We start from the raw sequence: 130,291 nt of genomic DNA on the forward strand, positions 1-130,291 counted from the left end.
TGGGTCCGAGAGGCTAAATGTCATCAAATGGTGGTCCGTGGCTCAAATGCAGAATGAAAGATGCATGGGCCTTGACGTGAAAAGGGTTGTAAACCACTGTTCTAGATCTAGAAGGAATAGTCAGTCACCCATCATTAGTTCACTGCCTCCACCTCCACATTCTCTCTCTCTTCCTGTCTCCTCACTCAGTCGGCTGTGGTCAGGGGCCACAGCCACAGCCATAAGGCCACAGCTCACCAGCCAGAGAAGTCAGAAGTGTGTGCATGACGCGTGCGTGTGTGTGTGTGTGTGTGTGTGTGTGTGTGTGTGTATGTAACTGTGTATACATTGCCCACTTGTCTGCCCTGCATCAGGCTAAGTACCTCTGACAGCCAACCACAAGCTGGTAACCCATGAGCAAGGGGTGTGTTTGTGCGTGCGTGCGTGTGTGCGTGCGTCCGCTTCACCCTTAAAGAGTGCTTTCACAAGGATCCAATGAAAACAGGCCTGCTCTTATTACCTGCAGAATGTAAATACTGATTCATATGATTTTCTTCCTGCATAATAGGCTACATGTAGGCTAGTTTAAAACAGAACAAGTTGCTATTTTTGCTATGTTTTTAATGCATTTCTGTTTGAGTAGACTATAGAGGAAAAGCAGTGACAGTATGATTTGATCGAAAATAAATGGCATTGTTAGGAACACACATTTAAGTACAATACTGTAGCCTAAGCCTATATTAATTGAACAATGGCAGACAGTTTCACATAAATGATGATTCTCATCAAGTAACCCATGACTCAAAACCTTTCACTACTCAAATGCAAGTGCATTATATACCTATACAAATGTGTAGACTTCTTGACTATGTAGGGTAGGCCTATTTGAACATTTACTTGCAGTAAAGTAAGTCTCTAAACTCAAAATGTAATTTGTGCAAAATAACAATAATAAAGGATTGGTAAAACGTTGCAACTACAGTATTTCTTTTGTAGTCCCCCAACGATTAAAGGCTTGCCCTCCATTTTTTACTGTGTGAATGCTGCCACCATGTGGTGGTTCAAGGAACAAAATAAATTGCAGATGAGCAGGTAAAATGCACACACACACACACACACACACACACACACACACACACACACACACACACACACACACACACACACACACACACACACACACACACACACACACACACACACACACACACACACACACACACACACACACTCTTCACTTTAAAAATGTACAAACATTGGCTAGAAATGTATTTGAGTTATGGGCCCTAGGAAGACATTTCATAAATATATCCCACTCCCACACACATTTCAAACCCAATGCTCCCATTTTGGGCGGGAACCCCTTTTGGTGTTTTAAACATTGTTATAATTTAGCTATTGAAAAATAGCAGACCTACAAGCTCATAGCGCACCACCAAGTGGCTTGTAGGTCTGCTATTTTTGAAAAATTGTGAAAATATTTATTTCAGAAAACTGGAGGATTTAGAAGATTTTTGAAAGTTTTTGAGGTCAGGTCTAAATGCTCTATAACCATGCTGGGCATTGCTGGATTTAGGCGGAAGTACCGCTCAAGGAAATGGCGCTGACGCTTTACAAATCCGATTACATTCTCTGAGTATTAGTCTCGCGTAGCCAGACAACTATTCCACAATCTCCGAATGCTATATAGAGTCTGGATGAGCTGAGTAACGGAAGCTGCCATTTCCGTTCACGGAAATATATTTTAAAATATCTTTAGAGCTTATTTTCTTATTTCCTTTCCTGTTAAGCAACAAGCTATATGCTTAGATGTTTTCTATTTATGTTAGGATAAATGTGCGCGACTGTAAAGACGAAACAGAAGTGGCGAGGAGGCTCCACTTCCGCTTTATAGTATACTCATGGCGGCTCTTCCGTTGGCCCAGACAGACTGTATGAAGCGTTTGTAAATCGCAGAGGCAACAGTCTGGTAACGCGAGACTAGTGTTTCAACAAAGTGAGAAATATCGTATCTTGGGGAAATAAATCTGACGGATGTTCCGGCCCGACTATGCACTCTATGCCTTATATTGTGACTATAGGCTTTTCTCTTGGCAGACGAGTAAGCCTGGGACCGAGGCTAATTAGTAATGGGATCGATTATTATAGCTGGTCTGAACGATTGGTTGGCTACACAAGTTTGCATGATTGGCGGCTGCTCTGCAGCTTTGCCATATTGGACTAACCTGCATGCCGATTTTGGCCTAGCGCTGCACTGCTATTGATCATTGGAGTGTGCTGGTTGGCGCTGAGTTGGCTGTTTTGTCCTCCCAGTGCACTGGAAGGCAACTCGCCAAGTCCCAGTTTGGCACAGGTCTGTGGTGCCACCGTCCCGACTCGGTTCTGCTTTAGCTGTGTGTGTGTGTGTGTGTGTGTGTGTGTACGTGCGTGTGTGTGTTTCTCATACCCCTACGGTGGTCCTGTATCATCTACACAAACCTACCACAGTGGGTACATAAAATGTGCTTTGATGCCACAGTGTACACAAATGTATTTGTGGAGTGTGTTTGCGTAAGCTTGTTTGTGTGTGTGTGTGTGTGTGTGTGTGTGTGTGTGTGTGTACAGCTAGTGTATGTGTATATGTTTACAGTCACAGCGTAGTGGCCTGTTCTAAACAGTGGTCAATAGGTGGTCCTTTATGTGGCGTAATCCCACTGTGCCTTTCTGGAAAATGTGAATAGCGATGGAATCACTGACTCAAATTTTTGGATCTCATTTTCATGACAAAGCAATTGTCCGGGTTGATAGTGGCGTTCGCTCTGATGGGGTATAAAAGGGCTCTCAGCCTAGTGTCACCTCACATTCACACACACACACACACACACACACCCGGGGCAAGACGAGCAGGGCAGATTACAAGATCCAAGATGGTCAGGGTGAGTGGCTGTGTCCTTGATACATACAGCCATACGTAATTATCAAATATGAATTAAGTACATATACTATACTATATGTTCCACAGCATCTCTTTTATGTTGTCTGTCACTTTGACTTACATTCTATGTGCTGTATGAAAGATTCTCTACAAATAAGGTTTACTATTAATTTGCGTGGTGGCAGTAGGCAACCAGAAGAAAAAGATCCGCACCAGTGAGGTAAGCTCCAGAGCTTCAAAAGTTTCATTAAGGTTAGTGGACATGTCCACTATGGTGTAAGGAACCTTAATTACGGCAAACCTTCAAAGCTCTGGAGCTTAGGCTACGTCAGTGTGCGGACCCTATCTTTTTTTTCTACTTTTGGCCTCTGCCTTCTAGTTACTCTTAACTTAAACATTGAGTGTTGCCTTTTTTTAAAAAGATAATCTTCTACGAGGACAAGAACTACCAGGGCCGCAGGTATGAGTGCGACAGCGATTGCACCGACTTCCATTCTTACCTGAGTCGCTGCAACTCCATCCGCGTGGAGAACGGATCCTGGGTGGTCTACGAGAGACCCAACTACATGGGATACCAGTACGTCCTGACCAGGGGAGAGTACCCCGAGTACCAGCGCTGGATGGGCCTCAACGACAGACTCAGTTCCTGCAAGATGATCCACGTTGTAAGACTCGTAAAAGCTGACCTATAAGGTTGTCAATGTATATGCATGCTATTGCTGAGAGAAATGAACACCGATACTTGCCTTTTTTTATGCCTAGAATATCAATGGCCCTTCTCTTTAGGTAAGAAGTCAATCTGCAGAAAATGTAACAGCCAATTTAGTGCCTGAGCCAGTCTTTAGTTAATCATACCCAGCATTCTTTTTTTTCTTCCTAAATGTAATATATTTTTAATGCACCCAAATTTGTCACAGAACAAAATCTACAAGCCCCCGTTTTTTTAGAATGTTTTTTAAAGCCCAACAACCCCATAGTAAAACAATGCTTTAAAGACAAAAGTGGATTCCCGCACCTAGCCCCACCAGTGACATTGTCCTTTCCGTACAATGTCACTGTTCGCTCCACCTTCATCATCACAGCTCAGCCTTTGTTGTGGCGCGGCAGTGCGCCACCGCCATACTGTACAATGAAGTATAACACAGGTTTAATGATCGGTGGTCACCGCTACCCAGTGGCCAAGCAATTTCCTTTCACCACGATGCTTGACAACAATGTTTGCGAGTTAAGATTCCTAACCACTCTTTCCCACCCGCATCCTCCTCCTTCCCCCTTCCAGGCTAGCGGAACCCTGCAGGCGAAGATCCAAATCTTCGCTAAGGGCGACTTTGCCGGGCAGGCCTTCGAGGCCACCGAGGACTGTCCCTCGGTGCTGGAGAAGTTCCACTGGCGGGAGATCCACTCGTGCAAGGTGCTGGGGGGCTGCTGGGTCTTCTATGAACACCCCAGCTACAAGGGGCGTCAGTACCTGCTGGAGAAGGGCGAGTACCGCAAGGCCGTGGAGTGGGGTGCGGTCTGCCCCAACGTGCAGTCTTTCAAGAGGCTGACAGAGTAGCCCGGCTCGGCCCGCCCATCCTTCCTGCTCCTGCATCCATCCATCCATCCATCCATCCATCCAGGACAGATGCCTGGGAGATCCACAAACAGCCAAATACACTGATACAATAAAAAAGGAAAGCAGTTACAGGATGGCGTCATCATTTCACATGTGGTCATGTGGCCATCTTTTTTCAAACATTTAACATGACACTTTCAACCTACTTTGTGTATGTGATTATCATAATCCTATTATTATGTTTTATTTTATAATTGGCTAATGGGAGGGGCCGACGGGCGGAACTCTGCAGGCAGTCTGACTCGTAATCCGTAACCATATAAGGAGTTCCCAATGCATCAATGCAGTATGCGCAATTATGGTGTGCCTTGTTTAACCATATATGGGCATAAAGGGACATGGACTGACAGATGCATATCTCTCCAAATATGGGCAAAAAAGGGACAGAGGCATACGGGTACTCGGACACCGCCCCCGTCACTATGGCTATGTGAGGGACATCGAGTAGGCAAACATGTGAGCTTGTAGATCGTCCATTTTCGCTATTTGTCATACAATGAAGTATTTTGCGGCTTAAGTGGTAGATGGAGTGCCACGTCAAAAAAGTGTTAAATTTATTTTGGTCACAACCACCAGTTCATTAAGTATACCTGGTTTTCACCTTACCACCCACCCGAACTTAAGCCTTTCCCAAAGCTGTTGTTGTATGAGAATGGGGGAGGGGTTAGGGTTATGATGACACTAAAGTGGTGTATTTCTATTGGGCTTTTTGACCCAAAGGCTTTTAGCTTTCAGGGAAGAAACCAAAAATACACAGGGAAGACATATTTGAATATTATAGCCACACCTGATGGTCTATTAGAGTAATGTTAACTCCATAGACTAAAAAAGTAAAAAAAGAATATATAAATCACGGCATTCCATCTTTAAAATAGAGCAGAAGGCACAAGCAAATCACAATCGAAGGCCAACTATAAAACATACTCCATTCTTTATTGTTGTATTCATCATAGCTCATAACCAGTGCTCATAATCATAACAATATATCGATTTTCTTTTTTTTATAACGAGGTATTTACATCAGAACCTGCTTCAGGTTCAACACGCCCCATGCAGTAAAGGTGAAGCATGCCTGCCTGTTCATATGGCAAAGGGGAGGAAAGAAAATTACTTTTTTCAACAACACAAGATTTGGCCAAAAAGTGGATTTGAAAATATACTTTGGGAGTCTGAAAATACAAAATACATTTTCACAAACATGTTTTGGTCACTCTAGATCTTTTTTTTCTTCTCATATTGGGGCATCCAAAATATTTTTTGTGGCCATATATATATATATATATATATATATATATATATATAAAACACAGGTGTGTCCATTCAGCCAGTCCTGTTGCATTAAACTGGATGTCCTTCTTCATCGATGAAGCTCACTTGGGTCATTTGCGTCCCCCACTGGCCTTGCTGCGTGTCTGCCACAGGGCTACGTAGGGTGACAGGCATGCTGGGGGATTTGTGGAGCAGTGACTGAGGCTGGGGATCCTCCAACGTGGAGCGGGCAGAGAACGGCAGAGGACACACCGCCGCGGGGACGGAGGGGGACGCCGTGAAAGGGTAGGGGTCGCCCGGCGCCCTCGCCACATGCTGCTGCCGAGGCACCGGGGAGCTGTCGAGTGACGGGTCAACGCTCAGGTCCAGCAGGGACGGAGGCGAGAGAGGAGGACGAGGACCGCAGAGGAGCTCTGTGTGGTCGGCGGCCGGGCCCGGGGAGGAGGAGGCCCATGGCGGAGGAGCGCTCTGGGCGGGAACGACGACGACGCACTGGGGAGGGGCCGGCGGGGAGCCGCTGTCTGTGGTCACGCTAGGGGGCGGAGGGGAGAGTGCTGCGGCGGCGGCGGGCGCCAGGAGGGCGGAGGGGTTTTGGAGGAGGAGGGGCTTGAGCAGGCGTGTCATTTCCTGCAGCTCCTGACTGACGGTGGACACCTGGGTAGAGAGAACGTTCATCTGGGGAGGGTTACGGAATGGTTGGGTGGTGGATTGATGGATGGATGGATGGATTGATGGAAGGACGGACGGACGGATGGGTGGATGGAAGGACGGACGGACGGACGGACGGAGGGACGGACAGACGGACGGGCGGACGGACGGACGGGTGGAAGGACGGACGGACGGACGGATGATTAGAAGGATGATAGAAAAAGCTAACTTAAAATTACTGAATTACTGAACTGAATATCAAATACAATAGAATGGAATCAAGCAGAACTCTGTCCACATGTGTGGACAGAGTTCTGCTTGATTCCATGATGATACGGTGAACACAATCAAACATCACAGATTCCAGCGTTTCCAGCACAAATTCCAGTTTGCTATAAACTGACCACAACAAGTCAGCTAGAGTGTTCCAGCATTGGTCAACATCAATCAGCAGATCAACTAGGAGCAGCTAATTTTATTTTATTTTAATTTTTTTTTTCCTTCTCTAATATTTCCTTGTTTCTTTGGTTGTTTTGATTTGTGTTGTTTTCTTCTTGTGTGTGTGTGTTTATTTATTTTTTGTATTTGTTACTCTGTGTCTCTCTCCATTTATTTATGAATTTGTAAAAAAAAACCCACCTAAAATGTAATAAACGTTAATAAAAAAGGGAGCTGCTCTAATTAATTTTCTTAAATTATTATATATATATATATATATATATATATATATATATATATATATATATATATTTTTTTAGTCATAGTCTTTTTAGTCATAGTATGTCATCATATAGTAATATTTCCATATTTCTCAGAAAATACTCCTGAAGTAGAAATACAATAAATAAGCAGTTTACAAGATCACAAGCACATGGCGTTTTAATGCGTTGTACGCTTGTAGATCGACTATTTTTTCGCAGCACAGGCATACAACGTCCTACATCACATCTATGGTGGTGTTATGGTTACCTCCAATGATGCCTTTGCTTACCTCATGCTTTAGCTTGGCTATAGCTTGCATCGTCTCAGTCTCCTCAAGGGACCCTGTGGTGCCACACACACACACACACACACCCACACACACACACACACACACACACACACACACACACACACACACACACACACACACACAGGGTTGGTGTTAGTTATCCTCCATCATGCCGTCCACGATGTTGTGTTGGATATGTTTGTTCAATTAAAAACTGTATATTACCCCCTTTATAGATGATAGATCATCACTATTATCCTTGTACTTGGGAACGGAATTGAGGACATTCATCACTTTTACAGTGCAAGCCAGGATACAAATTACATAACATACTAAAGCGTGTGTGTGTGTGTGTGTGTGTGTGTGTATGTGTGTGTGTGCATGCACCTGAACAGGGGCTGGGCAGGAGGCTGTGAGTGGCACTGGTGGGACTGAAGTCAAACTTCTGAGCTGAAACACTTCGGCCATCTGCTTCAATCCCATCTACATACCTAGCGAGAGAGAGAGAGACACCATAGGTTGACAAATGGAAGCAGACACGTACATAATAAGTTGAGACATGCGCTCCATAACAAACTTGTAGCACAGTTAGAGAGATTGGAGCCGTGGGGTCACTGAACATCTATAAACGCTCCTTGTCTGCATATAATTAGATCCCTGGAGACACTGCAGCACTCATATATACCAAGTGAGAACCACACACACACACACACACACACACACACACACACACACACACACACACACACACACACACACACACACACACACACACACACACACACACACACACACACACACACACACACACACACACACACACACACACACACACACACACACACACACACACGCCGAAACAAATCATTGGGGATTGGATTTGCCACCGTCACCGCGGTGGAGGGTCACCACAGAATAAGAGGGCTATCAAACAGAAAATAACAACAACAAGAGACTAATAAGTCCATACTTCACAGTACGCCATTAGATTTGTCCAGAGCCATAGACTATATAAGACAGAGTTACGACAACTCCGTTCACTTCATTCTACATAGACTTCTATATTGGTTTGTCCCATTAAAAAGGGACAACCGGAAGTTTATGGAATGCATTGGAATACATTGGAGTCTATGGGCTCGCGTGAGTACATGGACCATGTGACCAGGCTGTTTTCTGCCCCCTCAATGTCTTACTCTATGGCTGGAAAGAAGTAACCAAGTACACTTACTTAAGTACTGTACTTAAGTAAAATGTTGAGGTATTTGTACTTTGCTACTTTGGTAATTCCAATTTCAAATATGTTTACTTCTACTCCACTACATCTCAGAGTATAACTCTAGTTATACTAGTTACTTTGTAGATTTTTATTATTATTATTACAAAACATGCATTAACCACTTTAGCCCTATATACATTTTGGCCATTTGAAAATAGCCGATCTACAAGCTCACAATGCGTCACAATGTGATGCAATTGTGAGCTTGTTGCTCTGCTATTTTCAAAATATTTGTATAGATTATACATAACTTGAAATGGGACATTCTGCAGAGTGAGTACTTTCCACATTTGGTACTTTCAAGTACATTAGATGCCAACACTTTTGCACTTTTACTCAAGTACATTTTGAAATCCAGACTTTTACTTGCAACACAGTATTTCTATATCGCAGACAGTATTCATACTTTATTTTTACTTAACCCATTCTGAGCGGGAACCCCTTTTGGTGTCAGCATTACGTTATGCTTTAGCTATTAGGGTCTGCTATTTAAAAAAAATCGAAGAACGACTGACATAGAAACATAGCTTTTTTCAGAAGGATGTAGAAGACATTTGTAGAATCTGATCTCGGGTCAGAATGGGTTAAGTAAAAAACATTTGAGTACTCTTCCCCACCACTGGGTTCCTGGTCCTTACCGGGTGGGGCTGAGGTCCTGATGGGGCGCGGTCACGGCGGGTATCTGCAGAGTGGTGGGCCGGGTGGCGGCCTGCAGGGCTGAGGGGGGGGGCTGGTGGTGGTGGTGGTCGTGGAAGGGCAGGCGGAAGGGCCGCGGCGACGGCAGCAGGAGAGGCGAGCGCAGCGGCGAGCTGAGGCCGCGGCCCAGCCGGCTGAGCGTGTTGTGGGCGTGGGGGACCCTGGGGGGGAGCGGGGAGCACTCGCCCTCCGAGCCCGAGCCGCCGCCGCCCGAGCACTCGTCGTCCTCCCGGATGATGGGGAGCTTCTTCGCCACGATGCCGCCGTTGGTCTCCGAGTCGGCCTGAGGAAAAGGGAAAACTCTCCTAAATCCTCCAGTTTTCTGAAATAAATACTTTCACGATTTTTCAAAAAATAGCAGACCTATACAAGCTCGTAGCGCACCACTCGGTGGCGCGCTATGAGCTTGTAGATCTGCTATTTTTCAATAGCTAAATTATAACGTGACGTTTAAAAAAAAGAGGTTAACGGAGAGAGGAAGAGAGAGAACACGAGGGAATCAAGGTGGGGGAGCAGACCAAGGGGAAACACACTAAGGCAGTGGTTTTCAACCCTTTTCATGTCAAGGCCCATTATTTATTCTGCATTCGAGCCATGGACCGCCATTTGATGACATTCAGCCTCTCAGACCCAAAACTAAAGACTATTTTGATGTCGTTGGATAACATTTTGTCCACAATTCCATGCTGTATTGATGTGGTACCATTAGGAGAGATAACAGGCAAACATTTATCAAAATAATTATTCTACATTTCTCTTCAATTGTGCAGACTTCTTGTAAATGAAGTACCGGTAATGCAGATTTGTAACACTGATTTAACTCTCGAGAGCGTAACATGAAAACCAAATGGACTCGTACACTCTCAAGAGTTGAAGATCAATAAGGGTCCATTTGGTTACCAACTCTGGTTGAAAAAGTCAATAATAAAGTGTTACAACGCAATCCGTATGCTACTGCATACGGATTGCAGTAGCAGTGACTGAAACATTAGAGACATTGCATTCAGTTTAGCAAGAAATTGTAAAAAAACACTAAATTACTCTTCATGTGACCACCGCACCGTGACCGGTGCGTTGCCAGTTCAAAACATATCAATAGTAGTGGGTCTCGTCTCACACACCAAGACTTCAGTTCAAAACATTGAATTAATTTTTGAACAGGGACAGGCGTTTCGGCTATCCAGCCTTCATCAGTGAAAAAAACACTGCCAACCCGACGTGTGTGTCCATACGAGAGACATGAACACTGGAAGAAATGGTTCCTTCTTTTCCTCACTATGCTTTATTTAGTAGTAGAATCATGTCTTGTACTGTACGCTCTAAGAAAAATATGTCCTTTTGACACACACACACACACACACACACACACACACACACACCGAGAGAGACAGGAGAGAGAGAGAGAGAGATGGATACAGATAGTCAGGAGGAGAAGGACGGAGTGAAAAAACAGCAGAAGCGTGAAATAGGACAACGTCTGATTATAGTAAGAAAAACATGATGTAATATACAGTATGTCCCTATCTTTTTTTCTGCTTGTCCAGCAGATGGCACCACGGAGCCACTCTTGACAGTGCTGCTGTGAGCCTACCATTCACAACAGCAGCATCATTTATGCTGATACAGAAGCCCATTCATTTCACAATGGCTCTTCCATTCAAAAAAAATATGCAACAACAATCACGGTTACAAAACCACACCTCCCAGTTCTTCCAAAAGCTAAATAAACAACAACAAATTTCATCCAATTCCATTATTTTATTACTTTCCATTTCCCCCTCCCTCTCTTCTGTTACCACATCTAGCCCTCCAGTTGTTTTCCTCTCCTCCCCTCACTCCATCCATCCCAGTTCACATGGCAGGGGGTATTTTTAGATCACAGGGCTCTAATTTTAGATGTGGACTCCCTCGGGGAAGTGCAGTGAAAAAGAAGGAACTATAATGACTTTCACTCTGTGTGTGTGTGTGTGTACTGTATATTGTGTGTGTCACAGTGTGTGTGTGTGTGTACTGTACAGTGTGTGTACTGTACAGTGTGTGTGTGTACTGTACAGTGTGTGTGTGTGTGTGTGTGTGCGCCAGAGGCAAGCAAATCCTTGAAGCATGCCATCCTCAATAATGTGCAGCATGCCGAGGAATGGGCAGTGAACAACTGACTGAACATTGCGCGGCGTGTGCCGGAATGCATGAGCACGCTGGATGTGTTGTGTATGCAAGACACGTGCATGCCTGGCTCTGTGCAAAAGAGATGTTGTTGCATAGGTGCGTAAATGTGTATACGGTACATTCATGTGTGTAACCCGCGAGGAGTGAGCGATGGTTGTCGTCGCCTATACTATGTTGAAATGCAGAAACAGGCACATCGCCATGTGCGTGTGTGTGTGTCTTTGGACACGTGTATGTAAATATTCCTCAGGAGCTGCCTTGGGAGACCACAACTTTCTCCACTTCTCCTCCTCCCCACCCATGCACCCTTTTCATCCCCATATGCTATTTCCATCCCGTCTCCATCTCTCCATCTGTTTACTTTTCTATATTTATCGGGCGAGGCTCCATTTTGAGTGTGAGAGAGAGAGAGAGAGAGAGAGACCCCCGCAAGGTAAGACAGAGACAGAGGCAGGGACACCCTCCCTCCCCACCACCCCACCTCCGCCTCCATTCCACAAGCACTATTTATAGTTCCACAGCACGCTTGCATGCAGGCGCTCTGGGCGAATACATGGACTGCTGCTGCTACATGTAAATGGGGATATGTGCGTGCGTGAACATTGTGTATGGATCTGAACATTGTGTAAGGTTTTCTTAATTTCCTTAAAATGTATATTAATTTCCTGAAAAATGTACATGTTGGAGTTACAGTAGGTGGTTTCTTCCCGACAGCACAACCAGCCACAGTTCTACTGTGGGTACAGTCCCTTGCATAGGCTCACATTTCAGGACAAAATATTGAACATTAATTCAGTTAATTGGGGTCGTTGGGATCAAATTGGGAACAAATGAGATTTGACGGAAGTTGGGAGGTTGGGTTTAGATTAGGGAGATGTCTTTAATTTCAGAGACTCTGTGTGTATGTGCGTGCGTGCGTGCAAAAGATACAAAAATAATGAAAAGATCAAAAAAAAAGAGAAAGCTGAAACTAAATGTTCATTCAAACTCAAAGCCTTTCTATAATAATTAGTTTTTAAAAGTCTTTTAAAAGTGGACACTCCAATGGGAGTTGGTTCCACAGCAGTGGAGCTCTAGCAGCGAAAGCCGTCACCAGCGTTGTGTTGAGGGGGGTCAAGTAAAACTTTGTCTGCTGATGTAAGATTACGGGAAAGGTATGTGAGGGTACAGGAGGCTAGTCTACAGTGTATACTCGGTGGTCCCCTCTTTAGTGTACAACATCAAATCCCTTTGCCATAAAATAGCTGTTCTACAAGCTCACAACGTATCGCAATGTGACGACGGGCTGTGGTCACGTAGGATACTTATATTTTCACAGAATGTGCACCTATCTTTGCCTGTATATGACATGCCCATGCAGAATAAGGACACTATGGTTCATGTGGTCAAGGGATGGAATAGAGTACGATAAGGTACAGTAGTGGTGTACTGGTGATGGTCAATAGCTAGAGATTATGAATGGGAAAAAAAGAGAATGAATGTGCATCCATGAATATCCACGGTCGCCACAAGTATAGCAGAATGTGTGTGTGTGTGTGTGTGTGTGTGTGTGTGTGTGTGTGTGTGTGTGTGTGTGTGTGTGTGTGTGTGTGCGTGCGTGCGTGTTTGCGTGCGTGTGTTCAGTGGCTTCATCACTATGCTATGCATCACAGAACAGTGACTTGATATTCAGGGACCCCAGCTGTTGTTGTTGTTGAAAAGTGTGCTTATTTTAGTCGGTGCATTGTTGGAGTAACAACAACTGGTCCAGGTGCGGGAGTTCAGGGAACATGTCAGGTGAATTATAGAACTTGCTTGTCAGTGATAATGAGGCATAGTTCAGCATGTTGCCGAATGGAGGAGACGTACGTTTCTTTCAGGCTTGGGGTTGAGGGTCAGTGCACGTGTCGTACAGACTACAGAGCCCTGACATATGTAGAGTTTAATTGTGGCACTCTTATCATCCTACATCATCCAATAAAACATTTGTTTTTCATGTATGATGTTTCATGTATGACCCATACCTTAGTTACGTCACCAATAATAGTGGTCCCTTATTGGCCAAGGGTTTGCACCGACATACCGACAGCCAATCGGCTGCTCAGGCACATATGACGTAAATTCTCCATTCATTGGCATTTAATGTTTGTGTTCAGCTAGCGCCCCTCAAAAACTACTCAACGTTTCATCAAATTAAATCAACAGACTTATGAAGAGCTGTTTCCTAATTCACCCTAATTTAGCAATGGTACAAAAGTGTAAAGAAGTAAACAAAAACCAAAAAGAACAAGACTAATGAAAGCTGCTTGGCTTTCTGTGACCGTTGACATCTGGGAATACTGTCCCACGTTCCAAATGCAGGCATGTTCTACACTGCAGAACAGCCTCGGAAACCAGAAACGAACAAACACATGTTTCTGCTTCACGGCACAGTGCTCCTAATGTTGTCACAATTGCAGTGTCCCTCAGGATTTATGATGAACAACAAACCGCTGTACTTAATATTATTGGTGATAGATAAGGAGATAAGCTGCCAGAAAAAGTGCATCATGAAAGACTAGTTCTAAATGGGTTCATGTTTTACTTTTGTGACTCTGCCTGCTATGCTGGGATATAGCTGTTGTGTTGTGCCAACAGCCCAACATCTATAATTAACCCCATTGTGTCTAATAGTTGTGAAATTCCTAATACACATGCTGAAGAAGCTGAGCATGTACAATTAAAAAGGTTAACTTGGAATGTTATGTCTTACTTTTCTTAATAACTAAGGATCCAGCACACTGTGTTCTGTAATTCTGTTGAGTGTACAGAGACAGCTTGTTTATTTTTGGACCACAATGCTTATAGTAGACGATATTAAGATCAGCCCATGTTATCCTCCATAGAGAAATTACTTCCGTGAACCAGGGGAATCGAGGGGATGAGCGAGTGACCGCTGTGCATAGTGTCGAGGGACCTTCAGATGATGGATCTGACCAGGGACAATCAGTGATAGCTATGATTGGTAGCCACTCATCATTATGCAGGACCCCCTGCCAAAGTGTTTACTCAGTGTTTAGCATTGACATTTAAAACTGGTATAGTAATCTCTTTGATATGTTCCGTATGGGTGTGTCACATGTACTGTCATTGTTTGATTTACTGTATACCCTGAATCTTGAATAAACAAAACAGTGAAAAATTGCTCAATTATGACAAAGTTTTGCCACGTCCGTTTTCTGTTTCGGTTAGCATTTTCAACACACCGATTGAGTGAGTGTGTTTTCTGAACTCAATTGCACCCAAAACACCTGAACTTGTAACATTCAGTAGATTTTCTGTGGTCTGGGGTTTTCTGGCTCAAACAAAAAATGTCCTGCTGACTGTGCAGCAAATCCCATATATGACAATGGGATTTGTCAGCAGATGTCACTGTTTTCACTGTTTTGCCTGTTTTCATTGCAGCTCAAAAGGCTTCACAAGACACCCAGAAAATCCACTGAATGTTCAAAGTTTAGATTTTTTTAGAATTGAGGTCATATAACCTAACCACATTTTAGTCACCTGGAATGTTTGTGTTTTAGTGTCTAGTTTTAGTCTACTAAATATAATAGGATTTTAGTCGACTAAATCTACAGTTGATTTAGTCGACTAAAATGTACTTTGGCAGGCCTCGATGCCGTCGTAATGACTGATTTTACATTTCTCAACACGTCGCACTGTGACGCACTGTGAGCTTGTAGATCGGCTATTTTCAGCAGGTAACCAACTTAAAAAATGACATACTGGATAAAATGACATACTGGATCTCTTGTCCACTAGTCCCTTCCTAACATTTTAGTCTAGTTTTTATTTGTTGACGAAATTGTCAATACATTTAGTCTTAGTTTTTAGTCATCGTTGCCAAAGTTTTCATTTAGTTTCCATTTAGTTGTCAGTGAAAAATGGCAGTCGACGAACATTTTTCGTCATAGTCGATGAAATCGACACTGATGCAACGCCGTGCCTACCTCGGCATTGTGTCCCTCCCGCAGGTTGTAGGTGAGGTCATGCTGGATCTCGGTGATGAACTTCTGGGCATAGTCGGGGTAAAGGCCGAGGACCTCGCGGAGGCCCTTGAGGCTGATGTACTGGAGGTCACAGTACGTCAGGGCCTTGACACAGGCGTTGGTCTTTATCACCTCCTCCTGGGTGAGACAGTCTGAGCCAATCAGGTCACCGCGGCCTGGAACGCAAGAGGGAAGAAAGCTCTAGAGTGAATATTAGTGCGTGACCGCCGCGACCCAGGAATCTCCTTCGGGTTTGAGTAAATGGTCACGCCACAACACGCGACTTTCCCTGCTTGCGGGGTGGGGGGGTGGGGGATTTAGTGTTCGGTCCATATCGCGTTGCAAGTTGCAACTCGAACAGGGCTGAAGTCGGCTAAGTGAACTTCGCAACGTTCGACGCGGCAACTTGCACGCTCGGTGGCGTCTCTCGTGGCTCAAGTTCGCTTGAGACGGCGCCCCTCCGCAGCGGCCTAAAACTGTACTAATAGTAGGAGGCGGGCGTGACCATGTACTCAAACAGAGTAAACCTGTGTGCACGATCCCGCCGGGTGCAAGACGTGCTCAACAGCTCATGGACAACAACTTTAAAATGGGAAATATTTAGGTTACTGGGATTTCTTGTGTAACAAAATAACAATAGTGTCACATAATAAGCCGCAATAAGACAGAATTGGCTTTCTCAAATCGCACTGTCGAGAACATCGAGATATCACAGTATTTGTCACTCAAAATGCAAAATGATGATGTTGCTAACCAAACAAACAGTCAATGAGCGCTACTACCATGTAAACAAGGTTGTAGATCTGCTATTCAATACCTCACTATCACTACTTATTGAGCCTTTTCTTTTAAAGCCATTTAGAGAAATTATTAGATTGTTAAATTTGTATTTATGAAATTATTTTGAGAAATGTTGTCATTGTTTTTAATTGATGAAAAGTTGTGATATATTTGCTTAAACTTATATTTTAATATTTTTGAAATAATATATTATATAAATTTAGGAAATGGGGAAAAAAGAGATTTACTATAGTCGCAAGTCGACCCATGAAAATTGGTCCGCAACCCAAACATGGGTCCGCAGTCTGTGCGTGAATTCTTCAGTCTGTGCGTGAATTCTTCAGTCTGTGCGTGAATTCTTCAGTCTGTGCGTGAATTCTTCAGTCTGTGCGTGAATTCTTCAGTCTGTGCGTGAATTCTTCAGTCTGTGCGTGAATTCTTCAGTCTGTGCGTGAATTATTCTGTCTGTGGGTGAATTATTCTGTCTGTGGGTGAATTCTTCTGTCTGTGCGTGAATTCTTCAGTCTGTGCGTGAATTCTTCAGTCTGTGCGTGAATTCTTCAGTCTGTGGGTGAATTCTTATGTGGGTGAGTTATTCTGTCTGTGGGTGAGTTCTTCTGTCTGTGGGTGAGTTCTTCTGTCTGTGGGTGAGTTCTTCTGTCTGTGGGTGAGTTCTTCTGTCTGTGGGTGAGTTCTTCTGTCTGTGGTGTGAGTTCTTCTGTCTGTGGTGTGAGTTCTTCTGTCTGTGCGTGAATTCTTCAGTCTGTGCGTGAATTCTTCAGTCTGTGCGTGAATTCTTCAGTCTGTGGGTGAATTCTTATGTGGGTGAGTTCTTCTGTCTGTGGGTGAGTTCTTCTGTCTGTGGGTGAGTTCTTCTGTCTGTGGGTGAGTTCTTCTGTCTGTGCGTGAATTCTTCAGTCTGTGGGTGAATTCTTATGTGGGTGAGTTCTTCTGTCTGTGGGTGAATTATTCTGTCTGTGGGTGAGTTCTTCTGTCTGTGGGTGAGTTCTTCTGTCTGTGCGTGAATTCTTCTGTCTGTGGGTGAGTTCTTCTGTCTGTGGGTGAGTTCTTCTGTCTGTGGGTGAGTTCTTCTGTCTGTGGGTGAGTTCTTCTGTCTGTGGGTGAGTTCTTCTGTCTGTGGGTGAGTTCTTCTGTCTGTGGGTGAGTTCTTCTGTCTGTGGGTGAATTCGTCAGGGCATGGCTTGTTAAAGGGGTGAAAGACTGCAGGGTTTTTGTTCTCTCTCTGCTAAGCCCAATTACTGACAACGCTGCTGCTTTTAGGCTGTCGGAGATTGTAAGACTTTGTACTGGGTGCCGTGTGCCTGCATGTGTGCCTGGCTGGCACCAATGATAAAAGGCACACAAAGTTGTTTATATCACTTTGATTGCCTTATTTGAGCGAGCTGTCCAGTAATCCATCAACACCAGTCTACCTGCTTGAATAGCACAGCGTTTGACTCACTGACACTGAGACAATCTATTTCTGTAAGCAGGGTGGTGTGCTAAATGGAATGGTTACCGAGTGCATGTGTGGGGAGAGACCATTTGTCAAAAGCCAATATGCACACACACACACACAAACACACGGTTTGATTTAACGTAATTGGAAAATAAATAACAACATTGGATGAATATGCACAATACTACTATAGGCTAACTTATAATACTTATAATTAGTCAGTTGTCTGCATGACGCCCAGAGCAGTGTTGGCAATAAGCAAATGCTTTTCCCTGGGTTTTTTGTATTTAATTGTGAGTGTGTTACTAATCAACACAGTGTAAATAATGCAGGGCCTGCTGTATAATTGAGTCTATATTTCCCGAGGAGACATTTGTAATTGGACTGGCTTGGCCTCCGTTTGCAACAATGTGTGCAGGAAGAAATCTCTGCTGTCCGGAGGAAGCTTGTTTGAGTTAGGAGGTTTTGTGCAATGCGTTTTTTACTACTTTCCATTGGTTCAATATTTTCGAGACAAAACACACAGGCGTAAAGGGTGTTCAACAGCACTGATTTATGGAAACAAATCTAAAATGGAGTTATGAAGTTGCCTCCGGACAGCAACGATTAATGTGTAGTGTGTACATATGGGACTCTATACATGCATGCATGTACTACTGTACCATGTACCGATTTCTACGAGGTTGTAGATCTGCCATTTTCAGAGCGCAACAAAAAATCCTTTGGTTCTACTGGATCTCTTCGCCACCAGTCCCTCCCTAACAGTTCAGGCTAGTTTTTGTTGATGAAATTGTCTGTATATTTAGTATTTTTATTTCATTTAGTTTGGGTTAGGGTCAGTGAAAAAATGTACATCATGTTCATCGAAGAAGTGTCAAGGATACCAACACAAGAAAGTCTGAAGAATTATTATTTCCACGGCGGAATGGTTTCTCACACTGCACTGCATTTACAGTAGGTAGTCTGTCATGTTATATACAAGATACAGTACATGCTGACAGGCCTTTGGTCACTCTCACACACACACACACACACACACACACACACACACACACACACACACACACACACACACACACACACACACACACACACACACACACACACACACACACACACACACACACACACACACACACACACACACACACAGAGCGCTTTGGAGTTATTGGATTTGAGGCTACTTTGGGGAGACAGTGATGAGGCAGATAGAGAGAAGGGAGCTGCAGAGAGAGAATCGACATACAGTAGATATGTTGCTACTGGTACGGTACCACGCTGTCTCTAACATCAGCGGTGGACGGTAAGTACATTGTACTTTTTTAGGGTGAGTATTTTGATCAATAAAACACAAAGAGTTAGGAATGGAGATGGCGGTTTCTGCCCGACAGTTACGATAATGGCGATTATTTGCAGAACATTATTTTCGCTGTATGGGCACAGCTCTTATCCCCAAATTAAATTTCCCGATGTTCCAGCAGAATGCAGCCTAATGACGAACACCCCACCCAGAACAAACACATTCCACATGAAGCCATTCTCCAAAGCCCTCTTTTCGCCAATTTTGCGTGAAGTTGGATGGAATATAAAATACGGCATTCTCTTACAAAAATAAAAAATAAAAAAGTTATGAAATATTAAAAAATACATTGTTTCTGTCTGCCTGACAGCGATGATATCAAGCTGCTATGATCCACTCCTCGCACTCTCCGACAGAAGCTCGGTTTACAACAGATCTTCTAGTTTGCCTACAACGCTGTCTCATAATCGACTGACTACACACCATGCCATGATGGGCCCAGGGACGTATTGTATTGGCATCAAAAGTGCATTTTGGGCCTGGGCCGTGGCTCAGCAGTCCAGGGTCTGGCAGTGTGCCGCGGGTTCGACTCCCAATCCCGACGGCCTTTACTGCATGTCACTCCCCCATCTCTCTCCCCCATTTCCTGTCAGCCTACTGTCTGTCCCGCTATAAAAAATATAAAATAAAAATGGCGAAAGACGCAAAAAAACCCCATAATGATAAAAGAAAAAGTGCATTTTGAATTCCGGACTTTTACTATAGTACTTCTATAGTGCAGTATTGGTACTTTTACTTCCGACGCTCTGCAGTGCACACCAGCTCCCTCTGTGGCCGTCCCACACTCTTATTAGCTGCTGCGTCTTTGATACTGTGCTGGATGATGTATTGACTGCAGCCGTGACAGCCACTCTATTTTACAACACGGTATAATAGCTCTGCCAGTATACCTCAGCCTATCTGTCTACATCACTGTCTGATGATCTGCACTGTCTGGGGGTTTACTGTCCAATCTCTGTCAGCCACTCCGTGTAAAGTACAGTCTCGATGATGCATTGCTTTAGATCGCTTAGGTCCATTGCTTAGATGCTCTCTCTACAATGTCTGATGGTTTATTAGCCCAATACATGTCTGCAGCTCTGTGTGCAAAGACTTGTCTTGGTGATCCATTGCTTTACGCACAATTCATATTTTAGTTGCAGACTATTATGTCACGCATCGGGAATAAATAGCCAATATGCAAGCTCACGTCAATATAGAATGTAGCTCACAACGCATTAAATCTGCGACACGCTGTCAATTATGTCTCTCTACGTTGTCCTGAGACGAGCCCTCCATCGGCGTCTCCAGTCATCTCGGTTCTCCATACATCTGGCCAGCTCATTTGTGCTTTCTGCACCAGCATCTTTCTTTAGTACGTCCACATAGGACGTCCTCTCGATCGATGCCCGTGTGTTGGTTCCCACAGTACAAGCTTTTTGGCCGGGGGTTATTGGTGTCGGTGGCAGTGGCCAGCTAGTTTCATCCTCCTTACTGCTATCTTCTCTGATACACATGGTAATGCCCCGTACAGACGCTTGTTGGTGTTGTGCTCGTCCTGGTTGATGTTCAGTACCACACGTAACATTCTACTTGGTCAAAGACGTTTTCGAAACTGCTTTCAATGCAAGCTTCTGAAGCACACAGGTTGTGAATTGTGGAAGAGCTAAAACAAACATGCTTGCACGCTTCTCACAACTTGAATACAGAATTAACAGAAGGAGATGCATGTAGACATGCCTACTGTATGTATATCGGAATGGAAGGATACTCCAGTTTGGCATACGATAAATAAGGGCATGTAAGGAAAAAAGGGATGCCAGAGATAATGTGGTTTAACTAGAAAAGTGTGCCTCTCGAACGCAGATCTCCGCTAGGCCACGTTGCTGTCCCAGGGCCGTGTCAGTCGTAGGGTGCAGCCGTCAGGACATATAGAGGCTGCATAACATCTGATTCCAATGTCGGTATGATTGTTAGATATTGATTCACGATATATAGGCCTACATGTACGGCCTAAATTCGCCCGAGTATAATTCTGATCAGAGTGTGCTCGAGTCCAAACTATGGGCCATGGCGGAGAATCCATGCTCTGAATGAAATCAATGGGTCATATTCCAAAAATCCAAACGCACTGCCGTTCAACATTTCTTTTTCAAAACTAAGAACATTGATATTGTTCAACCACACTGCTGAGTGTACTGGCCACTGACCACCCACCACCCCAGGCCCGGATTAAAAATGGAACTCATGCAGGGCTTGACACTAATGGTTGCCCGGGGCAAGCAAAAAAGAAATCGGGCAGGTGAAGGTTGCTACCGGGTTGCCTGATCGGGCAAGTGTGCATTTTGAGTGAACGTCGTAGTTTAGTTGGCTATAAACACAACATGAGATATATCTGTCTTGAACGTGGTCATTGCACGCCGCCTCCGCGTCTTCCCCTGCTTTCTGTCTCTCTCCCTGCGGCCCTGCCTCTCTCCCAAGGAACCCCACCGCCGCCACCACCACACACAGACTGTAGCACTACTAGCATGCGTGAAGTAGTTTTTCTTTAGTAGAGTGAAGAGTGAAGTAGAGTTTTCTTAAGCCCCCCAAAACAGGCCAGCAGCCTGGGGGAAAAGGTACAAAATACTACGGACACAGTCACAGAGAAAAAAGTGACGATAGAAAAAGTTAATGAGTCAGAACGAGGAGTGGAGTCAGTGGACTGTGGCGTTTCCATGGCTGCTACTACAGCACAGGGTAACAAAGTTTGTTGTGACTTCTTTCTGACCGGTATGTTCAGTCTATCGGTAAACAATCTAAACATGGCCTCAAGACGACGTATAACCTGCCCCAACCAACAATACCATCACTGGTTGGTTTATTGTGTTTTCAGAACGTCGTTGTTGGTTGCCAGTCATTCAACAATCATCTCACACTGATAGTATGCCCATGGTCTATGTGAAAGTGGAATGAGGTGTCCTCCGAATGGAAGAACTACGAAGAGAGCTACCTCTAATGTTAAAATAAACCTCTTATTGTTAAAATAAAATATAGTATTCACTATTTACATGATTGTTACTTGATTGTTTACTGTGGCCTATTCCTGTGACTTAAGCAAAAACATAATTTTCTAAGTTTTCAACTGGGAAAGGAAACGTTTCAAGCATGCAAGTAGAAAGTAAAAAATACGTTAAAATAAACAGTAATGCAAAATGTACAATATATTTTGGGGGCAAGTGGCCATGAGCTGAGGGCAAGTAGAACATGACCTTTACTTGCCCGACGGGCAAGTGCCTCTGAGACCTTAGTGTCAACCCCTGTGACTTACTGGAGCTCAAGCGCCAGGGCCCCGCAGCTTGCAAGGGCCCTCTGCGAGACTATTTCAAAGTATTCATAGGTCACCAATTTGTAACGCAAACACAGGAACCCCCGCTAGTCTTTTGGTTATCCAACAGTTTCGTAACCCCTCTGTGGGAGGAGAAATAGCAGATCCAGGGACGGGGAGCAGCCTTCCAACTCTATGGGGAGCAGCGGCGATAGTGCTGGTGGTGCACTTAACGCACGCGTGTTAATTCGCTGGGCGTGCAAAACGCAAAAATGTGCCGTTCTCGATTCTGTTACGCGCACACGAATCACATTGGGCCTTTTGATTTGGTGTAGCGCCAGGGCCCATCGGAAGGGGTTGATTCGGCACTGGGCCACTTACTCAGGGGTCACCAACATCATGTCTGTGACAAATGTGTCCGTTGTTACACACTAATTACCGAAAGTCTCCAAGGTTTTCTTCAGTATGTGTATGACACTGATTTACTATGACAATATGGCATATTAGCGGTCAAACTAGTCCCAAAAGTTTCATTCGCAAGGGCCCCCTTAACCCCTTAACTCACAGGTCCATTTGGTTCCATTTGTACATTCTCAGAGTTAGCCCTTCAGGGCTGGCTCTTTATGTGTTTCTGGTAATATCAATGTCAACTTATTTTAAGTATGTCCGTGGCAAAAAGGGACCTTGACCTTGCACTTACCCAGTATAGCCAACACAGTGTTGTCCTTCAACACCTCCATGGAGCCGGAGCAGACGAAGTAGATGGCTTGGAGCGCATCGCCCTGGCGGATGAGGAACTCCCCCGGGGCGCAGAAGGACGTCTTGATGATGAGGGACAGGGAGCGCAGGCAGCCCCGGCTGGCCGACTCGAACAGGGACAGCTGGAGGAGCTCGCTGTTGAGGTGCATGGCGATGTCGGCCCTCAGCTCGTCGGGAAAGTCCTTCAGCAGCTGTGTGTGGGACCACGGAGGGAAACGCTCAATGGACTATTATGCACAACACATGCACGCCCATTTTGGAATAGAACTTGGGGCCCCGTCCTTACTTCCTTCACAGGTGTTTACCGATGATGCTAATAAAGGCTCTGTTCCATTCTGGTCAAACAGAAGAGTCAGGGTTGCTGCACTCTGCTACACCAGTGGGTCTCTCAAAGTGTGCTTGAGTGGGTTCTAAATGGCCCCATACGGGTGTGTAACTCTGAGAGTGTACAGATGGAATCACATGGACCCGTAAGGGTCCATTTGGTCCCATTTGTACACTCCCAGAGTTATGGGATTCCTTGAAATTAAAAAGTTTGAGAACCACTGCACACTAAATGGAACAGGGCCTTAATTAGTATCATCTGTAACACCTGTGAAGGAAGTAGGAAGAGTTATTCTGTGTGCATATAGCCCATTCGACAGCTCATCACAAGAGGAGTCAATGTACAATGGACATAAAGCACATGAGCACCAGAGCTCCTGGCAGTAGCTCAGGAAGTAAGCTGCAAATCATAAATGGTAAATGCCGGTGCATTTATGTAGCACCTTTATTCAAAACGCCTTTGGATAAAAGTGCTACACCCATTCATGCACACATTCACACACCGATGGTGGAGGAAATCATGCAAGGCAGAACGACTAGGGATGTCCCATATCACCTTCTTTTTTTTACTCCCGACTGCCGATGCCGATTTTTCCTAATCCGATATTTATATTTTTGAGTGGTGTAATTCATGGGCAGGTACTGTATGAACCTGCCCTGATGAAGACTCTTTTGGAGTCAAAACATGTTTTTTTTCTAAATAAAGTACCTTGATTTTTATCCACCCTCTCCTCATCCTCAAGTGCTCGGATCGCCGCCTTTTCTCTAGTATTCCAGTACCACGGATCTTTGAAGCACCAGTCTACACTACTTTTAAACTTTTATTGCATCTCCATCGAGCAGGTCGATTCTCTTCTTGTCACTATTATAGTTCAGTCAGATAACTCACGAATGGTTTCGACCAATATTTTATTATAGAATGAGAATACAAGTGTGGATATAATATTTCATCTTGGCGTTCCGAGCTGCTACAGTACATTTTTCTCCCTGCTCAGCACAATCATGAAGCCATCATTAAACATTAAGAGCAGGGAGATGGATATACAGTACGATAACAACCGCCCATGGGGAACAGAACTAATCGCAGAGCCCACACCCGGTGGTGCTGGGGTGGCGGTGGGAGCAAACAGGTTTTAATCTGTAAACGTGCAGATTTGAGGGGCGACAACGCAGCCATATTTACGTGGGCGCGGTCCCGTTAAATTGTCACGCGCGAGCTCGTTTCGTGCACACGCCCGCGACTCACCAGACCTGGATTCCGTTTAGTTGGTTTTTTTACGCTCGTATGTTGTTGATCTAGGTGACAGCGTCTGCGTTAATTGATGCCTGTCTGAAAGGACCTTTAGGCGAGCTTAAATACCTCGCCCAATTGGTCATCTGATTGCCACGTCAGCGTATGATGTATGGGTCTTGCATAACACTGTATAGGCCCACATATTAAGACCGTATTAGAGCGTATTAAACCCTTTAGGCCTGACATCGACATTTAAGAAATGTCTTCTAAATCTTGACTGTTTTCTGAAATATCAGTGGTGCTCAATATTTAATGTCAAGGACCCCAAAAATGTATAGGCCGCCGACCCCATCTGAAAATATGTAGTTCCAGGGACCTCCCCCCAGAAGTTAAAAAACGTTTGCTCTGAAAGAATATATATACAAAGATCTGAGGCACGCAGACCTACAAGCTCGTAGCGTGGCACTCGGTGCCGCGCTATGAGCTTGTAGATCTGCTATTTTTCAATAGCTAAAGTATAACATTATGCTTAAAACACCAAAAGGGGTTCCCGCCCAAAATGGGTTAAGCACTGGAGTATATGCTGCCTGAACTAACTTTGCAAGCCACGCATCATTTGGTTGCATGTGCAAACATCCATGGCAAATAAAATGTAGGATGATCTCATGCACCTCATGAGGCTCTGTGGTTGACACCAATATGAAACTGGGCTACTGCCCTTTACATCTGGCTTTGAATTAAGCAGTATACTGTAGCCTTAGACTTGGCCTTGAATCTAGCTTTGAAACCTTTAGGGAATGGGGAAAATGAATGACTATTGCACTACTGCGCTGTGAAATCCCGAGCGTTAATTTAACAATGACCTTTGATGTACATTTCCTATGCCCCTTAAGGGGCTCATTAGCCAACACTAGCAGACTGTAGTTGGTATGGCAGACCCCAGGTGTGGCTTTGTATGTGTGGTATAGTAAATGATAAGCAGCATCTTGCTAGAGAAAAGCTCCCTTGTTAAATAAACGTTTCTTTCTACTACGAACAGAGGTAGTAGGTTGAGTCTGCTTGAAATCTGCACTCTCTATGGCCAATTTATACAGGAAAACATGTCGGCTAGACACTTTAGTCACTGGACAGTAAATTAGGCGCTATTCTACAACTGGCAACTGCCCCCATATATCTGAATATTTGGATGATTGTTGGACAAGTTGCTAGATAATTTCAATATTCACATGCTTGGTGTTTAAAAAAATATTCCAATCCTTAAATAGCCACAACATGTGTGCATGCAGAGATGTCAAAAATATTCCAATCCTTAAATATCCACAACATGTGTGCATGCACAGATGTCAAGGACCACATCTGCTGTTCAATCCACTTCCATGACACTGAGTGAGTGACTGTTTGGGGCACTTGAAATGTCCTCTGCACAAGATGTGTGGGATTATAACCTGGAAGACGTCATTGCTACAGTAGTAGTATACACAGTAAGCTGTGGAACAACTGACCAGATCTATACTCTTGCAGGGATCCTGGAGAAGGCTGCGCATTGTCACCTATCCCGTTTGTAATTTTCATGGACAGGATCTCGAGGAGAAGTCGTGGCGGAGAGGGTATACAGCTCGGTGAGCTAAGGGTTGCTTCACTGCTTTTTGCAGACGATGTGGTCCTGATGGCACCATTGGTCCAAGACCTTCAGCTCTCACTGGACCGGTTCGCAGTCGAGTGTACGGCGGCTGGGATGAAGATCAGCCTCCCCAAATCTGAGGCCATGGTTCTCAACAGGAAACCGTTGGATTGTGCGGTTGAAATAGGGATTGAGACATTACCCCAGGTGAAGGAGTTCAAGTATCTCAGGGTCACAAGTTCACAAGTGAGGGGAGGACGGAGACGGAGATCAGCCGGATAATCGGAGCGGCAGGGGCGGTATTGCAGTCGCTGTACCGCACTGTTGTGACAAAAAGAGAGCTGAGCCAGAAGGCAGAGCTTTCTGTCTAACGAGCAATCTTCGTTCCTATGCCTAATGCCTATGGTCATGAAGTGTGGGTCATGACCGAAAGAATAAGGTTGCGAATACAAGCGCTTCCCCAACATGGCAGCGCTCCCATTGATGTGATTGGAGAGACTGTCGGTGACATTGCAATGCATACATCTGGAGAGGCCATGTCATTGCTTAGGCAAATTAAAGATTAATGTTCAGTTCAACTCAATGAGTTTGACTAAATAAACACAGATGGCTTTCATTCATCAGATTTGGCACAGATGTTGTGTGTGTGTGTGTGTGTGTGTGTGTGTAAACTGTATCTTCTGCAAAACTGCAGGATGGAGTCCAGAACATTAAAGAATATCATTGCCAGTGGTGGAAAGTACATCTAAGTACAATTTTGAGGTATTTGTAATTTACTTTAGTATTTCCAATTTCCAAAACTTTTACATCTAATCCACTACATCTCGGAGGCAAATATTGTACTTTTACTCCAATACACTTATTTGAAAACTTTAGTTACACACATGGCAGAAGTCTCACAAGGCACAACTGCCAGTCAAAGTGACTGCTCTCACTGATTGGACTGGTGAATTAAATGGTGTTGCTAATAATAACGTCGCTGTCGGGAGGAAACTACTTTTCTTTTTCTTCCCATAAGTCAGTGCTGTTGAACACCCTCCACGTCTGTGTGTTGGTTCAAAAATATTGAACCAATGGAAAGTATAGTAAAAAGCGCTTCGGAAGCAAGTAGGTCGGGAGTGGCTGATTGTCGGTATTAGTCGCTAACACACAGGTGTCTGTCCCCGTTACAATGCCCTATAGACCCCTGGGAGATGGTGTCTGTCCCCGTTACAATGCCCTATAGACCCCTGGGAGATGGAGTCTATCCCCATTACAATGCCCAGCCAGACCCCTGGGAGGTGGAATGCTGAGGTGGAGCGCCTCACATACTATCAGCTCCCAGTACTTCCCGCATTGCTGCACCCAAGCCGTGCCACTCTTACACTGAGTTGGCGATGACCGGGATTGAACCCATTAACTTTAAATTTTCTGAAAAATTAATATTTTAGAGTTAGGCGATGTCTTCCGGACATCAGAGATAAGTCTAACGTGCATAAATCTAATGCACTGCCAAGCGAGTATGTCCCTCTGCTTCCTAACTATCAATCATTTAGCTGAGAAACCCTTGGAACCCCCTCAAGGACCCCAGACCCCATTTGGAGAAGCACTGCAATAGCATTTGCAGACACATGGCCAGCTGCTGTGGGATGTTTGTTCTTTTCGGAGTAGTTAAAGTTACATTTTGGACATCGCAATGGAAAGGAAGACTGAAGAACACCAACAGCTTTTAACATGATCATCAAGATGTGTGTGAGGCCCGGCTTTGTTTAAACTTGTTTTAAATCACTCAACACTGGAACACTGAACAATTGTTTCCCCTCGACCAACGAGGTACTCAGACAGAATGAGTGATTGCATGGCAAATGCATGAGCCGGATAGCCATGAAATTAAGACTGTGTGCGTGCGTGCGTGCGTGCGTGCGTTGCACACATGTGTGTCGCATGAGTTGGGCATGAATCCTCTAGTAGTTACTTTGAGTCCTGCCCTATATTCTACCCAGACGGCAAGACATCCATATTTGCATAATCATTGCCGGAGCGGCGGAGCCAATCCGGTTGATCCGGATTGGAATAGCCAGGGTCAATCCAAGCCACGGTAGTTAATTAAATTATGTCTGACTTGCAAGGGAACAAGCTGTACATGTCCTGTTAATGTCCACACACACAGAAAAAATGGGGGTGCATACGATTGTTAGACATGCCAACAGTCTGACAGGCCCTAGTCCGACAACACCGTCGCTCCCGACATGCGCAGCCGGTTACTACTTACGTTACTACTACTAACCCGTGGCAGGTTGAAAACTAAAAATGTACGCGCGACCAACTCCTGCACAACCTCCCTCCATCCCTCCCGTACGTCGTTCTCACCTCGCTGACGTCGATGCCGTTGTTGACGGACCAGGTGGTCTGGAAGCACTCCATCATGCGCTGCTCCAGGGCCTTGGGCAGCCTGTGGACGCGGATGAAGTCCTTCAGGTCCTTGGTACGGGTGTGGTACAGAGAGCGACGGGAGTACATCCTCTGGATGATGGCCGTCACGTTGCCGAACACCACGGCGTGCATCAGCGCTGCGGAGGAGCATGGAGGACAGCAGGGACGTGCAGAGAGTGTTAGCGAGGCAGGGGCTGAAACATTTCGAGGTACTCTTGATGCTTTTGTGTGAGGCCGTAGTGTGATGGAAGTAGGACATTACAAAAATCCACAAAAGGTTAAAATACGGAGATGAAAGAGGCTTCTGCCCCGACAGCAACGATACAGTATATAGGCTACTACTTAGTTCAGGGGTTCTCAACCTGTGGGTCGGGACCACCATCAACGCCTTGTGAGTTTGTAGATCTGCTATTTTCTCAATATTTATCTGTCGAACCGAGTCAAGCTAAATGTAATGCCTCAATTCACTCTTTGTATCGAGTTGTGCTTTCATGTGAAATGTACCCATTCTGCAAACTGTTAATAAATACTTGTATTCAATCAAGTCTGGAGAGGGACGTTTTTTTATGTAAATGGCCAGGTGGCTCAAGCCCCCTTTGATGTCTATGTGTGCACATGCCTGCATGACAGAATAAAAAATCTAAAATTTGACCCAAAATAAATTGCAATAGTATTCATTCAAAGTTTTTTATGATATTTAGGGTCATCAATCTTTTTTTAATTATTATATAAATATTTTTGTGCAAAACTAGAATCATGAATAACCCCTAGTTTGACATGCTACTTAAAGCATAATTCAAATGTGAAATCTTTGCCTTATATTGTGACCTTGGGGGATTATACACCTCAATAAGATCCGCCAAATACTGAGGTGCCAAACCATTCAGCGCTTACAGAAAAACAATACGATTTTAAAGTAAATTCTGAAACGCACAGGGAGCCAGTGTAGCGACGCCAGAACGGGTGTGATGTGGTCCCGCCTGCGAGTTCCAGTTAGAAGACGTTCCGCGGCATTTTGGACTAACTGAGAGTAGCAGAGCAATGGATGCTTGGTTTAGGCCAGCATAGAGCGCGTTACGCCGTTACAGTAGTCCAGGCGCGTGGTGATAAAGGCATGGATAACACGCTCAAAATCACCAAAGGAAAGTACAGCCTTGACTATAGTACTTGCCCAGCTTTATTATTCCGTATAAACATTTAAATTATTGATTCCACATAAATCTTTTAGGTCATGTGGGTCAATACACCATCATCATCATCATCACGTACTTATGCAAAACTCAAAGCTTGAAATTGTCAGTGCACTGGTGCAGCCACACATTTTCACACAATTTCCCCTGAATTGCCTTTCTAGTTATTTGTTTTGTGCATTTCCATGTTCCTCTCTTTTATAATTGCCCCCCCTGGCGCCCCCTAGCTGTACCAGCGGGGGCTCATCAACGGCCCCCACTTTGAAGAGCTCTGGGGTAGACTCTACCCGGTGGAGCGCGGGAGAAGGAGAGACTCAGGGAGAGAGAGAGAGAGAGAGAGAGAGAGAGAGAGAGAGAGAGAGAGAGAGAGAGAGAGAGAGAGAGAGAGAGAGAGAGAGAGAGAGATAAAAAGAGGAAAACAGTTTGTGGGATAACAAGGCAGGGGATCAGCAGCGAGGGATAAAAGGATGAATAGGGAACGAGAGACAGAGGAATATGTAGACACAGAGAGAGGGGTGGATTTGTGGAAACGGAGAGATAGTAGTGAGAGAGAATGAATGAAGAGTGGGACAGATGGACAGACAGATGCCCCACACAGAGGAGAGCCGTCCAGACAGACAAACAACAATATACTCTCTTGAACGTCATGAATAATAATGCATTCCATTTTAATTCCTTCTCCTGCGCTGTGAATGACTGTCTTGGCAGGGCTCAGTGGGCAGGGAAAAGGAAGATCTTGAAGTGTGCGTGTGTGTGTGTGTGTGTGTGTGTGTGTGTGTGTGTGAGTGTGCGTGTGTGTCATAATATTTTCTTTTATTATTCAGTCTTTCGTGGCTGTAAATCTAATGCACTGTCTGGGATGTGCAGTGTGGATCACTTTGACCGAATTTGTTCCCTCAAAATCTCATCAATAGAGTTTATTTGAAATTAAAATTGAACAGAGAGAGAGAGAGAGAGAGAGAATTAGGGGGGAAAAGAGCTTTGGTAAGTCAATGATGAGAGAGAGAGAGAGTGTGGAAAAGAGAGAGGAATGAAAATGTGATGAAAAGAATGATTTCCATATATCACCTCTATGGCAATTTACCTGCAAGCTATCGAACCATTCATCTGAAGAATGCATCGATAAAGATGGTTTAAGCAAAAGCTGGAAAAATCCTCAATTTAATTCCTGATGTGATCAAACCAATTATCCTGATATGATCATCATTTATGGGCAACACCCATCACCCTGGCAGAGTTCTGCCTGATGTACGCCACCGTACAACCGTGTCCCCGCGCAGGCGCGCAGAAAACACAAATAGCAGAAATAGCAGATAACATGTCGCATTGCGACACGTTGGGATCGTTATACGTGGGGAATGGAACTCAATTAGTGCCTGGCCCTATTGAGCTGGAAGTTTGATTAAAGATAAACTTGTCAGGTAATTAACACGAATCCTATGGTGCTATTGTGAGGCAGAACTGAAGTGTGGAAATCGGACACTTCCCGATGCGATCTGTGTGGAGATGGAGCTCAGCATGTCTCCCAGTGCTGGAAGAGGTTTATGCATGATATGATACGTCATGTCACGTCATGCAGCGCTGTGTGTTACGTTATGTCCTGTTGCTTAACCTCCTTACTATTTTCAACCATTGCTCATCTTTAATTCCTATGGCACCATAAATCCCAGTTGGAACACAAGGAAGAGTCAACCAGTGTGTGTGTGTGTGTGTGTGTGTGTGTGTGTGTGTGTGCGTGCGTGCGTGCGCGCGTGCGTACACAGCAGTGATTCTCAACTGCCAAACTGACCCGCAGTTTGATATGCATTCAGGCCACGGAACCCCATTTCATTTCATAGGCATAATTTGTTTTTAATTTCTGCAAGCCCAATCCACACTGAGAAATCCTCAGTGTTTAACTCTGAGGGCCTTATCTTCCGCACAGAGCTAAGAGGCTTCGAAGCCTCTTAGCACCGAGGCGCAATGCTCATTACTATTTTAACGCACTTCTCATTTTTAGACTTCTGTGTTGTCTTCTAGATGCCAAATGATCTTGTGTGTGTGCAAGCTGGTCTTAAATGAAAAATGGCTATGCCAACTCCAAACAGCTTCAAAGACACGATGCCAGCACTATTTAAAGATGGAGTGCTGTGATTCCCCCTGTAATTATTACCATCAGGTGCTATGACTATACTAGGATGCTTTTTTCCACCTTATCACCACCCACCTGTTGATAATGGGGAGGGGTTAGGGTTATGATGTCACTAAAGTGATGTATTTTGATTGGGCCTTTTGACTAAAACGCTTTCAAGAAGAAACCAAAAATACACAGGGAAGACATATTTGAATATTATAATCACACCTGGGGATCTATTAGAGTATTATTAACTCCACAAGTAAGCCTTGCCGAGCCATGAAGCCCATAAGAGGAGCCTATCTCCTGTTTCAGCGTGAGGCAGCTTGATGCACAAGTACACCCCCTGGACATGACGCTAGTATGTCGATCGAACCCCGACCTCCCAGTCTCAGGGCGGACACTCTAACCACAAGGCCACTGAGCTGGTGTGTTAACTCCAGCATGTTAACTCCATAGACGCATACAAAAGAGAAAAAGTACAAAAATCACGGCATTCCATCTTTAACACCACTGAATGCGAAAACAGAAATTAAAGGAGGGGGACCTTACTCTGCATGGGAGCATTGGTTCGACATGCATCCGCACCTCGGACTAGCGCCTGCTCCCACGCTTGCGGTTAGGTTAGGGTTTGAGGTGGGTTGTCGTGTTTCGGTTGACTAGTCAGACCAAACACATGCACCCACTCTGCATAACAGATTTGCCTACCAGGAAATTACCCCCTCCCCTTCTCGTTCCATTTGTACAGTCATTTGGTTACAGACCTGTACACGTTGTCCATTTGGACTCCAACAAGGACCCAGAGCCAACGTTGAGAACCAGTGGTGTGTAGCCAGCCAGCCTATAAGCTGGCTGATGGTGGGGGGCTTCATTTGCGAGTCTTGACAGACAGGGGGCTTAACATGGGAACTGCTCCAAACCCCTCACTATAGCATCCACCTCACCCACTCCCCACCATCTCTACCACAACACGTTCCCCACAGCCTGAGCTGCTGTCCTGTTGCCATGGAGACGTGCTTTTTCCTTTTAGACATTTTTTTAATCTTTCTAAAACAAAATCTCCCCAATTTAGTCGTTATGCAAATTCCTCCCATGTGTGTAATAGTCCCCGTGTCTGCATGCCAACCCCTAATGTTTTTTTTACTGGGAGGGTAAAATGCATGCAGAGGAACACACACATGCCACCCCGTTATCCACTCCCTGTAAACGTGACTATACCGTCTCAAGTTTCGCTAGTGCACCATGCACCGACCAGGCAAACGCGTCCGGATTGTGTTAACATGCATGGGCCGTTGCTTCATTTAAAAACATACATACTGTGCATTTTGAACCTTAGGCAAGCTTATATCACTGCCAGAACTAATGAAGTTAGGCATGGGACACATCCCTTCATGGTAATGTCTTGCTTGCTATAGTATAGTGCTCAAGGACCTGCCCCCTATAGGAGAGCTCCTGCTCAAATAAACAACGATCACGCGGACAGATTTTCGTTGCAAATTGAAGATCCGTCTTGAGAGATTAGACCTGTGTGACCCTTGCAGGGCTTAGTGGTCGCATCTCCTGTATTAGTGCAGGACAGGAGAGGAGACATAGCCCACTAGAATGTCCTCAACTGACCAGCTTAGTTACACTCCTGGACTCTTGAACCGCATGCTAATGACACGAGTGGGTGCATGGGTGGGCGGACTACAAGTCTGGGTTGTGATATAAAATTGAGCGGGAGATAGAGTTAAAACGTTTCTCAAATGGACTGTGGCATATCACAAACCGTGGAGTAATTCACCCAGAACCGGAAAGCAATTTACATGCGAGTATTTGAGGTAGGATTTGTTTCTTTGCTGATAGAGTCTAGAAACCGTTTTCCAAAAGAGAGAAAAATAATCTCCCATAACAACTTATACGCTCTTTAGTTGACCCAACTTGACCGGGGTCGGCTCTGTTCTTGGTTGGCATTATACCTACTTCGGTACACATCATTTTATGTCTTATATTGGCACTGGAATATACCGGTAGATAAGATGACTGTCAATTGAATAGGTGCAATATAGTTCAAATGTTGGAGATTTTTATGCGAGTATGATGTATTTTGTATATATTTGAAGGATACTGCATTGACGTTTTGAAAGTGTGTTTAAGTGTGCTGATATCATTCTTTTGGTGAATACATAGCTGCCCTCTACACAGGTGGGGATGATTGTCTGCAATATAAAAGAGGCAATTTCTTACTTTTTACTATGCTCTGATGAAAACTCTCTCGCCGAAATGTGCTAGCCTGAGCCCTGAGGTACTGCCCTGATAAAGACAGTCGTGCAAGCACATATTATTCGTTGGAGCGCTGCCATTTCAAACTTTGTGGTCCCCCTACCGCCAAGTTTAATATTAATTATTAACATAATGTTCTCATCATTATCTCCCCCTTTCTTTTTGAAAGGTTATCAACCAAAAAGGACCTCTATGTACTGTACCAACCACTAATCTAACTATAAATGCACACAGTGTGTGTCGTAATCCACTGTAATTCGAGAACCGTTCGTCCCACCGACTTCATATCAGACACACACGTAACACGTTCCACACCCCCGCAGGGAGGTCAGTGCCTGGTGTTGAGTCGGTCTCACCCACACCCCCAAAAGGCCTCTACCCAGGCTCTGGACAGGGCCCCTGCCCAGGGTCCATATATGGAGCTGGCCTGTTCTGACATCATTCTGACGTCTGCATAGACTCCATGACTGACAATGAACTCCATATATGGGCATAAAAGGGACATAATATCTGGGTGGGGCATGCATTTCCAACTAGCATCGTTCCAATTAGGCCAGTGCCCAACAGACACCACTCTAGTAGTTGTAAATGCTGCGTTGTCTGGTGTCTCTGCCAGTTAGTGCACAGACCATATCATATGCATGGAGGACTGAGTTATAATTTGACTCCAGTTTTCTCTCTCTCTCTGCCGCCCTTGGTTTCCTGCCTCTCTATACTCCTCTATCTGAAATAAAGCATAAAATACCCAAAACAGTGTTTGTACAAGCGTGCGTGATCTGGACAGACCCGTAACAACAATTTAGACTGGAGAGTGCAGCGGAGCGACCAGCTGCTGTCTGCGGTTAATTGCAAAGCAAATCAGCGTGTCGACGACACTAAATCCAAACACACCCCCCGTTTCACTCTCGCAACCCCCATCTCTCCCTCCCCGTCTCTCTCGCCTATACCCTTACCTTTCTAATTCTCATTTCTCTCTCTCTGTTCCACACGTCAACCAACTCACTCATTCTCCATCAGTCTCCATCTATATTTCTATCTATCAATCATCTTCATATTGCCTTTTTGTTCTCCTCTGCCCCCCCCCCCCCCCCCCCCCATCTCTGTGGACCATCAGATTGTAAATATCAGATCAAAGGAGAATCAAAGCGTTCTCTTCTCAGAAACTTCAAACCACAGCTAGTTGTCATTCCAAGCTGGACCTATCCTCGCAGAAAGCGTGTGGCTCCATGCCTAGCTGATTATCTGCCTTCCTCTGTCTCAATTCCTGTGACTCAGGCCTAGTCACTGAGTCACCCGTTAATAAGCACATACAGCTACAATACAGGACATGAGGTCCTGATCGTTTGCACCAGGAATAGAACAGGCGTTACTTGACATGGCTCCTCATTTGTCATTTTTGAGGTGTTCATGAGAGTTAAAGCTACAATGCAGAACTTTTTTCTTACAGCATTTACTATGACATCATCCCTGATGATGTCACGTGATGTCACGAGACCTGGGCTTATTTGGGGGCATTCCCATGAATGGGGATAATGAGTGACTGGCGGGAAATTAACGATTTCATAGTCAATGCGACGTGCGGTCGCAATTACCAAAAACACACAAAGAGCTAGCCCTGAATGACCATAACAAGTCTGTAACTCTGAGTGTTCAAATGGAACCAAATGGACTCGTGAGACCCATTTGCATACTCTCAGAGTGAAGGGAGTGAAGAAACATTTGAGAACCACTAGTTGGACTCCTAATTGTATAGTGTCATGCCATAGTGAGACTCGGGGAGCCTTCATTGCTGCAATGCATCTCTGCTTCACAGAGGGTGGTCAAACAGATCGCACAGCTGGCACAGTAGCCCTGAAGGACATGTTTAAACGCCCGCCAATTAGCATTCTAAAAAAACAGTGACTTAGAATAAAGACCATTACGGCATCCATGTATTCAACAAACTGATACCACCCACAACCATAATTAGCAAAATTTGGATCTGGTCACGCATCTTTTTTTGTAAATGTCAGACAGATTTAGACTTAGTTGCATGCCGGTGTCACAGACCGAAAACCTCAGGGAAAAATGTAAATTACCCTCTTGTTGCAGAACTTCACCAGGTGAAGATGTCTTGGCAACAGGTGCGTTGTCAAAGCACACAATGAGGAGCCAAAAATCTATGAAAGCACCCGCACACCTGCCCGACAGTCACAAGAGACGCTCTTCATTAGACGTGTTTCAGTCACCAAGACCCTCTTTAAGCCTGTTTGAAGGTCTTGGTGACCGAAATGTCAAAATAAGTTATTCTGTGAGGCGGGCGGTGTAATTGGCCTCCTTGCAAACCTGGCAAAATTGTCAAGGTTCATTAAATTATTTCTCAGCCTCTGTAGCATACAGAACATTACTTTCATTTGCCCTCGAAAATCCGAAAAGGAAAGACAGCCATATAGATATAAGCATTTAAATAGATTCAGTTTATATTGTGTGTTGTGTTGTGTGGTGTGGTGTGGTGTGGTGTGTGTGTGTGTGTGTGTGTGTGTGTGTGTGTGTGTGTGTGTGTGTGTGTGTGTGTGTGTGTGTGTGTGTGTGTGTGTGTGTGTGTGTGTGTGTGTGTATGCATATATTAAGCTCTAAAGCCCAAACCAAAGGGTCAAGTTGGGACAAAACGTTTTTTTTAACCCTCTTAATGGCTATTGACGTAATTGACGTATTGAATAAATACCACCTTTCCTGTCTGACTACTGTTCACTATCAATAAAGGCATAAAAAGCCCCAAAAACTAATCTAAAACCCCTGATATAGGCTGCTGTCAAGCCAACTTACCTCCAATGAGCATGGTGCAGATGGAGAAGATCTTCTCCGAGTCGGTGTTGGCCGACACGTTGCCGAAGCCCACGCTGGTCAGGCTGCTCAGGGCGAAGTAGAGCGACGTGACGTACGAGCTCCGCACGGACGGCCCGCCGCCCAGCAGTGCCGCCGCCGCCGCCGCCCCAGAGCCGTTGGCCTGCTGAGGTGCCCCGCTCGCGCTGCCGTTCCACTGGTCGGAGGAGGAGGAGCCCAGGAAGCCTGCCGCCGCCGCGCCCCTCGCCACGAGCGGATCCGCCACGGAGACGTTCCACTGGCTGTAGTTGGCCGCCGTTCCGCCCGTCGGAATGGCGGCCGTCGCCTGGGGCGCGTCGGAGACGCCCAGCAGTGAGCTCAGCGGTGCCAGGAAGTACGGCGTGCCCAGACGTTTAGCCAGTTCATGGAGCCAGCCTGGTAGATAGATACAGGGTAGAGACAGACAGTCAGCAAGCGTTAGTGTTTCTGTCAGTTTAATGAGAACACATGGGCTGATGGTTAGGTGACCTTTCACTAGACAGCTTCATTAGTGGTGCTGAAGACGCCAGGGTGGGCAAAATTATTATTTGACTGTGGGACTGTCGCTGTTTGTATGCCCCGGGGATATCTAGTGCAGGGGCCAACACTGATATTTTCATGAATTGGTAAAGCTTGGCCTAAATTATTTTTCGTGCAAAACTAATGCTTGGAATGGATCACTAAAAATGTGCGGAAAAAACACCTGGATGGGACCTGAGAAGTACTTTAAAAGGTGAGAAAAGCATTTTAGAAGAAATTCCCCTTTAAAGCACGATGAAATTTGGAAATGTTTGCCTTATATATATACACAGGATGTTAACTGGCATTACGCTACTGAATTGGAAGAGTTATCATATCAAAATATAAACTAGAGACATGTAGGAAGGAATACAAAAATGGTGTCCCCAGCTTGGTTCCCAGGGCCGGGCAGACCTTTGCTGCACGTCACTCCCTGACTATCTCATCTCGTTTCGTGTCTATCAAGAAAAGACAGAAAAAATAAAATAACTCTAATAAAAATATAATGTGGGCATAATATCTGCATCCAAATGATAGTCGAAGTAGTGCATACAACCCTGTTGAGCAACCGACCACTCTAAGCGTATTCTAGATCGGGAAACAAGCACACAGGCACGTCCCATGACGATTACAGGGATGCCTCAAGAATGTACAAGTACATTGCGCATTGCATTTTTCATTGCATTTTTCATGAGTCGGGTTTCCACTCGCTCTCCCTCCTCATCTAAAGGGCCAAGGGGCCGAAAAACAACAGTGTGTGGCATATCAACTTTCCCTAAACTGTGGAAATGTAACTGAAAAATGTGGCTTGCATGGCAGAATACTGGATGAACAACAACAAGAGTTGTGAAGATGAAATGAGCAAAGAGAAGCCTCTGGTCAAGAACAGTCCTCATCTTTAATCCCTTACAGGATAATTGGAGAACTAGAATCTGAGAATCTTAACTGTACTTAAATTAACAATTTGCATAAGTCATGGGTTTTTAGTCACACACACACACACACACACACACACACACACACACACACACTCGACAGAGAATCATGTAGATTTAGAAATGACGAGACTTTAATTATTTAGGAGATTCTTTTTTATCTTAGCCCTCCATTTTTATGCAATATACACTTATCATTGCTGTCGAGAGGAAACCTCCTAAATCCATTCTGTGTGTTGTTACGGAAATATTTAACCAATGCAAAAGTAGTAAAAAACCGCTTTGGACAAAACCTCTTAACTCCATTGGACCCTCAAACTGTCTGCTAAAGACACCAACTCCACTACCTCTCCCCCTCTCATGCAAGTAATTGACAATATATAAAGTCACAGCACCAACTTTGATGAGGCAGTATTGCTTTGTTTTCAAACTATAAGGTTTTTGTAATTTCCTCAAAAATATACTTTCTTCATCTCCTGAAAAATGAACATTTTTGAGTTAGGTGGTTTCTTCCCGACAGCAGATATGTTAACTTATTTGCCTTCTGGGGAGATTTATACTGAATTGATAGGACACAGCCGGTTGATGTCGACCTCTCAAGCTTGACAAATCCAAATGTGACGCCCTCTAGAAAGCTCTGCAGTATTCAGTGCATGGCTCAGAGTCAGTGGTGCTTAACATCAAGACTCTGAACACCAAGGGCCTGGGGCGGCAGTGGTCCAGAGGTAGAGTGGTCTGTATGTAGAGCAGCCGGATGGGAACCGCAAGGTTCCCAGTTCGATCCCTGGCTCCCCCAGAGTTGGTGTTGAAGTTTCCTTGAGCAAGACACTGAACCCCTAATTGCTCCCGATGTGCAGGTTGGTGCCTTGCATAGTTTCCTCCGCCATCGGTGTGCGAATGGGTGTGCGAATGCACAATCTATGTAAAGCGCTTTGGATGAAAGCGCTATATAAATAGCAATACCATTTAACAATGCTTGGCTGTCTGAAAGTTAATTAACTCTCCATGGTCCTGAAATGGAGTTGGAACAACTGAGGTTCGGGAGGTTTGACCAAGCAGAAGACAACCAAACAACTCCACCAGCCACTATCAACTCCACCCTGTGCCACCCGTGCAAACCACTCACCTATACGTCCAGCCAGGCTGAACACTCCTACCACGTCAATCACTTATTCATTATGTACTGCGAAGTACAAATATATTTGTACCCCCCCCTCACCACCAGCTATGGGACGTTACAACTCCTCTCCATTTACCTTGGTTCAAAGCAGGATTTTCAAACCTCCGCACAACTTGGAATCTACGAGCGCTGTCCTTGGTGATCGTCAGCCATCCAAAGTTCGGATGTCATTTGTGACTTTGTCTCGCATCGCTCCTGACATGTAAACGTTTCTGTCGACAGTGTGCGCTAATGCTAATGATAGTCAATGCGTGTGTGCAGGGGGCTACAGCGGGGAAGAAACCGATCCTCTTAAAATGGACGCAGGCGGTGGCACAGGTTAACTAGATTTATGCTACCAGCTAGCAGCAAAATAAGAGTTAGACGCAAGTTTTTTTAAAGTTTTTTTAAGGGCTTTTCTTTGCCTTTTATCGATAGATTTACAGTAGGTTGACAGGAAATGGGGAGAGAGATGGAGGGGACACACACGCAGGAAAGGTCATTGGGATCGGGACTCGAACCCGCAACACGCTGCCAGGCCGGACCACCAGCCTAGATGCCCGGACCCTAAGCCGGCCCGGGCCAACGCAAGTTTAAATTTCAGTAACTCCCTATTCTCTTATACCTCTATCTTCTCTGCAGGTTCCAGAGCGGTTTTCTACACACAGGCTCACGCCTCGACCCCTAGGCCAAAGTATCTGGGTCCACAACCCCCAAGCCCCCTTAATCACACTGCCATCCATGTCCCATGCTCTTGACCATCACTGACCACACTCCACGCTTGCGTGTGGTGATGACCTTAGATGATCACGACGCACCCCCGATGTCATTCGTGTCCCTGACCATCTAAGCCGCACGCTACACGCTTGCGCGTGGTGATGACCTTAGATGATCATTGCCGGCATAAATGTCATCCTCCGCCCATGGCCATCTAAGTGTATTGATGACCTTAGATGACCACGCTGGCTCCCCAAATGTCATTTCACGCCATGGACTCTCATTCCATGCTTCGCACTTCCCACCTTTATTCGATAGACAACCCTAAAGCCTAAACCAAACCTATTTCTGTCTGATGCTTGGTCTTACCTAGTGAACGTCACCTTGGTGGCAGCCTCTGTTCAAAGGTCATCCTGCATTCAACACACACAAACTCGAGGCATAGAATCTCTCAGCCTTGGTTTGCCTGCGGTGCTTATTCTCATCTTTTTGAAAACCACTTTGGACCTCAGCATGAGCCTGACCGAATTTGCTAGGGAGATACGTGTGTGTCGTGTTAAAACAGGCCTACAGTAGCATGACAGCTACAGATGTCATTGGGCTCATGTTATGTACCGTTACTGTACTGCGTACATACTGTAAATCATGTCATCTCCCGTTTCTGACGTACGTTTACTAAGTTTCCCTTGTACTAGCCTGCATAGTACAGTGTGTAGTAGAAAAATGCATGACAAAAAAAAGCTAAATGAGTTCTAGCTAACAAACTGGTGGGTTCAGTCCAAATGATTGTTCGACGTGAGCCTGAATAGATTCCTTTGAGGAAATGTCAGTGACATGAAATGTTAACATTTCTCTTCTCTTCTTAGCACGGACATAGATTGGCTGTGTCATTACAAAATAATGAAAACTATTTCTTACTGGAACTCTGGGTCGGCACAACTAGACTTTGTTCGGGGTTGAAAAAAAACTTTGATCAAACAGTTGTCTTTGAACGGATAGTGCTGTCCAGGTAGGTGAACTTTCGCCCTCATCTCCTGAGGTAATAGAGGCTCTGCTTGTTCCTCATATCACGCAGCCAACAACCCTAGAGGCAGGAGGATATTGCAGCCTGCCTATAGAATATCTGAGCAGACTGGCTGTCAGGCAAGGGTATAAAGACAGATTTAGACTATAGTTGCATGCCGGTGACACACACCGAAAACCTCAGATCTACAAGCACACGCTGCATTGGGATATCGGTGCACAACACCACACGCAACCGTGCAAATCAGGCACAAAGTGGTATCTGGGAAGAGAGAATGTGTGAATGTGTGTGTGTGTGTGTGTGTGTAAGATGCATCCATTTGTGTGTGTGTGTGTGTGTGTGGGGGGGGGGGGGGGGGGGCTGATCTCTGTCTGTTTGCCTTCTACCCAAGCATCTGCTTCAACATTTGCATAGTTAGACATCCGTCATTTCACACATACAAACACACACACACACACACACACGCACACACAAAAACCCACACACGCACAGACACACGCACGCACCTACGTCCCAAGAACTGAGGCTGTTGCTCTCGATCTCGCTGCGTCCGATGAAGTACCAGACGCAGGCCATCCAGTGGGCCAGCAGGGCGAAGGTGGACATGAGGAGGGTGAGGACCACGGCGCTGTACTGGGAGTAGCGGTCCAGCTTCTGGAGGAGGCGCAGGAGACGCAGGAGACGCACCGTCTTCAGCAGGTGCACCCCAAAGTTCTTCGGGTTCCAAACGGGCGGGGGAGGGGGAGAGAACGGTGGAAGACACCATGAATCAACTCGCAGAGGCCACTGAGACGTCGCTGAACAAATTGCAGTGCATTGCAGTACTTTCACTACGTATGCATACGAGTCAGACTCATACGAGTCTGGACGGACACAATTGTAAACGGCAACTGGATGGTGGAGCTGGAGGCATGCTCCAGCTCCACCTGCTGCATTGCTAATTAGTAATTTAGTCTATTTTTCTAAATATATAGGACATAAATAAGAGGTAGGAATTTTTTGCATATATAAAAAAAAACTTCCTTTCAAAATTGGGAATCACCAATTAAATATTATTTGAGTATTGATAGAACAGTGGCGGAGGACGGTAATAAATACAAACAATTTAATGAACTCTGAGGTGTTCAATAAACTGTAAAAATAAAGCACCTTCCTTTCAAAATTGGGAATCACCAATTAAATATTATTTGAGTATTGATAGAACAGTGGCGGAGGAAGGTAATAAATAAAAACAATTTAATGAACTGTCAGGTGTTCAATTTATGAGGCACTGTGAAGCAGAGCGGGCGAGTCCCCGGCACTTGAAACCCTGTGTGTGTTTCTTTCCCTTGTGTTTGTGTGTGTTTGTGTCTGTGTGTGTGTCTGTACACGGGTGGGTGGGCAGGGACACATAAGTGCAGGGGAAGGTGCCCTTGTTATAGGTTTGTGTAGAGGTAACTTGTGGGTCTGTGTGTGGGTGGAGTTACAATGTCACTAAATGTGTTATGTTGTCCGCAATTTGCAACGCTAGATCTTTTATAATGAGTTGAATCTAGAATTGCAACACAAGCCATTGACAGCGCCACCATCCATCCAAACAGAAAGGCCTAATCTGCTTGTATTAAACGACAGTAAACTAACCAAAATAGCAGCTGTATGGTAAACTTGAATTATCCTCTTTCAATCTGCAAAGTGTTTGCTTCATAAAAAATCATCATCGACATGCTATGAGCTACTTTCTACTACACCGTGAGGTGATAAGTGATGGAGTTTGGAAGCACTCGTCAGAAGTCACTCAATGGCCCTACGTGCCACCCATTTCAAATTTGCACATACTGAGAGTGTACAAATGGAAGGTCCATTTGGTTCCATGTGTACGCTCTCAGAGTATGCAGGAAGCAGCAGCACGATGTGTCGCTTCCACACTCCAACATTTCGAAAAATGATCACCTGACAGAATGTCTTGACAGAAAATAGCTCATAACATGTCTACGGCGGAGATTTATGAAACAAACACAAAGAATTATGAACACCTTGTATTCATTCACTCTGTGGACTCTGTGGTCGACGGAACACAATGTAGACTGGTCCACAAGTACACTTTAAAAACACGTTCCAAAAATAGGAAATGAAATGAACACTTCAGCTACACTGTAGAAAACAACAAATCAGGGAACTTAAGATAACAGGTCACAGCCTCACAGGCTACACCTTTCACAAAGGCTCTGCCAGCTGTCCCCTGCTGTTGTCTCTGACTAGCCTCAAGACAAACTTAACATAACTCTCTTCACCTGCGGCATGCCTGCCTATTAAACAGGTGGGGGGAAAAAACCAAGGACAATTAATTGCATTACTTATTTCATACAAAGGCAAACCCAAGCCCATGAGTTGATCTACAATTACCTACTGCTTTTTTAATGTATTTTCAATAAATACCATTCAATAAATATTTCATGCGCCAAACATACAATAATAAACCATACAATAAACAGGATTAGATTGGCAGCACTGCCGAGGAGGAGAGACAGGTGACCAACAGATACTTCAACTGCAGTGTCAATAAATACGTATAAACATTTAAAACTATTTCAATCATTGTGTTAAATTACTTAAAAATGTCATTTGTACAAAAAAAAACATGCAACACAATTGTCATATGACTCCGCTGATGATGTGTGCAAGGTCCTTGATTGCCCCGTGACAACACACTCAATAAAAGAATAATCATAAAATAAAATGTATTACTGAATAGTCATTTTTCCAGAAATGCTTTATTAGGACTAAAGCCCTAACCACACCAAAGGGTCGAGGCGGTTTTAGCGTTGCCCCAGCGGTGTGATATGTCCTGTTGCACGTCGACGCATGTAGTCCCACTGTTGTCCCAAGTCATTCAACGCATGGAATTCAATTCCTCGCAACCGTTTGGACCCAAGGAGTTGCAATGGTGACCCTTTGGTGTGGTTAGGGCTTTAGATAGGAGTGTGTAGTAGAGCGACAGGAACCCCGAGGCAAAGAAGGGAGAGGAGAGATGTGCGAGACAAGACCGTGAGTCAGATTGGAACTCTGGTCCTCGAGACTCACAGGGAACATATGGTCCATATGCACTAATTGACTGAACCACGAGGCACTTCACAAACACCACATCTAAAAATAAATCCATTAACAGGAAAAATTGTCTGTGTGTTCATAGAGAACAATGCAAGAACAAGGTAGAAGTGCAAGAGAGGCGGACGAGTGTTTATGACTCATAGAGCACTGCATTGGAGTAGCGCACTTCATTGAACTGAATGCAGGTTCATACAGAGCCCATTATTGTGGTACACAATTAATGTCAAACAGGTGGCCCTCTCATGAGAGCAGTGATGGAGAGACACGGAAAAACAACATTAGAGACTTGACATTTATTTCTGTTGTCAATTTCTCTCAGTTCCCCCCCATAATAGCATTATGATTTGCTGATGTTGCTGACCCAGCCGTGACCACATTTGAACACAATAACATCAATAATAGACTAGTGTGTGTGTGTGTGTGTGTGTGTGTGTGTGTGTGTGTGTGTGTGTGTGCAGTTATTGGGACTCGCGAACATACAGTCTAGGCTCACAATTGTAATTGCTTCATTCAGAACGGTTATGTTATACTTTAGCTGTTGAAAAATAGCAGATCTACAAGCTCATAGCACAGCACTCGCGAGGTTGTAGATCTGCTATTTTTGAAAAATTGTGAAAATGTGGGCACAAATCTTTGAATATATATTCTTTCACGGCAAACGTTTTTAACTCAAACCTTTGCTTCGGGGGGGGGGGGGGGTCCCCTGGAACTACATATTTTCAGATGGGGGTCCGCAGACAAATACAGATAATTCTGGGGGTCCTTGACATGAAAAAGGTTGAGTACCACTGACACAGAAACATAGGTTTTTCAGAAAACTTTTAGGATTTAGAACATTTAGAAAAATTTTTAAAATCGGCCACAGTCCTAAATGGGTTAATACATCGTCTGCTAATCTAACAGTCCCAGAGTCAACTAAGAGTTCTAATAGAGATACGCTGTGTGTGTGTGTGTGTCCAGTGTGCGTGCGTGACTCACCACGCTGATGTTGAAGGCGTACAGCAGGTCAAAGGGCAGCGCGGCGATCAGGTCCACAAACAGCCAGGAGGTGGCGTAGTGGACACAGATGGAGGGTGCGTCGTACACCACCTGGCCAGACGTGCTCACGTAGGTCGTTCGAAAGTTCAGCACGATATCTGCCACATAAAGACCACGATGACGACGCACGTCAACCCAAACAGACACACACACCATCTGGGATCTGTCACATCACCAGTTCCCCGGAGAGATCGCGCACGGAGACAGTTGTGGCGGCATTTGTAGTTACGCCAACAACTAAATGTGTGTTGTGGATGAGAGGATGAGAGGAGAAATGTTAATTCCTCGCTCTGTCACGTTCTATACTCGTTGCGCTATAGGGCTGGGCAATGAACTGAAAATATATATCGACACCAATATTTAGAACCAAAAAACGATTCCAATTAGATTTTTTATTGCCGACTAAAGGTGCACGCAACAAGATACAAGATAAATCGATTAACAATTAACTATTAACATCCCTAATTTGAAGTCATATCGTCCAACCCTACACACAAATTGCTTAGTGTATTTGAGTTGCTGGTCTACTGCTTAACAGATGCTTTCATGGTGCACAGTTTGTTGGGGCATTCTCAGCAGAGATGGATCCTGCCGAACCAAAAAGGAGACAATCATCACTAATGGAAAAATAAGTTAATCTACCACAGACATGATCAATTCACGCATAGCCTCAAACTCCCTTTATAGTTTGTTTCAGGTCGTCCTCCAAGTGATAACATCGGAGGAGGACAGTTAATTAGAAGAGGAGAACAGATTGCTGGGATAGAGGTGGGATGAGGAAGCAAAACCCTAAGAAAAACGCCAGTGCAAAACGTTTGCCTCTGGTGGGATAAAATGCAAGCTGTGTGTCAAGTTTCATGTTTAATCCCCCTAGAAGCGCAGATGATCTCCAACAATTGAGAGAGATCGCTAGTTAAAAGAAGAAAAAAAAAACATAACAGCTCGTCATAGAAAATTGATCGTGATGATAAACAGTTTTTCTGTACCTCAAGCTAAAGGATCATTTTTCTTCAGCAATCAATGAAAGCAGCTAAACTGGGCAACACTTGTTGTCAGTTAGTGATTAAAAGTCAGAGCAAAACAGCAACTGTCACTGTCATTTCCGGCAAGACTTAAGAAACTTTTACCTAATTAATATAGTGTACTAATTAATTAGTACACTACACTATAACACATCAAATTAGAAATGGGATGGGACCCTAAATCAATTGTAATTAGAGAAATACCACCATATTCATCATTGCCCAAGAGAGAGTCTTGCTTCAACGCCTCCATGTTTATTGACCAAGCGGCTAAGTGAGATAATGAGAAACGGAGGCAATGGATCGGTGCCGTATGTGGTCCATTGCTGCTTGGAAAGGTCAAATACTTGACATTTGCTTTCATATAAAGATTGTATAAAGCTTTGTGTGTGCGTGCGCGTGCGAGTGTGCTTCCATGTATATCTGAGGCTCAATAGTTTGCCATAAATCCACTCATTGCTGTTTGTTGGTAAACTCTTGGTTGGACTGAACTGGCTAGCATTGGGGCTGAGTGATAGTGAAGAACACTGGTAATCACTACCTTACATGTTCATTTACTATGAAAACCTGCATCTCCCGTCCGTCCGTCTGTTATTAGTCACCCACGCCTCCATATATGGTCACGCCTCGTGGCATCACGTCTCCATATATGGTCACGCCTCGTGACATCACGTCTCCATATATGGTCACACCTCGTGACACGTCACGCCACCATATATGGTCACGCCCCGTGACATCACGTCTCCATATATGGTCACGCCACCATATATGGCCATCTCCATACATGAAGATCACGACACTAACCCTGGATAACCGTACATGGAGAAGACTGCATTATCTAGATCTGCATATATGAAGCCGGCCAGCAACTCTACAACATCTGACCTCAAACCCTTAGATCTCCGTACATGGAACTGACATTCCATATGTTGATCTGACCTCATCAAAACCTGTACAGTACACTCAATACACGCTCCATATATGGCCAGTACAGAATTCATTCTCATATGTTGATCTGCGTCAACACAACTTAAAAACACAAAACCCCACGCCCCACATCCAGTCAGTCTCACCGATGATGAACAGTATCTCCACCAGGATGTCGCTGACGCTGGGGGGGTTGCGCGCCGCCACCGCCGCCGCCCCGCCGCCGTCCTCTCGGACGGAGAAGCAGACGTTGTAGGGCACGGTGATGGCCACGTAGAAGGTGGCCAGCAGGATCAGCCAGTCCCAGCCCGCCTTGAAGGTGCCGTAGTGGAGCAGGATGAGGCGGGACTTCTGAACGTCCGCCACCTTGTACTCCGGCACCGGGTTGGCGTTCGCCCCAAGCACGTTCTGCAAAACGGTGTGGGGGGAGGAGTGGGGGGGGGGCAGATGTATACGTTCTTCACTCACCCAAACAATTTAGTACTTTTTCCACCACTGGTGAAATAGCACAGATTGGCATTTCTGTACATACTGTAGGCCTACACCAGTGGTTTTCAACCTTTATCATTTCAATATATAGTATTATATGTTTTGTGGAGTTTCCTAGGCGTGTATGTACGGAATTGCCAATCTGTGCCATTTCACCGTGTTTGGGTGAGATTGGGCTGCCCTATGTCATATGATGGACCGTGATTCAACTGAGTCAACGTTGTGTGCACTTTTCAACGTGCAGAGTCCAATAGACTGTGTTCTGACGACGGAATGAGGATGTGACAAACATGTTCAAAACAAGTGAAAAACATTGGCTTGAGCCCCGCGAGCCTGAGTGATACATCTGCCTAAATAGAGCGGTGCGAAGCCCGCTTCTGCCAACACGGTGCTGTCCAATTTGCATAACCAACAGGGTGAGGATTAGTTATAATCCGTCGTTGTAGACATGCCACACAAAAAAGTACACACACAAACACACACACACACACACACACAATATTGTTTTGATTTACGTGGTGATTTATAGTCCCAAAATATGTTCAGCAGTAGCCATTTGTCTCAGTCTAGATAATCCAATTAACCTGTGCTGCTCTAAACAACCGACAGCCCGTGGTCATTGATCAACTGGTCAAATGAAATCAATAGATTTGTGATGGAATCACTTAATTCAATTAAATTTGAACTACACACATGCCAGGAGCCCAGGACCCAATAATCTGATCCAGTACATCAGTGATTCTCATATGGGCTGGGGCCCACTGGTGGTCCGCGAGGAGATTGCAAGTGGCCCCCCAGATAATTGCCAAAATTATTTTTGGGGGAAATGTTGATGATAATCTAATTAATATTAAAAGAAAATGTTTAAAAGAATATTGTATGTGTCTGGTCACAGTACTGTATGTGCGTGCGCGTGCGAATCATGTTTGTGTCAGTGTGTGTACATGGATTAGCAGTATTGTGATGGTGATTATGCTGGATTTAGAACTCTTACCTGCTGATAATGGAGATGATGCTGATGATAGTGATGAGGAGGTGATGATGAGGAGGATGATGATGGCGATGAATGAGGTCAACGACGGTGGCAATGAAGACTGTGACGAGAACTTGTGTTTAAGATCGGATGGAACAAATCCCTCTTGCTCCGATTGAGTGTTAATTTTTACAGTGAGACAAAGTTAAAAGAATAAAAATCACGCGCCAGCGAGGGCAGTGTTAATATCACCCCAATGACGTCTTATGTTGGCATTTACTGCCCTAAGCAAACATTGAAGTCCATAGACATATGACATATGTAAATTCGGAAAGCCATGCTAGAGCCAGTCACAAAAAAAACAGGACAACTCTTCAGCTGATAACTGTAAGAGTGTGGAATTAGCGGCTGAGCGTGTGGATTGGAAGCGGAGCCTCACGTTGTTGATGTTGAGCTTGCTCTTGGTCTTGTCCTGCCTCTGGAGGTGTCCAGACAGCTGGTAGAGCACGGCCCGGCTCCGCCGGCGCTCCGTGGAGGAGAAGCCCGGGGGACGCGTGATCTGGTGGACCTCCAGGCCGGTCTCCTCGTCTAGACAGGGGGAGAAACGAGGGAGACAGCAGAGCAGTGTCGTTTTGATTTTAGTTTTATATAGTCATAGTTGTTATAATAGGTGTCCTATTATTGCTTGCTGAAGTAGGAACCTTTATTGCTTAGGTAGGAACCTTGCTTATACAGGTGTGTGACGCACGGTACCTGTTGTTGGTTGCACTAGACTGAGCTGACAGGTTGTTTATTACTACTCTGAGCACGGGACTTTATAATAAACTATTGCCCGGCTGGGCTAAACTACAATCCTTGTTGGGTGACTGCACGGGACTTTATAATAAACTATTGCCCGGCTGGGCTAAACTACAATCCTTGTTGGGTGATTCTTAACGAAAAGAACACACTTTTACAATAGTCTTTTGAATAGTTCTCATTTAGTTTTAGTCACATTTTAGTCACCTGGAATGTATTGGTGTTAGTCTAGTTTTAGTCGACTGAAATGTATTTTGGCGGGCTTGATGCCGTCGTAATGACAGTTTTTTTCACTTGCTGAAAATAGCAGATCAACACGTTGCGTTGCGACGCGTTGTGGGCTTGTAGATCTGCTATTTTCAGCATGCAACCAAGTGTAAAATGACTCATACTGGATCTCTTGTCCACTAGTCCCTCCCTAACATTTAGTCTACTTTTTATTTGTTGACGAAATCGTCAGTATATTTAGTCTTAGTCATCATAGCTTAGTTTTCATTTAGTTTCAATTTAGTTTTCGTCAGTGAAAAAAGGTAGTTGACCAACATTTTTCGTCATAGTTTGTCGACGAAAACACTGCAGCAGAGAGGCCGGGGGGCAAGTAGAGGCTGTGGGTTTAGTGCAGTGCTTTTCAACCCTTTTCATATCAAGGCCCATTATTTATTCAGCTTTTGAGCCACAGGCCACCATTTGATGACATTTAGCCTCTCAGACACAAAACTAAAGAATATTTTGTTATTTTTGTGATTATTTTGTCGTTGGATAAGATTTTGTCGATAATTCCATGCTTTTGGCAAATGTTGATCAAAATAACAATTCTTCTACATTCTCTAATTGAGAGCGTCCACCGTCTTCACTTACATAATTAGATTTATTGAGAACATTTCGGTCGATCAGACCTTCATCAGGCAACCTGATGAAGGTCTGATCGACCGAAACGTTGCTCAATAAATGAAGACAGTGTGCGGGATCTTTTTTTCTCTACTTCTCCAGTTCATTATCCTGTTCACTGTAGGTGTGCAGAAGGACTTTATTCTTCTAAACTCTTGAGACAGAGAGAGTAAAATGAAACCAAATGGTTTCATTTTACGCTCTCAAGAGTTAAAGATCTATCATTGATGGTCAATTTGGTTACCAACTCTCCAACATTTTGGGGACCACCTGGAACCCCCTCAAGGACCACTGGTGGTTCACGGACCACTGGTTGAAAACCACTGGTTTAGTGGGATCCACACGGACCACCATTCAATGAGATTTAGCCTCTCAGACCCAATTGGCTAGCTGCACGTTGCTGCATCTGGGCTTAGACATTTTAGAAACACAGTTTTAAAGAGGAAACATGTCCTCTTCTTATATTTTGAAATTAACCAAAGCTAAGATCGGGCCATAACAGGAGTTATTAAATAGACCCACGACACGACAGCAGTAAAAACATCCAGCATGTATACGCGGTTGGCCAATCAGAGGCAGTAGGGCGTGCAGCTAGCCAGTCGTTTCGGCTGTCTCCTACTGCTACTCTATGCATCTTAGAGTAGTCAACACGAAAAAGGAGTGCCAAATCAAAAAAAATAAAAGAAACAAAACACAAACTGTACAAAATAAACAAAAAACAGAGGGGAGAAAACAGAGGGGTGGCACTCCCCTCTAACTTAGTGTGCTTAACCCATTCATGGAGGGGAACCACTTTTGGTGTTTCAAGCATTATGGTATACCTTATTAGCAGATCTACAAGCTCATAGCTACGAGCTAAATCTTGAAAATGTGTCTCAAATCTTTTAATATATATTCTTTCAGAGCGAATGTTTTTAACTCAAATCATTGCTTCTGGGAGGATCCCTGAAACAACATATTTTCAGATGGGGGTCTGCAGCCAATTACATATCATTGTTGGGGTCCTTGACATTAAACAGTTTGAGATTGAGAACCACTGACATAGAAACATAGGTTTTTCAGTTTTTCTGATTTAGAAGCCTTTTCTTTTTTTAGAATTGGCCTCAGGTCTAAATGGGTTTACTATATGTGAAAATGTGAAGGGTACCCAAATCTTACCTATCATTCCCTGTTAAAAAACTGAAACTGTACTGAGACAAACACACTAAACAGGCCTGAGTGAGTATCTTAAGGTGTGATTGAAGGTGCACAGGTGTATTTATTGCATGTGATAGGAGATGATTGGTGGACTGAAGATTGGAGGACCAATGGGACGGTGAGGCGGAGCCTTGGTCAACAACACATTATGTCACAATATCTGTATAATACATGCAATAATGTTGACACCTGTAGTGTAGGTATAACAGATGTAAAAAGATGTTTGTACCAGGACTAGATTTTCTATATCTTTGTGCTCATTTGGGATGGGAAAACCTTTTTGTAACTATACCTTTCAGGACAGGAAAATAAATAAATATTTGAAGGTTTTCAGAAAACTTAGATCAGGATTTAGAAGGCCTCAGAGTCCTATATGGATTAAAAAGTGAGGATTTTGAAACCTCTTTCTCCATAAAAATGACTACCATTATATTAAGGAGCAATATTCGCAAAACTTGCAGAACTCACAAGTATCTTTGTAACACTTTCTGCTGACACTTTAGCGCAGCAGATGGATGGATGCAGCTCTCTCCCTTGCCCCATTTGACAGACAAGAACCTTATTCGTGAAGGAGGTAATACCCACACTCACCGGTTCCTGAGTCAATGGCGTCAGGGCGGTCCTTCTTGTTCTCGGTGATGTCTTTATGAGAGACCAGGAAGAGAACCACCTCGCTCTTCTCATTTTTAATGGGCACAATGTCCAGGAGACACCAGAACTGGGAGCCTGCGGCAAGAGACATGGATGACAGCTCTCCATCAGCATTAATCACTTTGACTCCTGAACACGAGTTGTGTTTTCATTGTTTAATCCACGTTTTTAATATGTTTGAAGTCATACGGGGATCCCACCGGACAGAGTGGGATAGGTGGCGCGTTTTGACGACGTCATTGCAAGAAATTGAGGCCCACCCAATACATTACAATGGCGGCAGTGCATGTTGTTGTGATCGCCACTTTGGAATACTTTTCAACACTACGACAAGCGATTACACGATTTTAAAGTGGATTTTCATGACAAGCAACGATCAAGTGAGCGCAGTGGCTTTTCAAAGGCTATAGTGTAAACACGGCAGGGAGCTCTGGTACACGATTGTTTAATCACCGCAGGGAAACTGTCAAATCACTTAAAGCCAGTGGTGGAAGAAGTACTCCAGACGTTTTAGTCAAAGTAGCACGACCACAATATGAAACAAATACTCTGTTAAGTAAAAGCCTGTGTTCAAAATGTTACTCGAGTAAAAGTACAGAAGCATTATCAAAATATACTTGAAGTACCAAAAGTAAAAGTAACAAAGATCTACAAGCTCACAGCGTGTTGCGATGTGACGCATTGTGAGCTTGTAGATAGTATATTTTCAAATCGTATAAACATTTAAATAGGGCTAAAGTGGTCAATGTATGTTTAATACCGGTAATATAATAAGTTATATCTGAAAAGTAACTAATAATGAAATAGTTTTAAAATAATTGTAGTGGAGTAAAGTACAATATTTGCCTCTGAGATAGTAAAAGTATTGAAAATTTGAAATACTCCAGTAAATTACAAATACCTCAAATTGTACGTTAACCCCTCGAGTATATGTATACACCCTTGAGCACAGCATGAAACCGCTCGGGTATATCCGACTGAACTAACTCCACAAGCTACGTATCATTTACATTACACAACATAGCTTAAACCCTGTATACTTGTTGACCCCAGATTGGCTATTTTCCGCTGATGTTCCCCCCAGAATAGGGACTCTAGGGTTCATGTGCTATAATGGCACAAACAGGGCCATTTAGCAGTGAGAAGTGACAATGATTCATCGGGGTCTAATGTTGCATGCAGTGACAAAGCAAAGAAATGGACATGACTCGCACAGCGAGGTTGAGCGGATTGATGAACATACCCTCTTCTTTTCAAAACCTTTACTACCCAGCTAAATGTATGGACATTTTATTGTTTTTTGTTTCTGATACTGCAGATAATACAGTGGAGAGAATCTACACTGCTCGCACATAATGTCCTGAGCCATATCAATATGCAAGATGTTATTCTGTTAACCGAAGAGGTTTGGAGGCTGAGCAAATTCAGCAAAGCTGAACACAATTGTATATGCAGTAACAATGTGTACAATTTCTTCTTGTTTGTGTGTAATAACATCAGTTGCGTCATGTGGGGTTTTGCCACAAGCAACGCTTTTCTGCCCTTATAAATAAATTAAAGAGCTATGTGTTTTCCACCTTCCTCGTGTATGGCAACTTTTTCTTGCTGGACGTTCTCGTTCAGCCAGTAAAGATTTCTACCTCTGCTCTGAGTCTGTGCACTGACTTCCCATTGGGATTATGATTTACAGAAATAACCCTGCAGAATGAACCCTTTACATTGCAGGTTGCTAGAAAATGAATACATAATGCAATTAGGATCTTTACGTTGAGGAAATTTGTTCTTGATTGATTAAAGACCCTCCCAACCAGGAAGTGAATGAGCCAATGATAGTATCTACACTATCTGTCCACCTGTTACAACTACTCAAGCACCGCCTGTCCTCTCACCTGCCAAGCCAATTAATCATCATCGTCGTCGTTAACTTTTATTTCATTGGTGTATGTAGCTTGTTTTTGTCTGTCACAGTGAACCTGCCACTGCTGCCATGCTGCTGCCATGCTGCTGCCATGCTGCTGCCATGCTGCTGCCATGCTGCTGCCATGCTGCTGCCAAACATTTCGGCCATCTTGCATAGGTGGAAGTGGGAGTGGGGAGTGTAGGACCTGATGTCACTTTTATACTGCCTTGATTGACAGTTGACATGGGTTGCCATTTGCGGGTTGCCATGTTGGCTGGGTTACAACATAATTGTATTGTAGCCCTATACAGTACTCACCACCCTTCTACAGCAGCCCTATATACAGTACTCACCACCCTTCTACAGCAGCCCTATATACAGTACTCACCACCCTTCTACAGCAGCCCTATATACAGTACTCACCACCCTTCTACAGCAGCCCTATATACAGTACTCACCACCCTTCTACAGCAGCCCTATATACAGTACTCACCACCCTTCTACAGCAGCCCTATATACAGTACTCACCACCCTTCTACAGCAGCCCTATACAGTACTCACCACCCTTCTACAGCAGCCCTATACAGTACTCACCACCCTTCTACAGCAGCCCTATATACAGTACTCACCACCCTTCTACAGCAGCCCTATACAGTACTCACCACCCTTCTACAGCAGCCCTATACAGTACTCACCACCCTTCTACAGCAGCCCTATACAGTACTCACCACCCTTCTACAGCAGCCCTATACAGTACTCACCACCCTTCTACAGCAGCCCTATATACAGTACTCACCACCCTTCTACAGCAGCCCTATATACAGTACTCACCACCCTTCTTGTAAAGAATGATCTCGGTCTTAAACTCGCCACGCTCGTCCAGGGCCTTCTGCATCTGCGAGGTGAGGCGGTCGTCGGTCTCCGCGCCGTGCAGGAAGTGGCAGATGCAGCTCTTCTGCATGAGCTCGCCGCGGGCGAAGCCCGTGAGCTCGCAGAAGCCGTCGGAGCAGTAGACGATGGGGTAGAGGGACTGCACCTGGGCGTTTCCCAGGACGAAGTTGCTGTCTGGAATGACGTAAAGAAGAGAGAGTGGGTTAGAGCAACTTTGTCAAGTCAAGGACACCCCGAATTGACACCAATTAGCCCCGCGGACCCCCATTTGAAAACATATGCCATACAGAAAAAAGCACTGTAGCAAAGTATAAATCAGGCTTACGGGAGAAAGTAAGATGATGGGACAACAATAGACATAGCTATAGGGTTCATTTAAAAAGGAAGAAGGCATGACAAATTTGTCCAGAAAGAAAGCCCTTCAAAAGTGAGGAGAAGTCCTTGTACTGCTACAGTAGATTGCAATGGGAATGGGAAGAAAACAAAGGAGGTTTCAGAGCGAGAGTCGGATGCAATTTTAATGATGTTTTGTGCATAGCATTAACATGAGACCTTGGACGATTTCATGCGACGACACTGCAGCTGCTCCTCTGACTAAAGAAAGCTAATGCCACGGTGAAAGTGCTAAGGGATCGCTGTATTATTTCATCCGCTTGCATCCACAACAAAAGATGCCTTTGAGTGCTGGAACATTTTTTATGGGAGAATTTGTTTTACTTTCCATAAAACAAATTCTCCCATTAAAAATGTTTTATTGGCATTTCATCCACAGGGGGCTCTGTGAAGATGAAAAGTATTTTAATCCTCTCGTGTAGAATATTGTTTGCTAATAAATGTTTTCTTCTTAACATTCAGCTATTGTCAAAATCACATCGCTCTATGCATTTCAGAAAGGAAAAAAAGTATACAGTAGGCCTACATATGATATGGATATGTTATGGATAGCATCTTTAACCCAGTGATGTGTGAAAAGACTCATGTAGATTCATGAATATCTAAGCTCACTCTCTGGCTGTATGGACCCCTTTCTGACACTTCTGACCAACAGGCTGACTTATATGTTATGTGCAATCTTGAATATTTCATCACATTCATACTCATTTATGTATGGCTTGCACATGGCCGAGCCATTCCTTCCACAGAGATAATTAAAGTCCACATTTTAAATGAAATTGGAAATAACAGATGGAAATTGCAAAGCAAGTAAACGACAAATTGAGAGTCTGGGGGTGGGTGTACTGTACTGTATGTGTACGGAAAGAGAAACAAAGATAATCAAATCAAATCAGAGAGAGAGAGAGAGAGAGAGAGAGAGAGAGAGAGAGAGAGAGAGAGAAATGAGAAAGACATTTATAATCATTTAGACGTTTTAAAACCAACTGCTATAAAGATTTATTTAGTCATCCCCACAAGTATCCACAGTCCATCCCCAAGGAAAAGCAGTTTCTCGCTGAGCACCAGTGGCACTTTTCCCCCTCCGACACTGCACACACTGCCTGAGGAGAAGCGACGACTGTCAGACACACACTAGTAGTTAGGGTAATGACATCCACATTGATGTACCAAACCATTTACACACAGTCTCTGGACAGCTCACAAAATCCCTTGGGAGTGATAGCAAACAGCCCTCCAGAACACATTTGGGACTGTGTGTGTGTGTGTGTGTGTGTGTGTGTGTGTGTGTGTGTGTGTGTGTGTGTGTGTGTGTGTGTGTGTGTGTGTGTGTGTGTGTGTGTGTGTGTGTGTGTGTGTGTGTGTGTGTGTGTGTGTGTGTGTGCGCGCGCGTGCACTTGCGTGTGTGTGCGTGTGTCTAATTTATGGTTTATCGTATGAGGGTATCGCGCACTGAAGGCAGCCGCCCTACAAGCTCACAACACATCGTGCACACAGTAAAGATTATAATAAAGTAAACGCACATTGTTATGACAGGCAACACCGAATTGGGCTCAGGGTGGGTTGGGAAATAATACCCAGCATGCACTCTTGGGTGTGAATTAAAGAAATGGCTTCCATTCACTGGTGCTCAGAGCCCAAGAAAGTGCTTGTTTTCTGTGCTAGCAGCTAAGTAATTGGATTACCTTGGTGTCGGGTGCAGGTTAAAATAAATATCTTATTTGGTGAGTAGTACACAGAGAACCTGTGCTACTCTTGGACCTTATAGCAGTGGTTCCCAAACTTTTTCATGTCAAGGACCCCCAAATTGACACTAATTAGCCCGCGTTAATTGAAATGATATGGCAGGGACCCCGATAAGAAAAGGTTTTTATGACTCTAGCAGTGATTCTCAACCATTTTAACTTCAAGGACCGCCAGTATATGCCTTAAGGCTACGGATCCACATTTAATGGCATTTTTATTTTTGCAACCCCAATATATTTTGTAAAATCACTGTTAATTTAACCAAATGTACCCATTAGGGTCCGTTTGGTTCCATTCGGGTCCGTTTGGTTCCATTTGTACACTCTCAGAATTACAGACCCATAGGGGTCCATTTGGTTCCTAACTATCATTTAGCTGGGGACCCCCTGGAACTCCCTCAAGGACCCCTGGGGGTCCCCGGACCCACATTTTGGGAACCACTGCCTTATAGGACCTGATTTCAAGGTCAAGGTCAAGGTAAACTTTATTGTCCATGAGGGAAATTTGTCTTGGGCTTTCACCCCTGCTGCAGCCACACATAAAACATCAATGACAAACAAAAATACATAATAACAGAGGGAGACACAACATACACAAGTGCACACAGTGGGTAATCTAACCTCTCACATTCACTGCTGTTTGAAAGCCACAGTGGGTAATCTAACCTCTCACATTCACTGCTGTTTGAAAGCCACAGCAGTGCTTGCTTGTAAAGGGCAGACTGAAAATGCAACACTGTAAGCTATTTATTATTTCAAGATCAATAATACATCAGATTTATATACCGCTTTATAAAAACTACTTCATTAAAAGAAAAGAAAAAAGAGACTACTTCAAGAAAAGAAAAGAAAAAATAGCAACTAAAACAGTTCAAATTATAGAAAAGAGAGCAAGGGAAATGAGATTAGTTGGTGCAGGCAAGCCTGAAGTCTGATTTGATGATAATCCCTTATAATAATTATAATAGCAAGTTTCTAACTAGAGCCATGAAACGGTAGTGCAGCATGTGAGCAGTTCAGCAGTACATCATCTCTGACTCTCCCCTCTCTCTGTCTCTCTCTAGGTATGATTCCATTAAGCCTTTGCGATAATAGGAAGTGCATGTTCAAGTTTTAACTGTCAAAAAATAAGTGCATATAGCTATTCATCTAATCCTCTATGACAGTTTTGTGTACAATTGAGTGTCAACTTGTGTAGCCATATGTCAATGATTATTTCACATATGTACTTCCTCTTGCGGGTGCCGTGTCATTCACATAGTCGGAGTAATGGGATGTCGGCATTATGGGCAGTCCCCATCTGGGTGAGAGGGAGGGAGAGATGAAAGAGAATTGCTCACTCACCCCAAATGAGAGGTGAACAGTCTTATACTGTCAACACCAATAAAACACAAGTGGTCAACATCGACTTAAGGAGGAACATACAGAGGTGATTATTTATCAGACTTCTGTGCAAATCAATGGAGATGCGGTGGGGGAGAGTGGCCAGTTTGATGTTCTTAATTGGGCATCCACACACATCACTCATCATTGGACATCACCAACACTCAACACAGAGAGCATCCTCATGAATACTGCATCTCTACACTAGATGCTCCCACACCGATAACAAAGCTCGGCAAAGAATCAACGGCACACACAGGATCATTGTCTACCTACCAGAGCAGCACAGTTTATTTTCTTTTATTTTCTTTTGTTTATAAGTCAAATCTTCTGCACCGAAATGTCTGAGATTGCTGATGTAAGATGGCAAAATAGTTGATATCTCGCCTCGAAAAAAGACAAAAATTGAATGAAATATTTATATATTTAAATATTTATGCGTTTACTAAAACACATTTTGAACTAAAGACAAACATTAAACCCGTGTAGGCCTATAGGAGGGGCCCTCAAAAATGTTGGGAACCATTGGTATAATAGTTTCCACCCCAGAGCCGCCATTTGGCTGAGCCAGGACATTAACAACTCCCACGCTCCTCGGTTATACTTATTCTAGATGTGCAATTACAACACCTGGTCTGAGCAGCACTATGCAATTTACTTAATTTACTTAATTACGGGCACTGTTAGGAATACTGATACGTGTGTGTCGGCATTAGGATTGTCCCGGTCGGATCGGGTGATCGGAAATCGGGGCCAATCGCATCATTTTCAAATGATCGGAATTGGATCGGGAGCCAGAAATCGTGATCGGGATAACCCTAGTATCAATATTATATACATATCATGATATTAGACTGGATATTAAATATCGGATAGGGAAGAATCGGTATTGGCAGATGCTCAAAATAAACGATCGGAATCAGATCGGGAGCTAGTCGGCATGTCAGGTAGTCAGGATGTACATAGGCATGCATTGTTTGTGCATTATCATAGCCTGCTCAAAGCATAACGGTGGCAGGCATGCAGGCACAAAAGACAGACAGACTCCAGAGTCACAAGTGCATTTGAAAACCAGCTCTCTGTTCCGTGAACACTACTGAGAACAGACTTTCACAAAAGATCAGCTTCAAAACTTCAGCCCAAAGGCACAACACTACAGTGACACAAAAATATCCATTCAGGCTTCACTTTCCCCTGTTCCCATTTTGTTTTCTCTCTTTCTTTCTGTCAACACTACAGTGACACAAAAATATCCATTCAGGCTTCACTTTCCCCTGTTCCCATTTTGTTGTCTGTCTGTCTGTCTGTCTGCCTGCCTGCCTGCCTGCCTGTCTGTCTGTCTGTCTCTCTCCCATCAAGCACAGAGAGTGTCTATTGTAACTTGTATCTCCAGAGTGATCAGCCAACATAATAAACTGAGACAGAATGATTTGCTCTGGTGGGTCTGCAACTGTAATTAATCACACCACGGTGGCCTCAAGGGCCATTATTAATTTAAGAAGTTTTGGAGATTCATGTAAATTCTGCAGTACCTTTTTTTAGTGGTATAGGTCTGAATTGATTTTTGGGCTATATGACGGCTACTAGGATTGACCATGAATGCTATGAGTTTAGTCGGTGGTGGAATTTTGGGAAAATGTAGCCTGGCGTGGCCAGAGTATATCACCAGCAGATCCATGTCTAGCCACGCAAAGCAAGGGAAATTGTTATTCATCACATAAATTCACTACGCACTTCAGGGACAGTTTTTGATTGATTGATTGAAATATGTATTAACAGTTTGCAGAATTACAGTACATTACAAGCACAAACTCAATACAACTCAAACTCAACTCAACTCAAACTCAATACAAAGTTAGGCTATGGCATAAATTACACAGGGATTGATTCCCGTGCTGGGGCCCAACATGGCGAGGGACAGGATTTTCAACTAGAGACTTCGAGGCAGGGAGAGTTAAGCCTATTAGCTGTATGTGATATATATATAACCAGTCTCATTGGCCTACTGATGCTCTCCTACTCAAGGACTCTCCTTGTCCGTGACTGGCAGGTGAACTTATGCATTATGATAGTTTGATGTCCGTTTAATGCCACACTTAGTATGCTCCAGCTGACACATTTGTAATTGTAGTAATGCAAGGAAAATCGAGATTCACATTCGAGCAAGAATTGTGCAGCACTATAATCTAAACGTAATAATGTGTTAAAAGCCTAGAGGCCAGTGTTCACAGTAGCCAGCCGATACAGTATATCTAACGTGAACATCTGAGGAACAAAAGAACGTCTAAGGGGAGATTCACATTCACACCGTGAACCGTTCCCTCTGGCCATGATTCACATTGGCCTTGATTCTTTCGCACTCGAGTACACTTCATTCAACGTCAATGCTTTCACCTTGCAGCGATCCGTATCCGATATTGCCTATCGGAGATAATTACAGAGCTACAGTGTTCCTTTAAAAAAAGATGAATGAAAATTCTCCAAAGGGTGGCACTACAGTCACCATAATCAATGGGATACTGAGGTTTGTCCTATAATCTGACAAGATTTTGAGATATCGTGTGTGCAAAATTGTAATTATGGCCTGAGGGTGGCAACAGTCAGGCCTATTCATACTCCGGTTATAGGTGATAAGGTGACCACTGAAAAGTACAACATGACTGTCACTCCACACCGTGGGGATACGCGAATCACCGGTCACCCAAACACATCGCTCTGTTTTTACTAAGGTTTCGGTGGTCATCTTATCACCTAAAACTGGAGTATGAATAGGCCTTAAAGGTGACACACTACACTCAGCATGTTTCATTGATCGTTCGATGATGAGATATCTTGAGTGCAAATGGAAAGTTTGGCCTCAGGTTGCAAGAAGAGGGAAATGTCACGTGGTCACACAAAAATCATTAGGGGTCATCCGCCTGAAAACGTGAATGTGATTTCATGCCAGTCTAGCCAGTGGATTTCAAGATATCTTGTTTGGGATCAAAGTGGTGGACGACAGCCACGCTGTTGGTGGAGCAAAAAACATTACATTCACTACAAATCCAATGCCTGAGCTGCCCTATAGCCTCAACCCTCACTATTTTCAGTAGTATCCATGAAAGACGTTCCCTCGGTCCCCCCAGGTTGGAAGGCACAGGGCTCACTGAGCAACGATCTGACCTGACATACTGCACAAGTGCACATCTACAGTACCTGGATCAAAACATCATCTAAGAATGATATAAGTATAAGCACAAATGATTGAATTAGGTCTCTGGGCTGTTCTGCTCAGTGCTGGCCTCCTTTCACTTATCAAGCTCAATTTATACTAAGCCGCATGCTGCCGTGCTGTACATTGAAAATAGCCAATCTACAAGCTCATGATCGCAAGGCTGGCTATTGTTACGATGCGTAACCAAGTATGAATCCTTCACAAAGACAAGCCCCAAGCTTAGACCAAAAGGGATGTCAGTGCTATAGCTGACAGGCTTGTCAACTCCACCTAAAAGTTGAATGCTATAGTTTTTGCTGATGCAAGAGGGCAAAATAGTTGATATCTCCCTCTACCAAGGCATTACGGTATCCTTTCACCATTGTGGAAACCATTCATCTTTTTCTTAATTTCTTCTGTAACACTGTCCTTCACGCAACGGCTGTGTATCTAGTATCTACTGTACCTAAATTATGCTGTTCAGTTTATTCATGTATCTGATTGTTCTGGGAAAGAAGCTTTTTATTCTATTTTCGGTGGCTTTGAGACTGCGAAACCGTAATGCGTCAGCTACAGCTAGCATCTCAAACAGCGGTTGTGGCTTGAATCCTTCATTAGTAGTGCGTTCGGCTGTCCGCACAACCCTCTGCAATTCTTTGCGGTTTAGGTCGGTGCAGTTGCACATACCAGGCCGTAAAGCAACCAGTCAGCATGCTCTCTATGGTGCCTCTGTAGAGAGCTCTTAGAACTTTTGGAGCCATGCCAGCTTTCTTCAGTTTTTCTGAGTGCTTTCTTCACCACCCGCTCCGTCCAGGTGAGGTCCTGGGGAGATTCAATCTTGCTACAAATAATTTACACATGGTAGTCGCTTCTTTTCACCCGACATCAAAGGAACATAAGCTTGGCTGATGTCCACGGGATCTTTCCCACAGTCAACCCACCCAACCAGTAGCAGTCGCTTGTGCGGTGACAAGGACAATGCCCCGCCAGCGTCACTGACAAGAAACTGTTCAATTATTGTGTTCATTGCGTGGTTCCAAGAAAAGATGGAATCTCCACGGTCAATAATTTAACACCGGGCCTCTGTGGGGGGCTGGGTGGGTGGCGGCTGTTTTATGTCACTCAGATTTGTATTACGTCTGTTTCAGATGCTTATTCACTGATAGGGAATTATCCCAGTGTGTCACGGTGGGCTGCAGCGACACTGAACAAATTGCAGGCAGTGTTCTGTTGAGCGCCTGCTGAGCGCACCGACACGCCGCCACAAGCCTAATGTCTGCTGTGTGGACTGGAGACCCCCAGAGGTCAGAGTCCCTTTCTTGACCCTTCAGCATTCAATGCTTTAACAACACATCATCCATTATATAAGTATACTAACCAACAGCAGATTTTTGTATTTCCTTTCCTGTCCTCAGTTGCAGTAGTGTGTGTGTGTGTGTGTGTGTGTGTGTGTGTGTGTGTGTGTGTGTGTGTGTGTGTGTGTGTGTGTCAGCAGCAGAACACATAACACAACTTAAGGGCGCATTTCCTCTCTGCAAATAATGTTAATATATATTCTTTTGCAACTATTCCTCCTGGCCAACAGCTATGCTGCCCCAGGCACAAGGCAGTATAAGTATACATATGCCTATTAAGTATCCAGTCAATATTATGGCTGTGAGGGGGAGCTGCCAGGGCTGCAAGGCATTGTTTGATTTAATAACAGGCCCAGTTATGAATCCCAGTCCTCCCACCCAGTACATGAATTCATGTTTACATGTAGTGTTATTGATCTACCTTCCTATGGTGGAAACACGAATGTAATGCATAAATTAACATCTCAGATTGAGAGTGATTGATTGACTTGCAGGAACTGCCTCGTTGTATTCATAACTAAAACAAAAATGACCTGTGCAAATTATAAATGATTGTCATTTGTCAGCCTTTATAATTTGTACGTATATACTACTTTAGTTAACTTGCCTTGTGGCGCACATCCAATGCGCGCTACCTAGAAATAATCTGCGCTCGTATAGCTGACGATTGGATGTATGTTTACTTACGAGTCCCATCAAAACGAGTGGCAATTGTATCCAGGAAGGTGTTCTGAGGAGCTATCAGACCCCTCATCACCGGCATACGAGACCTGGTGGAGCCTCGCCTCTCTCTTCGCTCCGGCACATTGTTGTCCACGAACCCGGGCAGGAACCTGGAGGTCCCTGGCGCGCCTCCCAAGCCCTGCAGGAGGGCGCTGATCCGTGACCCGCGGGGCTCCACTTTTCCAGACCGGTTGGATGACCACTCAGGTGGCCATCATGACAGGATTATAGGAAGGAAGGAGGAAATACAATCCGATGGAAGTTATTGAACTTAAGTTTTGACATTAAAAAAGACGGGGGGGAAAAAATCCTTCACATTTTCTCACGGCTGCGATGCGCGCAGCGCGTTGATTGCGTCCTGGGCGTTCTGTTTCCAAATCCAAACCGCAGCTCCACCTCTCTGATCCCTCTCTCGTGTCTCGTCTCTCCTCCTGTCTCTATCTATCTTTCTCCCTACTCTACTCTAGCCCCCCCCCCCCTCTCTCTCTCTCTCTCTCTCTGACTCTCTCTCTCTCTCTCTCTCTCTCTCTCTCTCTCTCTCTCTCTCTCACACACACACACACACACACACACACCACACGATTCGTTCTATTCGTTGATGTTTGCATGAATCATGAATGTATGACACGTAACCTACATAATATGCACTTGCATGATCCTTCTGCCACAGTAGCCTATATGGTTCACAATCTAAATTATAAATTAACGCATCTAGCATACATCGTTGTTTTGACTGTCTCCATTGATCTAAATTGGGATGAAGTGAATGACATTCCCATCATGGTTCCCACCGACTGGACCAGTGGAAACTGAAAGTGGCCTGTGTGTTTTCTGTAACTATACTACTACTACAGCACTGCAGCAGTCCTTAACTCTTGGACGCCATCTTCAGGGAATCAGAATAATAATCCTAAAAATCACTTAAAGAAAAACAAAGAAAATAATTCAGCATCAGAGGGGGAAAAAAAGTCCAATGAGAAATGAAAGAACCAGATAATTAAAATGATTAAAAAGCCTTTCAATAAAAGTTTTTTTAATTTTAAATGAAGACAGATTATAAATCTGAGCTCCATATGGGGAGGTCATTCCGGAGCTGAGGATCAAATCTTGACAAAGATTCAAGGTTTTATTGAAATGTATACACATGAAATGTGAAAACATGTCCAACATAGGTCTATAACTCTATATAGGCCTAGAGAATTGAAAAAAATAACACCCATGTGAAGTGAGGGGCGATCTTATCGGTACATCATCATCATATCATGCCGGCCAATCAGAATTTGCGTCCTCACCTTCGTGAAACAATGTTTGGGTTCCGCAATCTCTGTGTTTACACGAACACTCCAAATTGTCCATTCATTGTCAATGGCATTTGATGTTTGCGTAGGACAAATCTTGTGTTGGCACATGCACCAAAAGCTGGACATGGAGGGGATGGGCTAGTGCCCCTCAAAAATCACACCCATGTGAAGTGAGGGGCGCTCTTATCATCATACATCATCTCATTCCGGCCAGTCAGAATTTGCGTCCTCAGCTTCAGTCTTCAACGTTTGTGTTTACGCAATGTTTGTGTTTACGCACACCACTGTATATTTTACCTTGCTCGGCAAGGTAAAATATACAGTGCATGCACCAAAATGATCTGTTTGAGCATCTCTGTGGTGGCTTGGTGGTAGCATTTGTTTGTCTGACTGCAGCACAAACAGTCCCTCTGCTGCTGGTGTGATTGTGTCCTTCATAATCCTTCTTCTGCCTCAAGCACCTTCTCGGCTCCTGCAGGGAGGGGAACCAAATCCCCGTAGCTGGTGTCAGAATGCTTTGTGTAGCATGGCAGCAGCACAGTAGAAGGATTTGCAGGATCTTCTGGGTGACTTTCTATTTCCTCCGCTATCGGAGGTGGTACAGGTGCGTTTTTTTATGTCGAGGACCCCCAAATTGAAACTAATTTGAAGAGATATGCCAGGGACCCCCATGAGAGAAGATTTTTATGGCCCTAGCAGATTCTCAGCCCGTTTCATTTCAAGGACTCCCAGTTTGACACCCCTGTTTAATGGCATCTCTATCTCTGGGACCCCCAATTTGTATTGTAAAATCAATGTTCATTTAACTCTTGAGAGTGTACAAATGGACCCAAACAGGTCCATTTCGTTCCATTTGTACACTCTCAGAGTTACAGTACAGACCCTTAAGTGTCCATTTGGTTCCAATTTGACCAGCCTAGTTTATGGGACTTTAGCATTATCATTTAGCTGGGGACCCCCTGGAACTCCCTCAAGGACCCCTGGGGGTCCACCACGGACCCCACTTTGGGAACCACTGCTGTAATGTCTATGATTGATAAGTCCTCACAGTGATATGTGCACGCAGAGGTACTTGAGTCTGCTCAGAAGGGAGTTGTATATATATATGTGTAAAAACCCACAACCATCTCAATGGTCTAACCAATGTTCAAGAAGAGGAGACGTTTGTCCTGCATGGCACCTGCACATTCACAGGTCTGCCAACGAGCTATGCCTGTCCCACAACAGGCTTGAAAGGTTCACTTCTGTGGTCTCTAAACATTACACCTAGCTGCATGTTTACGCATTCATTTCATTTATTTACATGTCAATTTCAGCTCTGACATTTATTTCAGACATAGTATGTGAAGAGTCTGCCTGTGCTATTAACTCATTTTGGATAAAAAATAAATAAATAGATTCCGTTTTTCTCCTCTGGTGAAAAGCTGGAGGTTGCACGATGGAAAGTCACATTTGATCTGCTATGCAGTTCTTTGTAGAGTTGTTGTTGTTGTTGGTGGTGATGGTTACTGGACGATGTAATTGTGTATAAAATACATTGCTCTTGCATTCTGAACAAACTTATTATGAGGCCACTAAGACCTTCAGTAGTTGGTAGTGAACCTGATAATTACATAATCTAAAGTGAAAATGCAGAGTTTATTAAATTGAACAAAACCATTAACAAAATGATCAACATCAGAATATTGGGATATGGTAATATTATCTGAAACGATCAAGTTAATGTTGAGGCAGATTTCGTGTGCACAATATGTGGGTCTGGTCCTATAGGCCGAAAGACGAAGTGATATTTATTTGTTTCACATGACTTAAACAATTCCATTTTAAGAACTTGAAGCATTACAGAGCTCTTGTTCTTTTTTTTAATATTGAAATTAATATCCTCCAAGTGCCACATTCAATGATGGAGCCGACACAAAATGAACACACAATCTATTTGCAGCTGTAACATTTCATCACACATGCATTGCTATTACAAACCCACACATCTTAATTTGTAGCAATATACTGTATCGTGTGTGTGTGTGTGTGTGTGTGTGTGTGTGTGTGTGTGTGTGTGTGTGTGTGTGTGTGTGTGTTCCAGTTTGAGTTCTGGCCTGTTATCCAATGCCTTAGAACATAATTGGCCAGAGGCTAAACTTGCAATATCATCCCAACAGTGAGTGAATTGTATCCACCAGATGTCATATCGGCTACATCACTGTGCGTGCCTCAATGGACATGGAAAATAAACTATGAATAACTGCACATACTACTGAGATATACTTTGCTTCTGTCTGGTCAGTGCAGTACATACACTATAACCGGATCCTAAATGAAAGCAATGCTACACAGGGTTACCAATGGTGTAGTTTCCTTCGTTAACACCAGAGGCCAGCCTAGTTTATGGGACTAATACGCTTGGGGAATATAAAGGCAGCCTATCATCTGTGTAGTGTGTGTACATCCAGTACTCAATTCAAACATATTTTCAATTAAATAAATGCTAATTATTGTAACTTGATGGAGATGCAGAAGATAGATAGATAGATAGATAGATAGATAGATAGATAGATAGATAGATAGATAGATAGATAGATAGATAGATAGATAGATAGATAGATAGATAGATAGATAGATAGATAGATAGTTAGATATAGACAGACACTTCATTTAAAAACATCTAAGATGTGATTGTGTGTGGGTTGAGGAGATAGGCTAAGCTGCTTAACCTCTAATGCTAAAACAAATGTCTGCCGTTCCTGCATCACCCTGTTGAGGTTTATTTTTCCAATAATGGTTGCCTCATTATACATTATCATCATGCTTATTATCACGCTACTTATAAAACAAAATCAATAATTTGTCATGAAATATTGATTCAAAGCTTAGCTTAGAAGCTTCTGCTCCCATAGGAAGGCCATCAACAGCGGCAGAGCAGCGGACAGCTTTTGAAGCACTCTGCTGTCGGGGAAATAACACAGACAATTACCGTCATTGAATATTACATTATTGAGAATGCAAAAAAGCCATGTATAAAATATTTAAAAAGCCTACCTCACTGTCAGCTAGTTGCCAGTGCCACTGTCATCTTTCATTTGACTCACCCGTAAAGTTCACAAATCGGGTATCATAAACTCCCAAGTCCACCCACGCACCCATGCGCGCACCCATGCGCACACCCATGCGCGCACACATGTGCGCACGCACGCACGCACACATGCGCACACGCACAGGCAAACACACTCACATACAGTCATAATTACCACTGTGTGCCTTAACTTGCACGCACGCACACACGCATGCACGCACACACACGCACACACGCACACACAAACACACTCACACACAGTCATAAATACCACTGTGTGCCTTAACTCATAATTCAGATTCATTTGACGTGACATGAAGGCACCATGAGGACATTATAATGTCTACTGGATGGATTGCACAAGCCAAAAATGTACACACTGAGGTTGACACTTGACAGTTCAGAGACCCCTCGAAAAAATACCAGGGTTTTTTTTTGGAGATTTTGTTTCATTGAGGAGGGGCTGTCCACAGCCTGTGGCTCATCACAGACACCAAATCAATAAAGCGACAAAATGTTTGGAATGAGGACCATGTCACATACATGTGGCATTTCCTGTCAGCATTTTCATTCCTGCAGCGTGTCTCAGTCTTTTCCAAGGTACTGCTGAAAGTTGCTGTCACGACAGGCAGGCCACATGTCCAGCTGTTGTGGCTCATGGTCCATCCCCTGTGCGTGTCCTACAAGAATTCCAGGCTGGACGGTATGCTGTCGGAATGCCAGTGTTTGTCAAGAATCTGCATGAGCCGCCATCATCTGATTCCTGTGTGAGTCTCATGGCTTACATCCAGTAGACATGTTGAGAACTGAGAGGGCTGGCGCTTGCCAATGGCGGTCACAGAGCAAACAAACGCATTATATGTATCCACATGGCAGCACTGTATATGTCAAAGTGTTCCACCAAGGGAATCTCAATGCTTTTAAAGCATGCAACATTTAGCATACATGTTTTTTGTATAACGGCCTGGAATACATGGGATCTGCTGTAAGGGATATGACAGTTGATGCTCAGATTGTGAGTGATGTGCGTACTGTGCTGTGCATCACGCCACAACATGGTCAACTATAGCCTCACGCCACACCATGGTCAACTAGCCTCACGCCACAGTCAACTAGCCTCACGCCACACCATGGTCAACTAGCCTCACGTCACAGTCAACTAGCCTCACGCCACACCATGGTCAACTAGCCTCACGCCACAGTCAACTAGCCTCACGCCACACCATGGTCAACTAGCCTCACGCCACACCATGGTCAACTAGCCTCACGCCACACCATGGTCAACTAGCCTCACGCCACACCATGGTCAACTAGCCTCACGCCACACCATGGTCAACTAGCCTCACGTCACGGTCAACTAGCCTCACGCCACACCATGGTCAACTAGCCTCACGTCACGGTCAACTAGCCTCACGCCACACCATGGTCAACTAGCCTCACGCCACACCACGGTCAACTAGCCTCACGCCACACCATGGTCAACTAGCCTCACGCCACACCACGGTCAACTAGCCTCACGCCACACCACGGTCAACTAGCCTCACGCCACACCATGGTCAACTAGCCTCACGCCACACCATGGTCAACTAGCCTCACGTCACGGTCAACTAGCCTCACGCCACACCATGGTCAACTAGCCTCACGCCACACCATGGTCAACTAGCCTCACGCCACACCATGGTCAACTAGCCTCACGCCACACCATGGTCAACTAGCCTCACGTCACGGTCAACTAGCCTCACGCCACACCATGGTCAACTAGCCTCACGCCACACCACGGTCAACTAGCCTCACGCCACACCATGGTCAACTAGCCTCACGCCACACCATGGTCAACTAGCCTCACGCCACACCACGGTCAACTAGCCTCACGCCACACCATGGTCAACTAGCCTCACGTCACGGTCAACTAGCCTCACGCCACACCATGGTCAACTAGCCTCACGTCACGGTCAACTAGCCTCACGCCACAACATGGTCAACTAGCCTCACGCCACAACATGGTCAACTATAGCCTCACGCCACACCATGGTCAACTAGCCTCACGCCACACCACGGTCAACTAGCCTCACGCCACACCATGGTCAACTAGCCTCACGCCACACCACGGTCAACTAGCCTCACGCCACACCATGGTCAACTAGCCTCACGCCACACCACGGTCAACTAGCCTCACGCCACACCATGGTCAACTAGCCTCACGTCACGGTCAACTAGCCTCACGCCACACCATGGTCAACTAGCCTCACGCCACACCATGGTCAACTAGCCTCACGCCACACCATGGTCAACTAGCCTCACGCCACACCATGGTCAACTAGCCTCACGCCACACCACGGTCAACTAGCCTCACGCCACACCATGGTCAACTAGCCTCACGCCACACCATGGTCAACTAGCCTCACGCCACACCATGGTCAACTAGCCTCACGCCACACCATGGTCAACTAGCCTCACGCCACACCATGGTCAACTATAGCCTCACGCCACACCATGGTCAACTAGCCTCACGCCACAACATGGTCAACTATAGCCTCACGCCACACCACGGTCAACTAGCCTCACGCCACACCACGGTCAACTAGCCTCACGCCACACCACGGTCAACTAGCCTCACGCCACACCATGGTCAACTAGCCTCACGCCACACCACGGTCAACTAGCCTCACGCCACACCACGGTCAACTAGCCTCACGCCACACCACGGTCAACTAGCCTCACGCCACACCACGGTCAACTAGCCTCACGCCACACCATGGTCAACTAGCCTCACGCCACACCACGGTCAACTAGCCTCACGCCACACCACGGTCAACTAGCCTCACGCCACACCATGGTCAACTAGCCTCACGCCACACCATGGTCAACTAGCCTCACGCCACACCACGGTCAACTAGCCTCACGCCACACCATGGTCAACTAGCCTCACGCCACACCATGGTCAACTAGCCTCACGTCACACCACGGTCAACTAGCCTCACGCCACACCATGGTCAACTAGCCTCACGCCACACCATGGTCAACTAGCCTCACGCCACACCATGGTCAACTAGCCTCACGCCACACCATGGTCAACTAGCCTCACGCCACACCATGGTCAACTAGCCTCACGTCACACCACGGTCAACTAGCCTCACGCCACACCACGGTCAACTAGCCTCACGCCACACCATGGTCAACTAGCCTCACGCCACACCACGGTCAACTAGCCTCACGCCACACCATGGTCAACTAGCCTCACGCCACACCATGGTCAACTAGCCTCACGTCACACCATGGTCAACTAGCCTCACGCCACACCATGGTCAACTAGCCTCACGTCACACCATGGTCAACTAGCCTCACGTCACACCATGGTCAACTAGCCTCACGCCACACCACGGTCAACTAGCCTCACGCCACACCATGGTCAACTAGCCTCACGCCACACCACGGTCAACTAGCCTCACGCCACACCATGGTCAACTAGCCTCACGCCACACCATGGTCAACTAGCCTCACGTCACACCATGGTCAACTAGCCTCACGCCACACCACGGTCAACTAGCCTCACGCCACACCATGGTCAACTAGCCTCACGTCACGGTCAAATAGCCTCAAGTCACGGTCAAATAGCCTCTTGCCATGGTCACCTATAGCCTCTTGCCATGGTCACCTATATATAGCCTCTTGCCATGGTCACCTATTAGGCCAGTCAATCTAAGCTCAAAGGGGGCCCAAAATACCCCAAATAAATTGCAATAGTAATCGTTCAAGGTTTTTTTATGATCCTTAAGGGCTGTACCTGGAGGCGTGATCAATGCTCTTTGGCCACTCAGAATAGCCAAATGGCATTGATCACGCCTCCAGGTCTTTAGTTTACTCAAGTTAGGGAATAAGACCTGGTACTTAAGACACGCAAAATTAGGGTCATCCAAATAACATAAAAATGTGATGGATCGAAAACAATTGGATCATGGTGCATTCAGGGGTTGAAAGTTCGCCTACCATTAAAAACCTATAAGGCAAAAATGTCTACTTTTAATTATGCTTTAAGTAGCATGTGACGTGTCAAACTAGGGGTTATTCATGATTCTGAATCCATTGCACGAAAAAACACTATTTGGGCTAAATTATACCATATAGCCACTTGTGCCCATTTGTGATGACGGCTATATGGTCGTCTTTTATGAAAACCTTGAGCGATAATTACTATTGCAATTTCTTTTGGGACAAATCTTGACTGGCCTATATAGCCTCGCTGGCTAAATCTCACGAGTCACCGACTGATATTGATGTTTCACTAGATGAGAGAAGAGAGAGAACGCAGGAACAGGAAATCAATCCAAAATCGCAAAATCTGTGTAAAAGAAGAAAAATATATATATCCCAGTGGAAATTATACCAAGGAATTAGCTGAACATAGCAGAGAACATACAGTAGCATAGCTGAGCAGAGGATGGTGTTCTAATTAGTCAGGATGCTGTTATGGCTTCCAGCAGAGAACAGAGTCTTGAGGGTCGTCGACTAGTCTTTAATAAGTAGACAAGAAAGTAAGCACTTATTTATATTTCATGATTATATTTTCATGATATTTCATATTTCATGAAACAGTCATGTTAAAACAAATTAGACACAACGCACAGCAGTATGGAACGTACAGGATTAGCATACGAAAGGAGAGAATATCTGATGGATGGACTTACAGTGTACCTCTGCTGTCCGTCGGGAGGAAACCTCATAACTCCATGCAAAATGTTCATTTTTAAGGAAATTAAGAAAACCTTAATGTTTTTTAAACAAAGCAATACTGCATCATCACAGTTGGTGTTGTAACTTTATATATTGTCAATTACTTCCATGAGAGGAAGAGAGGTGGTGGAGTTAGTTGCTTTAGCAGACATTTTGAGGGTCCACTGGAGTTAAGAGGTTTTGTCCAAAGCACTTTTACTACTATTTAAGTACAGCTTGGTGATGGGGGGATAAAAACATCGCCTTCAAAGAAGAAATCAATTCCTGCACGCACTGGCTGCATTGAAATATATTAAGAAAACAGAACATTTCAATGCAGAGGAAACCAGTGTGTGTGCTGTGCGGGAATTCCTTTCAACTTAGATGTTTGGATATATATTTGTTTTATATTCACTGCACCACGGAAGAGAAAAGGCTATCTGGTGTGCACTTTGATTCCACTTTTTTTTAAACTTAAATTTTTATTTGCAGGTAAACATAAAAATAAAAAACATAAAATGACAGTTACAGTGCAAGGGTTCAGACATATCATTAATATACAACATATTCCAGTCCATTTATGAATGTCCATCATTGTTAGCATTGGCGTCGTTCTGTTGATTTTTATATTCAGTCCATTTCTCCCATTTTCAATGAATAGTTCCTCTTGTAGTCTCAATACATGAGTTAGTTTCTCCATTACAAATATCTCCTCCACAATGCTCAGCCACTACTCACAAACTGGAGGTTCTGGTTTGTACCATAGCCTTGTAATTGCTTTTTTACTAGCTGCCAAAAATACTTTGACCAGGTATATATCTTCTCTCTGCGTATTATCCTGTGACAAATCACCCAGATACAGCACAACACTAGTCTTAGGTATCTCATACTGTAGGTTAGTATCTTCTTTATCTCTGACCATACATTGTCCCAAGAATTACTTATTTTAGGACAATTACAAAATATGTGTTCGTGGTCAACATTTATACTTCCATAACCTCCAGCATGATTGTTGTTTAGACTGCATTCTTGCTGTAATCTTTGGAGTTATGAAATATCTGGTAATATTCTTCCAGCAGAATTCCCTCCACGTTCTAGAGCGCCGTGCACTGTGTTTTACATATATTGTACCAGTCCTCATCCGTAACCCACACCCCCAATCCAGCATCCCATTTCTCCTTAATAGGGTAGATATTTCTTTACTTGCCATCAAACCTTGATACAGAGCTGAGATTACTCTACCCTTTTTCTTTGCATATGCTTGAATCATAATTTGATTCCACTTCTGACAGATATTGCTTGTTCGCTGATGCCAGGCTGTCTGAGGACTCGTTACAAGTGTATGGTGTAAAGTTCAGAATGCCCTCAAGCAAATAGAAGTATGTTCCATTGCTGAATCCATTGTATTTTATTTGTATTTTTTTATTTGCACATTAAAAAATTAAAATTAAGCAACAGCGTAATAGTGGTTTGTGCAGGGAAGATTTAGAAAACCCTAAGATTAATCTGCTAAAGTATTTGACATGATCTTTTCTGAAACTCATCCTGACAAAAGCAATAGATTAAGTGGGGTGATAAAAGTCCAAATGAAAATGCTCCAAATATGATATCTCGCTTGAAGGTTTATTAGTGAAGATAGAGGATAGAGCTCTTGTTGTATGGCTGTGTGCCTTTTTAATATTCAACTGAATATCCTCCAAGTGCCACATTCAAGGATGGACGGTGTCGGCACAAAATTATTACACCAGCTATCTGCAGCTACACGTTTTGTCATGATCTGAAAACTGAAGTCACTGTCCTTTAAAATATGTCACGACTCATAACATATTGGAGTCCAGTTCTTATTATTTCACTTTATGCAGCACAAAGTTTAGTTTGCATGAGACACTGTTAACGTACTGTACAACTTCAGAATTATGTTGGGGAACTGTGACTTAATTTGGAGCTGCGCAGTTCGCCTCCGCTTAATTGGTTCCACGTTATTTAAATGTACCGTCCCCTCGCAATAATAGCCTACTTTTAAATGCATGTCCATTGGCATTTAATAATTCGTCATCATAATATTGTTTAATGTTTTGTGTAATGGACTTTGAACTGTTGAAATGTGCTATAGAAATAAACTTGCCTTGACCTCATATCACATGATTTTTCAGAAACATGATTAAAATAAATATTATGGATCAGTAGCTACTGTCTGCTAATGCTTGACTTTTGCTTGAAATGTTGTCTCTGCAACACATCACATCACATCGTTGACCATAGCATTTCCAGCCAGATCCCTCTATGGGTGAAAAATTTGAATGAACTTTGGTTTACAGTATAGATCCACTCACATAGCAAACATTCCAGAGGATCACTTTTTGCCTCTTTAAATCACATCTTGAAGGGCTCACATTGTAAACTGTATTAGCACGGGTCATTTTGCACATTATTATGGCCTAACCCATCACATATAGATTTGTAGTGGCACAGTTGTCAGACTGTTGCAAAACATGACTTCTAAGTTCTATGAGGGTTCTGAAATTACATACAAAACACACAACCTATCACTAAACATATGGTTGGTGTTGCATAACACATACCCAAGCACGGCATGCTCGCACGCACGCACCCACCCACGCACGCACGCACGCACGCACGCACGCACGCACGCACACACACACACACACACACACACACACACACACACACACACACACACACACACACACACAGTGTGTATAATATGAAGCATGTAACCTAGGCCTATATGAGATGGATGGATCATGGATGGATCATGGATGGATGGATGGATGGGTGCATAGTGTGGGTGCCAGTGTGGATTATCAAGTGATTAATCTAATTTATAGCCTAAGCCTTCTACAAGACTACCTACAGGTAACAGGACAAATCTCATTTCAAGCTATTTCTATAAATTAACGTCAAATATCCTTTCAATGGTGTATACGGTAATCATGTTGTAGGCTACAGTCAGTCGCGGGTGATTGGACTGAATTGTTTGGACACTGGCCTATCGAATGGGCGGTGCTCATTACGGGTGGGTAGGCTCCATGCACAATGCACATGTATGCATGGTCGGGGGTGGGGGTGGGCAGAACGCTCCAGCAGCACTAACAATTACAGGGTCTGCACAGGAGAAGTTTGCCACCAGACGTGGAATACTTGTCTTTCTTGCTGCATGATGTATTAAAGGCATACGCAAGTCTAGGTAAGTAAATTATAACATTTTGTAACTTTAGGTTGAGATGTATACTGTAAATACTGGCTATGTGCTACAGTTGGTGAATATGAGATGAATAATGCATGTCATGAAAAGGTTACTTGGAACTACTGCTACAGGACATTTAAGAAGGGATTTAGGGTAGCAAATAAAAACATTTTGGAAAATGAGTTGCTTCAGAGCTAGATTAATGAAGTTTGCTACAATCAACTAATTCCATGCTCTACCCCTTAGCAATAAAACTTATATTTCAATAACCTTCAAGGCCACTACATGATATTCCTTCCTAATTAATCCAGTGTAGAAATTGTGTTTTCGTTTTTTTTTCTTCTTTTTCCCTGCTCATAGCGGTGTTTGTACCTGCATTAATTTCGTGGGTTGTTTGGTTTGTTAATTGGTTCGTTATGTTAATTGGCTGATAAGGTCCAATGGTTAGGTGCTGAAAATAAATAGTTTGCTTAAGCTGCACATTTGAGCAAAGAAATATAGAATCCCACAAGAAAAAACTCACATGTCCCCGTTTAAAGGCAAAACAAAACACAACATAATTGTCACTATTTCACATATCAATAGACACAAATACAAGCCTATAATCAAAACATATTGATCAATACAGTATCATACAAATGAGTAGAGCAGAAGTGACTGGAGGAAACCCTCTGTCCTTCAGATATAAAGGCCTGCTGCGTGGCCTTTATACTGGGACTCCTGGATCGCTTGCTATTGACTTAACGCTGTGTGGGATCAGTGGTGGAACATTTACTTAAGCAAAATTTTGAGGTACTTTTAATTTACTCGAGTATTTCGTTTACTTCTACTCCACTACATCTCAGAGGCAAATATCACAATGCGTCGCGATGCGTTGTAGAGCGTTGCTATATATTTTCAAAAGATGTTTGGAAATTTGGAAATGAGACATTCTGCATAATGTGCACTCTCTACTTTAGGCACTTTTAAGTGCATTTATCACATTTATCACTATACTTTTGTACTTTCACTCAAGTACATTTTGAATTCCGGACCTTTACCTGTAACATATATTTTACGAGAGTATTTCTATATGTTGCAGTATTGATACTTTTACTCAAGTACAAAATGTGAGTACGTCTTCCACCACTGTGTGGAATAAAAACATCTCCAGCTGCAACAGGGAGGCATGGTGCCATCAGTAATCCCTATACCCCGCCACCCCTTCTCAACAGGGAGGCATGGTGCCATCAGTAATCCCTATACCCCGCCACCCCTTCTCAGCCCACAGCAAATTGAACCAGTCAAGAATCAGCATCCTGACGTCGTTTCTTTTTCAAATGTGTTTGGACAGTCACAGTTCATATATTATATATCATATATCTGTCACTTTTTCTTCTCAGAGGGGCGGTCCTTAAACACTATTCAATCATTTGTGTCCCAGATGTAATGTATCTAATTATCTGGCTACTGTAAGACTCTCACACTTGTCTAGCTCAAAGATGTGCACAATCAGTTCCACATTTAATCTTCTGATCCATCCCTGATCAGATTACATACAGGCATGTGAAGCCCAAGTTATTACAGTTGACTTAAAGCCCTCATCTCTCTGTTACAGTGAGATGGATCTTTTCTTTCTTACTTTCTTTCCTTCCACACAAAGCAGTACTTTACCTTTTAACAGGTTAGTTATATTTTTCAAAGAAGTTCAAGTATCAACATCAGTCAAGGCGATACCGTTTTTAGGTGACATATAGCCGTCTATGCAGTGTAGTTGATGTAAATGTACACTGGGTATTTCTTTTGGTTTGCTCGTGTTGACACAGTTAGACTGTACATCATGATGTAGTTTGGCTACTTTTCTACACACAGCTGTGTTTCATTCTATCATCCATTGTGCATGCATACAGTACAGTGGCTCCCATCTCTGGCCCTGGGGACCCATAACAAACTAAATGCATTTTTTTGCAAAAAACAAACAAAAACAAACACGTTTATATTACTCCTAGGTTGAGACCTGTGGCCAGAAGGCCACGTTTTTTTACACTCATATGCCAAAAATAGCCGATCGCATTGTGTCCTGGTAGATTGGCTATGTTAGGTGCGCAACAAAATATTATTCTGGTTTAATTATAGAGTCACAAAATATTAAAGCAGTAGAAAGACGGTGAGGGCATGTGGTACCAAGCTTGTAAGGGCATGAAGCAGTAGGTATAGTTACAGTGAGCAACTGTGGGCAATCTGCCTAATGTGAGTAAAATATTTACCATCATGATGCGCTCTAGATTTTCTCATGACACACTTACGCTAGCCTACTACTGTATAAGCCATAAGCATGGAAATATAATTAACTATGGAATAGACATTTCCATCGCAATGCTATGCTTCTTCTGTGTCAAATGTGCAAAGGAAATAAGTCCATGGGGTGTTTGTTGGATGCAGATCACATCATCCTGTTCCGTAGCCATAGCAATAAGCCTCATCAAGCACCCCAGCAAGGAGGAAGTAGGGCACTTATAACCTAGACTAAACTTTTATGTATGTATGATTTTCAGTATAGGTTAACATGAACTCTAGAACTCTAGAATCCAAACATTCTGAGAAAATATATGGAGCTCATACAGTAGCTGAAGTTCAAGAGCAGGACCACACCTCCAACGCAGCTACCTCCACCTCCTATCAAGTCACCTCCAATCGGGTCACCTCCACTTGTATATAAAAGCCCATCCAACCCACGGTTCTCCCTCTCTAATTCTCATCCTACTACCTCTCTCCTTTAACAGGTCCCTAAGGGGGATTGGTTGTGCCCGGGAGCACGACGGATCCCCGAAGCCTCCCCACCTCGGCTTAAATTACCCGACGTCCAGCTGGGTGGCCAGATGACCCGTCGTGGGTCATCTTCGTTCTGTTCATTATTCGTTTCCTTCATCGTCTCATGCATCTTTCGTTAATAAAATCTGTTAAATTTGGTGGTGTGGTCCTTGATAGTGAACGGATAGATGCTCCCAAGGTAGCCCATTGCAACATATTGTGAGCTTGTAGATAGGCTATTTTCCGCAAAGAGGGGGAAAAAGGGCCGGACCAAGTATAGAGCCCTTGGGGACCTCGGTCAGCTAAAACATAGGACTAAAGTGGTTAAGACAGTCAGCTGGGCGAGGCAAAAGACATGTTTATACCTTTGTTAGAGTGCTATTCTTTACAGGATATGATTCAAAGATCCTACTGCTGTGCCTTTGACCTGTAAGTGCACTGTGCTGCACATACCAGGCTGGTGTAGTTGCTTTTTTAATTGGAGCGTGCGTAATGCAAAGAAAACATGCATTTTGATCCTTACAGCACGCACATGGGCCTCGGGGTGTGTGGAATACAATCCAATTAAAATAGAATTAGGTAGGTTAAACTAAGCTTAATAATCCCAGAGGATCCCTTATTTGCCGGACCAGATGCAAAGTAGGAAATTCAATTAAAGGACTTTCATTCAAACCATAGATTAATGGATGTTAAAGTGGGATTAATAAAAATACCCTGCACTAATGGAGGAGAAGAGAGGAGACTAACAATTCAAAGGGAATATTTTGATCATGGGGCAAAGAATCCTGTGGGGGATTGTATAGAATCTAATAAGGCTTGCACAATTCCATACGGGCCAGATGCAGTTGCATCATTGACAGCGGAAGGGTATTGTTTAATTGTGCTCTCGAAACTGTGCTCTTGTCCGTTTTGGACAACAGAAATCCTCCTATAATTTACTGTACTGCATATACGGTTGTCATAACACTATGCTTTAACCAGAATCCTCTCAGTTATTCCTCTACTATGTACAGTACTGTATGCCGTAGCTTTAGGCCATGATCATATCACAAAGATAGTAAGGCTGCAACGATTGATCGTAATCAAATCAATTATTCAATTGTTGCCAAGTGCCAACAAATGTATTAATCTGGAGTTTTCTTTTTAAATTAATTGTGGGTGTTTTCCCACCTAACCATAGTTTTTTCCAGTGTTAAATGTAACTAAGCTAAAGAGGAGTGAGCCATCTCTCTTCCCTTACAATCTGGTGATAGTTGCACATGTATGCACAGTAGTGACTCCGAAGCAAAATATGACACATAAGTAACACTGGTGGCGCCCTATAGCATAAGATTCTTATTAACCATATATCATTGCTTTTACAACAGTAGGCATACTAATCTCTTCACCATTTCGTTCTCTCTGCAGAACGATTCACGTTTTCTTCTGCTTGACAGTAGCATCGGAAACAATAGGCCCGGATAAATGCCTATATACTGAAAACAGCTGAGACTGTGATTCCCGGGTCATGGGCAATAGATGCCCTCTCCACTGCTCCCATGCTCCAGCTCTGGGGGTCACATTGCTCTATATAGCCATATGTACATATACCATATACCATAAATGAAGCACTGGCGTGCAAGAAGTGGCTCTTACAGAACTGACATTGTCCCCTGAAGGTTGATGGGGTCAGAAGAACTGTGGCATTAGCCGATACTGTATGTGAGTTTACTTTCCACATGAATTAAGTATATGTTGTGAGAAAGAATAGAGTGAAAACAAGTTGACCTATACCCGCAGGGCAAGGAGGCTTCTACGGAAAACTATTGCTTTATGTTCAGTTCAGGCACAAAATGCCTGCTTGTCATGTTTGAATAAAATAGTTGAAGCCAGAGAATATTAATTCATTATACATTTAAAAAAATAAATCTACAAGCTCACAACACTTTGCGATTTGACAATAGGTAAATATGGCTTTAATCCTGAGGATTAGAAACTGACTGTGTTCTGTTGTGACGAGGGGCTTGGTTAGCAGAGCTCCCAACAATCTGCATCGGCCTGCCAAAAGAGCTCAGTTGAAACAAATCAGTGTTTCTCAAAACACACCTGTGTACGAATGTTTCTTTTAGAGTAGAATATTTATATTTTTACATTTTTGCCACTTTTTATTGACGGTTATTCTTCATCTATCAATAATAAGTGTTTGTATTCATTATTAATTAAGGCCTATGAGTCTCCTCGTGACCTTTAGACGAGGAAGTGAGCTCACAGCATGACTAGTGCACACAGCAGATCACCTTTACATGGGTTTATACCTCCCTATGGGCTTGCAGCGTTGTTCTGGCTTACCAGTTGACCGCTAGCTACAGACTCTAGTGGAAAATGGATCTTCACCTTTTATTATAAAAAACATTTTATATATTCTTATTTCATTACATCCCATGTTTAAAATGTTTTTTTGTTATTCTTATTTTGTAATGACAGCCTGGCAAAGGGCACAGAAGCTGCAGTAAGCAAATAAGTAAATAACCTTAAATGATCCGCAGAGGGAGATTCAGGTGTCGTAGCAGAAACAGCACACGAGAGATAAAATAAAGATAAATAACAATAAAATTATAAAATAGTGACTTAGATTTATACATATCTACAGTATCACCAATAAATACAGAAAGTATGTATGTACAGTTTATCGACAATTAATATATGAATTGATTATATTATATACGAATTAACATATGTACAGTGCATCAGGATATATACTGTACACATAAGAATATTTTGCTGTCTGGCAGAAACCTTGTAGCCTATCTCCATTTTCGTAACAAGTAGCAAAACATTTTTTATCCTCTTTCTATTTTTTGTTTTTTTGTTTCATAAAAAATTTTGTTTCATAAAAATCCACCATAGCAACGTTATGAGCTACTTTCTGTCAAGAAATGCCCTGAATTTGATTCTTTTTCCAAGTGTCAGAGTTTGGAAGTGCTGGTTTTCAATAACACAACATTTTGCTGCCTCCTGCATTATGTGACATTTAGAAACAGGTGGTACGCAGGACGGTTGAGTGATTTCCAACGAGCGCTTCCAAACACTCCATGCTGCTCAATGTTTTGCCACTCAGTCTAGATGGGTGTCCTGATGGGAAAATCATGCGAAAAATCCCAGCTGAACCTATACCTTCTGCCTGCACAGTGTCCCACTGACCAATCAGGTACCTGCATGTGGAGGTTCTGGGAGAACGATGGAGCCCTGGCCAATAGTGGCCTGGGTCCTACTGCTGACCACCATGGCTGATTGGCTGAAAATGGCCCAAACACGGGACTTCACTATAAAGGACATTGTCGCCCTGCATCCATCAAGTAAGTATTAGTTTAGAAAGTTCACATAGTATTTTCAAGGCCAAAATGTCAACACTGAACACAAGATAACCCAAAATCTAACTGTAAGAGGAACCCTTCTAATGTTGGTGACTCCTCCATGGAACTTTCAGATAGCAACGTTTGCGCATTCAGTTTGGAGAAATGTGTGAATTGTATTACCCACATACTGTACACACACACACACACACACACACACATACACTTGGACACCGTTTTGGGGTCCATCACTATACAGATCACACACACCCAAAACACACACACACACACACACACACACACGCACACGTGTATAGTTATGTAAGAGAAGTGCGTGCCGTGCACATGCATGCATATAAACACACGTGACGTGGTGGGGTGTTTGACGTGAACTCGAGTTGTCCTCTGTGTGCCAGTTCCTACCATGACTAACAGGCTTTGTGTAATAATATGTGAAGTGTGTCTGTCTGACCCTGGGACCTGTAGCTGTCTCGGCTGACGGCCAGGCTGATTCCCACTAAATAAATCCTTGCCGATGGGAAAGCTAAACAACTCCACGTTCGATGACCGCAGATGGTCTGTTGGTGCACTCGACGTTGTGTGTTCCCTTTGGAGAACATTAGCATATTATCATTGTGTGAGAACTTGGTCAATCGAGGTCGTCACTTGGGTAAATAATGCAGACATAATTGGATGTTAATTGTTCAATTTGCGTCCCGTTTTGTGCACTGCGGGTGGAACTGAAAAGGCCTTTTGACGATGTTTGTTACCAAACATGGTAGGTCGGGGAGGGGTTGGCGGCCCATATGGAATCATAAAGAACCAAATAAAATATTGCCATACAGACCAAATGTTGTGGCCGTTGCCTGGGATTTATTCTATACGGGATACCGGTCCAGGAATTTATTTTCTCTTAATTTCAGGAAAGAATAAATAAGGACAATAAACTATAAAGGGCTAAATAAAATTCTGTGCTACCACGGATTTTATAGCAATATTGCCTTTACACAAAAATGCCCTCAAAAAGTACCATACAGCAGTATTCTGTAGTACGGTTGTCCCAGAGTGTCTCTGTCTGTGCTCCACAGCCACACCTCATCCCGGTGGGTTTAAATGCTTCACATGTCAAGATGCTGCAGACAACTATGAGTGTAATCGCTGGGCACCGGACACATACTGCCCAAAAGGTACTGACTTATAACTTTGCAATTTTAATGACTCAACTTCAAGCCAACACAATATTTTCTATGAAGGTACATCAGTGGCAGGTGTCTTTTTCCTAGATTTATTCAGTATATGACTGTGGTTGCACCTCGTTTGGGGTCACTAAACACTATCAATGCTGCCTGTTCCCGTGATTTAAGAGACTTACATAGAACCATAAAGAACATAACATGGTTCCACAAACAATATACAGGGGCCCTTTTCTGAAACAGAGACTACAGCACATTCTGTAGCACATACTGTAGAAGAACATAATTATTTGAGAGTGTAACAGTGTACAACTATGTGAATTTGATACCTGAGAATCTCAGGTACTATAAATGTATTTTTGTTCTTGTGGAAAAGAGACCCTTTTTGTGTTTTTAGTGTAAGAGCGGTGCCGTTTGTAATTTAGCTAAAAGAGACCCTACGAGTGCTGTGCGTGTTTTCTTTTTTTCTTATTTATATTCTTGCCTTCATGATTGATTGTATTTATTACCAGTTTGCAGAATTACAGTACATTTCAAACACAACTCAACTGTGAGTGGACGACACCAAAAAGCATTACACTTGTTTACAAGAGGGTCCACCATTTTCAATTAACCTTCTATTCTTCCCTCTCTTTGTTTCGTGGCAAAATAACACGATGGGAACTATGCACAAAAAATGTATTTCACCCACTTTTACTTGTAAAACTGTGATGTAACAATAAAGACGATTCCGATTCTCTTGCAGGGACCAGTTACTGTTACACCTTGCATGTGATGGATATAGTTGGAGACAGTGTGTCCGTGACTAAGCACTGTGTTGCCCTGGAGGACTGTCTGCTAACTGGATGTACTACCAACACCACTGAACACGGCTATCAGGTACTATATCCATGCCATTTGGGATTTGTTCAAAAACTGTTATTCAAAGCAAATCTCTGTACGTATTCATTGCTCCTCAATGATAATAAAACATAAATATAATTGACAGTCATGAATGTGCAGTGCTAGTTCCTTATACCCCTGAGATTCCAATAGTTTTAGCGTCTCCATTACCATGGAAATGTGTTGATATTTCCGTTTGGCGGAGAGATTCATCTGTACAACACTTACAACACACGCGTATTTTGTGATGGAAAGACCAAGATCAAAAATGATTATACCCGTTGTATAAAGCCTGATTCGTACAGTAAAAAGGCGACCCACTGTACAAGCTCAGAACGTACCGTAGCAGTGGTGTGTCTTGTGAGCTTTCAGTGCGAGACTCAATATGCAACCAACTATAAATCAAGCGAGTACTGATTTCACCACAAGTTTCCTATTTCATAGGACTGGCTTCATGGGTATGACTACCATGTCCTTGACTTTGAGGAGCGATCTACAGAAATGGACCACAGTACACTCAGCACTGCTTTACGATGAGATACAATGGACTAACAAATCAGTCATAACACGCCACTGATCTTCCGCATCACATATTCACATATCCTATTCCTGCCAACATCCTCACCCCCCTTCAACTTTAAAATTTGTGATATAAAAAAATGTACTTTTGTTATTTTTTTTCTGAGCTCAATTGCACCCAAAAAAACTTTTAACATTCAGTAGATTTTTTTGTGGTCTGGGGTTTTCTTGCTCAAACAAGTGCTCTGATTTTCCTGTGGACTGTGATGTAAGAGTCCACAGATCCCATAGCTGTATATGACATAACAATTTGCCAGCAGACGTCACTGTTGAAGCCCGTTTGCCTGTTTTCGTTGGCAGCTCTAAAGGCTTCAGAACACAGAGAAAACACCAGACAGAGAAAGTCCACTGAATGTTCAAAGTTCAGGTTGTTTGGGTGCAATTGAGGTCATAAAACCTAAAAGAAAAACTAAATTACAAAAAAATTAAAATAAATGAAAATGAATGTCATGAAACCTTTGATGTTAAAAAAAAACTTTTTTTAAACTCAGGTCTTCTGCACGTCCTGTTGTGAAGGCAACATCTGCAACCTGCGGGCGCCGCGGAACCAGAGCAGTGCCGTGTTCTCCACCAGCTCTCCTCTGGTGGTCAGCTCCTCCTGGCACTCCGCCGCCAGCGCACGGCTATATCCTGAAACCCTCTGCTATGTCATCTTTGGTGTCATCGCGGCGAGGCACGCATGACAGTAAAGCAGTGGTTCCCAAACCTTTTCATGTCAAGGACCCCCAAATTGACACCGCTATTAGCCAGGGACCCCCGTAAGAGAAGATCTTTACGGCTCTAGCAGGGATTCTCAACCTGTTTAAAGGACCCCAAGTTAGACATGAATTAGGCTACGGACCCCCCATTTAATGGCATTTCTATCTCTGGGACCCACATTTATATCGTAAAATGAATGTAAATTTAACTCTGAGAGTGTACACATTTGTACACTCAGAATTACAAACCCATAAGGGTCCATTTGGTTCCAAACTATCATTTAGATGGGGCCCCTGGAACTCCCTCAAGGACCCCTGGGGACAGACTTTGCATAGTGCATAAACAGACAATGCATGAGGGCAAACTGGCTGCTGTGGTCAATGGGAGCTACACTGAGGACATCTTCTAAGGGCAAGATGCAGTTATAGCTTGTGCCCCATTAGGGTGGGCAAGACGAATATATAGGGGGGCGACCCTGCACGCGTGTGCGGAATCGTTTGTTTGGGGGGGGGTCAAATCCCTGAAGACCCCTGGAATGGGGGAAAAGAAAACTATGCGATCATCATATCAGTTTAATCCGTCTATCTTCTCCTTCTTTGACCAACAGTAACTCAATTTCCATCCAGCACCCTGTCGGTTAACTGCACTGATGGACTAGGGCTGAAAGAATCTGTTGCTTATTAGAGAATGAGATAGTTAGTAAATGTGGAGCTGAAAGTTGGGAACTGAAGAAGAAGCGATGTTGTTTCTCGTGGTATTTAAAGCACAACACTAAGTGGAGTCCCAAATGTGTTTTTGTTGTCAAATGCATTTTCTGGCACCCATTATATTGTCCTGCCAACAATCTGGCAATTATTGCAGACCAGGGCTGTGGACTCTCTGCCGTTCAGTGTACTAAAATGATAGGCTATCTTTAGAATAAAAAGTTAAAAAACAAAACAAGTTGCCTAGATTAAAACATGCCCCTATGGCTTAAGTTATGGCCATACTGGTTTAATTAAGTACACTTTCGAAGGATACTTCCCAGTAAGGTTGTGCATGCCTGAGCCTTCCCATAATGTAGTGCAACCTGAACAGGTTATAAGGGACTGTTAGGCTAATCTCCTCATTCCCTAATGAAGGCTTAACCGCCGAAAAGTTGGATTCATTTGTTTTACCTGCTACGTCCTAATAAATTGGCGAATGCGGCCACTTTCTTATTTCAAGATTCCCTCTGAGGCTACTCTCTAAAAACAGATTCTTGCTAATTCAAATTCAAAGGGAGAAATAAATCCTGGTGAAGGTCTGAGGAAGGGCTCTGGAGTCTGGACCGAAACGTTACCACCTTTTAAGTAAAGAATTATTGGGAGCTGAATTTGGTGTGCAGACTTATTTACTCATACTTTAAGTTCCTATTTATTGGCATCACAACAAAAACTATTTTTTTTAATGGTTTAAAAAAAATCCCCTCAGAGTTTTGCCAATTATTTGGGGGCCCACATGTGAAATAGAAAACACTGCTGAATGCTACATCTGTGGCTTAATTGCCTTCCACTGACAAGCACATTCAAGCTCAATTATATCTTGGACTGCAAATGGAACATATAGTGATTTGTGGCGCATTATGTTTGGACGAGGAACACATTCACAAGTGCAGCGCTGATGATGATAAGCTCTCAAACCTCACACGCTTTTCCAGAGTTCATTTATTCAGCAGTTCATTCATTTATTCAGCACTTAGTTCAAGTGCACCGTGCTTCAAGCTTCAAGAAAAATACAGGCCATGTTCCTGGGGCCTATACATGATGACTCACTCAACCACACAATTAATCAAGAACCTGTACTATACACTGATTATTATGAAAGTGTTGACCCAAGTGTTGTATTTTTAAATAGATAGGTAGTTGGTATTTGTGCATTTTCATAAAAATGTAGATATTCACTTCAAAATGCTGTCTATTTTGGAAGTGTACCTTTTATAACAGCGATCAGTTTGTGAAAATAGGTTTCACATTTTCCACAATAAAATAGTAAAGGCTATTGTCAAGTTATTGTGTTGGCTTTCAGTAGGCCTCGAGGACAAACCATACTGCACTTTTAGGTTGTGTAGTGTCAGCAAAATGAAAACCACACAAAATGTATCCATGTCAAGTACATACATAATCCTGTTCGGTATCATGAAGGCTGGGCTATTTTTTTTTCTTAGGTTATTAAAACCAGAAAAAGACGTATGCCTTATCATGATATCCAAAACCCCAGTTTTCTAGTCTCATATTACAATATTGTTTGCTACATTGCCCAGCCCTACTTTGATTGTACAAATAAAAATAATTTGGACAATGTTTCTCCGTTAGATCAAACTTTCGGTAACTGGTAAAACATCCAAATAAGCTGTTGCAAACTGCATCGGCTCCTCATTTCCTCTCCAATACTGCTTCTCCGAAGCAGTATTGATAAAACCTGGCGTGGTACCGACATCAGGTCATGTTTCATAAAAATAAAAAAAGAACGAAAGAAAAAGGAAACAAAGCCTATTCCTCGTCTTCGAGTCCATTTGTAAGTCCTTGTAGTCTTGCTATGGCAGTACTGTAGGTCGGTGCATTGGTGAAAACAGTCCCTACAAACAAAGGCGTGCCTCTTAGGACGTGGCGAATAACCGTGCACGAGCCTGACGCTTCGATGTGAAAACCCAGATGCCTCAGCTCGTCGTCCGCTCTCAGCAAGCTTCGATTTGACGGAGAGCCAAAGAACTGTTTAGAGAAACAAGAGCCAAAGTTAACCACCCTTGCATTCTGGAGCGAACATTCCGTGAAAATAGACGATCTACAAGCTCATAATGCGTCACAATGTGACTGTTTGTGACACATTGTGAGCTTATATACAGGGGCGTCATTTGGATATGGCAGGCTATGGCAGCTGCCATACCTTGGCTCCAGGGAAAAAATAAATGTGACTTTGAAAAAATAAATCCATGAATGTCTTTGTCTATCGGTGTTGATTATTCCGTTATTAAATTACAGTAAAATAGCTACAAATGCAAATTTGAACAAAATGATCGTTTTCACAAGGTATTATTATATTGCCTACAACATGTATTTCCCCTATCTCGACAAATGGTATATTCCAGGGTAGAGCAGCAGGCGCGCAATTTCAAGAGACTGTCAGGCAGAGAGAGTGCGATTGTGTTTACACTGTGCTGGCAGTGCTGCCGTCAGTAGGCTAAAACCTAAAATGAAAAGGACCACTACATCCTTTTTGGGGAAAAGACTGCGACTGCCCAGCAGCAGCAGCAGCAGAAGACTGTGACAGTGAGTCAGCAACTCACCGTCACAAAAATCCAGACGTCCCTCCGTTTTTATTTAGTGACGACTTAGTTAGACCGACTTGGTTTATTCATTGAGCTCCCGGATAGCCTCTAGCCCCTGGATAACACCACCACCAGCGTACAGGTAAACAAATGCTCCTGCTAATGCTGATAGCAGTGAAGCTTAAAGCTGCCTAATTTGATTTGAAACAGACAGTGTATGCCCCATGTTGTTATTTAACATTTCTGACATTGCAAGCTTCATGGCAAATCGGCAGGGGTCAGTCTCAAAGACACACAACTTAACATTTCTAGGAATATAGAGGGAAATGGAGGAAAATAAAATATGCCCCCAAAGATCGGCAACTACCCGCACATACATTCCCGAGGAAAATAGGGCATAAAAAGACGCAAATAACCGGGGGTATAATCGTTGCCATAGGTTAGCTTTGGCTGCACTGACGCCACTGCTTATACATCCGGCTATTTTCAGCAAAGAGATTTGGTGTAGAGCCCTGGTCAACTAAGCGTATATAAGGCAGGATATACAGTAATTTTATGAATTCATATTTTTTTCCTCAATGAACATTTTATGTGGGATTTTTGAGTTGGAGTTGTTTGGAGTGAGAGATTTTCAATCGACTTTAAAAATGACAGATCTACTGTACTGTAGTTACTGACACAACCACATTTCCCCACTACTATTATATTGTGTTTGCCCTCTTTTCATCGCTGACTGCAATATCATGTTTTTATCTATTTATTTATTAAAGGGGAACATTTATATGTACATTTACATGTTGTATAAATCATTGATTATAGGAAGTCATCCCACATGGGCCAAGAGCATTGTCTTCCTCTCGCTGCATTTTACATCATGATGCAAGTGGGCCAATTCGCATATCAGACAGGCATACTTGGAAAGGTATGGCTGATATCCCCAAATCTCCCTGAAATCAGAGGGAGGCGATGGAACTAGTGCAATTATTAACACTTTGACGGCTTTATATTAATATGTGAAAAGCCATCAACCCAGATCCATCTGTTCACCCACTCTATACCAGCACCAGCAGTACACCTTACATTGAGGACTATTTGAGGATAACCTTTACACGGTTTCGGTTGTCCGCTCATAGACTGCGTGTGGAAATGGGAAGATGGAGCCGCATACCACCTGAACAGCGGTTTTGCCAATGTGAGACTGGTATACAAAACGAACAGCACATACTGGTTTGTCCCCTCACACAAGATATCAGAGAGAAATATGGACATGAGGGTATTGATTTGAGCTCACTCTTTGTGGGCACTAACAGAGAGACTTTGCATATGCTACATGCCTGCCTGTCACTTGTGGAGCAATAGAAAGCTCCCGTTGTAAAGGGTTTCTGTATTGTATATTTTAATGTATTGTACCTTTTTAAAGTTTGATTCATGGGTTTTTTATTATTGTTTGGACCCAATGTTTTACACATTTGTGTCAATAAAGTAACTAACTAACTAACTACCGAGGCTGCCGGGATTGTTTAATTACCTTTGGAGCATACGCCAACGTTTTTGCGCCTTTGATCTATGAAAATCCGCTTGAAAACACTCCAATGATTTGTTATTGAGCCGACAAAAAAGCCACTTCCTTAATCCGGGTCATAGTCAAAGAGCAACGCATCTATATAACTCAGGGTAATATTTTGTCTTCTATAGAGGACCACAATGGAAATAAGTTTTGGAAATAAGTTTTGGATATAAGCGCATATTTTCCTTGTCCAACTTGTTACTAAACAAAGACGACGTAGAATGATTTTACTCTACATTATAATGCACGATAACAACAATAAAACAAAAAATTGTATATCATGGAAAATACATACAGTGCCCCTAGATCAGACTAGACAGAGAGACAGGATTTAGTGCTCTGCCTCCAACGCAGATGCAAGGTAAATCTCAGATTGAACTATGTTGATCGGTTCTTTTCTTTTGCTTATTACTTTTAACAGTAGCCTGAAGTTAACGGGAATGGAAGAACTGAAACTTACAGCTACTCCTGTGGCAGGGTCGATAAAGTCTGCCCAGTAACCTGCCGTCCACAGAGCGAAGCACATCTCCTTCGCACCGCTCACAAACTAGGGTTAGAGGAAAGAACAATTAAGAAAAATGATGTATTCAAATAATTCAAACATTAACCACTAAAGCCCAATCATGTGCTTCGTCATAGAACAACGGTGATGCATGGTGAAAATAGCCAGTACTTGAGTACTGCACTTTTTTGGTTAATCTTTTGAAAGCTCATGACTTTCACTCATGACTGTTGAGACCCAAACTAAGACAAATATATTATGAATTCACCACTTAGTTATAAACCTGTTACAAATATATAGCGAATATAGCCGACCTACAAACTCATAGTGTTGCGTGTTGTGTGAATTGTGTTGTAATGTTCTATTTTCACTATATTTTAAAATGTGTGTATTTATTTATACATACTTTTGGAAAGGTTTAAATGGCAGCAATGGACTGATACTATATAACACAGAAAATGTACTTTGTAATTTGTACTTCTGAATACTACTATCACCACTGCCCATAATAAACACTGTGATAACACATTTAGACCTGAGGCCGATTTGTTTTTAAAAAGGGCTTCTAAATCCAGATTTGTGAAAAATCTATGCTTCTATATCAGTTATTCTCAACCTTTTCCATGTCAAGGAGCCCCGGAATTATCTGAATTTGGCTGAAAATATGTAGTTCCAGGGACCACCCCAGAAGCAAAGATTTGACTTAAAAACGTTCGCTCTGAAAGAATATATACTCGAATATATACTAGATTTGTGCCACATTTTCACGACTTTTCAAAAAATAGCAGATCTACAAGCTCGTAGCGCGGCACTGTGCCGAGCTATGAGCTTATAGATCTGCTATTTTCCAATAGCTAAAGTATAACATAATGCATAACACCAAGAGGGGTTCCCGTCCTGAATCAGGGTTAAGTGGTGCGATGTCATGTTGCACACAGAGAACTTTTGGAGACATGGACGTTGTGAGCTCAGACTCACTCTATGAAGCTGCTGCTCCGTGTTAGGCTCCACCTCTTCACATCTGCTGCCTTTCTGCGTTACCGTGACAACTGTGATGGCACTGGCAGGCGCCGTCGGAAAGAACACTTCAAGATCTGTCGAGGGGACAGAGACAGACAGAGGGAGAGACAGACAGAGGGAGAGACAGACAGAGGGGGAGACAGACAGAGGGAGAGACAGACAGAGGGAGAGACAGACAGAGGAGGAGACAGACAGAGGGAGAGACAGACAGAGGGAGAGACAGACAGACAGACCAAACAAAGAATTAGAAAAAAACGGCAGGTTACAACACTTTTTTAGTTGTTTTTCTTCTTTGTAATTATTTGTTTGGTCACAACTCACAACCAGAATTGGCTTCGAGTTCGTACGACGCTTAAAAGGACTTTAAATAAATACTTTTTGAAATGTCTATGGGAAAAATGCATTGGGATTCATATCCTGGGCCTGGCGTAATAGTGCACACTGGCTACCAGTAGTTCAATGTTACCTGGATGAAATATGCTGTCCTGTGGCCAACATTGAATTTGACCATGCGATTCCCAGCTCCCCAGAATTGATGACAACTTGTCAATAAACTCATCATTGTGGAAAGAAGCTTGCTGACTAGACGTCACCATAATCAGTATTTTAAGTATTGAGTTCAGAGATATTAAATTAAATAAATGTCACGTCAAACTAACTTTTAAAGTCCTACTTGCAATGCTCCTAAAAATATCACCTCACCTAAACAGGGAATATACAAGAAACTCCAAAATTGCCAGTCACTTACAGACTGTAGACTCACTTGAGAACTGTAAGCAGATGCGTAAGCAAAGAATGTATGTCATGCAAATGATGTGAAATGCAACAAACTACTGTATATGTTATACACGGGTCCAGGGACACGTGTGAGAGATGTTTATAACTGACTACAAGCTTAAACAAAACTAACGAAATGGACTATATTGAGTTGGAAAGTAAAAAGTACAGCGTTTGACCTAAATTTAGAAAACCCTACGATACGTCTTACTTGATCAGCAGAAAATGACTCCATTCTTCTGTTGTGTTTACCGGTATTTCACTCAGAGTAAGTCACTCTGGATAAGAAAGAACATCTGCTAAATGCCTAAATTGCAAGTGTAAATAATAGAGACAGTTGGAGATAGAGGGGCGTGCGCAATTGGTTAGTATTGTAAACATGACGATGGATAGATGCATTCATTGACAGAATTAGTAATCTTTTAAACCTAACCCTAAAATGACTGAAATGTATTGTCCCAATATAAGACAGGAGCTTGAGCTCTGCTAGCACAGCTACTTTTCACAATACCATTGCCTCCCTCTAGTGGATATATAGTATATTGGCAACAGTGCACTGTGCAGCTCCCAGGTGTGTGAATGTATCTGTATGAATGTGAAGAGTGACAATAGCTGAAAGAGAGATGGCAGTCCTCAAGCACTATCAATGTAAAAAACTAACGCATGAAAAAGCTAGACATACCTTTCCTTAGCAGTTCAGGACAGGACTTTATTGAGCAGTCAGCATCCATTGGATTAAAGTATTGCTCAGCTCTGCACACTCTTGTGTATGATGGACCTTCCTTGCCCTGAAAAACAAAGATACGTGTGTCCCTAAATATACATATACGCATCTACAATTCTTAAGGATTAGGTTCTTAACAATAGATACTGGTTACCTACAAATGTTTTGTAAAACATATTCACACATTAACCATTCATTGGGGAATTGTCCAGAAATAATGAAAATAAGCAATCTAAAAGCATAGTTTGCATAGTTTGTAGTTTTGTCGAAAACAGGGCTTAACCCATTCAGGACGGGACTCTAGGTTTAGAAGATCTAAAAGCTCATATTGCGGCACAGAGTGCCAAGCTACGAGCTTGTAGATCTGCTATTTTAGAAAAAACTTGAAAATGTGTCGCAAATCTTTGAATATATATTCTTTCACAGCGAAAGTTTTTAACTCAAATATTTGCTTCTGAGAGGGTCCCTGGAACAACATATTTTCAGATAAGGGAGCGGCCAATTACATATAATTTCTGGGGTCCTTGACATGAAATACTGTAGTTTGAAAACCACTGACATAGAAACATAGGTTTTTCAGAAAACTGTCATGATTTAGACGACATGTGTAGAATCTGGTCTCAGTCCTAAATGGGTTAAGAGACTAATATGCCATGAGAACTGCGGTGGAAATTATCCTGAAAAAGAGCGTTTCATTTTTGGAAAACATTGATTACAGAAACACAAATGAATACATAATGGCAAAACGTTCCGTTACCTGGAACTCACTGATGAACTGGGCCAGTACAAACTCACCTGGAACTCACTGATGAACTGGGCCAGTACAAACTCACCTGGAACTCACTGATGAACTGGGCCAGTACAAACTCACCTGGAACTCACTGATGAACTGGGCCAGCACAAACTCGTGTCTCTCGGAGCTGCTCGGGGAGGTCAGTATGTCGGGGACAGTTCTGTGCACCGGAGCCTTCTTTATCTGCTCCGCCGTCCCCTCCAGGTGACAGTCGAAGCCCACGTTGCCCGGCAACTGGAAGCGCTGGTCCTGAGGTCCGAATGGGCCCATGTTCTCATCGGGCCACACGGTTCTGGGCCCTGCAGCAGAGGAACCCGGAAACGCTTTAGAACAGTGGTTTTCAACCCGTCAACCATGTTCACCGTGATTGCCCCTGCTTCAATTGATTTATTTTACTGGTTGTTCTGCATTTAAGTTCCTTTGTAATTGTATCCTGATTTATAATGTTGTGTTGATGTATTGTTTTGACTGTATTTGTGAATTGTAACCTTCGGCTACATTGAAAATGAGGGCTTGCCCCTAATTGTATTTCCGAGAATAAATAAAGGTGATGATGATGTTCTGATGAATGAATTGAAAATGGTGGACCCTGTTGTAAACAAGTGTAATGCTTTTCCAGTGTGTCGTCCACAGTAACAGTTTTTTGTATGGAGTTGTGCTTTCATTTAAAATATACCCATTGTGCAAACTGTTACTAAATACAGACCACCATTTGATGACTTTTAGCCTCTCAGATCCTAAACTTGTCGTTGAATAAGATCCACAATTCCATGCTGTATAGATGTTATATCATATAGGAGTAGGGAGACCCCATTGAGTGGGACAGTCCCTCATTGCCAGGACTTTTCAGGCGTCCCACAAATTGAGACCATGTCCCACATTGTGACTGGCAGGCCTCACTGCTGAAATGCCTTAATAGTTAGTCCCCTAATAGTTGGCTCTCTTGCCTCTTTCCTGCTAGATGTGTTATTATTATGTCTGTTAAAATAACATGAGAAATATCCCCTAGGCTATGGTACCAAGTCGGCCATACCACCCATGACCAAAATTTGCATTTAAAACAAAATGTGAGACATCAGTTTGGATCTGATTCTGGTCACTAAAATGGCATTGAGGGCTTTCCTGTTGTTCTGTAGCTGCTGTCTATGAGGTCTATAGTGGCTCAGTGCAGGGTGACAGGTTTGAACTGCATGGCCAAATTGTTTCCCCTTTATAGACGGAGCTTGAAAGAGAACCTGTATTCTCAGTTGAGATTCTGGTTGGTTTACATTAATGGTCAGGTCAGTGGTCAGGCTGCATTCAGGTGTTAAATTACCAACATAAGACAGAAGTCCATAAACCAGAGCTCCAAAGGTGGGCTATGATTACCTAATCTGGTTTCCCAGGAGTTTTCGAGACGAGATTACCAAATGCAGTAGGCAAAGCCATAGAAGACATTTTTGAAATTGGAATCTCTTTATAGACGGAGCTTGAAACAGAACCTGTATTCTCAGTTGAGATTCAGGATGGTTTACATTACTGGTCAAGTCAGTGGTCAGGCTGCATTCAGGTGTTAAATTACCAACATAAGACAGAAGTCCATAAACCAGAGCTCCAAAGGTGGGCTATGATTACCTAATCTGGTTTCCCAGGAGTTTTCGAGACGAGATTACCAAATGCAGTAGGCAAAGCCATAGAAGACATTTTTGAAATTGGAATCTCTTTATAGACGGAGCTTGAAACAGAACCTGTATTCTCAGTTGAGATTCAGGATGGTTTACATTACTGGTCAAGTCAGTGGTCAGGCTGCATTCAGGTGTTAAATTACCAACATAAGTCAGAAGTCCATGAGCCAGAGCTCCAAATGTGGGCTATGATTACCTAATCTGGTTTCCCAGGAGTTTTCGAGACGAGAATACCAAATGCAGTAGACATTTTTTTAATTTTGACGTCAGGCCTAAATGTGTTAATATAGAATAGATTAAACTGTTTCAAGTAAAGTACCGTATGATGACCCTTCCACAGGAGTTTTTTGATATTTTAATGCTATTTTCACCTAGGTGAATTGGATTACACATTTTAAAATCACCATGAAACTTCCCCAGTTTTCTGAAATTGTACATGTAAATATGCAAATTAGGCATTATATAGGAAAACATGCTGGATTCTGCATAACTTTCCAGAATAAAAATCGAAAAAATGTGATATAGCCAGGGGCAACCTTCTTATTTAATGTTGTTTACATGTTAGAATCAAAGGTTTTAAGTAATAAGTCGCTAACCCCGTCCCGTCCCCCCTGTCCCACACAAGTGATACTTCTGCCCCTCAAATGAACACTTTGGATCTAGTCACCCTATATAGGAGAGGTAACAGGCACTTGGGACTTCACGGCCCATTTATGTTCCTCAATCGATTATTTAACAAAAAATATATATATATTTTTTTTATAATGGATTAAATAAAGTAGTTCCAAGTAACTGTTGCACTAGCCTGAGCTAACGTGTTAGGTTTCTGGTCTAGAGGGGCGGGTCGCGGCTGAAATTTGCGCACGCCCTGATTGGATCTCATCGATCTGTCCGTCACCCCCGGCCCCTCCTCTCCCCCCTAGTGCAGCGCTACGTCACATAATTTGGAGCGACGCCCACCCGGAAGGGTTGACTCCCACTTTTAGACCAGAGCGGCCAATGCGTTCCTCCAGGCTTTCAATTTTTGCACCAACAAAAATGAAAGCCTGGTACCGAGGCTACTGTTGCACCAACCTGAGTCTGTATGTGAGACGGCGACATAAGGCTCATCTGAGCTGGCAGCCGAGAAGGTTCTGGTCCGCCCGACCCGTAGAGCAGCAAGAGCCTGGAGCCCAGCGCTCATCTGAGGCAGAAGCAGCCTGCCACGACCACACAACACCTGCACCAAACACAATATCTTAGTCTATCGGGGGGGAAACGTCAAACTGTACTGTATGTCCAAAATGGTTACTTTTCACATTCACTGGATTAAAAATAAATAAAAATAGCAGATCCAGTTTCGTGTGACATGACACTACAGTATGAAGTAGGGCATTATTAATTTACCCAAAAAAAAATGAAATGTGGAGATACAGTATGAGGTTTCTAGGAAACATGGTCAGTCCGCTGCCCCCCCAGGTTGGCAGAGGAAGTGTAGCGCCCAGGATTATTATGTCATGATATGGCACACCGTTTTCTCTTGTGCCAATTGAAATGCCAAAGATCCTTGCTACTGTTAGTGTTAGGTCAACAGTTAAGTCACTTACACTACTCGACATCTTCAGGCCTTTCCCCACGAACCTGTATCTGTGGGACTGAAGAACATCAACAGACAGCATTAGAACAAGTTTCCATAGGAGATGTCTCAGATGTAGGCTGGCTTCTCTTCCTTTAACTGTTTTATATAATAATAATAATAATAACAACATATCAAATGTATATAACACTTTTCTTGGTACTCAAAGACGATAACTTTTGGATTGCTCCCAAGTTTGTACATTTCTTGGTTCAATAGATACATTCCCAATCTCCCATATACTGTACATTTACAGAATATTGAACATTTACATTGAACATTGTAACAATGCAAAAAGCTGTTAAAATTACCTGAGGAGTTTTTTTTTAAGTGATATAGCTAGCCCAACACACCTTAAACTTAGCCCCTCTCGGAACCCCCTGGGTCAGTCTCAAAAATATCAGAAACTTCAGTAGCATTGGGTTCTGACTTCTAGCTAGCATGCCTTTGATCTAAACGTTACCACAGCATTTGTACTGTATTATATATATATACAATATTATGCTATGTATGCTTATCATTGCTGTATGTTTTATTGCCTTTACTTTATTGTACTGTATTATTGAGGAATTTGAAGGTGCTATTATTGTAATGTTTACATAACAATGATCCCGGTTGTTGTTTTTACCCTGCAGAAGTTTTGTGGGTGTAAGAAATGGGTGTTAGAAATGTTTATTAATTATAATAAAAGTATATTATTATTATACAGCAATAGTAAGCTATAGTTAAGCTTTAAAACACAGCAAGCAACGTGATGCAATCACACTCAAATATTACATTACATAACTAGGTGGGAAAAACCGTTAGAGGTCACCTTAAAAGCTTCAGCAGTTTGCGCATTTGTCTTTTAAAGTGTGATCTTAATGTCTAATCCGATGTAAAGTGGACAGAGAATAGCATTATGCTGCTAGTTTTAGTTAGCTCGCTGGCTGTGATCATCAGCTGATCCCTGGCTGAGCTTGTTTGTTTTGACACTTCCTCCTCTCAGATATAATAAACTAACATTTCTTACTTGCGAAGTTACCGACAACGCGGAGCTGGATCTTCCGTTTGTAGGCGTTATTAAAAAGTCTAGTATTACTCTGTTTGATTAGGGATTATAGTGAAAGGAACATAATGTCCTTACCAGAGATCAGTTCGATGTACTTCTTCTTTCACAGCTGTAGTAAGCAAAACACTCACGGCAAGCTGCGAGGGACAAACTTAAATCGACCACGTTCCTTTTTGCACGTAGTCTTTGAACCGTCCAGCCGTATTAAAATGACTTCACTTCTGTTACCAACAACCTGTTGTGCTAGTGAGCTTCAAATTAGAGTATACTTGTTAAATAACGCATTCAACCCTTAAATGAACGAGGACCACTGCAATCGGTAGTGTGTAGTGTACTGACTATACTGTACTGTGCTATGGTAGGTGTAGGTACTGTTTTGACAAAATAATGCTGTAATTGCTATATGTCACCACGAGGTGGGAGCAAAGCTATGCTATGAAAGGTTGAGGCAAGTCTACTCCTTGCAATTAAAGGACCACTTCACCACTTTTCAACCTATCTTCATATAATAGGAGGTCCTCACTAATAATCATGAAAAGAATGGGTAGTTGAGCAAATAAATGATTTAATGGGCAAATTATTTGATCGTGTTCCATATACTGCATTGTGATTGCGAACTGTTTTGAATTACTACTTGACCCACCAACCTATTCCTGTAACACAGCAGTTCCCAAACCTTTTTGGCCTGCCTCCATGTTACCTCCTGACCTATAGCTGACACACCTTAGAGTATAAGTGACACACCCCCTACCAGTGCCCCCACAAAGCTAAATAGAGACATACATTTCCTATTTATCCACAAGGGGTGCACGCACCACAGTTTGGGAACCACTGCAAGTGTAACACCTCCTTAGGTGGAGTCAAGGCTCTGGGTGGAGTATGGTACACTGCTAATGGATTTGGATTGGGGCGGATATTTTCAGCTACTATGGGCTACTTGAACTACTATCCTAATTTATACCCAAGCCCTTCTCCATTTCACTAAACAGGGTTCCAGACATTACGTGTGGACTATCCCTTTGGGTAATGGGTATAGGGCCTTCGATCAACCCCCCAGATGTGGAAACACTGGAACACAGTGTAAAAGACAGGGACTTTAAAGAAGAATTCCATACTAGAAGGCTTTCTTTATTTGTAGTCATTACGACCTCACCAAAGAGGTCCAGGTGTTATTTTGTGCAACAGCGCATTATTGGCTATTTCCCCTACTATAAGCCCTCAATTAATTGCATTGAATTGAATGGGGCTATGGGGTGTTGTGCTAATTCGCTTATTTCCATCGCTCAAAAATCTTTTTTTATATATATATCCTCTCTTCATAATGTAAATAGTATCCCAAGTGGCACACTTTACTACTTATTTCGATGGAAATAAGCAAATCAGCACAAAAACCCAAGCCCCATTGAGGGCTTATGGTAGTGGAAATAGCCAATAATGCACTTTTGCACAAAATAACACCTGGACCTCTTTGGTGGGGACGTAACAACTACAAATAAAGGTAAGAAAGCCTTCCAGTATGGAATTCTCCTTTAAATGGGAAGAATCACAGGAAGGACGAAGTATAAGGGTGCTGAAAGAAGGAGTGCAGGCACACTGCTCAGCAAACCAAATAAATAAAAAATAAAAACTCCCCTGTGGTGAATAATAATGCCTCATTATTCCTCCATCGTAAGATGGTGTTGCACGCCAGAAATAGCAGACCTATAAAGCTTGTATTATCAGTATGACAAAGTATAAATTAAAGGAACTGCACAGAGAGCGGTTGATATGACAATAAGTGTCACTTAGCTGTTGGAAGTCACACAAAGACAGCTAACATCCAGCCATGCCTAAAACGTCAACTCCATCACAGGTATACGATGGCTGACTGTGACTGTCTGACAGACGTCAAGGTTGAGCTGAGTGGATGTGATGGAGGAGGGAGAGCTAATTTAACTTCCCTGGGTTTCTCTGCTGGAGGACAACGTGGTTTGATCGCTGACTTAATGTGAACAGCTGCAATACGGCACCGTGTGTGTGTGTGTGTGTGTGTGTGTGTGTGTGTGTGTGTGTGTGTAGTATGTGTAGTGGATGTCAGTGAATCTCCCAGTGGGACCAGTAACAGCAGCAGCACTAGCTGCCACTGTGGAGACACCATCCAGTATCACTGCAGGCACTCTGGATGGGCACACACACACACACACACACACACACACACACACACACATGCACGCATAAACATAAACTATTTGAAAGCACCACTCAGTTGAGTTCTTGACCTCAAGCTGTCTACGGCTCTACGCAACCATTATTTGCAGAAAAAAGACAATAAACGTCACGAAGAGTGTTTGAGATGGCATAATATAAACACCTATAGCATGCACAGAGTGAGACTTCAGGATTCAGCTCCAAAGGCATGATCGATGGGCAAATATTCCATAACTGTGTATTTATTCATAACAAATGGCACATAGCTGAAAGGTTTTCTCTGGGCAATGATATTGATTTGTTTGGCCAAGGGCCACAAACGACAGCAGAGAGGTTTTTCCGAGTGGAGAGGTGGCCTTGAGCCTCCCAGGACCCAGACGAAGCAATGAGTCAGCCACGGTCTCCTTTTATCGCTGTCTGTGCTGTCAAGGTGTTGGAATCAGCACTTTTCAATAGCAATTTATAATTGCAATTTACAATGTAGGCATTTAGCAGACGCTCTTAATCCAGAGCGACTTACATTAAGCAAGAACAAAAAGCATGGCAATACATCATATACATAAAAAGTAGTTATCATGAAACATGCGTAAGCTAAGAACATAATAGTGGAATATATCTAAATGAAACTATATGTATAAACTATACATCCTCCAAGCAATTCTAGTGCTGTCTACGTAACATGCTATAAGTCTGTATAAAATGCTATCTAACTCTACATAAAGTGCTATCTAAGTGGCTAGGGCGTGTGCTACGGGCCATGATGGAGTCTAAAAAAGTGGGTTTTCAGACTACGGCGGAAGATAGGGAGTGAGGCTGCAGTTCTGATTGTAATGGGAAGTGCATTCCAAAGTTTTGGAGCCAGAAGGGAGAAGAGTTTGGGATGTGTGTTTTTAGTGAAGGTACTTCCAGCTTCCCTGCGTTGGCTGATCTGAGTACGCGGGAGGGTTTCGATCATACTTGGTATGAGGGAGCCATACCTTTGGTTGCTTTGAATACCAGCATCAGAGTTTTGTATTCTGTGCGGGCAGCGACCGGGAGCCAATGGAGTGAGCGGAGAAGGGGGGAGACATGTGAGAATTTGGGGATTTAGTGTACAGTGAGGAGGGGACCAAGTACAGATCCCTGCCGGTGGACTTGAGCGAGCTGGCCTGGATGAGAGCGGGCAGTGTTGGTCGAATGCAGATGAGATAGAGGAGAGGAAGGATGAGATTGCAGTGTCAGGTGAGAGAGAGGGGTAGGACTCCAAGGAGGGTAGAGAGGAGATAATAGAGGATGAGAGGGAGGAGGGGTTTAGGGACTTAAGGTTGCGTCGGGTGGTGACGTTCGGAGGGTTAGTATAGGTTTAGGCGGGAGGGTGCAGAGAGAGAGGGAGAAGGTTATGAAGTGGTGGTCAGACCTAATTAAGGGAGTAACAGAGAGTGTGGCGGGAGAGCAGTCTCTGGAGAACATAAGGTCGAAAATATTACCAGCTTGTGAGTGGGAGGAGAGGGAGATAGGGAGAGGTCAAATGAGGCCAGAAGGGATGTAACGGGAAGATACTTCTCTGCAGTAGGTAGGTTGACGTCACCCAGTAGAATCAGAGGGGTGCCATCTTCTGGAAACGAGCTGATCAGAGAATCTAGTTCTTCCAGGAAATTCCCAAGAGTTCCTGGAGGGCGATAAGAGCACAATGAGGGTGAGGGGGACTGGTTGTGATATTGAGATAGCATGAAATTCACATGTGGACAGAGAAAGGTGAGAAAGATTTAAGACACGGAAATTCCATTAGTGGGACGTTAGTAGCCCTGTACCACCCCCTGTGCCTGTTGGGCGAGGGGTGTGGGTATAAACTTGTGTGAAACAGAGAGGGCGGCGGGGGTTGTAGTGTTATCTGGGGTAATCCAGGTTTCAGTCAGAGCAAGGAAATGCAGAGATTTGAAGGTGGCGTGGCCTGAAATTAATTCAGGCATTTTCTTTTTGGTATAGCTGCGTGGCAGTTCCAAAGGCCTCCCTCCACCACAATGTGGTGACTGGGTGAGCGAGCTGGATAGATGAGATTTGAGGGATCTCTAGGGCGACATGAGGAGGACCGTATAGAGACGGCCTCCTTCGCCGGATGTGTCTGGATATCTGGGTCTTTGGTTTGGACACTAGGCTATAGTATTTAGCCTGTGTGATTTGTTCGATAAAGGTCGAGATTCAACCAGCCGTGAGTCAGAGTCTAGTATGTTTTCACTTACTGTGTGCCAAAGTGCAGATTCACGGAGCAAAGGCAGAGTCACACTGCTACCCAGAGTGACACTGAAACTGAGCAAGCTATATAGAGGTGGGGACCTCTAGATAGAAAAGAGCTTTTAAAAGGGAAGGCGGAGCTATGAGATCACTTGAGCTGTTTTGATAGCTCACGTGATTGCAATAGTCTGCTTGGCTCTTTGTTCAGTGACTCAATCTCAGAAAGACAATATGATAGTGTGTCACTGAGCTCTGCTGACAGTAAATTGGCCCAGAGCATAAAAGCATAAAAACAGACAGAAGACAATGACGACCCATCCATGTACTGTAAACACAAATTGCTATAAACTTGCGTGGCAGTCATTGCTCCTGTTTGTTTGTTTGTATGTTTGTTTGTTAGCAAGATAATTGGTGGTGGGGACGATTAATAATAGTAGGCTATACTGCCATAAACAGAACAAGAGATGAACAAGAGATGCTTATGCAATCCGGGTTTGCATAAGCATTTGCTTAATTTCATATATACTGAGAACAAAGTGCCTCTGTATGGTGTTATGGTACAGTATATTGAGAAGCGGAAAAAATGTGTCCACCAACAAGTCAAATGATCTGAGAGCTATGCATCACTTCAAGAACTCAGGATAATATGAAGACGCCCAAATAAACAACATCGGAGCACACCCAGACTGGGGTCCCTTGCCAGGGAGGAGGAGACGGCAGCATTCAACACACTGACTGGGTAACGTGTATACAGATGTATTGGTGTCTGTCCACTACGGGCAGAAAGAAGTGAAAGTACTCAACGTGTGATTCAAATTTGGGGTTGATTGGACCTTGCGTTCATGATACCATGGCATGCACCCCCACTACTTTACTTGGACTTCTGGAAAACTCAGACGTCCCTCAAGAGGACGTGTCACCATCTGTCCCCCAGTCAGCCTGTGAAGGTCTCGTTCCTTGTTTTCTCAGCTGGCCCGTTCCTTGTTTTAAATAGAATAGGCTTTTGTCGGTTACAAATGCAGCATTGTGCTTTGTTTCCAGCATTGTAGCCCTCTTCTTTGCTGTTTTGGATTTTGCGGTCGTCTCATCTTTTTTTGTTGATTGATTTTGTTATATTTTATTCAATCCGACTCATTTATTTAGTATTTGTTCAAATAAAACACTCAACACATGTATATTTGTCCCAGATGATGGCATGATAGAGACAAAATATTTCAGTTACGGTCTTTGATGAAAGAAAGACACAACACTGTAAAGGAAACCATTCTCGTCAAGAGGAATTGTCTTGATATTCATGTTGAAAGGTATTGGTCCACTAAATAACATAATAACCAGGCCATAATATCAAAGTTAGTTTAGTGTTTTTTGTTTAGTTAAGTTTATGTATTTATTTCCAGGGTTTCTTTTTTAGTTATTTCTTTTTTTACAGTGCATGGGGTTATTTTCTCAGAGAAGTGCTGTCAGTGTGAGGTTGGGTGATTTTCTTACCCACAAGCCAATGGGAGCTTTTCATTCCCAGCAGCCCCTCAGCACCGTCATACTATAAAAGACACAAACATTTAAAAGCCGACAGAATGAAAATGCTGACATTTTAGTTTACGCTCGTTTGTGAGTTCATGGTGCACACTATTTGCTACTGAATATTCATCATTCCCCAGTGTGATGCATTGAATCATTTTGATGTTCTGTCCTCTGCATATTGTCATAAAGGCATGCAAGTTGCCCAAGAGTTCTCAAACGGTGTTTGGCTTCAAACGATATTCCCAAATGGGCTTCGTTCTCCTTTCTTTCGCCGATAGAAAGAGCTCACTTTGAATAAAAAATATATACTGTATGTTTGCACATATTTCTGACCATCCTGGTGAGAGATGAAAAATTGACAGAGAGGCTGAATATGCTGTCGCTCTGAAGCAATGTCTCTCCTCTCCCCGAGTCCCGAGGTACCTCCGCCTCCTGCGAGATCACCTCATTGTTGGGCTAAAATGTCTCCTCAATGACCCCTATACTCTGTCCCATATGGGTCACTGGGGTCAGGGTCTGTGATGCTATTCTACCAGACCCCCTGGCGTGCGTGTGTGTGCGTGCATGCGTATAAGCATAACCACGGCCAATCGGCCATCGACCTTGAACATGGCCCTCTGCTGCAAGGTGCCTGCAAATAGGTTTGTTTGTGTGTGTGTGTGTGTGTGTGTGTGTGTGCGTGCACATTTGTGTGCATGCATGTGTGTTTGTATGTCTTTGTGTGTGCACACATCAATGCAGTTTACAGCAACCCAAGGCGAGAGAGGAAGACGACGACACACTGTCTGTTTGGATTACAGCAGAGATGCATCCGTTTGTCACAGGAGGGTTGCTCTCCCAAGTGTGTTCACAAAAATATACAACTTCCGAAGTTATGTCATGTCAATTTTGTCAAATTGACATGACATGTCATGTATGAGATAACAAACAAAGCACGCATATATCTATGCATGGAGTATGAGATAACAAGATATCTATGCATGGAGTATGAGATAAGATATCTATGCATGGAGTATGAGATAACAAGATATCTATGCATGGAGTATGAGGTAACAAGATATCTATGCATGGAGTATGAGGTAACAAGATATCTATGCATGGAGTATGAGGTAACAAGATATCTATACATGGAGTATGAGGTAACAAGATATCTATGCATGGAGTATGAGATAAGATATCTATGCATGGAGTATGAGGTAACAAGATATCTATGCATGGAGTATGAGGTAACAAGATATCTATGCATGGAGTATGAGGTAACAAGATATCTATGCATGGAGTATGAGATAACAAGATATCTATGCATGGAGTATGAGGTAACAAGATATCTATGCATGGAGTATGAGGTAACAAGATATCTATGCATGGAGTATGAGATAACAAACAAAGCAAGCAGATATCTCGGGGGCATTACTAACCTTTGGGGCAATGCTTCTTAAAACGTATTTTTTAATTTCAAGGACCCTTGGTTTGGTATAAAATTAATTCACGGACCCCTATAAATCTGAGAGTTATACAGACTAATAATGGTTTCTAACTAGCAATCGTTTGGCTGGGGAGTGAGGAGCCCAGGGCGTCCCTGAACCCCACTTCGAGAACCACTGCTCTGGGGAGTAGGCTAATGGATAGCATTAACCACATGAATCCTCGCGTTCCAATAGAGGGTATGCGCATGCATGAAGTGAATGGCAAATCGAGTGGCAAATCGAGTTGCAAAGTGAGTGGCAAAGTGAGTTTAGCGTAATTTAACGCAATCATATTGGACTTTTCTGTTTGTATGTATGGGCTGTCAAGGCCAGAAAGTAGTTTTTTGGCACTCAGTAGGCGTTCCCGCATAACTTCCTGGTTTGATGATGATGTCACGTGCATACCCTCTATACATTAAGGGGGAAATTGCAACCTTTTGTGAGCTTGTATGGCCTACAGAGATTGGTATAGAGTTAAAGGAGTATGGAGAACACTGGTCAGTTATACGGTTTAAGTGGTTACCGTAATATAATTACAGTAATGTATAGTAGAAACAGAAAATCTGTTTTAAGGCGACTGATCATAATATCAAAGTTTGTATTTTCATTTTATCCACATGCAGGAAACTAGAAAGTCCATCACTGTGTCTTTTTCTCCTTTCTATTTTGCCAGTGGCAAAGCAGAAGCAACAGGATGTAAACAGTCAACTTCTGGTTGGGAAATTGCTTTGCTGTACAGGTTCCTGAGTGCTTTTGGTGTTTGAAAGAGTTTCCATTAAAAAGTGTGACCCGGGTGGGATGGGAAGCCATCTATCAGGCTCTGTGGCTGGACACGACGTTGGAGGTCATTCCTTAACTGATTTAGATCCAACTATTCAGGAGATTGAGATCTGCAGTAAACACTTTAAATACTGGCCCTATCTGACAACCGCATAAAGAGGCAAATTCGCTGATGGTGGATGGTGATTGGTTAAAAATATAATTTGTCGGCTCAAATGAGAATTTTGACACTGGTTCTTTTTTTTTCCAGATATATATTTTTCTTTCAACATTTTTATTTGATAGAGGGATAGGTGTACAGTAGGCTAGGCTGACAGGAAATGGGGAGAGACATGGGGGGGGAAGGTGAGACGCAGTAAAGGCCGTCGTGATCGAGTCAAACCCGCGGCACACTGCCAGACTGGATTACCAGCCAAGGTGCCCAGACGGCTACGCCAGCCGCACGGGCTGACACTGTTGAGGAAATTTGTTTAACCAGTAAAGGCCAGAAGTAATTCTCTCTTAAAGCATGGTATACTCCATCCAATGTTCGGACAGGCATTAACTACAAAATGACGTTATTCAGAACTTCGTATGGGTCTTCTCCCAGAACTTTCTTCAGATCATATTTATGACATTGGGATTTGTATTTGCAGATCTGTCTATATTTTTTCGAAAGCCTGGATTAATAATAAAAACACTAAACAGTGTGTGGGGCCCACAGACATTGCTTGTCCCAGGGTCCAGAATTTGATGCTATATACACCCCTGCATCTGTATACTTAATGAGAAAGTAATAATCAAGATATGATGGCATGCACATAATAAAATCTATCTGGAATTCTGGATGGCAGTACTACCAGCAGTAGTACTACTATACATACCAAGGTAGTACTACCAGCAGTAGTACTACTATACATACCAAGGTAGTACTACCAGCAGTAGTACTACTATACATACCAAGGTAGTACTACCAGCAGTAGTATACATACATACCAAGGTAGTACTACCAGCAGTAGTATACATACATACCAAGGTAGTACTACCAGCAGTAGTATACATACATACCAAGGTAGTACTACCAGCAGTAGTATACATACATACCAAGGTAGTACTACCAGCAGTAGTATACATACATACCAAGGTAGTACAACCAGCAGTAGTATACATACATACCAAGCCAACTGTATTTGTACGCCAGAAATAGCCAACAATCTTCCCATGCAACACTGCGTGCAACAAAGTATAAATCTGACTGACAACATACTGTAGTGTAGACCATTACAATGACACCATTATACATTCTGTCTAATAAACTATTCAATCAAATCAAATCAATCAATCAATCAATCAATCAATCAATCAATCAATCAATCAACCAACCAACCAACCAACCAACCAATCAATCAATGCAAGAGGCACAAGGAGGCTCCTCTACACCACAGACCCCTCCCCCAAACAAACACATGTATTACTATTCACTATTTCACTTCCCTTCCAGAACAATGGAGGATCATAGCGCACGTGCATGCGTGCGTGTGTGTGTGTGTGTGTGTGTGTGTGTGTGTGTGTGTGTGTGTCATGTCTAGGAGGGTGATGTTCCTGTGGTATAGTTGCATCGGTCCCATAACTCTAAATACAATTTGATAGGGGCGAATGGAGGTTTCACGCTCAGTGCCCAAAGGTAATGTAAAGGCTAATGTCATTGTATAATGATTCTGTTTGTCAACCCACAGGAGAGATTAAACAAACACAATAATCTGTCAAATATGATGCCAGAATGAGAAGGGGGGGGGGGGGGGACGAGGACGACATGGGCTTTTTTCAGCTTTCATTTTCAATATTCTGCTGTGGTCTGTAACATTTTTATTTGTTTGTTAATTTTTACACTTTTTTAAATCTGGGTTTTCCCAAACTGTGTTTGGACAACTTCAACCAATGCTCATTTATAATATGGTGCCATTTTTGTCTACCGTGTCTGTGTCTCAAAGGAGGGCTGTGGACAGTTCAGAAACCGGCCTACCAGTGACATCATCGATGTGGAATCCAAGCTAATAGAAACTGCAGGCTTTCTATTCCCATGGATTCCTGGATTGAAGTACAACATCTGAAATCTTGTTAAGCAATCGTGCCTGTGATTAAGTGACTGTATAGGTGGGTTTCTGAAGTGTCCACAGCCCTGACGGATTAGAGAAACACAATAGAAACTTTTTATCATTAGGGAGGACCAATAATATGAACAGAGGTTGAAAGTTGGTGAAGTCATCCTTAAAGCCCTATAACCACACCAAAGGTCAAGGCGGTTTTAGCGTTGTCCCTGCGGTGTGATATGTCTTGTTGACCCACGTTGACCCACATTGGAATTCAATGGCCCAGACCACACCAAAGGGTTGAGACGGTTTTAGCGTTAACTCCTTTCAAAGGAGTTGCATGGTGACCCTTTGTGTGGTTAGGGCTTTACATTAGAGAGGCAATATCCACAATAATATTTCAGTGGGATATACCGGACAAAGACAAAACATTTATTAAAACAATGCTACAGCTATCCTGTCAGACTAGCCTATAGTCCAGAAATCTCTCTGTGAGTGAGTGAGGGGTTTTGCTACATGTATGCAGTCAACCACGTCCAATATTGGCTCAACAAGTGCGTGTGCTGATCTCTGACGAGCATTGATGTGTTCAATCATGAATCAAGTCCGCTGTCTCCTCCTTGGCTCTGAAGTTCAGCACATGTATACTGCACCAGAAGCCCCCCCCCACCCCCCGTGTGTGCACATCACCAACACGCACGCACGCACGCACGTGCAGACACACACACACACACACGCACACACACCCCACGTAGCTTTCAAACAATTGTAAACTAAGAGGACGGATGGAGGAGGAAGAATGGATGGAAGGAAGGATGTAGCAGTCGGCTCTTCAGTACTATACAGTCCTACGAGGTGAAATATTACTGGCTGCTGGCTGTTAAATGGTTCCTTTCAGACCTGCAAGGAGAGGCAGAATGTATTCTTAAATTCTATTGAATGCCCCTTTCCCGTGATGACAACTTACCTGACAATATCTTGATTTGTCAATGTCATCGTGACATTTTGAAAGTCAACACACATTTTCACGCACGCACGCACACACACACACACACACACACACACACACACACACACACACACACACACGCGCGCACACAGACACGCAGATACACAGACAGACAGACAGACAGACACCCCCCCACACACACACCGTCCTGCGGGGGTGTTGAGAACCATTACAGGTGTAGGGCCGCTGCATAGCCTCCAGAATGATGAATGTCTAACACTGTCAAACATGGAACCCAGACAACGGAAGCTGGCATGTGAGGTCAGCTGGACAAGAGGATATCCCCCAGTTCCCCCACCCCTGAGAGGGAACCTGCAGGGATTCTGTGTCACACACACAAAAACGTTGTTTTTGTTGTCATGATTTGTCACGACAAGAGTTGGCTTTGTACGAGGCTTAATTAAAGGGTCTTTAAATAAATTATTTTTGAAATGTCTATGAGGAAAATGAACGGCGGGAATCATTTCCTGGGCCCTGGTAGGGGGCGGGACAATCATATACCATTACACACGGAACACGGACAGAGTCACGAAAAACCTCTCACTGGTCAATGTACTAAATCTATTGCGTTCAAAAAGCAGACAACATCTTCCACAGCACCATGCAAACAAACAAACAAACAAACAAACACAAAGTCTATATACTTAGTTTACTGGGGTCCCCCAGGGATCTGGGTATCTGGGTTTGCTCTATTATGAGCTTGTAGTTTTGCACATTTTACCGAATATTCACCACATAGTAGGGGTGGTTTACTTTAATACATTTGAATATAAGTCAAAATGTGTTTGTAATTCTATTTTTCCACTTTCACCTCCTCCTCTTCCACATCCCAGGCTGTGTGAATCGCTTAAAAGCCCAAACCACACCAAAGGGTCAGGTTGGGACAAAACAGTTTTTCCACTCATTGAGTTACAATGAGTTGCATTGGTGTAGTCTACATACCTTAGAAACTGTTTTGTCCCAACCTGACCCTTTGGTGTGGTTTGTGTTTTACATGACCCAACTGTAGTCAAGCATTTGGGATGTTCTATTAGCTACAGACTAGTATATGATGATGACAAAGCAATGGTGTAGCTATGACAGGAAAACCTCCCTAGTCTGAGGGACATTCTGTGAAAATAGCAGATCTACTGTTACTGTACAAGCTTGCGACTCGTTGTTAGTTTACTGTATGTAGCTATTTTCGTCAGAGATTTGTTGTAGAGGTAAATACTAGCAGACCTAGTAGAGAGCCCTGGGGACCCCCATAAGTAATGTTAACCGCGGTGGTTAACCGTGTAAAAATGGACCCTCCGGATTTGACTGTGTACAGATATAGTGGCAAGCGCCGACCCGTGAACGCGGCACGCGTTGCTCGGTCTTTGCAGGGATTCCCGGGTATAATATGCCATGTGTGTGCAGCATGGAGGGGTTCGGCATAGCGAGCCAGACAAGGTGCGAGGGCAGACCTCCCCCGATGAGACAGGGGCAAATGATGTGTCGAGCGCTGACCTTATTTGGAGGCTATCCCTGATCCGATCATGTTACCGTCAGCAAACCTGGTCTCTGTGGTAAATTCCCCACACAGCGGTACGCTTACATCATGGTGGCACAGGGACAAATGCTTTTTTGTAAATAAAGAAATTGTGCAATAAATGAACGAAATCAAGAGATCAAGCATACTGTAGAAGTGAAGATGCTGCAGTATGATTTTACAGTCAAGTTCGAGTCGATTGTCAACTTGATGACCCTGCAAGGTGCTCCACAATTCCGAAAAATACATGAGATCACATGAAGTGTTTAGTGTTCTATATTGTATTGTATTGTATGAAAATACAATACAAAACAAAACATATAATAAGACAGTTCAAAACACAAACATATGGCCATTGGTCAGATTGTAATGCCTTTTCACCTATAATGACATGCCCAAAATAAGGACAGCAGTCTAAATGTGGTGAATGTGTTTAAGTAGAGGCTTTAAGTCTCTATAGCAGGGGTCCTCAACTAGAAATGCTGAAGGTCCACAAATAATGTTTGAATAAGACCATGGTCCAGTCTCATGCTCGCGCAAATAAAATTGCGGGTTGCAGGCCACGTGGGCCCCACCCCTAGAAACAACTATGCCTGTTTAGTACAGTCAAACCAAGCTTATACAAATCGGGTCCCATCCAACCAACCAACCATATACTGGGGTGCAGAGTAGAGACAAATATTCATTATTCACCTCCAAAAATTAAATTTTGTTCATTCAACTGAATGTGTGAATGCGTCACTGCGACCCCATTAACAGCTAGTGAGCCCAGTCAGCGCAACATTGTCATCAGGACATGCCGACCCACACAGGCACACACACATGCGCGCGCACACACAATCAGTCGGTCCACATTCAGAGCGTTAATTCCGTTGCTCTCTCGCGGTCGCGGTGACTATCATTTCTCCAGGGTCCGCAGAGAGGTGTGCCGCGGTCCGCCTGTTGAGGACCACTGCTCTATAGCATCTCCATATCACTATGTCGGAAAGGTTGTCAGATTGTGTGTGTGTGTGTGTGTGTGTGTGTGTGTGTGTGTGTGTGTGTGTGTGTGTGTGTGTGTGTGTGTGTGTGTGTGTTGTAAAGGCTGCATTATTGATTGACCAAAGACATCAAACTGTCCAAATAATCTACGGTATGCTGAACAGCACTCACCCTGAATATACATTTGACCTCATAAACGACATTCAAAAGAGAAATTGAGCATCCAACTTGGATGTCAGCCCCAGTGGAATTTGTTTACCTTCAATCGAGTAGTTCGGAAATATCTAATGCATCAATAATAATAATACACAGCAAAAGTGCTGATAACACACTGCAGGGCCATATCTATCTATAAATGCACCATGTGTCAGTATACAGTACGTGTGTCGTGTGTACGGCTGTAATGCACGTAACTGCACGTAACTCAACCGTTCGCCCCACCAACTTCAAATTCGACACACGTGTTCCACACCCCCACAGGGAGCGCAGTGCCCGGTGTCAAGTCGGTTGGACCCACGGCTGTCCAGAACCGCCACAAAAGGCCAGGGACAGGGCCCCAGCCCAGGGTCCATATATGGAGCTGGCCTGTTCTGACATCACAACACTCCATATTTGGTCATGCCTGACACAGAACTCCATATATAGGAATAAAGGAACACAGAGAGACAGATACAGAAATCTCCATATATGGGCATAAAAGGGACAGATGGGTGGAACAGGTACTCTGACACGGGTCGGGTACAACGGGTATTGCATAGCCGGGTGGGGCATGGATCTCTAACTTCCATCATTACTGACTCGGTGCTCTACAGCTGGGCACTGGTCTGGTACTGTATAGGTAAATTGTGCATTTATATAGGGCCTAATATCCAAGGCGCTGTATGATGATTGTGAATTACATTCACCCATTCAAAGGGAATCTTAGGGATTCAACACTAACTCTGGTGGATCCCGGGATCGAAACTGCAGGTTCCCAAGGGGCCACTCTACCCCTAAGCCACTACCAGCCCTGCCGTACACTTTGTTGTATGACAAACTGCAACAATAGCCAATCTGCAAGCTCACAACATGTCAGAATGTGTTATGAGAATAATTTGCCTATATAGGCTGCCTCTGACCCCAGAATGTGATGTCACAGGGTCAAATCCTCTCTGGGATGAGGTATCTTTGTAGGCCATCCTGGAAGCTACTGCAATCATGAGTTCCCACCACAGATTTCCAATAGAAGTATTGCATTGAAATTGGATCAATTGACCATTAAAGCCAATACCCTGTTGTACGACGATTAGACGAATATAGCCGACCTACACGTTGTGAGCTTGAAGATCAGCTATTTTTGGTGAACGTTCGCCCCCAGAATAGGCACGCTAGCGTTCAAGTGGTTAAATAATCCTGAATCCTTTCCGCCACTTCTCTCATTGGGTCCACGTACCTCTCTCATTCGGTCCACTTCTCCCACTGGATTAAGATCATTGATCTGCCCAGGGCACTTTGGGGTCAAAAATCGGCTGTTGGGCCAATCAATTTTGTCCACCTTCCCGTGGTCTATCTGCCTGTCAATAGTAGCTTTATCATCCCCCACAGCCACAGCTAGCGCAGCATGTAACCCCCCCTCAGTCTTACCATCAATAATGCCCCGGGAGGGCAGGAAGGTGGAATACATCAACACTAAAAGCAGAGAACCAGGGCCAGGCCTAAACCAGACACAAAGGGTTTGAAAAAATGATGTACAGAGGCGCCGAGGCACACTGGTGTGCCGTGAGACAATACAGGTATGCCTTGGAAGGAATGTTGTGACAACCACATATTACTATTGGAATATATATGAATTTAATTATTTTTCAATTTACTGGAATTTCCCTCTGTAATGGGAAATGATTGTGATCAAGGTGACGAAGGGGTTTCTGACTTTGAAAGATCAAAAAGGCAGCAAGAAGAAACACATCTTATTTCTTTGTGATTGCCATTTTAGACAGATGTTACATGTTAGCGTTAGGTATGTGTTTACCAGTTAACAGTACTTTGAAATGTAGACACATGCTAGGTTTTATCTCTACATGTTATCCTGTAGTTACTTTGTAGGGCATTCTAATTTCTCAACCACGTACCTGAGTGGGTTCACGGTGCTCAACCAAGTTGCTCTGCATGTCTGCATAAGAGCGTAAATGCTTCAATTGTAAGAATTACAGGGCCAAAGTAGCTATGTTATTTGAAAAGCTGAACCCAGCTGTCACTTCTCCAGTTACCTTACCCCAGTGCCTTACTATAGTTCTGTTTGTGTACCCTGCCTCCACCAGTGATGACACGTACCAGCATCGTTGAGGTGTCCTTGTGAGACACTTTAAGCTAACTACAAACGCTCCAGTGGAGCTGGTTATCGTTCAACCACGATATTGGTATTGTGTGTGAGAAAAGCAAGCTGGTTTCGGAAAACAACCTTATGTAGTGTTCAGCAAATGTCCCATGTGTACCGTATTGAAAAACATGATTCATTCTGGAATACAAACTGGCTATGACAATGGCACTGCATGGTCCTCCTCCATCTTTCCTCCTGTTTTTCGTAACGCCCTCCCCTCCCCTTCTCCATGAAGCATGGCCCCTGTCAGATTGGGGCCACAGCGGGGTGAGGCCAGATGAGGGATGTAAATAGATTTAGACAGCGCATTACGGAGCCTCTCGGCTGAAGTGGCGACGGACTGCTGTCTGCCAGTGTGCTGCGTTCTGAAAGGAAACACAGAAGGGCACAGAACACACAGAGAGATGGTTCAACGTAGGACAATATGTTCAGTATTGATGAACAAAAACTATTACAGTATGTTCCATGCTTTGCACGTTTCAGGAACACCGATGGCCTCACCGTACAAAGTCACACAAGTTTTCTTTTCATGCCAGCACTCTTTGTGTAAGAGTAGCTGTCATATATTGTGTACACACATCAACACATGCCCCCCTCAAAGATACAGCAGCTGACCAATCAGCATGTTCATCACCCGCACTAATAGCAAATAAAGACTGAGTATGTGATAAATATAACGTATACAATATATACAGTATGATGTAATTGTTATATATGTATTATACTATTTCACACAGCATGGTAGAATGCTCGATTACAGAATTCTTCTGTCTGAACTTTTCAATAACAAACCCGATCAGCTCATTCGCAACACGTTTGGCAACTGTAGAAACTACACTTTCTTTAATGAAATCCTTTTCAAATTAATAACATTGTATATGTTGTATTGCTTTGTATCACATTGTATCAATTTTCACACATTGATATCTGTGTTAAGTAGCAATGTAATGGAATGCAAGGTGGTCATTATCGCATGTGTAATAATAATACATTGATTCAATCTCTTATATAGCAGAATTGTATGTTTCTACGACTACACTGTGCTGTAAAGTCCCTCTGTTGGTTATATAAATCAATAGACAATAAAGTGCCCTTGGCAGAGCAGAAATCTCTTGCGTCTGATCTCTGAAAACAATTATTCAACAAAGGTTGCAGCAGCTAAAGACTTCCACACAGTCTGCAGGAACCCACTTATTGTCTGCATGGATCGCAGAAGGAGCCTTGAAACATTGTACGGCTAATTGCTTCCATAGAAAGTGTTTCTCTGTGCACCAAAAGTTTCATTTGCTGCACGGGAGCTCTGCACCAACCAGGTTTCACACACATGAAAGACCCTGTTTAGGGGAAACTCAGTACACCGAACAGCAGGACACGCTGTGTACACTGCACACACACACACACACACACACACACACACACACACACACACACACACACACACACACACACACACACACACACACACACACACACACACACACACACACACACACACACACACACACACACACACACACACACACACACACACACACACACACACACACACACACACACACACACACACACACACACACACACACACACACACACACACACACACACACACACACACACACACACACAGCCATGGAGGAGTGAGAGAGAGAGATTCTGATGAAAGAGTAATTCAAAGGCAGCTATCAGAGGCAGGAGCAGGATTGGTTTTGACAAGGGACTGATGGCATCAACAGAGATGCCCTCCCCACCATCTCTACCAAAAGCCTTGTCAGCAGATCTGTGCCTCTTACCCATTAAGGGGAAATACCATCCCATGCAGTGCGTGCTTTAATTCAAACTCACACACTGCACTGTTTTGGTTGCATTGAGTCTTGTTAAGAGAACATTAAAAACCACAGGACAACCGGGGCACCTCATTATGTTTGCAAGCCCTGATCCCCATTTCCTATCCCACCTCAAACACATAATTCCACACACATCGTACAATGATTGATGATAAGACTGAATCACATTGTTAGTGTTAAAGCAAAGCTGTCTCACTGCGTGAATTAAGTCCTGCGAGCAACCACCAACCAAATTACAATGATATGTAGGCCAGTGGTCTTCAAGGTTCTCCTCGGAATAGGGATGTGAAATGTAAAGCAAGAAAAGAATAATCACACCCGTGTGAAGTGAGGGGCGCACTTATCATCGTACATCATAATTCAATACATCATCTCATTCCGGCCATACACAATTTGCGCCCTCACCTTCGTCATCAATGTTTGTGTTACGCAATGTTTGTGTTTACACTATGACGTGAAATTGTCCATTCATTGTCAACGGGAATTTAATGTTTGCGCAGGACAAAGTTGGTGGACAGTCACATGCACACTAAAAGCTGGGCATATAGGGAGGGGCTTACGCCGCTCAAAAAATAAGATCCCATCACACAAAGATTTGGCAGACAGACCCCCTGTAGTAACTCTGAGGACTCCCTACCTACAGTATAGCTTTCGAACACAGTCTGTTAATATCCCAGACCTACTGTTCCAATCATTCTACAGCTTAACTTGTCTTTTTACTCACTCGGAGTCGGGACCACTGGAAAAGAGCCTCAGTGTGTTTTCTGAGAATTAAATAAAAGTTTAAATTTAATTTATTTTAGGACTTGACTGTATGCATATATATATATATATATATATATATATATATATATATATATATATATATATATATATATATATATATATATACACACACACTACCAGAGTAAGACAGAGTTATTGTAAGACATTGAGGGGGCAGAAAACAGCCTGGTCACGTGGTTCATGTACTCGGGCGAGCCCATGCATAGACTCCAAATTATTTATATCTATCTATGTCTATGTAGAAGAGCCTGGCCCCATGAAGTGAACGGAGTTGTTGCAACTCAGTACTCTATGGCTCTGGACACTCCCAGAGAAGCAGGTTTCGCGGGCTCTTTCTTCTCCTTCCTGCACGACGTCACAGAGGGCGTCTGACAGGCGTTTGACAGCTCCATTTAGGCCTACGGTATATTGGTAAGTAAAAGAAAATGACCGTGTAAAATGTAACATTTCACCACATGGAAGTTGAGTAGAGTTGCTCAAATAGTAGGCTATTGTCAGAGAGTTGAAACTACTCAAATAAATAATGACAGACATTTGAAAGAGAAGTAAATTGTGTAATGACAAACAGCTTTGGTAATTCTGAGAAGTGAGAACTGATTGGAGCAGGTGAGTTAACTTTAGCTACCTATCCTAGCTGCTTAGCATTAATGTTTAAATAAAAGTGAGCTGAGTTGTGTGTAATTTCACTTTTATTAATATTTGACTTGATAAAACAAACTATTCAGGAAAAAAAAAAACATTTTTGTATGAGCTGCATTACATAGCCTCAGCCTCAGGGCTTCCCATTTCCCAAACGCGAGTGACATGGAAAGGCTAATAAATAATAATGGCGGTTTTATGGGGTAATGTAGCTGGTGGTGAATATTCCCGAAATGGTTTTATATTATCCGCATATTTAGAACTTATACACAAACAGCCAAATCTGGTAAAACACCCTGTAAGGAAAGCTATAGCCTACAGCTCCGTCTCTCTCGGTGTTCCTCCAGCACGGTGTTTGTTGATTTGGTCTGTGTCATTTGTGATGCTAATGCAACATGCAGGGGCAGCAGGGCAGGCCTATTCATAATTAGCCTATAATTAATTTAGTATAACGCTCCTGTGTGTGTGCGTGCGTGCGCGTGCGTGTGTGTGTGTGTGTGTGTGTGTGTGCGTGCGTGCGCTATGGCCTAAAATAAATTTGATGTGTGCAGATAGATAGATAGACTGTGTTGTTAAAAAATATGAATAAATTAAATTAAAAGGAGTCAGGGACAGTGTAATTCCCTCCAGCACAGAAAGATATGATGTACAAGTGGTTTACTGACCTCTATGATTTATTTGAAGGCTTGTTGTCTTCAAATCATCCAAATCCAATAGCCTGTTGGCTGCATAATTCTACTCAGTCTTCAGGTCCCTATATCCCTTTCTTGTAAACTTTAGATAGTTTGTTGAAATAATAAAGCCAACGATGGTGGTACTACGTTTATTTTAGAAGAAGAGAGAGACAACAACAAAACTTGTCGCATAGATAAAACGTCAACTTGTCACTACGTCAACACCTCGGAGGTGTGTTTCTTTGCTCCTAAGGTAACACACTATGCCTTGCATTAGAGTGAGAGGAACAACCATATATAACATGGGCAGGAACGCAGTGAATTATAAATGTCATTAATAACTGTTCAGTGTGTGTATATCCACCACAAAATCATGTTTTAACATTTATGTGACTCAACTATGATGTTCTTAATTATGAGCTTGGACTAATAATTATGAAACTTACTACTCCATATTTGGTCATGCCTGTTAAATAACTCTATAGATGTATGTAAGGCTATGTAGCCTCCTATATGTATCCTATATGATGGTATCAAGGTCTGCAAATTACCAAAAGAAAGATTATAGCAATGTTTCTCAGTTGGAACTTGGAAGAAACATGATTGTACAACCCTTGTCAGTGACAGTCACATGACCATTGAAGGCAATGGTCATATTGTCGCTGTTGGGTGGAAATGTATTAATTATTAATACTTTTGTTGCTCTGAAGTTGAAATGTCTTTCCTTCTGTCTGTCTGTCTGTCTTTCTTTCTTTCAGATACATGGGTAGAGGAGCCAAGGTGTTGCAGAAGGGCACCCGCCTCACCCCCTTCCTCTCCATTAGGGTAGGCAAAATAAGCTTCGGCTTCAGCCTACACCTTTTCGGTGCTAAACTTTACTTTACAATCTGTCTTTAAAATGTAAAAAAGTACCGAAATAAAGTATTCATTCATTCATTATAGTACTGCATGTGGAGGCGAACAAGAACTGTATGGGATGGGTGGCCACCATGCCATGGGTGAGTGAGCGAGAAGATGGCATCCTGAGAATGCTGTTGACACCACCAGGAGCTGACTGGAGACGCCACAGGAGGCCTTGTCTGAGGACGAACTAGAGAGAGAGAGCGGCTCAAAGTAGGAACCAAACCTTTCCTTTCCTTTTCTTTGCTGCTGCTGCTTGTTGTATGTTGATATGATTTAAGCTGTCATTTGGGTCCCAATGACTGGTATGCTTGGCAGTTCAGTGTCTCACTGACTGTGGCTGTGGAATTGATGTGAATTCTATTCTACAGTGTGTATGTTGTGCTGTTTCTGCTGAAAGTGGTGTTGTCATATTGTGTTATATTATATGTTGTGTACTAATGGGATTTCAGGCTGTTGCTCTATTGCTTGCTGTCCTGTCATATTACTTACTGTAAGCCACATGGTGACTGGGTGGCAATGTATCATGTTCAGTGACATCATGTTTCTGGCTCTTAAATGAAGACTGATGTGATTCTATAGTCTGTGTTGTTGAAGGTACTGTAGTAGTGAGTTGTGTACTGTCTGTACAGTACATGTCACTTATTGGAGGAGTCCAAGTTGGAGGTTTTGGGCTATGACAGCAGCCGTCAATGAAGACTAGTGTTTTGGACCTACATGTGTCTGTTGTGTTGAAGCTTGTGAGTTGTGACAGGGTGACGGTAGTAGTTAATTTGCCTAGAAGAAAGTGCATACTGTCTAATGAAGTTTCATGTTTTTAAAGTCTCAAAGCGATATATCATGTTCAATTGAATGCTACCCTTTTATGGTTGTGAGATTAATATATTTTCGTTTTGCATGACTACACGCTTATGCCAGAAGTGGCGGCCGTGGAATAATAATAAAACTAACAAATACAATGGGGTGCGCTGCAGCGCTACGCATATTAAAATAATAATATTATTATTTGTATTATTAGTCGCTGCGTAACAGCTACAGTAAAAAAGAAAAGATAATAGTCAATTGATACCACCACAACTCACTCTAAACATATAACTTCCCCAAAATGTCCTCTTATCAATGTTTCACAGATAGCCTACTGACGGGTGTTAACTTGCATAGATATAATTTTCAGCATCCTGGGGGATACTAATATATATACTAATATAATAATGCTATACCGTTCATTTAATAGCTCCCTCTGTGTGACATTCTCCAAACAAAGGAGAGAGAAAGGAAAACACAACTCAGATTTCAGTCAATCGGGTGATGTCAAGGAGACAATCAATACTGAGCAAGACTTTTCCATTTCCTTATTCACCGACATGGAACTAGAGATGGACTGAAAATGTATAGTGTCAGAGCAACTGTGAGTTCTGCCTTCAGTGTGTGTGTGTGTGTGTCTGTGTGTGACTGTGTGTGTGCGTCATTGAGAGTAAAAACAGTAAAATATATTCAGTCAGCTGATATTATTGGCTAATAATAGTGGCTATTAAATCAGTATCAACATACAGTATCAGATTCAGCCTACTGTATGCATACAGTATGTTGGCTGAAATGTACCAATAGGATTTTTTCCCTGACCGTAATATGTGAAAGTATCCCTTTGTGCATTGATCCCTTTGCCCATTTTCTTTCGGATGCACAAGCAGAAGTTGCGATGCATTGTGAGCTTGTATATCAATTGGTGATTAATTATTTGTGATTGATCGATTAATCAATTTGTGCTTTGTGCATCGATATGATAACTTTCAAAGGCATCCCATTCTCTTTCGGATACAAGCGACTCCCTGTGTTGTGACAGCCGGCCGGCTGTGCTGCATTGCATGGCCAATGTGCAGTGACACTGCATGTGTCGCGACGCGTATACACAGCGACCCTGGATCGCGCCCTGTGGGGGGTGCAGGCAGGGCGGTATATATATGGTTGGGTGCGTTGGGAGGGAGATATAAAACAAATCTGGCACCACATCTGGTGCATCTGTCTGCTGCACAGTCAGAGTCTGAAGCCACACAGTCGCTCTTGAAATGGGTCGCACGGTGAAGATTCTAAAGTCTGAGTTATACGTCGTATAGTTTACGCGTATAGGTATTGTGCACCGAAAATAGCCGAAGTAGAGAAGTATAGAAATAGATGGCTGTGTGTGTGTGTGTGTGTGTGTGTGTGTGTGTGTGTGTGTGTGTGTGTGTGTGTGTGTGTGTGTGTGTGTGTGTGTGTGTGTGTGTGTGTGTGTGTGTGTGTGTGTGTGTGTGCGCGTGTGTGCGTGTGTTTCATAAAAGTGTGCGTAAGTTTCATAAAAGTCTACCCATCTGTGACCGCGCGTGCGCACACACACACACACACACACACACACACACACACACACACACACACACACACACACAGTAAAGTAAAGACTGCTTTCATCTCCAGTGAGAGAAGTTGAGATGTAAACGGGTTCAGCTCAGGAGAAATCAACAAGCACACATTGAAGGAGCCACAGAGGAAGCAAACACTGAATAACAATTACTCTCTCAAATGAACTGAGTCTCTGAGGGCGACAAGATGACAACACATATTTAGCTGATTCATCCCCATTGATACACAATGGGGATTTTGACACACACACACACACACACACACACACACACACACACACACACAAAGATGTCTGCCAAATCCCCTCCGGCTTGTAGAATACAATCATTGTGGTATGATTCCCACCCTACTCTGAATAATTTAAACCACAAATAGATAATAATTCAAAATTCTAATGATATTCAACAAAGCTTCAGTTTTGTATACGCTTCAAATATAATTAATCATATACTCTCATTGGCACAAATGTAAAATGTTTTATTAATATGTGACAATCTGGATGAACAAACATACAGTAGAGGCAAAGAAAGAAAGAACAACGTTTTGTCAAAATGAACTTCAGTGCGTTTGATGCCGTTGTGATGTTACTGGTCCTAAACTGTCCTTTCTGTGACCCGACCTCGTCTAAACACTCCCTGACCCATTCCTGGATCCCAGCCCAGTGGGCTAGCTGGCTTCCGTGCACGTCGACAGACACACAAAGTCAAGTCAGGACAAATAAAACACTTTGTAAAACTGTATAATAAGAAAAGACCATCTGAGCAGAAACAAATGGCATTGACCTGCAGGCTGTATAGTTGTATCCTTGTGCTTGAATTCATATCGTTCCATAATCTTATCTCAGTGAATTTCCATTTTCCACCTCACCCGCTGGCCCAATAATGATTTTGTGATAAAAAAAAAGCCCTGATCTCTGTTCGTGTGCTGGCAGGCACAGCTTAGCTTATCACTTATGGGACAAGGAGACAAAGCACTTCCTCTGATCCATTGTGGTTTCCTGTAGCATCTGTAGCCAGAACAGATGAGTCAGGAAATGAAATACTCAATTTAGGCCAGGGAATTGGGTGTGTGACACGTTGAGGGAGGATGGAACAGTACCAGCGCCCGCAGCAACACGTGGCACGCTATATTGTGATTGTCTCTTTGTGTGTTTGCTTGTTAGCAAGATAACTTGAGAATGGACGGGTGGATCTTTGTGAAACTTGGAGTGAATGATCGGCAGACTGCCCCAAAGGAATGATTATGTTTTGGGTCGAAAAGGGGTCAAGGTTGCAAACAAGAGATACAGTATGTGGACCAAGAGATGATGGTGCTGGCAGGGTTTGCACCCCAAGTGCATTTATTTAATTACATCCAACAACGAGGTAATGATTTTACCCCCGTCTGTCTGTCTGTCTGTCTGCCTGCCTGTCTGTCTGTCTGTCTGTCTGTCTGTCTGTCTGTCTGTCTGTCTGTCTGTCTGTCTGTCTGTGTGTGAACATTTTATGTATTTTTATGTACTGTATAGTATTATTTGGTTTAGTGTCACTGTCATCTCACATCCAGGTAGCATTAAGTATTACTTATTACTAAGCATTTCCCTCTGTTTGTAAAGTAAAATGGCCCTGACAGTATTGTGTTTCATATTAATTCTACAAGTATAATTAATTCCACAACCATTCACAATGTCACAATGGATATCCCTGGGTCATGACTACTGAAGATAGCCACCGTAGAAAGGACAGATCACAGATCAGATCCTAACAAAGAATCGCACAAAATAATGTTTCAAAACAAGGTAAATCCTCAAAAATGGACCCCCTCTAGACTCTGTATGTATGGGTTTGAGGAGTGCGGGGCCCTATACATTTTTGGCAGAAACAAAGGTATAAGCTTCTATACACCCAGGGGCCCTCACTCTGACTTATGTAGTCTGGATTTCTTTGCCCTGGCCTGTGGCAAGAGTGACAGAAAACGAACAGCTCTCGTGACTCTTGGCCGATCTGCATGCAAGAGATAGGCATGCAGCTCTCTTTCATGAAACTGCTTCTCTCGTCTGAATCACAAGAATTCACCCTTTTACTGCCGAAAGCAACAAAAGCCCACCACCGTATGGAAACAAGGCCGCAAGGTCTTTCTTCGGTGAAATCCTTTTTTCAGATGCAGTGAGTTACACAAGAGATTCTACATAACCTGTTCTTCCATGAAGGACAGATAACAAAACTGCACTAGAAAGATACCCAATTTTTCTCTGTTACTGTGTGATGGTGATGGGTGGCTGCTTGGTACTACTTTGTTTGAGTGTCAATAGATCTTGAAATCCAGTTGTCTAAAAAAGAATCCATTATTGTTAGTTCAGCCAGATAACTCACAAATAGATTGAACAAATATTTTTTTTAGAATGAGAATACAAGTGTGGATATAATATTTCATCTTGGCGTTCGGCTCTGCTAAATTATTTTCCCTGCTCGGTACAATTAATCATTAAACGTTAAAAGAGCAGGGAGATAGATATGCAATAACAACCCCTCCATTGAGAACAGAACTGATACAAACAGTGCATGACAACATTAGGTGAGCAAACTTTAGGTGAGCTTAAATACCCCACCCAAATGGTAGGCTGATTGCCAGTGTATGACGTATGGGTCTTGCAGCATAACACTGAATTCTGAACGGTGCGAACGGTTCTCGAGTTACGTGCATTACAGTCGTACACATATCGTACATACACCATGACGTCATGGTGCATTATAGATAATATAGATAGATGATGAGTTTAATAGGTTGAGGTTAGGTTTCTGCCTGAGCCCGACAACAACGATATATAGTAACATAGTCTTCTTCCAGAAAACTGAAAAACGGAAAGCATTTGGAGAATCGGCCTCAGGTCTTACATGAATCAGACCAAACCCATGACAATGTCTTATTCTCTGGAACACTTTGATCCAAAAAGACTCGTAGGTAGGCGTGGATGCTCATTAGCACAGCTCACTCTGCCCTGTGTAAATAAAAGAGAACATGGTACTCTTCTGACTGACCCTCTGAGGCATTATGCAGGTGTTATGATCCAAAACCCAACCTTAGTTGAAGTGCAACAGTAGAATATGTTTAACTCCCTAATGTGAAACAAATCACCAGTAAGTATGAGCGCAAAGATCAAAGCAACACAGGGGAAGAGAAAACTGTTCTATCACGTGGACTTATATGAGTCGACTATATATTAAAGAAATGGAAACAAACATGGAAAAGTTATGTCTCTTATTAAATCATGATAGTGACATAACATGCTGAAGCCCTTAAGCCTACTATTTTTCCTGGAACATTTCCAGAACATTTTCCATGTGGGAGACCAGGGTTCACACACAGGTAGATGCATATCGTATATTGTGTGTTACATAACAACTACAATATACCATACTAGTATAGAGAACATTGTTGGAGTGTATAGCTGTTCTTTTACAATGAGAGAGTCTAATAGTCAGGCTCAAACACTTCAGTGTAGAATCAATTATGAGAGAGAGAGAGAGAGAGAGAGAGAGAGAGATAGTAGAGAGAGAGGGAGTCGGGAGAGATGCATGGGTCATTGAATTCTGGGTTATTAATATATTATATAGACTGTAGACCATCAGCATCATAGACACAAAAGCCCCATGGGACATTGGCACAGTGCACTCTCTCTCTCACACCCATACACACGCACGCACGCATGCACATACATGCACGCGGCACGCACTAAACAGGATCTAGTACTGTATACACACCATTGTCACAGGACATCTGGCTGTCACTCACATAACAAAACAGAGTATACTATACTGTGTGTGTGTGTGTGTGTGTGTGTGTGTGTGTGTGTGTGTGTGTGTGTGTGTGCACGTGCACATGTGTGCGCGAGCGCACGTTTGTGTGTGCCCTGGCCTGCAGGCTCTTTACTGACGTGCTAAAGTCACGGAGGTCGTATTTGTCACCAGGACCACACGTTTTTAATCCTGAGCCAGCTGCGCTTTAAGAAGTTATGGCCTGAGTTAGATAAACAGAAATACATTTTCATACTTCAAAGCGTGTTTGTTGTTGTTTGTCACACAAATAATCTGAGTTCTGGTTTGATTTTTATTTGATTGCAAAGGCATGATCTTGGTGTTCCTGTCTGTGACTGACAACGCATCTGAACCCATGAAACAGTGACACAGTCCATCTGGTTCTCGCAGCAATTAAATACCAACACATCAAACATACAGCACATACATTTCAACCCACGTTTGAATATTACACTCTGAAAGCGAATCACCATCTGGGAGTGCAAAACCCTTACATAAAATTATATCGTAGCACGGTCTTAAAATAATATGGTCATAAACTGTCTGAATTTGTCCAAATATAAAAGCACTTTCCACTGTCTGGCACCAAAAAGTGGGTGTTTTGTTATTACTGCTACAGACCATGTCTAAGCTGCTAGAGACCCAGATTTGTATGCAGAATGGTTTACAAAAGCTGTGGAAGCAGTGGAAATTAATTTATTCTCATGGCTAAGCATTTTGGCTCCTCCACAGTCATGTTTACATCCTTAGTTTGGACATGATGAACGGTGTGTGGTGTGTGGTCTCCATAAGTAGTGCTGAGATGTGCTTGTATTGTATGTGTGCGTACATACGTTTTTGTCACACAATGCAAAAAACAGATATGAGAAATTCTGGGCCGATACCGATGTGTAACAACAGTTAAACATTGGCTACTGTTGTTTTCAACATTTTCTCTTTCTTTTCTTCAACAATGTAAGTACATAACGTTTCATCTTTAAATGATGTTCTAGTTCAGTAACTTTAAAGACAAGTCTGACTGTAAGCCTCAGTGCCAGACTCTCTCTCTGCCCTCTACATAACTTTTATTGATGTACATTAAGCCTAGGCTAAGCCCGATTTATACTTGTCAGAGTATAAAGACAGTGTCCAATGCTGAAAACACCCGCTGTACCAGCTCACAGCGCGTTGTGAGCGTTAATCGGCAGAAAATAAATCGGCATTAGCTTCCAGACAGCATGTAGGAAGCCAGTGGAATACAGAGAGAGATGATAATACTTAGTTTCAGACCTGGCGAGAGATCAAAGCACATATTGGCAGACAAGGAAGGAACCTTCTTAAGGAAGTTGGTGGTGAGGAGCTGATGACTGCAGTGCACATCAGCCTACTATACGCCACATCACACCTGGCTGTCGCATTAACGCTGGTTCTCGAGGAAATGTTCACTGTTCAGAACTACGGCAGATTCATTAAGGGACAGGCGGTTTCACTACCCTGACCGAAAATAGCAATATTAACCACTTAAGACCTGTATACTTTGTAGTACAAAGAAAGAATAGAGGACATTTCAACTTTTGCTATTTTCTGGAGAAAAAAAGAATAAAGTAATTTACTCATTTCAGGATGTGAGGTCGCAGCCAGAGATTATGGCTATTTGGGCGTCCTTAATTGTCATGAGACTGTTTTGGAACCCCCTGATCTACAGCATTTCAAATTTGTACACAGAAACCTACTTGACAGTAAACAGAGACTTTACACTGAGTCAACAACTTATTTCTGCTCCCGGTGTGAAATGTAAAAATGAAAGGATTCGATGTTGAGCAATTGCCATGGCCTATTTTTCACCCAAAATATTCTCAGAAGCAATTTTGTGATAACACACAGTCTTCTGCGGGACAGCCGGGTCGTCAGAATGCCTGGGTCGTATATCTGCTGATGGGGCTTCACTTCTGAAGCCTCCTCCTGGCTCCTTCTCAGTTCACCTCACACTGAACTCCACCGCCTCGTAAAAAATGCATGGCCTCTGCTCCCACATGATGCACAGAAGTGTATAGAAAAACAACTGACCAGTGAATTATCATTATTACTGCCTTTGTTCTTCTCCCTTCTTACCACACGAACCCTATGCTGAACATGCAACGAAAAGATCACAACAGGTCTATCTCATAGCGACACGTTGTGAGCTTGTAGGTCGGCTATTTTTTAATGAAATTTGGTGTAGAGTAAAAAAATCGTGTGTGTGTGTGTGTGTGTGTGTGTGTGTGTGTGTGTGTGTGTGTGTGTGTGTGTGTGTGTGTGTGTGTGTGTGTGTGTGTGTGTGTGTGTGTGTGTGTGTGTGTGTGTGTGTGTGTGTGTGTGTGTGTGTGTGTGTGTGTGTGTGTGTGCGTGCGCAGGAGACAGTGAGTGTGTGTCTCTCACTAGCAACTGCTACCATTACAGGAAAAGAGCTGTTAAGAGGTGCACTTAATGCAAGCTGTATATGTTGCAGTAGCACATTCAAACATCTGCAGCTCAGCCTGCGGTCTTTTCTAATCTCTCTAGTTCCAGTATAGCTTAGGTCTCGCTCACATTTCTCCCCAAATATTGAAACATCATGCAAAACAACGATTAGGGATTAATGGGAATTAAAGTCATATAGGCCATATAGCCAGGGGTGCACTGCAGTCCCTCTATATTATAGAGGAACTGCAGTGCACCCCTGTCCCCTGGTCACTAAAACCCCCAAATCCCAAGCAGAAAAACAGAGGACATGGCCTCTGTGGCTATGGGCATCGCCCAGCACTGTGGCTATGGGCATTGCCCAGCACTGTGGCTATGGGCATTGCCCAGCACTGTCACTTGCAGCAATTTGTAGAGATATGGTCTCACATCAACTGAAGTAGTACTACAGCACAGTTTGGTGATCAGTAAAAGCAATTAAAAGCATTTTGCTTTGCTCTCGCCAACTGCCTGGGGACTTATTCTGTATTCCATAAAGAAAGCAGCAACGCACCTCCAGCGCTTTTTTAATCAGCGTCATGCTGAAATACCTTTTAAAAGAGACAATCCTGCCGAGAGGGTTCCGCGTTGCTTGATGTTTGCTGACAAACTCCCGTTTGGGTTATACACAGGCAGCGTGAGAGAAATAGGAAATTAAAGGAATGATTTGGATTTTGACTGCAACAAAGTCACATAATTTCCCCTTGAACCTAGTAAAATATATTTTTTTACACGACAAACTTATAGTGCAGCTCTGTTGGGGCCTTTGGCAAAATAATACTTTATGGTCCTGCATGAGCAGCTGCTTTCAAAAATGAGAGTCACAAGGCATACACAGTGGAAATGAAAAATGTTTTCCACTGAATAGGCCTACTATATAACCATTTGCATTTCTCAGAATGACAAGAGACGAATGAATTGGAGGCATATCCTCATAGCCCACAGAGATATTAAATGGCAACTTCCCACATTTTGTATCTGAATCCTATCATTCTAGTGTCTCGAGACTCGAGAGCTTCATCTCAAACGCACTGGAAAACTCTGTCAACTTACATAAATCATGTAATTGTATTACTTTTCTAGCGATCTGCATGCAAAGTTTGGAGCAATCAACAGTGGCAGGTTGACATACTGTAGGGCATCTGATATACGATTCTGCTGTCAGTCTGAGGGACTGACAGTTTGTTAACGTTTCAGCTGGTTTCCTTTGCTGTGCCAGCAGAGACACTCTCATCTCTGCGTCTCTCTCTTCTTCATCACACACAAACGCCTCTCTCTCTCTCTGGTTCTCAGAGCCGGTGGTATTGTTTTGTCCATTGAAGACTGCCCATTAAATAATTCCAAAAGTCAATGTGTTCAAATTCTCTCTCGTGAGAGCTCTCTCTCTCCGTATCCCTTGTACTTGACAACAAGATCCAATTCCCTCCAAATCTCCTGCTGTAAGGATGAGAGACATAGAGGGGTTTGGGTTTGATGAGATGAGATGAGATGAGATGAGAGATGAGATATACTTTATTGTCCCACGAGGGGAAATTTGTCTTGGGCAAAAGTGCATTAGTACATACTGATTAGAGCTCAGTTCTCACAGAGGTCTCTCAGCCTCTTCTCAGAGAAACTTTACCAACAAACAATCACAAGTAGTAGGTCGGGAGTGGCTTTTTTAATTTTATTTTGTATAGTTTTTTATTGGGGACAGCCAAGCAGTACATCTGACAAGAAAATCTTTGCACATAAT

At 43.3% G+C, this 130,291-nt stretch overlaps 4 protein-coding genes and 1 long non-coding RNA gene across 7 annotated transcripts; 3 read left to right on the forward strand and 2 right to left on the reverse strand.

Annotated features, from left to right (window-relative positions):
- Positions 1-2,842: 2,842 nt before the first annotated feature.
- crygs1 (crystallin, gamma S1) lies at positions 2,843-4,497 on the forward strand. The gene is made up of 3 exons (XM_080758822.1): positions 2,843-2,894; positions 3,316-3,558; positions 4,173-4,497. The coding sequence occupies exons 1-3, from the start codon at positions 2,886-2,888 to the stop codon at positions 4,446-4,448; spliced, it is 528 nt and encodes a 175-aa protein (XP_080614948.1). The 5' UTR covers positions 2,843-2,885; the 3' UTR covers positions 4,449-4,497.
- Positions 4,498-5,846: 1,349 nt separating this feature from the next.
- Positions 5,847-64,522, reverse strand: LOC308311781 (voltage-gated delayed rectifier potassium channel KCNH8-like; the record flags this gene model as incomplete). Its single annotated transcript, XM_080758559.1, has 15 exons — positions 64,174-64,522; positions 55,358-55,591; positions 52,567-52,701; positions 49,532-49,680; positions 47,777-48,038; positions 45,622-45,779; positions 42,063-42,270; positions 37,167-37,598; positions 28,734-28,933; positions 23,147-23,396; positions 15,523-15,737; positions 9,331-9,671; positions 7,804-7,907; positions 7,417-7,469; positions 5,847-6,452 (listed from the first exon to the last, which is right to left on the reverse strand). Exons 1-15 carry the CDS (start codon positions 64,247-64,249, stop codon positions 5,847-5,849), a joined length of 3,423 nt encoding a protein of 1,140 aa, XP_080614685.1. The 5' UTR covers positions 64,250-64,522.
- Positions 64,523-73,776: 9,254 nt separating this feature from the next.
- LOC308311367 lies at positions 73,777-75,074 on the forward strand. Its single transcript, XR_013963642.1, has 2 exons — positions 73,777-74,704; positions 74,749-75,074. It is a non-coding gene; the product is annotated as an uncharacterized lncRNA (long non-coding RNA).
- Positions 75,075-82,442: 7,368 nt separating this feature from the next.
- On the forward strand, positions 82,443-86,016 carry LOC308311782 (ly6/PLAUR domain-containing protein 6-like). The gene is made up of 5 exons (XM_080758560.1): positions 82,443-82,623; positions 83,709-83,807; positions 84,559-84,763; positions 85,575-85,617; positions 85,766-86,016. Exons 1-5 carry the CDS (start codon positions 82,506-82,508, stop codon positions 85,955-85,957), a joined length of 657 nt encoding a protein of 218 aa, XP_080614686.1. The 5' UTR covers positions 82,443-82,505; the 3' UTR covers positions 85,958-86,016.
- A 1,363-nt stretch (positions 86,017-87,379) lies between these two features.
- LOC308311333 (cobalamin trafficking protein CblD-like) lies at positions 87,380-99,260 on the reverse strand. 3 transcript variants are annotated; one of them, XM_080758013.1, is made up of 8 exons: positions 99,048-99,260; positions 97,893-97,932; positions 97,381-97,525; positions 94,721-94,941; positions 93,808-93,913; positions 92,307-92,422; positions 91,287-91,373; positions 87,380-88,702 (listed from the first exon to the last, which is right to left on the reverse strand). In XM_080758013.1, exons 2-8 carry the CDS (start codon positions 97,902-97,904, stop codon positions 88,484-88,486), a joined length of 906 nt encoding a protein of 301 aa, XP_080614139.1. In that variant the 5' UTR covers positions 97,905-97,932; positions 99,048-99,260; the 3' UTR covers positions 87,380-88,483. The 3 variants fall into 3 exon arrangements, with proteins under 3 accessions (XP_080614139.1, XP_080614138.1, XP_080614137.1); XM_080758012.1 differs by having other exon boundaries at positions 97,893-97,940; positions 98,934-99,072; XM_080758011.1 differs by having other exon boundaries at positions 87,399-88,702; positions 97,893-97,940.
- Positions 99,261-130,291: the final 31,031 nt, after the last annotated feature.

Source organism: Protomyctophum bolini (assembly GCF_963924005.1).
Source record: "Protomyctophum bolini genome assembly, chromosome: 24".
In the NCBI taxonomy this organism is placed as follows: domain Eukaryota; kingdom Metazoa; phylum Chordata; class Actinopteri; order Myctophiformes; family Myctophidae; genus Protomyctophum; species Protomyctophum bolini.

Bases quoted from the DNA above. Each gene is read 5' to 3' on its own strand.
- LOC308311782 (XM_080758560.1), top strand. From the start codon at position 82,506: ATGGAGCCCTGGCCAATAGTGGCCTGGGTCCTACTGCTGACCACCATG. The intron at 83,808-84,558 runs GTACTGACTTAT...ATTCTCTTGCAG, and splicing joins GGACACATACTGCCCAAAAG to GGACCAGTTACTGTTACACC. The intron at 84,764-85,574 runs GCTCCTCAATGA...TTTCGTTGGCAG, and splicing joins AATCTCTGTACGTATTCATT to CTCTAAAGGCTTCAGAACAC.
- crygs1 (XM_080758822.1), top strand. The intron at 3,559-4,172 runs GTAAGACTCGTA...TCCCCCTTCCAG, and splicing joins CCTGCAAGATGATCCACGTT to GCTAGCGGAACCCTGCAGGC.
- LOC308311333 (XM_080758013.1), bottom strand. The intron at 94,942-97,380 runs GTTGGTGCAACA...CCTCTGCTGCAG, and splicing joins CGTCTCACATACAGACTCAG to GGCCCAGAACCGTGTGGCCC. The intron at 88,703-91,286 runs GTAAGTTTCAGT...TTCTCTAAACAG, and splicing joins ACCCTGCCACAGGAGTAGCT to TTCTTTGGCTCTCCGTCAAA.